Genomic DNA, 141103 nt, shown 5'->3' on the forward strand with positions numbered 1-141103 from the left:
ATTTAATTTCAGTTTCTGTGAAAAATAATCTGAGAAAAAGGAACTTAGAGGGGAAAGGGGTAACTATAAGTTGCAATTCCAAAGTACAGTTTATCACTGTGCAAAAGTCACTAGCAGAATTTTGAGACAGCAATCATAAGTGAGAAAAATGGATGTACATGTTTGCTTGTTTACTTGCTCATGTTTGGATCAATATCAGTCATATAGTTCAGTATTGTCTGTCAAGGGCATGGTATCACCCAGAGTGGGCTATATCTTGCCACATCAATTAACTGAATTAAAGCAATATCCCGCAGACATACCCAGTGTAGACATTAATATTCTCTTCTCAAGAAAGAAGCTGTGGAGTTGTATGGGCAAAGAGGTAGGGATAATCTGGGAGAATCCAAGAGAAGGGAAACCATGGTCAGATTTCATTGTGTGAAAAATTATTTTTAATAAAAAAGGAGAAAAAAGGCTCTGTTCTAAAGTGATTCTAAGTTGTGTTAAGTTGACAGTTAATGCCAACCATACCACTTCAACCTTTTTCCACTGGATACAGAAACATCTCTGTATTTTGAGAAGGGGTCACATTATGTAGCCCTGGCTGCCTCAGACTTAGCTATGTGAAACATCTTGGCCTCAAACACAAAAATCTACTTCCAGTGGGCTAGAATTAAAGTTATTTGCCACCATTTCTGGCCAAAACCCAACACCTTTAAACTATGACCTTCCACTCTTTGTCCCTAAAGTCTCCTTTTATGGTAATATACTATACAGTCAAACTGTAAAATTTCAAAATAATTTTCAAAGTTCAGTCTCTTTAATGTCCATGCTCAATTGATTGCTAGAATATATTCAACTTACTTTCTCTATTGCTACACAGTTCAGGACCTCCTGTCTAGGGGATGGTGGCACAGATAGTGACCTGTTACCCCACATCAAATAACTTAATGAAAATAGTCCCCCACAGACATGCACACAGGCCAACACACATAGACAAGCCCTCACTGTGACTCTCTGACCAGGTGATATTTCATTGTATCAAGTTGAAAATTACAGATAATCCTCAGAACTACAAATTCAGACTAATAGTATATTAAGATGACATGTCACTGCACTCAGAATTGCTATCATTAACAAACTAAATGTCACATTCTAGTGAGGAAGTGGGTAAAGGAAATGCATATACACTGCTGAGAGAAATGTAAATTATCAGAGTCACTAGGGACATCAGTTTATAGGTTCCTCAGGAAGCTGGAATAATAATTATCTTATGACCTAGCTACACGACTCATGGATATTTATGGAAAGTACTTTAACACAAGACACTACAGAGATACATAGATATCCATGTTTATTGCAGAGATATTCACAGTAGCTAAGTTACACAATTTTTCTGAATATACGTTAATAGGTGAATGCAGCATGAAGTATAGATACACAATGTACTATTTACTATTCAGACACACACAAAAAAAGAAAAATAATTTTTCCATTTTCAAGATAATTGGTTCAAGACGTCATAATCATATTTGGTGAAACAAGTCAGACTCAGAGAAAATATCAGCTTCTTAATTCATGGATAATAGATTTATATAGACACATGAAACAATATATACATATGTTTGTATATACACAGTCACAGAAAGTATTTAGAAAGAAAGATATTGCTGGTAAACTTGGTCAGGGCAGATGCTATCTAAAAATAGTCTTATAAACCCATCAATACTTACAATATGTAAGTTTCAATCAATTTTAAAAGATTATTGTAATTTCTGAATTTTAACTGTTGAATTTTTGAGTTATGAAATTGTATAATTTTCCTTTAAAAGAATAAGCATATTAATTTTTTTTTTTTTGGTTTTTCAAGACAGGGTTTCTCTGTGTAGCTTTGCGCCTTTCCTGGAACTCACTTGGTAGTCCAGGCTGGCCTCGAACTCACAGAGATCCGCCTGGCTCTGCCTCCTGAGTGCTGGGATTAAAGGCGTGCGCCACCACCGCCCGGCACATATTAATATTTTAAATCAATCACTTGAGGAAAAAATCAGTCTTGGGGAAGCGGTTACAGCTGATTGATTAAATGTTGATGATCACGATTAATAACCTTTACACTGGCAACATATGAAAGATTAATTTTACAAGTTTTTACCCTGTGTACATCAAAAAGCAACCGTGTAAGGTGATGAATGTATTTGTTTGTTTGCTTGACTCTAGCAACCATTTCACTGTGTTTTTTTCAAAGCATTACAGAGTCCAGAGTGTAATGGTGTTTACACTTCCAAACATAACTTTAATGCCACCCTTTTAAGTTTAAAAACCAAATGTTTCAGGAACTTATGTGTTCTATTTGTGTATGTGTACATTTATGTGTGTGTGTGTGTGTGTGTGTGTGTGTGTGTGTGTGTGTGTGTGTGTGCATGCGTGTGTACATTTGTATTTGTGGGTGCCAGCACACACGAAGTTCAGGGAAAGACTCTGGGTGAAGGACCTTACTGTTCACCCCATTTCAGTGTCATGTTTGCCAATGTGCACACTAGGTCATCTGGACCATGAGCTCCCACGAGTTCTCCTATCTTCATAACACAAGTGCACACCCTGAGTCTGTCTTCCCTCTCTTTTTTCAATGGGACTCATCTCAAAACCTCCTTAAATATTAACTACTTTAGGTAGATTTCTTCAAGATTTAATAACATTATGCCAATGTGTAGCAAAATCATCTAAATTATATTTTATGTGAACTCCATCCGAGTCCAGTGCATCATACTAGATATGAAATTTAAAAATAATACACAATCTTAGAAATAGGAAGTCATTTATTCATTCAACAACTATTTCATATCTACCAAACAGAAAGAGTCTATGAAATTAAACATGGTACATGTATTAGTAACTTTTCGATTGCTGATAAATTGCATTCACTAGAAGCAACTTAGAGGAAGAAAGGCTTTGTTTTAGCTTACAGATTCAGAGGGAGGGAGTCCATTGTGGCAGAGAAAGCATAGCACCAGGAGCTATCTAGTCACATTTCATAAACACACAGAGAAAATAGAGAAGAAAGGAAGTGGGGCCAAGCGATAAAACAACAATGCCCACTCAGGTGATATATGTCCTCAAGTAAGGCTCTGCCTCTAAAGGTTCCATAACTTCCCTAACAGTGCCATGAACTGGGGACAAATACTCAAAGATATGATGCCATGAGAACATTTTTTTTTCCTTCAAACTAGGATAAGATGTTCTGTCCTGTCCTGTCCAATATAAAGGTTGCATTCTAAAGAGTGGTACAGATGGTAAATACTGTAAACAGGTGACTGAATATGTAAATGTTTGGACAGGTTTTCAACTCCTCTAAATTCACCCAGTTATCTGTCTTGGACATCAATATCTCTGGAGCATTATACATTTCCCCCTCCCTTTGTTCCTGCCTGCCTTCCAGTTCTTGCTTCTTTTCAATATTCCATATTTATAGAAAAAAATACATTCCTTATGCTGTTCAATTGTGAGATATTACATATTCATGTAGGTACACATTGTGAAATGAATGCTGCTATTGGCTTTCTTTACCTGTAACTTCAAGTCTGTTTTGAACAGGAAGACAAATCTCAGGGCACCAAAAAGAGAGAAGAAAGATAAGAGTGTTAGGTCTTCTAAATCTATGACCTGAATCACAGATTCCATCAATTCTACAGTACCTCTTTCAATATTATTATAATTGTTAAAATATCCTGAGCACAAAAATCCACTGTGATATTTTCATGTCTTTATTCATTGCAGGTTGAACAGATCCATCTATACTTCTGATACTTCTGATTCTCCTCCTCCTCCTCCTTCCTCCTCCTCCTTCCTCCTCCTCCTTCCTCCTTCTCCTCCTCCTTCTGCTCCCCCGTCCTCCTTCCTCTGACTTTCTGTCTCTTTCTCCCTTTAACCTTGTTCCTATTCCAATTCCTAATAATGCACTTTCATTTTCAAAGTTTCAAGTTTCATAATATACATGCTTTCTACTCATATTTCTGTTAACTTCTACCAGGGAGACATGAACAAGTGTAGAATCATCCTAGACAGAGCACCAATAACAGCAATGATTCCATCAAGTCCAACTTGGTGAACCAAATGAGCTTATTGATGTTACATAGTTCTGTTCTCTAAAGGTTACTTTCAGGAGCATTAATGACTCAAAGTCAACACCAAAAAGCCCAACCCAACATGAATGACTGCTCCTGAAAGCTATGTGTATAGCATGCAAGCAGCTCTGTCTATCAAAGTCTTTGCCCCAAGCACCTCTCTGCCACTGGTATAAATATGTGGAGGGTTTTGTGAAAGTTTTAAGTTCAGATTTTCCAGACATACAAGTTTTCTTGACTCCCTGAATTTTTCTACTGGTTCTTTTCTACTGTCAGATGGGAAAATTTCAATCAAGAAAAAATTGTTAAGTCACAGAGCCATTCATCTCTTCATGGGCACCTCAAATGATTGCTTATAAACATTGTAAACAGTATAAAAAGCATGGGTAGAGTTATCCTTATTATGAAACAGATTTTAATTCCTCTAGTTATATTCTTGGGTATAAGATAGCTGGTTCACACAGTGCAGCTATGTTCCCCTTTTTCTAGAAAAAAATAATAAAAAAGCCCATATAATGAAGCAACTTAGAGTGTGAGAAAATGCTTGTCTGGCATTCATCTGATTGCTTAATACCCAGAATACATTACCAAAACTCAAAAAAACTTCATATCAGTAAAATCAGTCATGTTAAGATAGATGAATAATCTGAGCATTGTGACTTTTTGTGCCATGTTGCCCTGACTATTCCTATGTGTGATCCTGGTTAAACACATATTTATAGCTTTCTTGGGGGAATAATTAGGGTTGAAATAGTAACTTTTTTCCATTTTAATTGTTGTCTGTGAATGATTTTCACTCATATACTTATTGAGAAATTGGTTGTCTGGATTTACTATCATTTTATAGGAGGCTACTTCTATAGATTTCCATCTTGAGTGTCTGCTGAACACTTTTTCCCATGCTGGAAGACATTCTGCTAGAGGTCAGAAATTAAAATGCCAATGGTATTATTTCTGATATGGAAAATACCATGTCAGTTTAACTCATACAAACCTTGGGACATCTGATTTTGAAATCTAAAGTAGGTAAATATCACATGCCTTTGAAATGTAGTTAAAGATAGAAACACTACAGAAATATATTCTAAACACATATCTATACATATATAACATATACTAACACACATAATATAATTCGGTCGCACAAGTCAAATAAAAGTAGATCAATGGTAGTGATATTGATAATAGTTTCCATGGATCAGTACACCTGATACTTTTTATTTGTAAATCCAGAGTCTTGAACAATCTCAGAAAGCACTTCACTGTTGGCAATTCTCCAAGATTAAACTTCCACATTCTTGGATGGCCTCAGAGATGGGTCTGACATGGGGCAGAAAGGGAATGAAGAAATGACATGGACATACGTATAAAGCAAAGACTGAGGTGGGGCAATCTTCATTCTCTAAAGTATCCCAGAAGCTCATTGTGTTTATTATACACAGTTGAACAAGAAGGCAAGGTTATTGCATTCATCTGAACAAATAAAGATGGCTATTATGCACATATAAACCAGAAGGCCGGGTTTATGCACAAATTTGGATCAAGGTGACACTTTTAGGTAAGCTTGGTAGAAGCAGTCTCTGCAGGGGAATAGTCTTCAGTCTGTCAACATCCAGAATGAGATAGCTATGGTGTAAACTTTCTGCACACTATCAAAACCCACACATATATCAGAGGAAGGCTTTTCCATCCATCTCTGAGCTTCATCCCAGTTACTTTGCCATTCATCCATGCGTCTGAGACCATGGGGTTCCTGGCATGGCCATGCCCATGTCAACAACAACACATGTTTACTAAGGGCTTCCTTTGCTCTCTAGATACAATTGTGATGGGAGAATGCTTTGAGACTTTCCATGCTGTTACTGTAAAGAAAAATTAGTAAAGGTAACTTAAGATGAAAGTTTCCTTTTTGCTTACTATTCAGGGGTGCTGTGCTTAGTGGGATGAACAGCATGATGACAGGAGCACAAGACTTTGATCATTTTGAATCTGTGGCTGGGAAGCAGAGAACTATGGACTTGTCTGCTCAGCTTGCTTTCTCCTTATTCAGTCCTTAACCCCAGGCCATAGAATAGTCCACCTACATTTAGGGTGGATCTTCCCATCTCCATTGTCTCAATCTAGAAATATCCTCCATAGATATGGTCAGAATTTTGCTTCCACTGTAATGCTGCCTGGAAGACCAGCTCCCAGGGCTGCTCCAGGGTAGTAAAAAAGAATGCCTCAGAGTATCAGGACTTAGAATATTTTTAAAGAGATTTTTATTTTTTCTTCTTTTTAAAAAATTTATTTATTAAGAAATTTTTTATTCATTTTAGCATACCAATCACAGATCTTCTGACCTTCCACTCCTCCAGCTTCCCCCCAAACCCACACCCCATTCCCTCCTACCACAAGGTAAGACCTCCCATGGGGAGTCAGCAGAGCCTTGTACATTCAGTAGAGGCAGGTCCAAGCCCCTCAACCAGCCTCAAGGCTGTGCAAGGTGTCCTACCATAGGTAGCATGCTCCAAAGTCCAGTTCATACACCAGGGATAGATCCTGATCCTACTGCCAGGGGACTCCTTAAGTAGATCCAGCTGCACAACCGTCTTCCTTATGCAGAGGGCCTAGACCAGTACCATGGAGGATACATAGGTGTTGATATAAATTTCATGAGTTCCCACTAGTTTGGTTTGGTTGTCTCTGTAGGTTTCCCAATCATGATGGGAGGAATAATTTTTATCTATCTGCGAGAATAAGACTCACACACGTACTGGTAGTCATTTACTTTAATTCTCTCCAGTTGAAATTCTCTTTCAATTTCTTGAGTAAATGATAAGGAGCAGAGCCATCCTGATAACATACATGAAATAAAGCTGTTAACTTTCTAATTAGTGAGGCAGCTGCAACTGTGAAAGGAGATCCAGCTGTTTCTTACCTAATCAAAGAAATAGCCTATAAGTATTTCAAGGGAAAAGGGCTAACTATTGAGGAGTCAAAGAAGAAATAAAAAAGTCATGTACTACATTTCTAAATTGTAATTAAAATTATAGACTAATATTTCAGGATTAACAAATGTAAAAGTGTTTTTTTCTCAGACTTGAAGTGCTGCACTGGCAGGGGAGTGTTGGCTGGAAGTGAGTAACCATGGAAATGCACTGGCTACAAGAATCCCTGCTGTGCAGGCTATAAAGTGAAAGGTGGTGTGTGGTGCTGAATGACATAAACTACTCTACTCTCTCCAGGGACCAAGGGACTGTGATTCCAAATCATAAAATATATTTTCCTATCCTATGTGCAACCCCAGATCACAAGAAGGTAAAATTCTAACTCTGTTTTACAGGACTATGAAGTTCAATTATCCTCTGTAGCCCTGGCTGGTTGTGAAATTTTTTCCCATGGAGTAGCTGAATGTAAAAGCAGTTTCTCTCTGAACTTTTGTTAATTGCTGTTCTGTCACCCACCTAAATTTCAGGATCTCAACACAAACAGTTAACTGAACCTTGAGACTTGTGTCATAAAACTGAGATTAGGATTTCATGCTGAAGAGTTAGCATTTTGATACCTCAGTAAACCCCCCCACACACACACACACACTCTATCCCCTACAGACAAAGAGAAGCTTAAACCAGGATTCCTAAGTGTAGATAAGAACTTAGACCCCTTTTCCCAGGTTGCTGTATCTGCTACAGGAACTTTGAAAAACACAAAGTCAGGATATTCGACCAAAAGACTAAAAAAGGGAGGCGGGTTGAAATGAATTATATGGTCTGTGCCTTTAAGAACTAGCCTCACAAAGAAAGGGGAGCACTCCTTCCAACCTCCCTGCTGTGCGTGAGAGATTTGGAACCAGCCTCCCCGCCGAGGCTTGTAAACTTAGAATACACCTCGCTTTTGCATTCTGTACCTAAAGTCTCCAGTGGTGGCTTTGGGGACTGGATCTGGGCATACCACAGGCCAGTTTGGGCTATAGAGATCCTGTCTAAAAACCAAATGGGATGGAAATATGGTGGCACACACCTTTAATCTCAGCACTGGAGATAAAAGACCTAGACACAGTTTCCCCAGAAACCCAAAAGAGCTGAGGAAAGAGATATCTTAAATATGAGTCAGTTCCCCCTTCCTGGAGAGGGTAAAGACAGGTGTTTTCAAAAGAACAAAGTCAGGATGTCTGGTGGTAACCAATTAACTACGAGATGCCCCTCTCCAGAGATAACATGACCAGACCCCAGAGATGAGTTGTAAAACTCCTGACAGGGCAAACAGATAAGGTAAAATAAGACAAAGTCCAGGCCCGGGAAAGATTGGACCAATCAAGGATGGACCCGTACTAACCCCCTCCCCTCTAAGCAATTTTATGGGTTTTGCCTATAAAAACTAACTTCCCCAAGAAAGAGTAACTCCTCCCTGCCTCACTGTGCTGAGGCCAGTGAATGCTTGAGATGAGTTCCCTGTCATGACTTGTAATAGATAAACCTTGCTTTTGCATTCTGGTATGCTCGTCCTTGGTGGTCTCCCTGGGGGTTACGATCTGGGCACAACAGCATGAAGAGTTGTTCTGTGTTATCAGCCAGACTTGGCAAGAGAGATTGGCATAATAATTTAGGTAGCTTTGTGCCAAATAACCTTGGTTCAACAAATCAGACAGCTGGCAACTGTTAATTTTCTGGAAAGTTGTATCTTATAATGCATTAACAAGATACCTTTCAAGGCACCTGGTTTAATCTGAGGTTACTCTGAGACTTTAAATCAGTTAATTGTGTAAAGGCTATCTTTGTAGCTGAAAATATTGTTATTTTCCTATGTCAGCCTGAGCTATGATATAAAACAGCTTTCTAAGGTTCTCACAGTTATTGTGGAACAAAGGCCTACATATGAAAAAATTCTAGTATTATTTCTACTTGTCAAAATTATACAGCTTAAGAAGAAATTGTCTTCCTGACCATCCACAGATATACATGTGCCCAGTAGATGGAATATATTCATTAGATAAACACACAGGCAATGGGGAATTTCCATACCATGTACATAGTAGCAGCAGTATGCAGGGAGACCACAAAAGCAAAATACATTCTGAAGTCTGTATTCTTACAAGGCTTTCTTTAAGGAGACATATCCATCATGGAGATAACCTTCTGGTGGACTGACATCTGAGCTTTACTGCTGCACCTCTGATAAAGTTATTGCTACCAGCACCACTGTGATTCTAAATCCCAGCAAAAATTTGGAGTAATCATTACAGACATAAATTGAAGAGAGAGTGGGCTGTGGCAGGATAGATAAGGAAATACTTGCAAGCTTATTCAAGGAGCTTTGCCATAAAGAGGATAGATATTGACTGAGACCTCAATGGTATAAAACAACCTGACCTCATCTCTTCTTGTGACTTCTTAGGTTTCTCTGCTGCATGCCAAAATCAGGGTCCAGGAAAACCTGGCAGAACTTACTAGTGTCTTGATTTCTCTACATAAAAGTGTCCAGAGTTACTACTCTTATTTTCTACTTGTAAAAGAGCTATGAAGCCTAAGACTATAATTTAGTAGGAAGAACATTTGTCTGATTCCCTGGGTTCTTTTCACAGCATCCCATATAGAAAGTGTAATGGTGCGCATCCAGCCATCAAAATCCCTGTGGCTCATCTAATTAACATGCAAAATTAAAATTAAACACCTCATCCTAACACAAGGTTTCCCGTTTTACCACTGTAAACCACCATTTGTCTTTAGGCCACATCTGTCTCCTCTCTGTCCAGAGACTGTTCTTTGTACCTGCCTCTCACTGCTGGTACAAACACCCTCTCCCTTGTTCCATTCCCCTTCTTTCTCCTTCTCTATCTCCTATCTTTGTCTATTATTCCTTGCCCTCTATCCTTTTGGGGCAAATAAATCTCTGTTTTGAGAACTTGGTCTTGGGGGTCCTGAGCTGATACTTTTTCTTTCATGGAGGAAAGGGAATCAGAAGTACAAGGTCATCTAATGACACATTTTAACTTTAAAGTCACTTTGAAATACGTGAAAAACTTCTTTAATAATATAAAAAATGAAGGGCATTACAGAGCCTGTATTCATGATATGGAAATGTTAGGTGTAGGAGGAAAAATAACCAGACACCAAGCCTCAGAAACTAAGCACATGTGCCATGAGGCATTTGCTTTAAACTATGACAATGGTACAGTATTATGGAAAATATTGCCTCACATTCTGTGAACTGAGAAAGAAATCACATTTGTATGAAGCTTTTAAAAGTACTACTTTGTCTTCTGTGTAAGTTACTATTGTAATAGGACAGGGACAATGGATTGTATTGGATTTTTTCATTTTCTTGCATTATAGACCTCCAGAAGCTGATTTGAGAAAATCCATCTATTCAACAGCCCACTGTGAGCTCTAGTGTTTTGCTGAGGTGCAATTCCTTTAAAAGTGAGCCTTGCAAATGAGGAAGTGGTGCTTGTGTGTTGTGCTTTGCAACCGCATGATGGTAGGGGGTTGTCATTTCCTTCTCTTCTTGAAATGTGGTTTCCTCTTCTATAAAAGTTGATAATAACATTTGAATTTCAGGGTAAAAGAGTAGAATTAGTTTATTTCTCTGCTGTGCTCTTTCCTTGTTTTAAAATTTATTTTTAAAATTATTCTTTGACAATATAAAATTGTCAAATGTGTATGTAATGCAAGCATGATGATATTCATTCCCTTCTATTTACCCATCCACTATTCTCTTAGATTTTACCCACCTAACACAGCCTCTATCAAGCTTCATGCCTTCTCTGTTAAAAAGGACACACTGAATCTCGTAAGTACACAAGAATGGGATGATACACTGGAGAATGGGCAACATACCAGTGGTGATCCCCCCTCCAAAACTTAGTTTCCCTCTTAGAGCATCTGTCAACTGCAAATACCTCCTCAGAAGGAAGCTATTATGAGCTCCTCCTGGCCCATGCTTTCATTTCAGCTACTCAAAATGCCATCTTCTAAGTGTGACATGGCTATCATATTCACAAATTTTGCAGTGAAGCTGTGGTTACGTGCACAACATAGAATGCATTTTGGCATAATATAGGAAAAGATAGCTTGCACTACTAGAAAAATTTCATGAGAAGTATTTAATGAAAACAATATGTATGCCTTTGGTTATGTGTAGGTGCAGAAAATTTGCCAAAGGATGGTGAAGAACTCTGTGTTTGGTTATGTGTGAGAGGGTAAACAGGTGTGGGTAGGTGTTCCACTCTTGTTTTAATGGTGTTAATGGAGGGAATAGTCACTGAAATATGGGAGGTGCATTAGTTATGCCACATCATAATATGTGAAGTTTCCACAAGGAAGGAGTGGATTGGAAAATGAACACTTGTGTATTTTTTCCTGAATTTCCCCTCTATATTGATGGACCTACCATTGGCTGAATAATGCTGTAAGACAATGTGCCCAAGGAATCAATGATGCAGATTCCAAAGGAAAAACCAATTCCCAATGCACAGAACAGTAGAAAGCAGATTTTGTTTCACAACAGCCTTAAAGGAGTCATGATACCCTTGTTCCATTTGGGGATATGACTATACCAGAGCAAACTGATTCTACATTGAGTGTTAGTTCATTAGGATATGAAAATGGACTGGGATTTTATGACAGTGATATGAAAGTGACAACCTGAGCTGTTATATGTGGTCCTCCAAGCCAAACAGTGGCCATCATTATCAGATCAGCTATGCTTGCTTACAAGTGTCCATCATGATCAAGTTTGTTGACTGTTGACATTCCCCCATAGAAAGAATGGTGGGGAGGATTACTGGACCCTCACCTGAGATTCTATCCAATCACCCCAGTTATTTATATGCAGTCATACCCAAATTGATCATGGTCTTGGGGTCTATGGAGATAGATGCTAGAGTATACAGGCTGGGCAAAATTAACTGATCAGTTCCATCCATGCAGCTATGGAGAAGCCAGCTTCCATGAAAGTAAAGATTTTACAGTGCAGTAACTCTGGATCCAACCACATCCCTACAGACAAAACTCATCTATGCTCTCTAAGTACAAACTCATCAGATTCTCAAGTGAACTTTGGTGGAAACATACTTTAGTTTGTTGTTCGGACCTTCTGAGGGGTGAGTAGATTTTTTTTCACAATAGGCTGCTTCTCTACCAAGTAAGATACTCTATAGATTGTGCAGAAAGGTCATCTATAGAATATTCTATCTGAATGCATCTTGACTTATTTGTTTCTTCATGAGCTATTACATTTAGAAATTCCAAAAGATAGACATAATTGAATGGCCTTACTAGTTACCATAAAATACAGAAAAGCTGTCTGGAGTAGATGACTCTACATCATTGCCTCTGGGGTTATTGGTTTCCATGTGGACCAAAAAATGTTTCAATCAACTGTGTTCAGAAGGGAAAGTCAAATAGTAGCTAACAGCATATATGTCAAGAAGACATACCATGCCTGACAGCATATATGTTAATATCAATTAGCCTAAGATATTTCTAAAATTTCCTGTCACTACTCACAATAGGCAACAAAGTCAGTTTCTGTATACTTTAATAAATTAATGGCTAGTGCTAGTGTAGAAGGATCTACACAATGAGCTTTAATCAGTTGTGAAGAAGAAAAAAATCTTGACACTGGGAGGGAAATGAATGAACCGTGATATCCTCACACTGTGTTACATAATACCATATATTTACTTTCAAATGTGCAATCACTCTATCTATAACCTATCAATCTATCATCTATCTATATCTATCTATCTATTTTTCTAGCATTTATAATTTTTGTACAATCTTTCTACCCATATGGCATTAAAATAGAAGAGGGAATTTTTGAAAAAAGGAAGAGTATTAACAAAATATGAGTGTAAGTGAGAAGAGTAGAAAGAAGAGCATAAATATGAGAAAATACCTGCAGCACATATATGCAATTGCCATCATGAAACCCATCATTGTATACAATGAATGTATACAAAACTATAATATTTCCTTTAAATCATAATATTGCTTGTTGCCTAGATATTTGTTATGATGAGGCCATCTTATCTAATCTGCATTACTCCCTTATATGTTTTTATAGGCAGATAGCAGTTCATCAAAATGATTATATATATATTTAACATGACTCCACTTACACCTCTGGTGGTTGGCAGCTTGGAAACAAGAATGAAGCATTTTTTCTAGAAAGCCTTGATTCTCTTCCCATGACCACCAGCATTATAGTATTTTGTGCACCATGTTGACTGTTGTTTCCTTTGTGAAAGCCAACTACCTAACAAGTCTTCATGTCCATGTCTGAAAAAACACAACCAAAGACAGAAAACGTGTATTTACTTCTGCAGATATCTCTGGAATACAACATTGAGCTTTAATCATACATAATCCTCAGAATTTTAGGAATTTCTCTTCATTTTGGGCATTTAATTGTTTTATTCAGAAGCTTTTATTTAAACAATGTTGACTATTACAGTAGTGAATGCTTCTATCTTTGGATTATTATGGGGAGTATTTGAATACTACTCATGGACAAACTTATAAAACTGTCTTGAGGCTATTGTTTGAATCTCTCATTACATTGGCTTCCTCATTTACTAAAATAAGTAGAAAACAAGAAATAAAAGAGTTAATGTCAGGGAAAGTGAGGCTAATTTTTATTACTGTTTGAGACTAGAGGTAAATTACAGGGTGTGTGTTTTGATTCTCGAGAATAAGTGCTATTTTCTGGAACACAGTGGAATTTAACAAGAGTTTCTTAACATAAACAAGACATCAGGGAACCATGCTAAAGACCAATTAAGAATCTTCCTGGGAGAGTAGGTCAGCATAGTTGCATTGGCTGGGGCTGTCTTAATATTCAGGAATAAGTAGAAATACATGAGTATTTTCAAAAAGTGGTCAATTGTTCCATAGGGATTGCAGTGAGACAAAGAAATACTGATTCCTTACCATTCTACTATCTTTAAATTTTGTTGAAAATCATTGCATTACAACCACCAATACATATTAAATACAGAAATCACTGGTTTCTGTGGTTGCATTCCCCCCTATATTCCTAGGTAATGGATTGCTTATGTTCACAGTAAGAATTAAGTGCGAATTGTAGTTGTAGTTCAGTTGTACATCATTCACTGAGCATGTGTGACACACAGCAGTGAGTACTTAGCACTTCAAAGAAGTGGAGGTGCATACAAAAATCAAGAATTCAACGAAAGATGCCCCTTCAAAGTTGGACTTGTAACTTCAGGATTTGATACCATGCTGGCTGCAGAAAACAACTATTTGAAAAATTATTTTCTGATGCACTTGAACATGACCCACCCTAGGCACTGCGTGATCTATTGTACACTGGTGAAAAGAGAACTAATTAGAATACATTAAGCAAACTCCTCAGCAAAAAGTCCAGCTTTCTCATCTGACCACAAGATTCCTTGAGAAAGAGGAGAACAAGATAAGTGATGCACTTCCTCTTTCGATAGTACTGAGAATGTTTCAGGCTGGGTGAGAAGCAAAAATTCATCATCTCTGGGGTAAGTAGTTTCTAGATTAACAGCTAGTCCTAAAGTTTCACTTGTGATTTGGGGTCAGGAAAAACTCTTTTAACTGGAAACTTCTGCAAGGAGACCCTCCTAGCCATCCACTTTATCTCTTGAAGGGTGCTGTGTGGGCATTAGTCCTTCCCATGGTCATTTTGAACATTGCCTGGGCAAGGAATTTGTATATTTCTGTGGTATGAATGGACCAACAGAGTTGATTAGTACACTTACTGTGTGTGACTAATGGTGTGTGAAGAAGCTTAAAGTGAGCCATATAATAAATCTTTTTCTTTTCTTTTTGAAATTATAATTACATCATTTATCCCTTCACTTTCCTGTCTCCATTCTTTATGGTATGCCCTTCCTTGCTCTGTTTTCAATTCATGGATTCTCTATTAATTGTTGTTAAATTCATATATATAGTTGTGTAATATATATATAGTTGTGATATATATATATATATGCATATACATTTCTAAATGTAACCTTATCAGCCTCTGTAATGTTACTGGGATACATGTTTTCAGGCCTGATCATTTGATATTAGGTAATCAACTGGTGTGCTTTTCCTTGTAGAAGACAGATTCTCCTACTCTCAGTATTCTTTAGATACTACTTGTACTTTGTATGTGGTTGAGGCCTCATGGTCTTTCATCCAGAATTTAGCATGTTTATTGTCCTTATTCAGATTATATTTAGACAGTCATGTTGGTGAGACTTTAATGGGTGTAGCTTCTGGCATTACTGGGAGACCCAGTCTCACAGCACATTGACTGACTCTCTGGATCTTACAGTCTTTCTTCCTTCTCTTCCTCAATGATCTTCTAGCCTTAGATGTGGGTGTGTTTTTGAGATGTACCCGTTGGGGACTAGGCTCCCCAGCTATGCATTTTGATTGGTTGTGATTTTCTTTAGTGGTCTTCATCTATTGCAAAAGACATTCCCTTGATGAAGGGTGAGAACTATACTTATCTGTGAGTATAAGGAAAATTATTAGCAATATGTTGAGCCATATTTGTTTAGCAAAATGGTGATTATAGGTTCTCATCCAAGACCCGTAACTTAACTAGCCCTAGGTAGTTGGCTAAGCTTCCAGTACCAGGCATGATTTCCCTCCTGTTGAGTGGGTCTTAAGTCTAATCAGAGAGCTGGTGGAGGTTAATTCCAAAGTATTGTCACTACTACATGCTGTTATCATGTGAGGCTGATAACTGTTGTGGTTCATGGGTGTCATAGTTGGGTATGACTGTGGTTGCCTTCCTCTTTTGGAAGCTTGCATAGTGCCTTCTGGTACCATGACAGCTATACTTCAGGAAGGTGGCATTAAGATCAGTTTCCAGGATTTTCTGGGTCCTTTCTGTGCATTACATTGTGCCTTCAGCAGCAGGAACTTCTCTTCCACCCCTGGGGAGTAATCAAGGGAAACAGCAATAGTCTGAAGGTTTTTAAAGTCTTGTTGGACAGTCCTGATCAAATATTCAAAAAAGATAGCTTCTCATGACGAGCGTTTGTGGTGATTCTCCTGCAGACTTTACAGCAGGCAGAGAAAAAAACAATCCATGAGGAGACAGCCCTGCTCAACCCGATTTTATTGTAACTGGTGCTGGACCAGGACTTCCAGAGTCTGGCTCAGATAATTTTACTTTACCATATTTAAGCACAGCACAATTTTGAAAAAAGTATTCAGATAACAATTAAGTTATTCCCAAGTGCCCCACAATTTAAGGCATGTTTACACTGAGATTCCTTACAAAGTACATCTGGCTACTTTCACAAGAATGGGTACTGTTGACTCAGAGATAGTGCCCAAGATTTAGGGTTTAGGGAGCTTGAGGTAAACATAATGCCTGTGGGGTGTTAGGATTGACCTGGCCCTAAGGTAACATAGAAGTCATTTAGGCTGTTATAAAGCACAAGTAATCTCACTCATAAGAGCAGATTTTATGTTCTAAAAGCAATGCTCAAGATTTAGGGAAAAAATCTTGGATAAATAAAAACAAATTCTGGGTGTTGAGAGAGAGCCTGTCTCATCAGCCAAAGAAGTATCATCAGGTTGTGGAAGGATAGCATTCCTAATGTTCTAGGAAGAGCAGCTTTCCACCTCATTCTTTTGAAGATGTAAGCTGTGTGTTTAACTGTCCTGTCTTCTCTAGTGATTATGTGTGAGGACAAGGCATTTTTGCTTTCTACAGTTATTGGGGGTATTCTGGGTTTTCTCTAGCTCTTGGATCATTATCATCACAGATGGGAAATTTACTTTTAAATTATATATACAATCGTACACACATGTTTAGTGAGGATTTTTAGGTAAAAATTTAACAGTATGATTTCTTATGACTTTTCAGACATCTCTACTGTTATTTTACATTTTCCCCTCCATCTGTATTGATATACATTGACCTTCCAAACCCCTATTTTTCCACCTTTCTAGTAAGGTGATTTGTGCCCTGCTATTCCCTTCAATATCACTCTCCAGCAATGGTTGTTTTTTAATTTCCTGATTTCTGCAGTTACTCCAAGGTGTGTAGTCTGAAGATTTGAAGCTAGGAGTCTTCAATTATAGTTAACATGTGAGGTTTCTCTTTATGGTTGTGGGTTATTTCACTCACTATGATCTTTTCTAATTCCATCCATTTACATACAAACTCCATCATTTCATTTTTTGTTATAACTGAATAGTATTCCATAGTACATATTACCACATTTTCACAATCCATTTGTTAGTTGAAAGACATTTAGCTTATTTCTATTTCCTAGCGAATGTGAATAGAGAAGTAATGAACAGAGATGAGATGCCAAGTCCTTTGGGCAAATGCCAAAAAGTGGTATAGGTGGTTTGTATGGTAGATTTATTTTTAGTCTTTTGACAGTTCTTGATACTGATTTCCATAATGCTTGCATCAGCTTCGAAACTGCATTGGCTGGTTTTGTGTGTCACTTGGTATAAGCTAGAATCATCAGAGAGGAAGGAGCCTCAGTTGAGGAAATGCTTCCATGAGATCCAGCTATAAGGCTGTAAGTCCATTGTGGGTGGTGCCATACTTGGACTTGAGGTCTTGGGTTCCATAATAAGGCAGGCTGGACAAGTCAGGGAAAGCAAGCCAGTAAGCAGCTCCCCTCCACAACCTCTACATCAGCTCTTGCCTCTGGGATCCTGCCCTTTTTGGGTTCCTGTTCTGACTTTCTTCAGTGATGAACATCAATGTGGAAGTGTAAGCCAAATAAGATCTTTCCTTCCTAACTTGCATTATGGTCAGGGTGCTTTTTCACAGCAATAGAAACCCTAGGACAGATTCCCACCAACAGTAAATGAGGGTTTCATTTCCCCCAGGTCCCCTTCAGCATATTGTGTCTGTTGCTTTGTTGATCTTTGGAATTCTGACTGGAGTAAGTAATCTCACAGTTGCTTAGATTTGCATTTTCTCAATTGCTAAGGACAATGAATATTTTTAAAAGATATTTCCTAGCCATTTCTCCACTACTATTGAGAAATCTCTGTTCGGGTCCCAGGCCCAATTTTTTTTTCCACTTCTTTTTCTTTTTTTATTTCTAAAAATTTTCTATTCATTTTACATACCAACCACAGATTCCCCTGTCCTCCCTCCTCCTGCCCCCCTCCCCCCGCCCCCCCCCGCACCCCCCCCCCCCCCCCGCCCCCCCCCCCCCCCCTCCCCCCCCCCCCCCGCCGCCCCTCCCCCCCCCCCCCCCCCCCCCCCCCCCGCCCCCCCCGCCCCCCCCCCCCACCGCCCCCCCCACCCCCCCCCCCCCCCCCCCCCCCCCGCCCCCCCCCCCCGCCCCCCGCCCCCCCCCTCCCCCCCCCCCCCCCCCCCCCCCCCCTCCCCCCCCCTCCCCGCCCCCCGCCCCCCCCCCCGCCCCCCCCCCCCCCCCCCCCCCCGCCCCCCCCCCCCCCCGCCGCCCCCACCCCCCCCCCCCCCCCCCCCCGCGCCTATTCCTTCACTTGTAAGTTACGCCACTAAATAAACCTCCCTTTTATCTACGTGGAGTGGCCTTAATAATTTCACCAATACTCCCCCTACACCAAGGCTGTGTAAGGTGTCCCACCATAGGCACTGGGCTCCAAAAAGTGCACTCCTGCACCAGGGATGGATCTTGATCCCACTAACAGGGTGCCCCTTAAGCAGGTCAAGCTATACAACTGTCTCACTTATGCAGAGGGCCTAATCCAGTTCCATGGAGGCTCCAAAGCTATTAGTGCACAGTTCATGAGTTTCCATTAGCTTGGTTTGGTTGTCTCTGTACATTTCGCCATCATGATCTCAATGCCCTTTGCTCACAGAATCCCTCTTCTCTCTCTTCTACTGGACTCCTGGAGCTCGGCCTGGTGCTTGTCTGTGGATCTCTGCATCTTCCATCAGTTACTGAATGAAAGCTCTATGATGACAGTTAGGGTATTCACCAATCTGATTACTGGAGTAGGCCAGCTCACAACCCTCTCTACTAATACTAGTATTCTAAGGTGGGGTTATCCTTGTGGATTCCTGGGAACTTCCCTAGCACCAAGTTACTCCCTATCCCCATGATGTCTCCCTGTATCATGGTATCTTTTTCCTTGCTCTCCCACTCTGTCCTTGTTCCAGCTCCACCATCCTGTTCCCTTATGTTCTCATCCCTATGCTCCATTGCCTCCTCATCCCCAATTTACTCATGGAGATTTCATCTATTTTCCCTTTCCAGGGCAATCCATGTGTCCCTCTTAGGGTTCTCCTTTTTAGCTAGCTTCTCTGTAGCTGTGGGTTGTAGTCTGGTTATCCTTTGCTTTACATCTAGTATCCACTTATGAGTGAGTACATACCGTATTTGTCCTTCTGAGTCTGGGTTATCTTACTCAGGATGATAGTTTCTAGTTCCATCCATTTGCCTGCAAATTTCATGTTGTAATTGTTTTTTTTTTTTACTGCTGAGTAGTACTCCGTTGTCTATATGTGCCACATTTTCTTTATCCATTCTTTGGTTGAGGGACACCTAGGATGTTTCCAGGTTCTGACTATTACAAATAATGCCAGAATGAACATAGTTGAGCAAGTGTCCTTGTGGTATGATTGAGCATTCCTTGGGTATATGCCCAAAAGTGGTATCATTGGGTCTTGAGGTAAGTTTTATTATACCTATTTAGAATGAAATGGGGATTTTTTTTTATTGGAATTGAATTGAATCTGTAAATACCTTCTGTAAAATCGTCATTTTTATGACATTAATTCTATAAATATATGAGTAATTTCTAGTGTCTTTCTAATCTCCTGTTTTTAAGTGGTTTAAAGTTTTTATTGTAGAGGTCCTTCACTTTTGGTTAGGTTTGTTTCTAGATATTTTATTCTTTTTGAGGCTATAGTGACTATGAATGTGCCCATGATCTCCTTCTCTATATGTTTATTGGTGGTGTATAGAAAAGATATTGATATGTGCAAGTTGATTATCTATCTTACCACCTTGCCAAATTTGTTTATTTATTCTACAAGTTTTCTGGTGGAATTTTTGGCATCTCTAGTGTATAATATTATCTCATCTGCAAACAGGGATGGCTTACTCTCTTTCTCAATTTATATCCTTTTAATTTCCTTCTCTTGCCTTCATTCACCAGCTAGTACTTCAAGCACAATATTGAAAAGGAATAGGGATGGTTACTGCTGTCTCATTCTTGACTTCAGTTTGATTGTTTCAAGCTTTTCTGCATTTAGAATGATGTTAGCTGCTGATTTCTCATATGTAGCTTTTAATATATTGAGGTATGTTCCCTCTAGTCCTATAGTCTCTAGGACTTTTGTCATGAAAGCATATTGAACTTTGTCAAATGCTTTTTTTTTCTGAATCTTTTGAGAGAATTATGTGACCTTTGTCTTTAATTTCATTTGTGTGGTTTATTACATTTATTGACTTGTGAGTTTACTGATCCCTGCATATCAGGGATAAAGTCAACTTTGTCATGGTGGATATTCTTCCATTTGCAAGCATTTTAATGAGCACTTTGACTCTATATTCACTAGTGATATTGATCTGTAGGGGTTTTTTTTTTTTGTATCTTTACCTGGTTAGTATTAGCAGTGAAATATTAGTATTAGGGTGAAACTGGCTCCCTGGATTGAGTTTTGGGATAACCTTATGTTTCCTTTCTCTCTGTCTCTCTTCTTTATTCTCTTCCTCTTCCTCCTCCCTCTTCTCCTCCTTCTTCTTTATCTTCTAGTGTTAGGAATGCCTGCCTGTAGCTCCTTTTTGAACCTGTGATAGAATTATGCTGTTAATCCATCTTTCTATGGATTTTATTTTTTATTATTACTCTTTCATTTTCCTCATTTGTCAATGTTATGTTTAATTTTTTTCACTTCTGGGTTGGTTAAGTAAAAAATGCACTCATTTCTCTTGTGCTCTCCAATTTAATGGAAGACAGTACTTTGAAGTATTACCTTATAACATTCTGAATTTCATCGGTGTCTGTTATAATGTTTCCCTGCTTATTTATGATTCTGTTAATTTGGGTCCTTTTCATTTTCTTTTGGTTAATTAAGCCTAGGGTCTTACAATCTTATTTATCTTCCAAAAGAACCAACTCTTAAATGCTTTGATTTTTTTATGTTTCTGCTTCATTGATTTCTACTCTGGACTTTGACTTGTTTTTTTCTTGCTTTTACAGAATTTGAGTTACAACATTAAGTCATTTATTTGACATCTTTCTGATTTTTTTGTTTGGTTTTTTTTATTGTTTTTTGAGACAGGATTTCTCTTTTCTTTCTTCTCTTCCTTTCTTCCTTCTTCCTTCCTTTCTTTCTTTCTTTCTTTCTTTTTTGAGACAGGGTTCTCTGTGTAGTTTTGGTGCCTGCCCTGGATCTCACTCACAGAGCAGGCTGGCCTCAAACTCACAGAGATCTGCCTGCCTCTGCCTCCCAAGTGCTGGGATCAAAGGTGTGTGCCACCACTGCCTGGCTAGGATTTCTCCGTATAACAGCTCTGGCTGTCCTGGAACTCAATTTGCAGACCAATCTGGCCTAGAACTCACAGATATCCACCTGCCTCTGCCTTCTAAGTATTGAGAACCACCATGTGCCTCTTTCTGATTTTGTAATGTAAGCCCTGAGAGCTATAAATTTACCTTGTAGGACACAATCCATTATCCTAGAGGCTTTATTGCACTGTGTTTTCATTTTCCTTTAATTATATGAAATAATTATTTCTTTCTTGATTTTTTTCTTTGACCCATTCATCATTCAGTAACTAGTTGTTTAATCTCCTGGAGTTTGCACATTTATAAGAGATTTATTTGCCTTCAATTTTAAGATTTATTGATTATTTCAATCTTTTTGACTCTGTAAAGATTTTTTTGAACTCCAGTGTATGGTCTATTTTAGAGAAGCTTCTATGGGCTGTTTGTGGAAGATGGAACCTTTGGTGCTTTAGAGATAGCTGTTAAATTTACTTGATATTTTATATCAATTAATTCTCATGTTTTTCTGTTTACTTTTTGTTCAGATGACCTATCTGTTGAAGAAAGTGCAGTATTAAAATAGCTTACTATCAGTGGCTTGGTATTAGCACGCATCTTTTTAAATTCAGTGGAGGATTGGTCAAGAAATTGGGTACCTTTGAGTTCGGTAAATATATGTTTAAGATAGTAATATCTTTTTGGTTAACTGTTTTCTTCATCAAAAGGAAGTGTCCCTCTTTATCTCTCCTAATCAGTTTGAGTTTAAAGTCTATTTTATCATATATTAGGGCCTGCTTGCTTACTGGTTTCATTTGGTTGGAGTTCTTTTGTCCATCTCTTTATGCTAAGTCAGTACCTATCTTTAACGCCAAGATGTATTTACTGTAGATAACAGATAGATGAATTTTTTTTTAGTGACCCTTTCAGTAACCTTGTGTCTTTTGACTGAAGAATTGTGGCCACTGATATTTAAAGACACTGTTGGAATGTGTAAGTTAGTTGTGGTCATTGTATTGTTAATTTTTGGTGTTACTGTTTGTGTTCTTAGTGGTAGTTTGTATTTTAATAATATGACTTTGTATTTCTTTCCACAGTCCCTCTGCTATGGTAAATCTTCTCTCCATTTTTTCTGTATTTTCTTTACATTTGCATGGTTTGATGTAAATCTTTTAGGCTGTTTAAATTGTGGAAGAATTTTCTTTTTCTTTCAATTATGCTACATAAATTTGCTGGGTATATTGTTCTAGATGGCCATCATAATCTTTAAAATTATTACTAGATATATTCTTATTAAATTCTTGTTAAATTTATCCTTGTCTCATACCGTAATCCTGACTGCAACCTCCCCTCTCCTCCTCCCTGTCACCTCTCTCCTCTTCTCTCCCCTGGATTCACTACTCCTCCATGTCCCTTCAGAGAGCAGACCTCCCAGTAATATCAATTGAACATGGCATAATAAGATGCTAAAAGACTAGGCATAAACCCTCCTATCACTAGATGAGGCAACCCTGTGGGAGGAAAAAGTCCCATGAGCAGGTAAAAACAAAAAGTTAATGAAATGATTCCTAACTATATTCTGTTATACTCATAGGATTGGTGCCTAGCACAATTGTTATCAGAGAGGTTTCCTCCAGCATACGATGGGAGCAAATACAGAGTCTCACAACCAAACACTAGGCAGAGCTCAGTTAACCTGCAGAAGAGGAGAAGGAAGGATTTGTAGGAGTCAAAGGGGTTGAGGACACCAGGAGAACATGTCCCACAGAATCAACTAAGCAGGGCTCATAGGATCTCACAGAGACTTAAGCAGCAACCAAAGAGCCTGCATGAATCTGTGCTAGGCTCTCTGCAAACATGCTATGGTTGTTTATCTTGGGGTTTTTGTTGGGCTCTTAACAATAGGAGTAGGGTGACTCTGATTGTTTGGTCATCATAGTCTTTTTTTTAATTAAGAATTTTTTAAATTCATTTTACATACCAACCACAGATCTTTTACTCTTCCCTCCTCTTACCCCCATCTTTCCCCTCCAACTCACCCACTATTCCCTCCTCTGAAAAGGTAAGGCCTCCCATGGGGAGTCAGCAGAGCCTGGTACATGCAGTTGAGGCAGGTCCAATCCCCTCGCCCTACATCAAGGCTGTGCAAAGTGCCCCACCATAGGTAATGGGCTCCAAAAACCCAACTCATGCACCAGGGATGGATCCTTATTCTACTGCCAGGAGGCCCCTTAATCAGGTCAAGCTACACAACTGTCTTGCTTATGCAGAGGGCCTAGTATAGTCCCATGGAAGCTCCACAGCTGTTGGAGTTCCCACTAGCTTGGTTTGGTTGTCTCTGTAGGTTTCCCCATTAAAATTTTATGTCCCTTGCTCATAGAATCTTCTTCTCTCTCTTTTACTGGACTCCTGGAGCTTAGCCTGGTGCTTGGCTATGGATCTCTACATCTGCTTCCATCAATTACTGGATAAAGACTCTATGATGACAGGGTATTCACCAATCTGATTACTGGGGTAAGTCAGTTCAGGGATCCTCTCCACTATTGCTAGTAGTCTATGGTAGGTCATCCTTGTGGATTCTTGAGAGCTTCCCTAGCACCCAGTTTGTCCCTATACCTATGATGTCTCCCTCTATGATGGTACCTGTAGCTAGAGTTTTCCTGCCTGGCCCACAGTCAGGACAAATCTCTCACCTGCCAGTCCCATAGCCGCTCAGACCCAACCAAGTAAACACAGAGACTTATATTGGTTATAAACTGTATGGCCGTGGCAGGCTTCTTGCTAACTGTTCTTACAGCTTAAATTAATCCATTTCCATTAATCTATACCTTGCCACATGGCTCGTGGCTTACCGGCATCTTCACATGGTGTTTCTCATCGTGGCGGCTGGCAGTGTCTCTCTGACTCAGCCTTCCACTTCCCAGCTTTATTCTCCTCCTTGTCCTGCCTATACTTCCTGCCTAGCCACTGGCCAATCAGTGATTTATTTATTGACCAATCAGCAACACACTTGACATACAGACCATCCCACAGCACTTCCCCTTTTCTTTTCTTTTTTTTTTTTCCAAAAAGGAAGGTTTTAACCTTAACAAAGTAAAATTGCATATAATTTGGGAATTTGGGCATAGCTTCTCTTACTACTTCCTGCTGGAGGGAGGCGCTGTATCTTATGGGGACACAAAGAAAATTTTAGGATTATGGAATAGTCCATGAGGGTGTATTGTCTGAGCCAGTTGCCTTGAAACCGTTCTGGATGTTGGATCATCTAGGCCATGGTGTCATTGGAGACCTTTCAGGAGGTCTTGGCTGGTCAAACCTGATGTATCTTAATCTGGAACAAATCCATAGTCTCTGGATTTCTGTGGGAACAAAAGCAGAGTCTCCTTTCCAAAGCAACACATCCTTACATCCAAATTTTGAAGTCAAGGTATCTTTAAAATATACATATTGGTTTAACTCAGCTTCCTTTACAATCAAATATCTCTCTGCAGTTAGGAATCCCAAAGACAACACAATTCAGATTCTCTGTGTAATATTCATCTTTACGTGGCTTATGTTCTATGTTAATTTTACTGTCTCTTTAAAGACTTTATTTTTTTTACATATTTTTTACATATTTTTAAAACTATGTATTTGTTTATATAACTGTATATATCACCTTTTTTGTCTCTTTCAAGCCTACGTATATTTTACACACATTGTAAACTATTACATCTGAATCTGTCTTATTGTGAATCTATTGCTTTAAACTGTAGCAGCTGTGGCTGCTGGCTCCTCCCACCTCAACTTCCCAACATGGCGATAGTACATTTTCCACCAGCTCTGGGAGCTATCGTGGGACTATGCTTTTATCCAAGCAGCGTGTAGCCCAGAAACCTCTTTTTTTGTTTTGTACTAGCAAAGGCTAAACCCACCATGCAGCTTAATGTGCCACTTGCAGAGGCCTCATTCCTGTCATACTGCAGGTCGAGCGTGCACGCTAGGAACCCACAAGTAGCTCAAACCAGCAGCTGCCGCTCATTTGAGAGAGACAATTAGGAACTGTTTTTAGCTCCATTTTAGAATCTTTTCTCAGGTTTTAGGTGGAAACTCTTGCCCCACGTTGGGCGCCAAATGTAGATGTAACTAACCTTCTTATTAAATAAGAAACACAGAACCAATGCAAAGAAGAAAGCCAAGAGGTCAGAGCTAAGAGCTAAAACCTTACCCTTCCTCCTGCAGTGGTCCTACCTCTCCAAACCAGAGCTACCCCTGTGTTAAAGTCTTTATATAGAGTTCCTGTTCTGCCTTCTCATTGGTTGTAAACCCAACCACATGACCACCTCATCACGGCCTGTCTGTATAGACTTCCAGGTTTTCTATGATTGGTATTGAGATTAAAGGCATGTGTATCCAATACTGGCTATATCCCTGAACACACAGAGACTTACCTAGCTCTGCCTACTAAGTGCTGGGATTACAAGCGTAAGCCACCACTGCCCTGCTTTCCTATGGCTTGCTAATAGCTCTGACCCCTGGCAACTTTATTTATTAACATACAAATAACATTTTAATACAAATAAAATATCACCATAGGAACCTCTTTCCTTGCTTTCCCACTCTGTTCCTGTTCCAGATCGATCATCCTGTTCCCTTATGTTCTCATCCCCCATCTCCTACCCTCCTTTGCCCACCACTCATTCCCAGTTTACTCATGGAGATTTCATCTATTCCCCCTTCCCAAGGTGATCCATGTGTCCCTCTTAGGGTTCTCCTTGTTAGCTAGCTTCTCTGGAGTTGTGAATTGTAGTCTGGTTATTCTTTGTTTTACATCTAGTATCCACTTATGAGTGAGTACATACCATGTATGTCCTTAAGTCTGTGTTACTTCACTCAGGATTATAGTTTCTAGTTCCATCCATTTGCCTATAAATTTCATGATGTCATTGTTTTGTACTGCTGAATATTACTCCATTGTATACATGTACCAAACAGTACAATGGAAAAAAAAAGAAATCAACTTCAACAAATGGTGCTGGCACAACTGGATGTCAACATGTAGAAGATTGCAAATAGATGCATATCTATCACCATGCACAAAACTCAAATCCAAGTGGATCAAAGACCTCAACATAAATCCAGTTGTGCTGAACCTGATAGAAGAGAAAGTAGGAAGTAGCCTCGAACATCTTGGAACAGGAGACCACTTCCTAAATATAACACCAGTGGCACAGACAATGAGAGCAACAATTAGTAAATGAGGCCTCCTGAAACTGAGAAGCTTCTGTAAGGCAAAGAACATGGTAAATAAGGCAAAAAGACAACCTACAGAAAGGAAAAGATCTTCACCAGCCCCACATCTGGCAGAGGGCTGATCTCCAAAATATATAAAGAATTCAAGAAATTAGACATCAAAATACCTAACAGTCCAATTAAAAAAATGTGTTACATCATAGTCTTTTAGGACTTGTAGTGCATTGCCCTGGGCTCTTCTGCTTTCAAAGTTTCCATTGAGAAATTCACTGTTATTCTGATGGGATTTTCTTGATATATGCCTTGCGTTTTTTTCTCTTGTAGCTTTCAATAATGCTTTTATTATGTAGACTTAATGTTTTAACTATGATATGCTGTGGGGATTTTCTTTTCTTGTCTATTTTTTGTTCTGTGTGCTTCTGGTATCTGTATAGGTGTGCCATTTTGGAGTTTGAGGATGTTTTCTTCTAAGATCTAGTTGAAAAGCTGGTCTATGCCATTGACTTGGAATTCTTTTGCATTTATGTCTTACTTTTTCCATGGCATCTCATATTTTCTATATGTTGTTTTACTGTGATTTTAAAAAAATTTTCATATTTTTTGTTTATTTGGTCTAGATCTTTATGTTTCTACTTGTGAGGATTTTCTTTTAATTTTCTAGTTGAATTATCAGATTTTTCAGTTTCATCTTCCTTTCACCTGGAGTCTTTTTCGATGTTTCTGTATCTTTATTGAATTCTATTCTTTTTTTTTTTTGAGACAGTTTTTTTCTGTGTGCTTTTGGTGCCTGTCCTGGATCTTGCTCTATAGACCAGGCTGGCCTCAAACTCACAGAGATCTGCCTGGCTCTGCCTCCTGAGTGCTGGGATTAAAGGTGTGGGCCACCAACACCCGAAGACTCCTATTCTTAAGTCTCGGATTGTCTTTGTCATTTGCACTAGGATTATCTTTGGCAGCACTCACATTGATTATCCTTAAATTCTTTCTCCTCTATTTTATTGAACTGTTTTTGTTTTTGTTTTTGTTTTTGTTTTATATCTCCTTTAAACTCCTTGAATTCTTTGATGAAGTTTATAGTTGTTCTTTTAAATTCTGAGTCCTGGAGTTCATCTTGGTAATGCTCATTGGCAAACAATTCTACAGGATTGATAGGTTTTGGAAAGAAACATTTGGCTTGATCTCTTCTATTTTTAGAATTTTTGTAATGATATCTGAACATATGAACTTTCTTTTTTTTCTGTTCTACATCATTAGAGCAGGTTGGGAAAGAACATAGGATGTGTGGGAAGGTTAGGCCTATAGGTTGAAAATAGCTCGGCTGGAATAAAGTCAGGTGGACATGGGGGACTTGGCTAGTGTATAGGTGCCTTTGGGTCCAAGCCTGTAGTGTTGTGGTACATCTGAATGGACGGAAAGGCTGAATGTAGCAGGAAAGGGGGCTGTGTGTTGAGAAATAGGTAGTGGGGATCCTGGTTGAAGCATAGATACAGGCTTTGGTGCAGGTAAGGTAGATCAGATCAGGCAAGGGCACTGGATGTAGGACCCAGGCTAGGTCCAGTGGCTTTTGCAGTGTGTCATGGATAGGGAGTGTCAGCAAGGCTCACTGGGCTAGATCATGCATAAGGATGTGGGAGATCTAACTTTGTGAAAAGGTTGTTTGTGTGTGACACACGACGGAGCTGTGGGTGGTATCAGGTAGAGTAGGTCCTGTCAGAAGACAAGAGATTGTTTTTGGTGCTGGTAGGGTGGCCAGACTAGGCAAGGGCACTGGATATAGGACCCAGCTTAGATATAGCAGGTTGTGGTAAAGATGTGAATGTGGAGTCAGCTGGACTCATGGGGTTAGATGTCAGAGAAGGAAGTTATGGGAGACTCTCTGGCTGGGTACAGTGTTGGACACAGAGCAAAAGAGACATGCAGCTTCTGGCTAGTAGCTGATTAATCTTTAAGATGGTTAACATAATATTATGAAGCAAATGCATCTCATGACCAATATTGCTTAAAATGAGGATATAAGGAAAACAGGGTAATGAACAAGGGAGTTGACTGAGGTCCTATGATGAACTAACAAGATTTTCATACCTCTCTCTCTTATTTAAATACACCAACACAACATAATATATTAACAGTGGAAGCAAATATGCATTTGCTCATGGTTGAAGTGAACATATCTAAGGAGAGCATATATCAGTCAGTTGGTTCTGACCTGCTTGTTCTGAGGCCAACTTAATGTAACCACCACTATTGAAACAATCAGAAATAAAAAGACTATAATCATAAGCTATCTGGTCACAGATGGTTTTACAGCTGTTGTCTAACTCTCTGTGCTCTTCTTTAATGGTATACAACAAATCATTTTTTCTAAACTTATAAAATGTAAGATGACACATACAATGAGCGCTATTGTTCAGGTCTCTTTTTATCTTTCTGTTCCTCTGTCCCTGCCTGTCTCTTCCATGCAAAAATACATTTTCACAGTAGATTTTGGCTCAGAATCATTTCAAATCAGTATCATTAAAGGTCTCAGCTTTACTTAATGTATTTTTTTTCATGTCCTCAATTAAATTATTTCCAAGTGTGGGTCATAACATCACTATCCATCCTTTGATGAAGATTTTTCTCACTGAGAAGACTGTTTATTCTGAGTCTCTATAGGATATTTTATAGTAGATATTTTTGAAAGTGAAGGTAAACATAAATGTCAAAGGGACAGCATTTCTGAGAAAGGGGGAGACATACAGGATATGAGGACTTACAGACAGTTCAGCAAGAATCAGAGAATTTGATTGTCAGTTAGACAGTGTTTTTTTTATGCAGAAAATGAAAGATGGCAAGGATCAATTACATATAGTGTGTTATTCCCACCAGTTTCCACTGCTTCCCATTAATTTTCTTAATTATGTTATGGCTATATTTCTAAGACACACTGCAGTATTATTACTGGCTTAGTGGTTGTTCTTGAGTTTTGGACTTGAGACTTGTCCAAGACTTGACATTATATTTTCTCAGTACCATGACATTGACCTGAGAGACATCATCTATGTAAACTAAATTTATTCACCTAAGGAGTGATGAAATGGTTATAAGTTTAACAACAATCCCCAGATAACTAAAAGTTACTTAACCAGGGTCTTGGTAGACCTTTGAAGTTCTATGTATGATTTTAGGAGCAGTAATGGAAGTTATAACAGAAATATCACTAGCGATTACATTCATATGCAAGATTCTGATGCATAATACATCACTTTTTACTGAGAGCGATTACATGTATGCCTTCTCAGTCCACTACTTTCTGAGTAGTGGTCTGATATTTACTCTATTGCAATGTCAGTGAGTAAGGGATAAATCTTTACCCTGAGAGCCATGGTTACAACGGAAATAAGGATAAGTATATAAGAGATCCAATGACTGTTAGCACCATAAGTACCACCATTATCATCATAACCATTACTATCATATCAGCATATCACAATTACCATCATTTGTAAATGTTACAATTCTGGAGAGAAAGGTTTTCTGGCTGTCAGAAGCCACACAATACCTGTAGGTGTTACAGCTCCAAATGGAAAGTTACCCTGGCCATCAGAAGCCAGGTGACACATTCAACTCAGAAGGGAAAGATACCTTGGCTGTCAAAAGCCAAGCAATACCTACTGTTCCAGTGGGGGATGGTTTCCCTGCAGGAAGGTAGCAGTTCTGCTCCTCTCCCAGTGAGCTGTTACAGCTCTGCTAATGGAGTTTCTCCAGAGAAATGTAGAAGTGCTGCTCCTGCTCTGAAAAAAGTTGTTACTTCTCTGCCCTGCTCCACCATGATGAAAGAAGGTCACCACCCAAACCTCATTTAAGAGATTAATTTTGAGGGAGGAATTCAGGAGAGTGGCTGCCTCTGCCAGGGTAGAAAAAGGCAGCTCCATACTGAAGAGTCACAGGGCTTATATGAGGTTTCTTAGGGACAGAATTTTTCTGAGGTGAAGATTTTAAGGGTGGGAATTTGTCAGATTTCAACCCCTGTGCTTGGATAAGCTCAGAGAATGGCTGCATTTCATTCTCAGGTTGGTTTCATGCTCAGATACTGATTGGTTTTCATGTTGAGTTGGTTATGGGTAGAGTGTATATCTTTGGCTCTAATTTTAGGGCCACGTGTGTTTCATTCATTGGCCCTTTTTAATCTTTTGACTCTAGTTTCAGGGCCAGAATTGGCTCTGGGTTCAGTGTCAGGGTGTGTTTCTTTGGCTGGCCCTTTTACCCTAGATAATGAACATGACCATCTTCACCATTATTGCCACAAATGCTGTAATCATCAGTAACATTGGTAACATCCCCATTGACACCACCATCATCATTATTATCACTACACGCATCATTATACATTATTGTCACATCCTTCATCATTACCACCATAGAATTATAACCATCACTGTCACTGTTGTCATTTTTATCATCTTATCATTACCCAACACTTTCACATACATGGTCATTTCCACTATAGGCTTCATCACATTAACTATTCTTTCCCTTCTGACTAAAACCAACCACCACCACAACCATCATCATGACAATCAACATCATCATCACTTCTACTATCTAGTGCTATCACAAAGAATACAATCACTACTATTATAACTGGGATTATAGCAACCACCAATATAATTATATCACCATCTCAATCACCATCATCATTTCTATCATATCTACCACAATTACTTACCTTGGTCATTATTCTGTGTCTTATTCAGTTAACTTATTCAGTCCTTACTCTGTGCCAAGCAGAAATTGTGAGCTGTGAAAGGCTGTATCACTAAATCATCATGATCTTAGCTACATTCCATGCTCCAGTAGAATATTAAATATCCAAAATACATGGGAAGCACAAATTGGACTTGATAGATTTAAATAAAAGGACACCAAAGTTGAGTGTAAGTGGATTGGAGTCAGATCTGGAAGAATTTGAGGTGGAGTGTAAATATCATCAAAATATGTTATACAAAAGACAAAAATCCTCAAAGAATTAAGAAAGAGGCAACAAAGGAATGCTGAAGGCAGAAGAAATAGTATTCTGCGGGGGAAAAAATGGTCATATTTTTTCCAGCATCAAGTATTCAGGCTTGAAATAAAATATTTATAAGTAACATAATACAGACTGAGCAGGTTGAATTTATATACTTCTAAACATATCTCTTCATATACTTATGAGTGTGTATGTGTGACAACAACTAAAGAAATACACTATGAATTTGAGAGAGCAAGGGATTATTACATGGGAAGAATTGGAGGGAGGAAAATGAAGAGAAAGAATGATGTTGTTATATTTTAATTCTGAACATTAAACATACATCAAAATAATTTTAAAAAGATGAGACACTAAAAGTAAAGAGATAAAGTCACAACCTCAAGATCACTGATCATTTTTATAGACTTAACCAGATTTAATATTTATTGCATAAATGGTTTGTTTTCTAAAGTGTTATATGAGCTGGATAATCTGTAAGGTAAAATGCACATATAAAATTCCATATATATGTACACATACATATATATATATTATAAACATAAACAGATATGCAAAATATATGTTACATTAACACACAAGCAATTGGTAAAATACTTAAACTAGTATCTGATATAGTTTTTCTTCAGTAAGAATGCTATAGCTTTTTGGGGAGGAACAGTTTTTCTCAGTTAGAAAAGGATCACTCATCTTATATTAAATGTTCTCAGTCTAAATGCAGGTTAGCCTGTGCACTAGCTTAGGATGTCATTTAAGTGCTTGCTTGCAATTAGCACGTAACTGTGGTTGATGCTCTGAGAAAATTCTTAGTAAATGCTGAGGCAGGCCTGAGAGATTCCAGACTCAGCTATCCACTCACAGTGCACGCATGAAAGCAGGAATGTGGAGATGGAACAACATCAGAAACAACCTAGTTTTTAAATTGTATTGTTTCACCAACTATTAAAATACTTTGTGGTTGTTGTTTTTCTTTTTGCCTTTTTCCCATCCTCTTTCATTACTTCCTCATTTCAAATTTTTTGCTGGGTGAGGTAATCCAGCATGGGGAACAGGTTCTCAAAAGCCAGATAAGGGCCAGGGACAGGATCTGATCTCACTGAGAGGAGCCTTACAAACAGACCAAGCTACACAATTGTCACACACGTGAAGAGGTCCTAGGTTGGTCTGGTGTGGACCAAAATAAATAAAAAATTGTTAATTTAATAAAATAAAATTTAAATTTTTTTGCTGTATTATATTGTATATCCAGGGCTTTATTCACTCTAAGCAAGGGCTCTACAGTTTAGCTTTATCCCCAGCCCCATTATTATTATTTTTGACTGTCAAAGCAATGTTTTTTAAAAAATATGTTTAATTGAAAGAAAATTACATCACTTCCACCTCCCTTTTCCCCCATTAAGCCCTTCCAGCTTACCCTCCCTCCAATCCATTCCATGTTCCCCTACAGTCAACTTGAAAAAAATTTTTTTATTATGATTTTTATACCCCCCTACACATGCACACACACACACACACACACACACACACACACACACACACACACACACACACATCCTGAGGAGCATATTTTGGATGTTTGCACATAAGTGGTTTCAAGGCTTACCATTCTGCATTGCTTAACTAATAAGGGGCTCATCTCTGGAACAGGGTTATTCTCCTTCTCCTGTTGTCTGTCAGTCATTCATTGCTTCTAGTTTTTTGCATAGTGGTGAGACTCCATGACATTTTCCCTTTCCACATTAATGTGTCCGCTGATGTTTCTAATCTTCTTGTTTATGTGGCCATTTCTAGGACAGACTGTTTCATGGCTGACTTCTTGGTATTCTGGCTCTTGCATGGTATTCTTCCCCCTCCTCTGTGATGTTCCCTGAAATATGGTTCACAGGAATATTTTATTTTTAATTTTCAAATATTTTATAATAGAGTTTACTTAAAATGCAATATACAAAATTCAGAGTAACAGTTAAAATAAATATAACATCATTCATATTATTCTCCTACAATTATCTATAACTTCTGAATATATTATTCTATACTGCCCTATAATCTTATTTTTATTATGATGTTGTATCAAAAATATTACCTAGGCTATTTTAATATAGTTATGAAATATTGTTTTATTTATGATATTAAATTATGAACATTAGGAATATTACCATGCTGTCTTTTCATTTATACACCCAGTGAGTTACATCTCCGTTCAGGCCCTAGCATTTTTTTGAGGTTTTATTATTTCACAGATTTACAAAGAACAGTGCTTTTTTTTTATTATTAAGACATTTTCTATTCATTTTACATACCAACCACAGATCCTCCCACCTCCCCTTCCCACCCCCAAGTCTCCCCCTCCAAACCTCCTCCCCATAACCATCTCCTCCAAGTCAAGGTCTCACATGCAGAGTCAGCAGAGCCTGGTACATTCAGTTGAGGCAGGTCCAAGCCCCTCCCCCTTCACCAAGGCTACACAAGGTGTCACACCTTAGGCACTGGGCTCCAAAAAGCCTGCTCATGCACCAGGGATGGATCCCGATCCCCCTGCCTGTGGGCCCCCCAAACAGAAAGAGCAGTGTTTTTGATGATACTATGCACAGGACATTCTATTTTAGATACCCAGACACCCACTGTCATTTTCCTTCAAGCGATTCGATTCTCAATTGTAAGGTGATTGTGTCAATAATGCAAACCATTGCTACAGTGACTCATTTACAATGACATTAAGCACTTCCTGTATTTTGTCCTTTAGAAATGGGTTTTTCACATAAGGAACATGTATTTGGTTCACAATGTAAAACAACTGGTGCCATGGGAGTTTCAGTTATATCAGTTTCCCAGCCACATATTCAAAAGCAGTTGATACTGTAAGTTTTGTAAGTGATTTCCAGGAATATTTTATGAAAATACAGACTCACAGTGTGTTCCCTAACATTTGACCTAAGAGAGACTGTTCCATGGATGACTTTATGGTATTCTAGAGTCTTTTTCTCTATTCACATAAAAGTTACAAGTAGACAAAGAGAAATTCTGCCTGTATTGTGGGAGTCTGCCGGAGTCCAGCTCCAATCTGTCGAAGGGCTCTTGGGGGGAGGAGAGAGGAATGAGGAAATGATAGGTAGAAAGATAGGAAGAGACTATTAGAAAGACAGAGACACAGGATAGCTTCAGAAGGGCCCTGGGTCAATACACAGTTGCCTCAAGGTTTATTTCAAAGGGCTCTTTGTACAATGCCATGTGGAGAGACAAAAGACTTCCCCCATCAAGATCAAAGCACAACATAAAGTCAAGTGTAGACCCTTCAAAACACCTGGTGTCCATGCCTGTGGTCAGATCATCCCATTATGCAGCCCTGCTGGGTAAAGCAAGCTCAGATTCTCTGACCTTGAGTAATTTGGGCCCCCATACTATGTTGGTAGTCTAGAGCTGTGGAACACTTTAGGCCTATATGCTGGAATGGGAGATATGAATGTTTACAGCATCAGGCCCAGGCTATTATTACATTGCTCCCCAGGGTTAAGAAGTCAGTAGAGTATGGCCCTAGGCACTCAGGTGGTGGATTACTGTTCTGAATTTTAACCACCACCAATGGCTTGAACACAACATCACTAATAGACAGCCCACTACTTCCAACACCCATGAACTATAGCAACAGACAGAAATGGACTACATCTGTGAGTCACACAACACTTGCTGGTCTGTTGGTGTTGTGGTGCAGACTTTCTGATAAGGTTAGTTATCTGAACAGGAGTTAGTGTTAAAGACCTCCAGTCTAGGGTCTCCAGACACCTAGAGTTTGGCAAGTCTCTGAAGCTCATCTAGTGGCTAGGAACTGCAGCCACTTACCTTTATCTCTTCACAGATTTCATCAACTTTGTAGCCTCCTCTTTCTGCCTCTAACTATCTTTAGTTGTCCTTTCATCAGTTGCTGCCTCCACCCTCTCTTCTGTTCATTGCCACCTCACCCCATTCTAACAATGATAAAGAACAAAAGTAGGCAACCATGGGAAACTAAGCTTAATTGCCAGCATTTGCCCCCACAGGAATGTGCATCAGAAATGCACAACATTCATGTACACAGAAAAGCACATGTGTAAGTAGGAAAAGACCAGTTAAGAGAAGCCTTTGATGGATTTAATTTTGCAATACTAGGAGATGATCCAGGAGGTATCACCAGTCTGAGTCAGAAAGTTAATTGAAGAGCTCAGTTCATGGCCAAGGGAAAAATGTGACAATAGTGTCTGTGCAAATCATGACACAGACTTTGATGCAACTGAAGGGTTCCACTTACACCAATCACAGGCCTTCTGGAGGACTACTGGGGGATTTTCTTACTATAGACTTGGTGAAATGTCTTCAGAGTTATCTATTGCTCATAAAGGCTTATGTGGCATTCCCTTTAATCAATATTATATTACTAAATTGTTCTGTGATCACTAACAATGTGGCTATAAAAGTATCCTTGCCATACATAATCCTGACTTTACACTCAAGCATGTTTGACTTATAGTGCCCTCCAAGACCTCCTTGTCCAAGAATGAACTGGACTCCCTATCCTGGGAAAGGGGGAAATTAGTATAAAAACAACTCATGATTAAAAGTACCATGTCCTCCAGAGAAGAAAACATACCTTGAGTATGGCTGAGAGGTGAAGGAGTCCCAGGCAACATCTAAGACAAAAGACTCAGCTACTGTTTACCTTGTTATGTAAAGATATCTGTGGTGAAATTGGCCAATCTCACCCAGGAGAAGATGTTCCCCATGGAGGCCTCTGTTGTACAAACCTCTTTTGGCCATTTCTGCTGGCATGTGACCTCATCTCAAGTATGTTTCTGTTCGTCATGTTATTATTTTAAGTCTGCTTTCTGTGTCCTTAATATTCTGAGAGCACAGCAATAGTAGGTTGTTCTCCAAATAAAACACTTCTCAATGGTGGCTCAAGCTGCTGAAATAGTCAGAACTGGAACATACCATCAACCCTGGTGTCATGGGTTTTTAATGCTGTAAAGAGACACCATGACCATGGCAACTCTTATAAAGTAAACATTTAATTGAAGTAGGTTGCTTGCAGTTTCAGAGTTTCAGTTCATGATCATCATGACAAGGAGCATGGCAGTGTGCATGCAGATATGCAGATATGGTGCTGGAGCTGGGGATGCTACATTTTGCAGGCAACAGAAAGTCAACTGAGACACTGAGAAGTATTTTGAGCATAGGAAAACTCAAAACTCAATCCCTCAGTGACACACTTCTTCCAACAAGGCTGTACCCAATTCAACAAAGCCATACCTCCTAATATTGCTACTACCTATGAAATTGTAGAGGCCATTTACATTCAAACTGCCACAGCATGGGTCCAGTGAACTGATGGAATATCCTTGAAGTGATCGTAAAGTATCTAAGAATTGAGGACAACCTAACCATTTGCCAACAAATTTCCCTCACAAGGCTACCAGTTATGAAGTAAGACCCTGTCAATTGTCTATAATGTTTACTCACAGGAATGTAATTGTGCACATGATGACAACTCATTTGTGAAATTGGTATGACAAATTTTCTGTTACATAAATATGTTTTGAATAAATGTGTGAATATTTCTATTATGTTACAGATCCTCTAGCTGCCTGATTTTCTCATAGAAACCAAGCCATTCCCCTCAGTAGCTCTTCCTGTACAGTTGCTAAACACCCCTGATCTTGTTCTTGTAGTCTCCTTTTCAACCAACCCTTGAAACTCTAAAGCGAGCCCAACCCCAATAGCCAGACCCCAAACAATTTTGAATCAGAAATTAATTTTCATCTAGGGCCTACTTACTTGGTTATTGCTGGTACATTGACTGGCTCATATAGTATGTGATCCTTTTCATTCCCTAGCCTCCAGCCCCAAATCATGTAAGAACAACAACAACAACAACAACAACAAATCACTCAGAATTGAGAAGGCTGATTCCCTTCAGGATCCAGGCCATGCTGTGCATTAGAGCTATAATTCCAATAAAGCACTGATCTGAAATAAAATTTGTCTTAGCTTCCTGTATACCAAACCACTCATAATACCTCTGATCCTATCTAACAGTTTCTGATATTGATAATTCCTGATTATTCTCCCTGCTTCATATAGATATTAGCATGCAAACTTCTGCCCCTTGCTATTGATTTGATTATTATTTACTTACTTATCAGTATGAATTTGTCATCTCACCTATATCCTCCCACACCCTTTTTGATCCTGTAAAATTTCAAATATGCATGTGTATAAATATGGTAGTATAATGTCTCTCCCTGATCCATTGCCAAGTGGATCAAGTGACCAAGTCCTGTACAATTTTGGTTCTTCTTTATTTCTTATTGCTTCAGAAACCACCACCCTACCTATTTGAGGCAAATCTTAGTAATGTCACCTAAAAAAACTAGTATTTATCATCAAAAGTATGAGGCACCTTTTTTTAAAATCACAGATATATACTAATAAATTGTTTAGAATGGTCAAATAAATCACCATATAAGAAATCTCAATGAATTACCCTATGAATGAAAAATGAATGTAAGTATTTCTAACTCATTTTTGAAAAGGGCATGTGTAGTCAGAAGTTTTCATGTGTTTCATCCATCCTGTAGCCTCTTGGACAAGTAAACACACAGAGGCTCATATTACTTACAAACTCTATAGTCTAACGGCTCAGGGTTCTCGCTAGCTAGCTTCTATAACTTAACCCATGGCAATTAATCTATAAATTGCCATGTGGCTGTGGCTTACCAGTACTTTTACATCTTGCTTCTCCTGGCAGCAGCTGGCATTTCCTCTGCTTTCTTCTTGTCGCTCCACCTGGACTTCCTGCCTGCCTCTAAGCTGCCTCGCCATAGGCCACATGACTTTATTTATCAATAAATCAGAGCAACACACATTCACAGAGTACAGAAATACATCCCACAGCACTTCCCCTTTTCTGTCTAATCAAAAAGGAAGGTTTAACTTTAACATAGTAAAATTACATATAATAGAACAGTCATCAAGCAAGAATTACAGTTACAATATCTAGTCTACTTATATTTGGCAAAATTAGTAAATATTTTACTATCTATCCTATTTTGTGAGTCTAAAGTTTTATATCTAATTTATTTTTTATCATAACCAAGGAAAATTATAACTATTTAGTCTTCAACTACATCAAAGACCCCAGAAGGATATAATATTACCTGAGTAAACAGGAAGTACATTGTAAGCAACTTTCAAAAATCTAGAATGACAGAGACAGCTGGCTGCCTGGACAGTCACTCATAGTTCCTCTGCAATGTCAAGGCATCCATCTTCAGCCTATAGACCTAGAGTTTCTCAGTTGCTTTTAACTCTGTCCTGTAGAATGTCTGTCAGTCTCCTCTGTGAAGCAGGAACCTGAAGGACCATTTCACCCTGTTTTGGCAAACTCAGTGGTTATTTTCCTCTGAGTCCTGTATGTCCAGTTTATACAATATATTATCAACAGTCCAGGCAAGAGCAGCTTCTTGCCTAAATGACTATTTTTGCCAAGAAGAAGATAACCTCTATATGGAGTGTCTTCAGTGCTCATCTTCCTCTTTGAAGTAAATTGGTGCTGCCAGGAGCAGACATGTCTCACTGCCCAGAAAATCTAAATTTTAAAAACATTTTAAATGCCATATTCTGTAGGTCTTTGAAGTGTTTGAAGATTACCTACCTAATTGAAATATATCTATATACCTAGAAAACTTAACTAACATGACTATAAGTTTATCATGGGTGACTAATTATTAATCTGTATTTCTTAATTATACATTGCAATTTCAAATGAGCTGTACAAACATAATACTTTAAACAAGAGTAGACATATATATATATATATATATATATATATATATATATATATATATATAAACAAAAGTAACTTTAAATTTGTATGAATAAACTAAAATCCATAGCAATGTAAAACATTTCAAATAAGTTGTTACTCTTTAAATGTAGATTCAGTAATCTATCCTTTTATCCTATCATATCTATATCCTATCCTCCAATAACAATTTGTAACAAACAACCTAAACAAAGACAAATATACATAATCCAGTTTTTGCAAATATGGGCATAGTTTTCTAGGCTACTTCCTGATGATTGTGTGTGCTGATAGTCTTATGGGGATCCTGAGAAAATTTGAAATAATGGTCAAGTCCTGGGAAGATTGTCTATAACCTTTTTTGATAGGTACCACCTGTTAAGGTTCAAGAGGTCTGGCTTGATCAAATCTGATCCATTTTAACCAAGAACAAATCCATAGCCTCTTGCTTCCTGTGGAAACAAAAACAGAGCCTCCTTTCCAAAGCAACATATCCTTAGATCCAAATTTTGAAGTCAAGATACTATATATATAAACTTAGAAGCCTTTACAGTCAAATGTGTCTCTGCAGTTAAAAATCGCAAAGACAATATAATCCAGACTCTGTGTGTGATTTCCATCTTCATGTGGCTATTTTTTATATTATTTTTACTATCTCTTTAATTTAAATCTACTTCTTTATATAACTGCATATATTCCCTTTTATCTCTTTTTTAAGTCTACATACATTTTTACACACATTATAAACTATTTAGAGGTTTATTTCATCTGAATCTGACTTATTGTGAATCTACAATCTTCTCTGACCAGGAGAGATGTTAAATTGTTAAACTGAGTGGCTAAGATTGAATCAGTAGCCCTGGCTGCTGACTCTGCTCATTTCAGGTTCCCAATATGGTGGAGGTAATTCACTGCCAGCTCTGGGAGCCATGCTCTCTGCTGACACTGGGAAGCAGTGGGTCCATGCCTCCATCCAGCATCATGTAGCCCAGAAACCTCTTTTTTATTTTTTTCTTATTTTTTTTTCCATACTAGCAAAAGCTAAATCCGCCATGCAGTTTGCTGCATGGCTTGGAGACGCCTGTGTGTGCTGCAGTAGGAATCCGCCATGCTGTATTCAAGATTGCATTCCATGAACCTGCCATACTGTAGTTCATGGCTTGCCTGAGACAAAACTAGGAAGCTGTTTTTAGCTCCATTTTAGAATCTCTTATCAAGTTCTCTGAGGTTTTAGGTGGAAATGAGCCAACACATTGGGCACCCAAATGTAGTCAGAAGTTTTTCTGCACCCGTCCTGCAGCTGCTCCAACAAGTAAACACACAGAGGTTTATATTACTTACAAACTGTATGGTCTAATGGCTCAAGCTTCTCTCTAGCTAGCTCCTATAACTTAACCCATTTCTACTAATCTATAAGTTGCCACGTGGCCATGGCTTACCAGTACTTTTACATCTTGCTTCTCCTGGCAGCGGCCAGTGTCTCCTCTGCTTTCTTTCTGTCCCTCCACCAGGATTTCCTGTCTGCCTCTAAGCTGCCTTGCCATAGGCCAAATGGCTTTATTTATCAATGAATCAGAGCAACATATATTCACAGCATACAGAAAGAAATCCCACAGCAGGCATTCTTTTTAATTTTTGAATTTATTCTTTCAGAATTTATTCATGTACACACAATATATTTTGACCACATCCACCTTCCAATCACCCCTTCCAGACCTTCCCTCTCATGTACCCCTCCAACTTTATATCTTACTCTTCTGTTTTTAATAATCCAGAGTCCAAAATTAGTTATACATAATTGTCTATGGATATAAAGCCATCTATTGAAACATATACAATCTACCCGTGGCAACATTCCTGAAGATAAATGACTCTTCTTCACCCAGCAGCCATGAGCTGCAAAGAACTCCCCAAATATCAGAAAGAGTACAGTACTGTGGGGGCTTATGGGACCCTGTTGTCTATTATTTGTTTTTATTCCTTCCTTTCATTTGTGTCCGTGTGCCAGTGTCTGCATGTGTGTGTGTGGGTACACATGTGTGTTACATGCTTTTGAGTGCATAAATGTATACTTATGCATGTCCACACAGAAACCAGAAGAGGGTATCAGCTGACTTCTCTCACTTTCCACTTTATTCCTTTGTGACAAGATCACTAGCCAAATTGGAAACTTGCCATTTTGTCTAGGATGACTGGCCAGAAAGATCTAATTTTCTCTACTCTCCACTTCTGGGGTTACAAGCATGTGTAGCTGTTCCCATATTTTATACACATGTTAGTAACTCCAACTGAGCTCCTTATGCTTGCACAGAACACACTCTTGCACAGAGTGCCATGTCCTCAGGTCCAGACTGTACAGCTTTTGGAATAAAGAAAATGTGAATTTCAGAAGAATTGAATGTTGACTATGAAGGCTGAGGTGGTGCAAATCCATAAATAAGATAGTATTCAAAAGTTCTAATTTCAGATATTAAAACTGAAGTTGTAAGCCTTTACAGCATGATATGGAGACTACAGTTAATTATAATACATAGTATATTCCCAGCTACAAAATTAGGCTTTAAGTGAAATCATAGAAAATGATGCAACTGTGAAGCAATTATGTGAAGCAATAAATGATCTTTGTTTTAACATTATTTCACTATGCAGTGTCATATATAAATGTAATATTGCCCTCCACAAAATGAATGTAATTGTTAGTGAAAACTTGAAAAGCAATAGTAACAGCGAGTGTAAGAACAACCTTACTGTGGAGTCATCAATGTGTGAACTGGGTTTTAAATCCCAGCAGAACTGAGCTACACCGAATGCTGATTCTTGGCTATTGATTAAGGAGTAAGCATGCCTGCTGTAGTCAATGCTACTCTGGTCATCTTTGTCATATATTTTCCTCAAGATGGGTTGTCAGATGAAGTTACTGATGGAAAGAGATAAAAGTCAATGGGTTTGATGTGCATTGTTTACCTGTCTTCTAAGTTTTCTGGCCACCAAGAGATCATTGTTCACAGGTTCATTCATTCCAGGAACTCTCACCCAGCCCTGTTGGATAGATTCTCAGATCTTTGATGCTAGCAACTGGAGATATGGGAATCAGGTGCCTGCTGCGTGCCACAGGTAAGTGGAAAAGAGTACTCTCATCTCCCTGTAGCTTTGCTGTTGTAGCATTTCTTACCCATAATTGTTAGTTTTTCTAGCAACAGTGTCATGTGACTGTGCTATTAACTCTTGGTGCTGCATTTCTTGGTTTGAGATTCCTCATGCTGTGCCTATAAGTACCAAAGAAAATGAAAACCCATAGTGAACAAAACCAAACTAAACTTTCAGCAAAAGCTGACATTTTACACAGAAAAGCAATCTATCAGAGAAGCTCACAGATTTGAATGAAAATAAAAATCTGCAAAATTTTCATCATCATTGTCATCATCATCATAATAGTAATAATAATAAATATTCAGTGTCTAAAATTGTGCAATGTGTTCTTGGATCTGACATAAAATGATTAATTGCACATCACAGTTTAAGAAATAGTTTTGTATTTTGTTTGTATCTCTTTTGGTTGCTCAATTTGGTTCACTTCCTTCTCTGTCATTGCCCCACTTTGGAGTTTTCTTTTCTGTCTTATATGAAGGGCCAGAAAAGACCAGGAAGGTGAGTATGAATATAAAATCATCATTAAGTACCCTGTGATAATGGAGGCAAACTTCACCTGGAGATGAATGTGTATATCCTACTTTCTATGCAGTGCAAATTAGCGATCAAAAAATGCCTCATATTCTTATCCTCAGGTAAATGTAATAAAGGCAATACTTTAACTAAGGCCCTCTTTACCCATTTGATAACCAAGATCAGCCATCATATCATCCATTGGGTTTTGCTTAATCAGCTAACTCTCAATCTTGGCATGGCTCTTCATCAATTAAACTGCCTTCTCTTATTTTCACACTGTGTGATTGGCTTTAGTTTTAATGAACTATTGTCTTGACTGAACAGGGGTTGCTACTTTTCATCAGAGATATCAAGAGTAGTTGTGGGTTTTCTTGTTTACCCAAGGTTTAGCTCCTTCTTTGTGAGGTTGGTTAGAGTGGTCTTAGAGTAGCTGGAGACATTTTAGAAGCTGTCTTTATCCAGAATTTAGTGTGTTGCAATTAGATGCAAACATAGATTAGATTGCCACAGTGTCTTGTACATGTTCCCAAAAAAGGATGGTGAGGCAATGGATTCCACCAGAGTCAGTTGGAGACTGCAGGGCTGTTCCCCCACCCCAGCACTCTACTTCCTCTTATCTGGTCAGCTTGCTTATCTCATATTTACCTGTAATCCCTATAATTTATCTTCAGAGTTTTCAGTGTCACAGTCTTAACCCTAACTTTCCTTTTAACTCTAACATTTGCTTTCTATGAGCAGTAAAAATGTCTGTTCAAAAACATGTCAGCAGAATCAGATATCTACAAAGCATGGCTATTCAATCTCAATGTGACACTGTCCTTGTATTTTCAGGGTCCTCCTTGGTAGGATTTGGGGAGGGAGGAGAAGTGGAAATTGAGAGAGTTGGAGAAAGATCAACCTTTAGGCAAAGATCCAGATGAGTGATAATGTGAAACGGGTTGCACCCACCTCAGAGAGCACAGAATTAATTATTTTATGGTATCCTATATGAGAGTAGGGAGAAGAAAACTATTATGTCCAAGTAAATAGCCCCAGGAGCAGGACACTTGAGCTAGACTTAGAGGATGGTTTTTGTCTCATATTTTTGTTTGTGCAGGTGAAGGAAAGGTCCTGAGGACACTCCTGCATCAAGGGTATATGGAATAGTTATGGGCTTATATAGTGCACAGTGGAATGTTTCTGGCTTCAGTCATTCTCCATTTGGGGGTCTGTTATCTGGAAATTTCTGGTCCCAGGATGGAGGAGACTTAGTTCTCATGACATCTGTGAAATGGTGTGTGAAGCATTTTGCATGAGCTAGAGGATATGAGGTCCAATACATATGGTCTATGCTTTTCTACTTTTCACTCATCTTCCTGAGAATATCAACATTACTGCAGGTTAAATGTCCCCTATAAACACTATCTCCATCAGCCATGTGCATCACTTGGGCACAAGGAATATGTTCAATGTGAGTGAAGATGTACCACATTTCTGAAACTTGTACTAGATCAGAGACTCAATACACACAAAATGTAGAGTATTTTAAATAACATGTATAGCAATATATATTTTTCTAATTACACATGAATACATGGTAGAATGCTAATGTCTAAACCCTCTTATATTATATAAAATATAGCATTGAAATCAATTTCACCTTCTTGTGGAACCCAGTACTCTTTTCATGGCACACATGCCTGGAACATTTGAATCAGATCATACTGATACTGATACTGAAAGAATACTTTCACAATATTAGATTCACTAACATTTCCTTATGGAGATGGGGTTTCATAGAGCATGTTTGTTGCCTGTTTCCCAAAAGGCAAATAAGCAGTAATGATTGCTGTGCTGGGAAAGAAACTCTTTGGTGGCGTACCTGTACTTCAGTTGACCATATTCCTCTAAGTAAGACCTCACACATACTCCTGGAAGTAACCTCAATTAAACTAATTGGATCACCAAGGTAGACTTAGGTAGAATAATTCCTTTGGATTGTTATTAGATTCTTGTCCCAGTTGGCTTTCTGATCCTGTGGTAAAAATAAAGAATTTAGGGAGGAAAGGATTTATGTTAGCTTACAATTACAATTCTCATAAAGAGAATTCAAGGCAAGAACACAAAGAATGAAATGAAGCAGAGACCAAAGAGGAATCTTGCTTATTGGCTTGCTTCCCATGGCTTACTCAGCTAGCTTTCTTATACAACTACAGGCCACCTGCCCAGGGGTGGCACTACCTGTGGTGCCTTGGGCCCTCCTACATCAATTACTACTCAAGAAAACACCTGCAGTTTTGTCTACAGGCCAATCGGAGCAAATAATACTTCAATAAAGATTCCCTCTTCCAAGCTATGACAGGTTTGTGTTGTTGACAAAATCAACCAGGGCATTTCTATTTCTGAGAATAATAAAAACAGATTCAACTAGAAAAGTCACCCAACATATGCATTCTTTTTGCATTGTGATTTTCTTCATATGGTGATTAGATTTAGTTCATACACAATGTGGGCTTAGAAGCCTGCACTGATAAAAGGGAGTCATAAATATAGAACAGAGCTTGTGGGTGTGGAATCTATGTACCAGCCTTGGAGGTACACATTGGTTCACTGGTGGGTTCACAGTTACAATAAGATGTATTTTCTCTTTTTCAGTAATGCAATACTCATCACAATTTACCATGACCACTGTAGTGAACTAATGTGGATGAGTTTAAGAGTCTTCTCTATGAGGCAGACAAAGACTATAACACCTGCAAGCAGAGCTAGAGCCCCAAAGGAACCCAATTAGAATATTTCCTCATATTTCTTTTTTAGCTCTTGGTGTCCTGCTTGTCTGGTCAATATTACAACTGAAGAATACTTCAGGTGAGTCTATTCATGGATTAAACTGGGGGAAAAGATAGTTAGGTATGGAATTTTCTACCCTGGAAGTGAAATGATCACTGTTAAGTGTTGAATTTTTTATGATCTTTATATTAAGTACCATTGCCCTATCTCTAACATCTTCATTGTCACCATCATTGTTTACATCACTTATCTGAAAAACAACATATAAGATTGCATTTGATGCTCATGATATCACTATGATAAGATACCATAATTATGAAGAAGACAAAATCCACACATGATAATTGATTCCCCAGAAGAGAACTGAAAGATGCTAGCCTCTGCTCTTGCCCTAAACTTGTGTCATTGCTGGCATTGTGATACGTGTTTTGAACTCAGGTCATCATACTTATAGATCAATATTACTTCAGAGCATATTTAAATAGGCAACTGAGGCATCTCCACAGCTCTTGAAGCTGAGTCTTCTGTAGACCCATTCCTGTCAGTCATTGATATAAGGAGCCACTCCTGATGGGAAGGCATTACTAACTTGTCCTCTGGTGATGAATGAAGACTTGATGGCTAAAGAAAGTTCCTAGGGAAGGAAAAGTAAGGCCTCCTAATTGAAATTTTACAGTTTGGAAAATAGATATTTATATAAGAATATGGCTATGGGAAGTCATTGTGAGCATTTATATCAAACAGTGGGATGGATACAAAGAAATCCCTCAAAGGACATGAGACAATGCATAAATGTACTGTGTGTTCTCTGCAGCATCCTGCCCTCAATGCAATGAAAATGCCTCCTGCTACAACAGCACTCATTGTATTTGTAATGATGGATTCTGGACAGGACCTGATAACAGAATAATTATTGAGCCCCATGTGAAATGTGAAGGTAAAGGAGTCTGTCTTTGTTTGCTTCTCATTGTTGTGATTAACACTGTAGGCAACCTGGGAAGGAAAGGGTTTCTTTCATCCTACACTTCGAGGTAACACTCTATTACAGACAGAAGCCAGGAACTCAAGGCAGGAAACTGGATATAGAAACTGAAACAGAAACCATGGAGGTGTGCTGCTTACTTGATTGCTCTTAGAGGCTTACTTAATATAGCGATTTGAATGAGAATGTTCTCCATAGGCTCATACATTTAACTGCTTTGTTCCCAGTTGGTGGAACTATTTGGGAAAGATTAGGAGGTGTGGGCTTGTTGAAGAAGGTGTGGCACTGCGGGGGAGCTTTGACGTTTTAAAGCTCATGACCCTCTCAGTTAGCTCTCTCTTTGCCTCCTGCCTATGGATCAACTGAGATGTAATCTCCCAATTACTGCTTTAGCACCATGTGTGCTTGTCAACTGCCATGCTTCATGTCATGATAAGCCCCCATCAAATGCTTTCTTTCATAAGTTGCCTTTGTCATAATGTCTCTTCACAAAAATACAACAATCTATGAAAGCATTTTTTTCAACTGAGGTCCCTTTTTCAAAAAGAGCCTTCATTGTGCCATGTTGACAAAAAACAAAAACAAAAACAAAAAACAACAAAAAACAAAGAGCATAAAGTTTTAGTTTAATTGTTATTGAAAATTCTTATGACCCTTGATCAAACATTGATAGGTCATGCAGATTTCAGAGATCTTTAGAAGAATCATTGACAATGTAAAGGTATTAACCAAGTATGCTTGTGTTATACTCTTTGGACAGACAGGGACCATGTGACTCTTTGGATCAAGAAATCTTTGATCTCTAGCCCTCTTTGTTTCATTTCCCTTGTGACAAAATACCCTGAAATAAGCAACTTTGAGAAGTAATAGTTTGTCTTAGCTCAATATACCAGATTATAGTCCATCACTATAGGAAAATCAAGGTGGAGGGAACGTTAAACAGCTATTCACAGCCACAATCATGAACAGAGGCAGAATGAATGATTTAAAGCCAGATATGAGGCAGCTATCTCCTTTTTCACTCAGTCTTGGGCCCAGCTCAAGAAATGGTTCTGTTCACATTCAGGGTGGAAGGTCATCCCACAGCAATTAACTCAATAAAATGAATCCCTCACAGGCATGCCCACAAGCTAACAGAATCCACAATATTCCTCATTGAGACTCCCTTCCCAGACCATTCTACCTTCTGTCATGCTGACAATTAAAACTAATAATCACAGCTCTAGTCCTAAATTGCATCAATTTGACAACTAAAACTAATCATTAAACAGTCCCCTCTCTTAAACTTCAACTCTGGTCTGCCAGAAGTAAAAATGGGTGTTCACAAAGACTGGTCATGTTATTATGGGAAGAAATCAGAATTCTGGGAGAACCTGCTGAGATTTCTAAGTTCTTATGTCCTAGAACCTCGAATTGGACCAGGGACATATATGCAGTGGGAACAAGAGAGTTATTTATAAAGAAAAAAATCAGTAATACTCCTAAAGGTAGAAGTAGATTGGTAACCTTAGAAAAGACAGAAGTTCACACTTTTTTTTTTTGTCAACATCAGTTCTGGTCCTTTGTAGATCATTTACATCACATCTACTTTCTCTGAGAATTTCTTAAGCTTTTCTTGGCCCTCACCCTATTTTATTAAATGTATCCCTGGTAAAAAGAGAATTGCAGTCTTTAAGCCAAATCTATTCCTTTATATAGAAGTGTTGATACCTCTCTCTCTTTCCACCTGTCTCTTGAGACAGTATGAGCATTGCGTCAGAAAAGCTTTGAGTGGTATTCTCTTTCAACCTTACCCTTATCCATTTCTAATAGTGAGCTCCTTTATCCTAACTTTATTCTTCTATTAGGTAAATTTTGTTAATGTGATAAACACCATGACCAAAAGTAACATATAGAAGAAACAGTTTGGTTTGGTTTATGGTTCCAGGAAAGGAGTCTACAATGATGAGGATAAGCATGGCATCAGGTATTTGTATAAACAGATAACATGAATGCTTCATGATATGGTTATAGGGGAAGTTTTTTTTTTGGAGATATATGAGATAGAGAATAGCCAGAGACATCTGGAAGGGTCCAAAGTGGAGAGAGAAAGAAAATCTAACATGGCCAGAAGACTGGAGATGGACATGGCTATCTGCAGGAGAGGGGAGATTAGCAGAGGATGGAGAGTAGAGAAAACACAGTGAGAGGAGCAAAACAGAGAGAGAGGAGGGCAGGGTTGTAAGGAGAATGAGTAGCTGGGGGATATCCAATGAGCTGGAGGGAGATTAGAATAGGGGAGGAGGTGAGAAGGGCTAGGAAGCTAACATGAACTTTGACATGTGTAACAAGTATTTGTGATACTGAGGGGACCTAGAGGACAGCATGAGTTTTGATATGGTAATAGGTACTACAAGTAGCCAGCCATATGTCCCTTTTATTTAAACTGTTATATTTGATACCTTGGCTGCCATAGGTTCATGGGCATCTCATGTGACAAAATGCATTTAGACCAACTTTAAATATTCCCTTAGTCTCTCATAGTCTATACAATGTTCAAAAGTCCAAAGTTAAAATTCTATTCTGAGACTCAATGGTCTCTTAACTGTGACCATTGTAAAACCAAAACACAAATTGTATGCTTGATACATGCGATGGCACAGAACATACATTACCTTTCCAAAGGGGTGTAATGGGGACATAGTGAGGAAAGATCACACCAAAGCAAATGAAACACAACAGGGTAAACCTCAAATGCTGAAGCTCCATGTCTGGTATCTGGGTCATTAACTAGTAAGGACTTAGATGGCTCTGCTCCTCTGAGCTTGCTGCCTCAACATAGTTCCCTGTTTCTCTTAAGCTGGTTCTGCTCCTTGTCTTAAGCTCTTCTTGGCAGGTATCTCATAGCTCTGGCAATTCCAATACTTAAGATCTCCACTGCAATACAGGTTTCACTTTTACAAATCCACACAGTAGACTCTCATGGCCTTCTCTCATGAATGCATGCCCTGGCCCACTTTGCCTTCCCCCAGGAGGTCCCTGAAACCACAGAAAGAGTCCAAAACACCCTCATTCTTGCACTATTCATGCCTCCAAAGCTGATAACTTGGTGACAAAAGTGCCAAGTTCTACTGCCATTCAGGATGGGTCCTTGCCTCCTTGGATCAGATTTGCAACATAGTTGCTGTGCATTCTCGCAACAAAAGCTCCTTAGGCCTTCTTTTTTTCTCATTTCAGTAGCTGATTGTAGTCTTGTCCTCAGGGCTCCTTTTCATTGTTCCAGTGCAGAGCAAGAGGTCTAACCTTGAGATTCTAACCTCCAACAATCACAGCCTCTTTGGGGGCACTGATAAACTTTCTAGGGCTCTTTTCTCTCTACAGTGCACACTTTAAGTTTCTTTCTGCCCTTTCTGATTTTCCTTATAGAAGTGAGTGAGATAATCAGTAATAACCAGGCACAGACTCAGAACTGTGCTGCCTTGAACTGTCCTCTGATGAGTAAATTAGTCAGTTATTTTTAAGTTTAGATGTGTACCAATTATCAGAAAAAGGGCAGAAAACATCTAGATTCTTTACTGAAGTATAACACAAGTAGCCTCTAATCCAGGGACTAACAGAGAACTTATTTCTTTCTGAGATCTCCTCTGCCTCAGACCTCTAATGTCCTCACTACTCCTTGCACTATTGTGTTTTGAGATCCTTCAATAACAGCTAATAAAGCTCTGCTTATAGAGTCAACCAGGTTTCTAGTCCAGACTTCCAAAGTCTTCCACTTTCCTCAAAAGGACAGCATGGTCAAGTCAATCACAGCAATAACTCCACTTCATAGTATCAACTTCATTTTGTGTTTTATATTATGTATATGGGTGTTTATCTGCATGCATGTCTGTGTGCCATATTCATGTGGTGCCCATGGAGGCTGGAAGGAGGTAACAGGTCCACTCCACTGGAACTGAAGTTACAGATGGTTAAAAGTTGCCATTTGGATTCTGGGAATTGTACTTGGGTCCTCTTAAAGAGTAGCCAGTGCTCTTAAACACTGATCTATCTCTTCAGCCCCTCAACTTCTGTGTTAGTTATACTTTTGTTGCTGTTATAAATGACATAACCAAAATCAATGCATGGAATAAAATGTTTGTTTTGGCTTATGGTTCCAGGGACAAAGTCCATAATGTCCCAAAGTCCAGGGAAAGCCATAGCATGAAGCAGTCAGAGATGATATATCACATCTCAAATACACACAGGAATCAGAAGGATCCAGGAGAAAGTGGGGCAACACCATAAATACTTAAAGACTGACCTCAGTGATATTCTTACTCCAATAGCCTTCTTAAACAGTGCTACCAACAGAGAGTAATTATTCAAATATTTGAGCCTGTAGGGAATATTTATTACTTAAACCACTACCATTCCCTTGTTGCTGGGTATATGCTTTGAGTCAATTTGACAAACTACATGAATCAGCATTAAAGAAGCTACCCAATCCTTACTTTGGAGATGTGACACAGTATTGGAGAAATTACTGCCACCATCACCTTGCCCCAAAATCCATTTCTCAGCTTTTAATCTATTCCACTATTCATTTTTTTCATTCATTTACTAGTACCTCATCACTATTCTTAGTATTATATAGGATACTTCAACGTCTGGAAGGTTGCTGTTGCCCACCTCATAGTTCTCTGGGAATTATTGCTTGTGCGTGTTACTCTACAAAGCACATGTGTGTTTTTTATTGACATTTGTGATAATTAATCTTCACTGTCAACTTGACTGTATTTGGAATAACACCTGTGGTCATATCTGTAAGGATTTTTCCAGTGAGTCTTCAATGAGGAAAGATGATTACCCTGAATGTGAATGACAGGACTCCTTAGACTTGAATTCCAGACTAAATGAAAAGGCAACAAAGAGAAAAAACAGCTTAGTACCAGTATTCATCTCTCTCTGAAGCCTGGTTGCTTATGCAATGTGACCAACTATATCTGTAGCTATGTCTTCCTTTTATCAATGACTGTTTCCCACACTTACATCACAAGTCAAAATAAACCATTACTTCCTTAAATTGCTTTTGGTATGTGTTTGGAGACATAATAAAAACAGTTTCTGAAGGAGGATTGCATTACATTTATAAATTAATTCAAGGACAACTGTCATCTTTATCATATTGATTTATCCTAACAAAGAACAAAGGTTATTGTTTGGTAAATTTACAAATTGAAATATAGCAGTAGAAACTCTACAAGCAAGAGAAAGCAAGTGATTTTTCTTCATTTGCAGATATTGATGAGTGTCTATTGGCGGTGCTGGTGTGCAAGGATGTGTCATATTGTAAAAATAAAATTGGAACTTACACATGCAGCTGTATAATAAAATACCCTATCTTCAACTGGGTAGCTGGCATTATTGATATTGATAATCCTGATTGTTACGGTAAGTCTATACATACATTTTTTCCATTATGCAAAGGGAGGTGGGTGGATAGAGCTTATGACAGCTATGCCACCATTGGCTGGAATATTAGAGTTATTTTTATATCTTCATTCCTCATCCCTTTGCTGTGCTGTATTTGATATTTTACAATGCAATGCCAACTAATCCATGGGATCAAATAAACATTTCCAAATAAAAACCTTCCAAGTTTGTCTCCAATACAGGTATCTTCCCTTGTTCTACAAATGGACAGCTCTGATTTTCTTCACAACTTCACAGCTTCTTTATCTTGAAATAATAACAAATTCAGTTCACATGTCAATCTGTATTCACAGTAAACCCCTTGAGTTCATACTAATACTCCCAAGCCTTTCTTTGTGTACAACTTCTTTCTACAGCAATGACAAATCAGCTTCTCAAGATTCACAATATATTTTACTGCTCAGGTCACATAGAATATCATGCTTTAAATAATGCTGCATGAAGAGGTAGTGCTTTCATTTACAAATTGATTTTAGTGAACAATTTAAAAAATTATATCAAGTTTTTTTCATGCAATAACTTTTGATGTTTCCCCTTCTCAAATTCCTCTTAGGTCCATGTCAGGTCCAAGTCACCTGATAGATCAACATCTTTGTGAAATCTGTGAACACCGTCCTATAAGAGCCAATTAGCTGCACATCAAATGACGCCTCTTTTTTTTGGGGGGGGGAATTCTTTTTTTTAATTTATTTTTTTTAATTTTATAATTTAATTTAATTTTACATATCTTTGAAGGCAAAGACTCCCCTGAGGATTGAGATCAACCTGGTAGATTCAGTCCAGGCAGGTCCAGTCCCCTCCTCCCAGGCTGAGCCAAGTGTCCCTGGATAAGCCCCAGGTTCCCGAACAGCCAGCTCACACACTGAGGACAGGTCTCGGTCCCACTGCCTGGATGCCTCCCAAACAGATCAAGCTAATCAACTGTCTCACTTATCCAGAGGGCCTGAACCTGTTGGGGGCTCCTCAGCTATTGGTAAAAGAAATAGATTCATCAGTCAAAGAAACAAATGACACCTCTTTAATGCCTATTTTCCTCAGCAATGACTGCCCTTCTTCTAGTGTGTTTCAATCAATATTGTTAATGAGGCCTTACCTGCTGATGAACAGATGTCACCAACAGCTTCTCTATGACATCCCATTAAACAGTTTTTTTGACTTTCAGATTATGCATTCTTTGTCTCATGGATAGATATGAAATAATAATAATAATAGTAATAATAATAATAATAATAATAATAATAATAATAATAATAATAATAATAAATTTTTAGCTTTCATGGCACTCAGACTGATCATATCCACCAGTCTCTTCTATAGCCTCATTAGCAAGGTTATAAAATATCTTTTGTATTTTATTTGTTTATTTAAAAGACTTCCCTAATCCATGTCAGATGATTAGCATTATTTTTTATTCTCAGTTATTAATAAAAATATTGTCTGACTGTAATTATCATTGTTTTTCATTCTCAGCTATTAATACAAGTGTTGTCTAACTGTAAATTGTGTATTTCTCTTCCTTTCTATTTCAAGTCAAACCTGGTACTATCTCCTCTAATTTTTTCTTGCTATCTTCCACTTATTACTTTATTTTTTCTATGAGTCCAAAGTTTTGGATCCCAGGTAGGGTTCTTTACCACAGATTTAATTTATAGTCTCTTATTTTTAATCCAGCCAGGTCTAGGGAATAGCCAATACCTGCATCTTATATTCCCACTTTTCTGCTTTCCCTGCCAAATCAAGAGACTAATGCAATACTCCCTCTCAGTGTGATTCCTCTCTTATCTGCCAAGCTCTTTCTGGGAAGAAACCTGAACTTAGTTGCATGTCTTTATGCACACAACAAAGGTCAAGCAATGGATGCCACAGATTGCTTATGACCTCCTCCCACATATGCTAATTTCAAGGATTGTAATATGTTTTCTACTCCATCAGCAGATTGGTGGGCATTCCTACAATGGCTTGATGGACTCCAATCATCAATGATGCCTGCCACTACATACCAAGTAGAAGATGGCCACTCTGTGATTCCTTCCACGGACACCCCACTCTCAGGCAGCTTACCCTCAGTCGCATATCCTACCTTCCATCACAGGAAAGGTAGCCATATTGGGATTGCTTCTGCAGACATCCATCATCACAAACACCAGACACTGTTACATGTCCTACAATCCAACACAGGGACCACACTGCTGTTGCTTTCAAAATCATCTCTGGTTTTGCTGATGCCATATGACTTTTCATGGATGATACGAATAAGTTATCTATTCACCAATGATTCTACCCACATCTAATTACTGAGCCAGTGAGTTTACTAGAGTTACTTACAAGAGTGTCATTGAGTGGTTACTAATAGGAGCTATTTCAGAAAGCCCACACAGCAGGGATTACAACTCTCCACAGATATGGAGCTCCCTGAAAGCATTTTTTTAAGGCAATTCATCTGATCTAACTAGAGAATCTTCTCTCCTCAGCAATTGCTACTGCTTATATAACCAAGGGAAGAGGGGCTTGAGAATATTCTAAGTTTCATAAACTTCTTTGAGGCTTCTGAATTTTGTTTACTTACTGAGTTTTAATGGGTCTTATCCAGAAGAGCAGGTTTCAATTCAGAGGACATAGCTACACAGCAAAGATACTATTTCCCTTCTAAAATCCTCACATAGTAAAAGCATGTCTAAGATCCAATGTAAAAATACATCACAATAGTAGCAAGGGCTTGGGAATGATAAAGGATTTGGTGAGAGGTAGGAAATGATACAAAAGGAAAACAGCATGGTATATGAACAAAGACCATTTACATATATATTATGATAGAAGAAATAACTTAAAATTCAGCTGTAGGGTACATTTTCAACTTTTTTAATGTTTTTGTTTATTTTTGAGAATTTATTTTGAAAATACATTTTTAAGACTTATCTTGAGAATACATTTTTATCATGTTTTTCCCCCTCCTACAACTTCTCTTTGATCCTTTCCTCTCATTATACATGCAACTATATGTTCTTTCTCTCTTAAAAAAATGCCAAAGCCAACTAAATAAACAGCAACAAAAACAATAAGAACATGGATGGGCTGCAGAGCAACCAGGAAAATATCCAGCATGAGGGTAATTGGAAAATAATTGTGAAGATGTGATGTTTTCCATATCTGATTTAAGTGTGATTTTTTTTCAGTGAACAATGGGAAGAAAATAGGAACACAAGCAGATATTTGGGTGAGTGGAACAATATCTTGGTTTGTAAATCATCTAGTTTGTCTTGCTGTGTAATTCTCTTGCATAAGCACTAAACTCATTCTTATTATAGAGTACTTCTCATTCACAGTCTATTTTGTCCTCTGCCCCAGGTAAACCTGGAAATATATGCATAGTAATTTTTGTTGTCATGATCTGGGGAGGTGTTATACCTACAACTAACTCATAAAATATCTGTGACTGTGACATTCTCACCCTTCTAACATGTCCAAGACAACCTTCTACCACTGAGAATTAACTACAATAAGATGTCCATGGAAATTGAGAAACTTTGGGGTGGATTTATAGTATTTCATCTTTCAGTCAAAGACTTGCGTAAAATGTCAATAATGTTTCACTCATCCCATAGCACAATGGCTAATGTTGTTAGCTTCTGGCACCAGGCAGCAAAACTTAGTCACATTCCTTGTTCTTTAAGTTTTGATAAGAATCTATATAATTGGCTATATTTTTGGAAAGGGAGTGTGGAGTCAACATGAATCCAAAAAGAACTTTGCAAAAAGAGCTACCACAGTACTTCACCAAGTGGGACGCCACATATTGAATGAATACTCAGGTGTACCAACGAAGGGTGAAAATTCTACACTGGGTATAGGTAAGAAATATCAAGCTGATTTATTATAGCATCATAAAAATGATTGGGTCCTGGTATACTCATGGCCTATGAGGAATAGAATTTGTTATTTCCCAGAACTGAAGACTTGATATATGAAACAACCACATGAGTAGCACTCTCCCCACACATGGAAGAGTTAAGGATGAGTTAGTCACATTTCATCACTATGACAGAATATCTGAGTAAATCCACCTCAAGCATGGAAGGTTTACCTGACAGTGGGTGAGCATGGTTGGGTCACAGCTTTTCATTTGGCTCTTTTGAGAAAGCCAACATGATGTGGGTCCATGCGCAGCGAGACAGAATATCATGGTTCTACCAAATGCTGGGCAGAAGGCAGAAAGAACAAACAAGGGCCAAGATGTACTTTTCAAAAGCAAACCCACAGTGGCTTATCTCCTCCAACTTACCCACTAGTTTCTAGTATCTTACAAAAATACCATTAATCTGTGAATCCAGTTATAAATAAATAAACTGATGATGTTAGAGGCCTTAAATAGAATCCCCAAAGACGTGGGTAATGAGGCCCAAAACATATTGTAGGATATTTACACAATTCTTACTTGTCCCAAGTGTGTATAGTGCATGCTTTTTTTGGAAAATGCCCAGAAGGGGAAGGGTGTCCAATCCTCTTTGCAATCTGGCTTCTTACATATGATAATATTGATGTAGCTCTCTCTAGCCCATATTCTTCTGTCACATGAAACAACCGATTAACTTAACTCTCAAGATCCAATCAATCACCTGTCAATAGCCACCAACTGAGGACAAAGCCTTCAGCATGTGGGCCTTATCAGGAGACATTTCACAATCAAATGATTAACAACTAGTAATAGTATTTACTATTATTATTGTTGTTGTTATTGTTATAATTGTGGAAGAACTCAATTTCTCATTATATTCAGTGTATGAAATGAAGAGGTGCAATAGTATGATTCTTCTGGAAGCTGGAAATAACACGATGAAGATTGACTGCACTAGTGCTCTCAAAGAAAACAAGAGTAGAGGTAATGTGTTTAAGATGAGCATATTCTCCTTCTTAGTGACTGGGCTGAGGGCCATTCACTCACAATTTCTCAGGGAGAGGAATTCTAACAGCAGGTAGAAAAGATCTTCCTTGACTACTCATTAGGCATACCCAGAGCCAAAGTTGAGGGGCTCTTATAAGGGCAGCATATTTTGCAGCATACACTGAAGTAAGAGCAGAATTGTACTGCTGTCTTTCCTGACAAATTACAGGCTTGTCAAATTTCAGTATGATAGTCTATCATCTTAAAATTCAACAGTGCCAGGAAATCATTGCCTTGCCCACTATTGCTTTTGAGATTTGCTTTATAAACACTTTATTTTTATTAAAGCAGTTACTCAGTTGCCCTCTATCTTGGCAAACTCATTCTTTTAAAAGACAATATGGCAAATATTGTAGGATTGGGGCTCTTTGTCATAACTATTGAACTTTTCTGAGTTTTTTTTTTGTAAATGCAGGCATAGATGATGTGCTGATAAAGGACCATGTCTGCATCAGTCAAACTTCCCATGCAAAGACAGAGAGCAGACTGGGTTTGACATCACCCTCAATAAATGTCTGAATAAAGAAGGGAGGGATGGGGTGGAGAATGAAGAAAGAAAAGATGGAAAATGCATATAAAGAATTTCAAATAGAAAGATTTGGTAATCTTGCAAGAGATGGCACTTCTGCTGTATTTACTCCACAAATTTCTAATACTCCTGCATCATCACTACTAATTGAAATCTGTAAATCCAAGGAAGATAAAGTTATAACAATGAGTTGATTTTTAAATTCTTTTTATTAATTTTATTTATTTATGTATTTTTTTTAGATATGAGTGCTCTGTCTGCATGTATGCCTACATGCCATAAGAGGGCATCTGATACCATTATAGATGGTTGTGAGCCACCATGTGGTTGCTAGAAATTGAACTCAGGACCTATGGAAGAGCAGTCAGTGCACTTAACCTCTGAGCCATCTCTCCAGCCCCCAATGAGTTGATTTTTAAAAGTGTAGTAAATAATAACAGAGGTGGTGATTGATTTTAGTCTAAAACAGGAGGTGTGTCTGAGGCTGCCCAAAGAGCATTGATCTCTGCTTTGACATGATTGGGATGAGGACCTACTGCTTTGATTTTTATATTTAGAAAAAATTCACCAACAATTCTAATTTCCCTGTACAATGATTCACATCCTAAAAGGGGTGCATCAAATGTAGGCTCATCTATTTCAGTGATGGAATGCTGTTCTGAGTCGAACCTCTCAACATTCAATAGATAGACCCATCTTTAATTTTCTACTGGAAGCTCTAACACCACTATAGGAGTTAGTATTTGACTAGACAAATGGTTTTCAGCATATTTTTTGTCATAATCAGGTGAGTATCAATAGAAACTAGTTTAATATTTACAGTGTTAGTTTTATTCTGGGGGTAATAAAGCAGTTCACTATCTAGAATGTCTTTACTATAAACCCGTACAACTTTCTTTAATTTTACATGGAATCAAAAAGCAAGATTTCTATAATATAGTAAAATCTACACCCTGTAAAATAACAAGAACACATGGATAATTCGAGTTTATGTATGTAACATAGAAATTAACTCCTAATTCCATGAAAATAGGAGGGATAAGAATAAAGGGATAAAAGAGAAAGAAAAAAGATGAGGGAAGGAGGAAGGTATAAAGAGGAAAGGAAGGTATGCTGTGGGATGTTCTGTATGGCAAATGTGTTGCTGATTAGTCAATAAGTAAAACACTGATTGGCCATTGGCTAGGCAGGAAGTGTAGGCGGGACAAGGAGGAGAATAAAGCTGGGAAGTGGAAGGCTGAGTCAGAGAGACACTGCCAGTTGCCATGATGAGAAACAGCATGTGAAGATGCCAGTAAGCCACGAGCCACGTGGCAAGGTATAGATTAATGGAGATGGATTAATTTAAGCTGTAAGAACAGTTAGCAAGAAGCCTGCCATGGTCATACAGTTTGTAAGCAATATAAGTCTCTGTGTTTACTTGGTCGGGTCTGAGGGGCTGTGGGACTGGCAGGTGAGAGAGATTTGTCCTGACTGTGGACCAGGCAGGAAAACTCTAGCTACAAATGGCGTCCAACGTGGTGGCAAGAGTTTCCACCTAAAAACTGAGAAAAAAAGATTCTAAAATGGAGCTAAAAACAGCTTCCTAATTGTCTCTCTCAAATGAGCGGCAGCTGCCGGTTTGAGCTACTTGTGGGTTCCTAGCGTGCGTGCTGGACCTGCAGTATGGTGGGAATGAGGCCTCTGAAAGTGGCACATTAAGTTGCATGGTGGATTTAGACTTTGCTAGTACAAAATTAAAAAAAAAAAGAGGTTTCTGGGCTACACGCTGCTTGGATAAAAGCATAGACCCATGATAGCTCCCAGAGCTGGCGGTAAACCACCGTCATGTTGGGAAGCTGAGGTGGGAGGAGCCAGCAGCCACAGCTGCTGCAGTTTAAAGCAACAGATTCACAATAAGACAGATTCAGATGTAATAGTTTACAATGTGTGTAAAAGATATGTAGGCTTGAAAGAGACAAAAAAGATGATATATAGAGTTATAGAAACAAATACATAGTTTTAAAAAATAAAGTCTTTAAAGAGACAGTAAATTAGTATAAAAAATAAGCCACGTAAAGATGAATATTACACAGAGAATCTGGATTGTGTTGTCTTTGGAATTTTTAACTGCAGAAAAACATTTGATCATAAAAGATATTGAGTTAAACCAATATGTATATTTTAAAGATACCATGACTTCAAAATTTGGATATAAGGATATGTTGCTTTGGAAAGGAGACTCTGCTTTTCTTCCCACAGAAAGGCAAAGGCTATGGATTTGTTCCAGATTAAGACACATCAGGTTTGACCAGCCAAGACCCCCTGAAAGGCCTCCGATGACACCATGGCCCAGATGATTCAACATCCAGAATGGTTTGAAGGCATCTGGCTCAGACAATACAGCCTCATGGACTATTCCATAATCCTAAAATTTTCTTTGTGTCCCCATAAGATACAGCGCCCCCCTCCAGCAGGAAGTAGTAAGAGAAGATACGCCCAAATTCCCAAATTATATGTAATTTTACTTTGTTAAGGTTAAAACCTTCCTTTTTGAAAAAAAAAAGGGGGGGGCGAAGTGCTGTGGGATGTACTGTATGGCAAATGTGTTGCTGATTAGTCAATAAATAAAACACTGATTGGCCATTGGCTAGGCAGGAAGTGTAGGCGGGACAAGGAGGAGAATAAAGCTGGGAAGTGGAAGGCTGAGTCAGAGAGACACTACCAGCTGCCACGATGAGAAACAGCATGTGAAGATGCCGGTAAGCCACAAGCCACGTGGCAAGGTATAGATTAATGGAGATGGATTAATTTGAGCTGTAGGAACAGTTAGCAAGAAGCCTGCCACAGCCATACGTTTGTAACCAATATAAGTCTCTGTGTTTACTTGGTCGGGTCTGAGGGGCTGTGGGACTGGCAGGTGAGAGAGATTTGTCCTGACTGTGGGCCAGGCAGGAAAACTCTGGCTACAAAGGTATATATAGATAGAGTAGAGAGTGAATGAGGATGAATAATTAGATAACTTTGAGGGAACTTGAAGTATAAGTGGTAATGCATTTTTCCTTAGTCTGATTGTCCTTTGGATCCCAGGTAATTGCTAACCATGCTTTACACATACACACACATACGCGCACACACACACACACACACACACACACACACACACACACACACACACACTTATATGTGCATATATATATATATATATATATATATATATATATATATACACACACACACACAGTGATTTTATATACACGTATATTGTCTTAGTTAGGTCTCTAATGCCATGATGAACCACCATGACCAAAAGCAACTTGAGGAAAAAAAAAGGATTTATTTCACTTACATTTCAAGTAACAGCTCATCATCAAGAGAAGTCAAAGCAGGAACTCAAACAGGGAAGGAACATGGAGGCAGGAGCTGATGCAGAGTTTAAGGAGGGTGCTGCTTACTGGCTTCCTCCCTACAGCCTGCTCAACCTGCTTTCTTATAGCACCTAGAGCTATCAGCCCAAGGATGCCACCATCCATCATTAGCTGGGACCTCCCACATCAATCATTAATTAAGAAAATGCCCTACAGGCTTGTTTGCAATCTGTCTTATGGAGGCATTTTCTCATTTGAGGATCCCTCCTTTTCAATTGTAGCTTGTGTCAAGTTGACATAATACTAGCTAACACATAGTGTCCTCTCCCTTCCTCCCTCTCTATCCCTTTCTCTCTCTCTCTCTCTCTCTCTCTCTCTCTCTCTCTCTCTCTCTCTCTCTCTGTGTATACATTTGTGTGTATCTGTGTGTAAAATTCCATGCCTAACAGTACTTATAGTATGTTATACATGCAATTTAAGGGATACCCATTAGTAATTGTACTAAACACATTATGCTTACTTCACGGTCCACATGTAAGACATTTGTGTATCAATCTTTTGTATTATATCTTCTTTTCCTCAGATGAGACTGCAGTTGCTCTTATTGCATATCAGTCCCTTGGGAAGTTTCTAAACGGATCCTTTTTTAGTAACAGTGAAGGAATGCAGAAAGTAAAATTGAGCTCTCTTATTGTGAGTGGTGCCATTCGTTCAGAAGTCAAACCTGTCCTGTCTGAACCTGTACTCCTGACTTTACAAAACACTCAGGTGAGCTTACTCTCAAAAGTCCTTTAAAAACAACTTTAAAGTTTATTTTTATTTCATGTGCGTGAGTGTTTTGCCCTCACGGACATCTGTGCACAAGAGCATATAGTGCTCACAGAAGACAGAGTGTAAGATCTCCTACAACTAGACTTCCTGACAGTGATGGGACACAATGTGGATGCTGGGTATAGAAATTGGGTCCTCTGTAAGAGCAGTTAATTCTCCTAAGTACTGAGATAATGCCCCTTTTGTGAAGTGTTTAAAGTGTCAGGTGGTCTAATCAAATTTCTAAAAAGAGACAAGACCTAACTGTGATCATTGTAAAATAAGAGAAATTATAAAACGTTGAGAAACTTCAATCCTATGTAACTTCATTGCTGTTATTATTTGTATTTTCATATCAACAGTCAATCAACCATGGTTAATAAAGGAGTCCACAGGCCCTAGTCTTCCACTGTGGAAGTATTCGATCAAAGAAGATGTTTTCACATGCCTCTAGATTCAAATGGGTACTTCAAAGCCTTTGGTCACACAGATAGTCCTATTTAAATTCATTGACAGTTGAAACAAAACAAGAGACATTAATGTTGAAAAAGGAATTATGGATAGCTAGGGTCACCAGGGCTGTGAGTGAGATTAAAGAGTGTGAGAGGACACACTAATAAGAGTACACTTTACATACATATGGAATTGTGAAGAGGACATTCAATATGTTACACAATTTTTAAAATTTCAAGTGTGTGTATTGATGGGAATGTAGAAAATAGAGAGTCATTGCAAAACGTAGTTGGGAATATATAGCCAGTAAGGAAAACAATATGGAACCTATCAAAAAATGAGAGAGGAAACTACAATGGAATCCATCAATCCCCCTGTTGCATACATCCAAAGGATAGAAACCAAGGTTTTTGAAAGAGACTGTACTTTCATAATTCCAGTAACATTAGTCACAGTAACCAAGACTTGGAGGGAAAATACTTAATCCATCCAGGGCAGGATATGTAAATAACATATAATAAATATTATAAAATATGATGTTGCTTTGGGTTATATAATTTCAAATGGTCAGATCTGAAAATAATCATAGGAGTAGTGACATTATATAGACTGAGCAGGTTGTGTTTAGGAAAATATATATACATATACATGTGACATAACATCGATTAATGGAAAAAAGATGTCAAGAATTTGAAAGAGAGCAAGGAAGGGTAAGTGGGAGTATTTGGAGGGAGGAAAGACAAAGGAGACATACTAGTCAGAGTTCTTTAAAAGAACTTAAATAATAGAATGACAGAAAGGCTAAGGATCCATTAGTTGTTCCATTCATTGTTCAGTCCATGAGACCAGATGTCTCAGCATTCCCAGTTTGGTGATTGAGTCCCAGCAATGTCCTAGAGAGCTGCTGGTCTTCAGTCTACTTTGGAATCCTGAAGAAGTAATATTCTAACACCAGTGAAAGAATGCTTCAGCATCAGGATAGATGAACTTGCCAGAGAGAGTGAGGGTAAACAGGCAAAAAAATCAGTACCTCTTTCTTCCATGTCCTTTTATGTGGGTTGCAGCAAGAAAGAGTAGATGAGATTTAGGAGGGTGTCTTCTGACCTCAAATGAACTAGATTTAGGGTGGATCCTCAGACCTTAAATAATACAATGAAGAAAAACCCCTGATATATATGCCCAAATACTTGGGTTTTAGTCAAATACAGGTTGTAGTCAACACAGGGAAAACGATGTAATTATAATTCCAAAAACAAAGCTAGTAATAAAAACAAAAAAAAAAAACATTGCCTTTCAGTGTCTCAACTGCAGGTCAAGTCCGATAAACCTTTTATGATCTCACTCAAATTGAAAAGCTAAACAGTAGAATTCATAGTTTCTGTATAATAGAGCCTACTAGGGGATAGATTTTTGTGGAAAATCAGGAAACATGGGCTGTAAAATCAAACTTTAAGTTATAGCATTTTGGAGACTTAATGTGACTTAGCATTAATAGGAGTGAATCTTGAGATGATTAAATACTTTTATTAATAGAAATTAAATATAAATGATTTTGGATAAATAATGACATTTCATACATTTATATAATGTATTAAAATTACATTCTTCCCTTCATGTTAATGTATTTTGGTCCTTCTGTTGTGCGACACATTTCCTAAAGAAATGAGCATAAATGTCTATTTACTCCAGATATGGAACCCTCAAGACAGCAAAGAAACCATACCAAAAAATTCAAATTTAGTGAAGAAATGAAATTGTTAGGGTAAAAGTGAGTGGCTACTCATCAGAGCACAGATGTCTAGAAGACAGGTTCTTCACAAAAGGACCAAGGGTGGGTGAGGTCCTTTTCATGAAACCTGGAAGCCCTGATATCTCTACATGTCTTGTAGGCAGCTTTAAAGCTCAAAAAGTCTTCTTTCCTCAGCAATCCTCAAAGTTTTTATAACCTTAAGGAAGGATGGGGCCTTGTGAATCAGGAATTTCCTGAGACTTCTGAGATATCCACTTCTTGAATCTCAAGGATGGAATGCTTCAGCTCAGAAGAAATTAGTATAACACATACTCACTGTATATCATTTTTTCAATTAAAACACAGTTGCCTCATTTCCCTTCTCTTTCCTTCCTTCAACACACTCTCACACACCCCACCTTTGCTCTTTCTCATATTCCTGGTCTCTTTTTTTTAATTGTTACTATTGCATACATATATTTAAAATAGTGTATTTTTCCAAGATAATCACTAAAATTATATGCTTATTAGCTTAGTTCTTATCTTAGTTAGGGTTTCGATTATTGGATACTTTCATAGCACTGTTCATCACTGAAGGAAATCAGGACAGGAACTCAAACAGGACAGGATCCTGGAGGCAGGAGCTGATGCACAGGCTACGGATGAGTGTTGCTTACTGGCTTGCTTCCATATGGCTTGGTCAGCCTGTATTCTTATAGAACCCAGGACTACCAGTCCAGGGATAGCACTACCCACGATGAACTGGGCTCTCTCCCATTGATGACTAATTGAGAAAATGCATTACAGCTCAATCTCATGGAGGCATTTCCTCAACTGAAGCTTCTTCCTCTCTGATGACTAGCTGTGTCAAGTTAACACACAAAACCAGCCAGTACAGCTCTAGTATTCCATTCATAAATCTGTGAATACACCCTGTACTTTAAATATATACATTTTAATTTGTGAATTATTTGGCACCTCAAAAAAGCGGAGAATGAAGTGCTAAGTCACATATGTACTTCCATAAATGGAAACTATTATCATGCTGAAACCTATGTAGGCAATGGGGCCATGGGAATTGTTGAGCATGCTGAGAGTCAGAGGTAGGAAAGAGGGACTATCCTTTTCCAGGGGGAGCCTGGAGCAGAAAGGGGGACTCAAAAAAGGCACTTGACATCTCTCTTCAAGTAGTGATCTCTCACTACAGCCCCTCATTTGTTTTGTCAGTGACAAGAAACTGGTAAGTCCATTCTAAGTCAATGCACAGGGCACTGAGATATGCATAAAGACAGAGAATAAATGATGAAACAAAAATCTATGTGAGATGAGAGGATGTGAAATGTTCCCACCTATGTTTTCTCAATCCAGTGTGTGTCAGATTAATCTTAAGTGGAGAAGTTAAAACATAGAGGTGCAGCAAAGATAGAAGGATCAGGAAAGGTGAGAGATGAGAAAGATTAGAGAGAAAGATTAGAAGGGAAATCATTAAATCACATATGCAACCCAATGTCACATATCCTAATTAAAGATAAAGAAAAGTTGGAATTATGAAACAAAAATCATGTTCCTTCATACTGTTTTCTTTGCAGCCCATTGACCCAAGAGCAGAACATCTCTGTGTCCATTGGGAAGGATCAGAGGAAGGAGGCAGTTGGTCCACTAAGGGCTGTTCTCACATGTACACCAATGACTCCTACACCATTTGCAAGTGTTTCCACCTGTCCAGCTTTGCTGTGCTCATGGCTCTATCCCTCGAGGTATCAAATCTCACAGGTCTCAGCAATAAAAGTCATATTACTTTAATATATGTCTATAAAAGATATCCAGAAAGAATAAGTTAATTGTAGGTTTAATGAGAGATGATTCCAAGAAACACCCTTAATAACAGTTGAGTGTGAACTTGTTGCCACCTCTGTTGTCTCACTGAAGCTGCATTGAAAGATTGATTGCCAAGGTTTAATCAACTGAACTGACTGACTAGGAATGTGTACTCTTCCCTCTTCCTCACTGACTCTTCCATTTACATCCCCCCTGAAGATACATGCTTGGTCAAAGATGCTGACCATCCAAGAAAGAGGAGGGCCATGCTTTTGTCAAATGTTTTGTTAGTTACTTTGCTGTTACTGTGATAAAATTTTGTGACTGAAAGCAATCTAAAGAGGGTTCATTTGGCCATCTGGTTCCAAAGGGATGTTGTGCATCATGGCACTGAAAGTGTGGCATCACATCAGAAGCAGGAAGCAGAGAGGTCACATTTTGTCCACAGATAGGAAGCAGAGAAAGCAAAAGAGAAGGGGAAATGGTGCACAGTTATAAACCTTCAACACCTCCCCAGAGTGGCATATACCCTTTGAAAAGAGAGTATCTCTTAAAGGCTCTGTAACTTCTCCAATGTACACCACCAACTGGGGAATCAATTTTGAAGTACACAAGCTGATGGGGACATTTCACTTCTGAACCCCTACAAAGTTACATGAGTAGCTTCTCTTCCCTGATAGAATTTCCAAACAAATGCCCAAAAAATACCAGTAGTGGATTGTGGAGATAAAATGGGAACAGTATGCGTGCCAATGCATACAGTATTTACAAGTTAATTGCTACTTTGGGTATATGTGTCTTATAGTACCCTTGGAAAATGCTTGGAATCAGTGTAGAACATTCAGTTCAGAGTTATCATAACTGAAGGATGGTGGATCTTGGGTATGACACATGACCTTTCTTCAGTAATTTTATTTCAGCTGTGTCCAGTGGTAGCATTTCATGAAAATTTCATAGTAACTAAAAAATAAAATCATGACTCAAGTCATTTTAAGAAATACAGTTGTGGAAACATCAGGTGGGTGGGTTAAGCAAAGCTGGGGAAATTCTGACTCTTCCATAAGTGTGTCTGGAGTAAGCACAACCCAGCAAGGAAAACCCTCATGTGTTGGGAAGTAAGGTCAGCAGACCCCAAAGTAGTAGGTTCCAAGGGGATCTGGAATGGAAGGCATTACTTCACGTGCAAGACAGTTACATCCAAACTTTCCCGGCTGAACCAAACTAAGGTAACTAGCTATCATCAAAGACTCAGCATGGCCCCCTAGAATTTTTAGATGTCAAATGAGTCTGAGATAACTTAAGTTGAAGGAAAGTCACCTAATGGCTTCCTATTAACATGAAATAACAAAATTATCAAAGCTCCTACTTCATAGAAAATAAAAATACTTATTCTAGGGCCAAATATCAGTGACAATGATCCAGAACAACAAATTCAGATTACTCTAAATACCAGGTTTTTATAGTAAGAGAACAAAGAAAATAGTGGATGAAGTCAATTCGAACACAATTGTGGAACATCAGATAGGTGGGTCTCAGTGAGCTTGGAAATCTGGTACAGCCTCAGAGGCTGAAGACATTTTGAGCCTTTCGGTTAGTAAAGGTTAGGGGTTTGCTTGTGTGTTTCAAAAGGATTTACAGAATATACATAAGGATGCTAGGTGGCACACTGGTGGTAATAGATGCTATCACAAGGCTAAAAACAACCATCATATTATTACTGCTATTCTGCAATGTTTCAGTTTTCCACAGTCACAGGTTTCAGTCAGTAAGTCAGCCTTGTAGAATGTTTAACACTTGTGACTGTTAGTATCTAATTTAAATTTGCACTCCTCTGTTTCACTTCAGCCCCTGTTTATTAACTATTTTACTATTCAATGTCCATCACGCTGTGTACTTCCACATTCGTGTTTCATTTAGTTAATATTTATTAAGTGAATAATGTGTGCTAAGCACTAATCTCAACTGTAATGGTACAACAAATAATGTGACATGACAAGGCCCCAGACTTCCTAATGCTGGTGTTCATGATGGCTGTAGTGTATACGTGGAGACTCTGACGTATTCTTCTGTGGCTTGTAGGAGGACTCTGTGCTTTCTGCACTGTCAGTGATCACCTACGTGGGACTGAGTCTTTCTCTATTGTGCCTATTCCTGGCGGCTGTCACCTTTCTCCTGTGCCAGCCCATACAGAATACAAGCACTACACTCCACCTACAGCTCTCCATCTGCCTCTTCCTGGCTGATCTCCTCTTCCTCACAGGCATCAACAGAACTGAGCCTAAGGTTAGTTACTTCATTGTCCTAATAAGTCATCTTGTCTGGAGCAAGCATGAAGAGAGGGATTCATCAGTAGAGATGTCTGGAGGAAACACAGGATGAAAATGTCAGCTCTCTTTATGTGTAGAATTGAAGAAATTTGTATATTTGATCATTTTAAAACTGAAAGCATTCCTAACAGCAGTGTTACCTGACAATGTTCTTGGTGTATGTGGTATCTGTATGTCTGTGTGTAGTGCACGGACATGCATGTACAGGTATGAGCAGGTATGTGTATGAATGTAGCTGCCAGAGCAGGGTGTCAGGTATCTATCTCTATTGTGTCCTCTTTATTGCCTTGAGACACAGTTTCTCACTGAATCAGGAGCTTGCTATTTTGGCTAGGGTGGCTGACCAGAGAGCTTTTGGGATGTATATACCTCCCCGACCCCATAGTGTTGGAGTTGTAGGCACCTACAGCCATGCAAAACTTTTATGTGGTTGTTGGGGATTTGAACTCATGTTCACATGTTTGCAAAGCAAGTGCTTTTACTCACTGAGTCATCCCCCAAGCCATAGCTAAGCTTCATAACATTTGTCAATAGAAGTAAACAAATACATTTGAAGTATGCCAATTCTTCACCTGCATGGTAAAGACACCTCTGTTATCATCTATACACAGCTTCAAAGTCACCCTGACTTGATCATCCCATGCTGTGTACACATGTTGAAATGCTATAACATACCACAGGACCATGTTAAATTAATAGGCATCCATTAAAATAATAATGCATGGTCTTGTTTCTGTAGTCAGCTACTTGGGAAGCTACAGGAGGATTGTGAGTCAGAGGTCAGCCCTGGCAATGTGGTAAGACTCTAGCTCAAAATAAATAAATAAAAACACAGAAAATTGGTGGGCTCATTAAGAAGAGATTGCTACACTGGGCTCACCACTCATCAATAGTTCATTGTTGATATTGTTAGTGGTTTCTGTAAAGAAGGACAAGGGTTTCCTTCTCACTGCCTCTGCTCCTCTGTCACAGGCTGATGTATAAAAGGAAGTATTCCCAGAAGTGGCCCTTTGAGCTTTGAATTCCTAGTTGCTAGAGGAAGCTAGGAACATCTGTCTATTAGGAAATCTATGGTCTTCAGTAAGGTGCTTTGCATCACTGAATGAACAGAGGCCAGATCAAGCTAATTAGCATATGCATTCTCTCTAAAGATTATCATCTTGTGTGGTGAGAATACTTGAAATCTACCCTTGGCAGTTTCTGAATACTGGGTATGATGCAAACTGATAGAGAAGTTACCTCACATGTTAAAGACTCTGCAAAAACAACCAAACCCCAAAGTAAATACATAAACAATAAAAAAACCCAGAAAGTGAAATACGAGATAAAACACATGCTTTATCTGTCTCCACTTACATGGTAATGATAAAATCTCCTTGTTAAAGAAGTGTTTTGTTTCTTACATGTTATTTATTTTTTATTTATTACCCTTATATATTTTGTTAATATTTTCCCATAAAGAGTTTTTGATATTAGAATCTGACTTCATAGAGTGATCAGGGAAGTAATTTTACAGTACAAGCTGCAAAGTATTTGTGATACTTATGGATCACTGTGGTGGTATTGTGTTCCCCAAAATATTGTGCACCCTAATAAACTTATCTGGGGTCAAAGACAGAACAGCCACTAGATACAAAGGCTAGAAAATGGTGGCACTAATGCCTTTAATCCTAGCATTCCAGAGGCAGAAATCCATGTGTTCAAGGATACAGCCAAGCATGGTGACTCACGCCTTTAATCCCAGAAAGCAAGCCTTTAATCCCAGGGAGTGATGGTAGAAAGCAGAAAGGTATAAAGGCGTGAGGACCAGAAACTAGCAGCATTTGACTGGTTAAGCTTTTAGACTTTGAGTAGCAGTTCAGCTGAGATCCACTGGGATGAGGACACAGAGGCTTCCAGCCTGAGGAAACAGGATCAGCTGAAAAACTGACAAGGTGAGGTGGCTGTGACTTGTTCTGTCTCTCTGATCTTCCAGCATTCACTCCAATACCTGGCTTCAGATTTGTTTTTATTAATAAGACCTTCTAAGATTCCTGCTACAGATCACAAGCGGGCATGTATTTTATAGCTCAATTTCCTAATATTTATTTCTATTATCATCTTATTTATGATGTGTAAACTTGGGTGTCCATCTACTGAAAGTGATGAAATCTCATCCTGAGAGAACATTTATTGTATCATGCAGCACTAATAAACAGTAAATGTTGTTCTCAGAGGGCTCATTATCATTTTCTTTAAACACAGATCTTGCAACTAAGAGTTGATGATGAACTTTTTTTTTTTTTTTTGCTTTTTATCTAAGACACATTCAGCTAGGAAGGAAAATAAAACCAATATGGAAAGAGTGTCAATGAATGGTTGCTTTCAAGAAAGTACCCAGCATAAACAATTGCAGGTAGATTCCACTGAAGACCTCCAGGAGGCAGTCTAGAGTAATGATATAGAGTTCTGTTTAAAGTTCCAGGTCTATGGAGTATGGGTCTACAAACCCTTGTGAATTACCAATCTGAGGCATGCTCTGACAATATCTTGGCATTTTCTGACCTAATTATTGATTCATGTGGAAAGTAAATTTCAATGAGCAAAAGGGGCTCCCTCAATGTGCATTGTCTCCAGGAAAAGGGCTAGAGAATCCTGTTGAGATCCCAGGCCAATACACAGTGAAAAAAAAGATACTGGGAATTGAACAAGTACAGCCTGCATCTGCCCCACACTCTCTTTTCTCTCTCCTAGGTGCTGTGCTCCCTCATTGCAGGAATGTTGCACTACCTCTACTTGGCTTCATTCATGTGGATGTTTCTTGAAGGGCTACACCTTTTTCTCACTGTGAGGAATCTTAAAGTGGCCAACTACAGCAGCTCAGGAAGATTCAAGAAGAGGTTCATGTACCCTGTAGGCTATGGAATCCCTGCCTTTATTGTCACTGTGTCTGCGATAGCTGGCCATGAAAATTATGGAACACACACCCAGTAAGCATAAAGTGTGCAAGCTAGAAATGTATAAATGTAACTTCAACACCAAACTTCTCATTGGACAACTAACCTATTTTTTATATTGTTCTTCAAACCACCCTGTCCGCATATTACTGTCTTACAAATCCCAATAGTGTTGGTTCTCAGTGTCTTGTTTTGCTATTGTTGGTTAACATTTATTCTAGCTATGACATGAAAAGTTGTCCATTCATATATACCATTTGTTGCCCATAATTATGTATATATTTGTTGGACAAATAGATCCTGTTTTATTTACTGAATTTTGGTTTGTTTGAGACATGGTCTCATGCATCCCAGATTGGCCTGAAACTCACTGTGTAGTCTAGGATGTCCTTGAGCTCCCCATCCTCTTGGCTCCACCTCCTAGGTGATTAAATGACAGGCCTTCATCCCCACATCCAGTTTGTACAATGGTGAGGGTAGAACCCAGGTATTTGTGCATGCAAGGTGAGAAGTCTCACAACTGGTCCATATCCTTTGTCTCAGATTTTCTAATTCTTAAACCCATAGTCTAATGGAAATCCTCAGCAGATTTGGCGTTTGATCACATTGAGAATTTTTGTAAAATGAGAAATCCATTCACAAACAAGTCCACAGACATAAAAAAATGAACCCAACTTCATGAAATTAAGAAATGGTTAAAACAATCCCACTAAATCCCCATTGACTATGTTTTCTAGGAACCACAAACAGTAGGTAGATATTAAGACCAATTCCCTGAATGACAGTACACAATGAGAAGAAAAATACCAAGTACCAAAGACTGGTTTGCTGCTTGTGTGTCTGTCAATATAACTCCATGATGATGGAAGTTCTTTATTTCGTTGATAAACCTGTGACAAAATGCCACATTAATTCTTTTCAACTGAGAGATATGCCTGATGTTCAGCTTGAACCCCACCCTTTTCTCATTATGAGGAATCTTAAACCCCACCACTCATCAGAATGATCTTGGAGACTGAATGGTAGACAAGACTGGGAGCAGGCACATTGTTTCAATAAAGGGCCAAACACTAAATATCTTAGGTTTATAGACCAACTAGTCTCTGTAGCAATAACTTTATATTACATTTCTATGGTAAAAGCAGCCACTGATGCTTTTATACAAAGAAAGGAGTGCAACTGAGTCCCAGTAAAATTCTACATACAAAATCTAAGTAGTTGATGACTGCATTTGCTACATGGTTGTAGTTTTTAATGCAAGAAGATAGCTTAAGAGCGGATGTTTACTGTATGGTAAATATTGACCATGGCACATTATAGTTATCAGATTCATAGTTCTATGCCAGGACCCAATTTAGAAAAAAAGTTCCACTAGATTTATTGACATTTTCCATGACAAAATGTGACAGTCTTCAATAAATAGAGTATTTTGTACATGAAATATGTTTAATTTTGGCTGGTTGAGTTAGCCTAGAGTTAACTATTGGTTTGACGGTCTTATTATCTCTACCAGTGTCATTATAACAGCTACATCCAAGGAGTCCTGACTTTTGCCCCCAAATTTACATGTTTCATCCCACTTAGCCTTAATTACAGCTTGCAGATGAGATACTTCATGAATGACCAATAAAAAAAGTTTAGAACAAATGGAGAACTGTTCATGTTTACAGAGAGAAAGAGTCAATCTTCCTAAGATGTTTTGCAAAAAATTGTTTTAAATATTTGAAACATTCAAAAATCCCAAAAAATTATCTTGTGTATATTGGAGAAATTATCAAAAGTCTAGTGGAGAAGGAATAAGATCCAGAATTAATAACCCAAAACTTCAGAGAAATGCAAGCAACTAAGTTTTAAATACCCATTGCTTCTCCAGTCATTTAATCTTTACCATATTTGAACACTTCCTACTTCAAACTTGGAAAAGCTGATGCTTAGTGCACCCAGCTCGTGTCAGACAAGAACTTCATCTGAAATCTAGCTTGGAAATAACTGTTCTGCACAGTGTTAGATCATATTTTGGGGCCTTTGCTCAACTCCTATAGTGAGAAAGAGCTAATTCTTATCTCCTGTCCACAGCTGCTGGCTCAGCATTCATAAAGCATTCATCTGGAGCTTCTTGGGTCCAGTAGCAGCCATTATCTTGGTAGGTGAATGTTGTGAGTGGGTGTGCCTACACTCACTTGGCCAAAAATAGAATGCACTTGTTATCTGTTAAATGGAATTGAAATGAAGATGTGCAACCAGAGCTCAGTTTGAAAGGACCTTGTTCCTGAATATATTGTCATCATTCATCTACCCCTCATTTGCTTATCTCCCTTTAGCTGATTTTTTTCAACTTTATTGTTGAGAATTTTATGTAAGTATACAAGGAACTATGGTTCTATTTACCACCTATTTCTTCCCTTTAATTCTCCCCCACAACTTGACATCCTCTTCTTTTTTTTTTAACATATCCAACTAAGTCAAATTAATACAGCCTATATGTGCATGGGTGTGGGGCCTAGCCTATCAGTGGCTATATACAAAAGGGGAATGTTAACTCTCTTTCCTTTTCTACCTATCAAGGCCACTCATTCCTTAGTTGGGGTGAAACCTCAATAGTTCCTTCCTCATCCATGCTGGATTTTTTATTGGCTTGATCTTACATGAGTGTTGTGTGGATAACCACAATGGCTGTGAGTTCATGAGCACAATAAGCATGTCATACACAGAAAACAGCATTCCCCAGCACCTTCCCCATCCTTCATCTCTTCTATTCTTTCTGGTTCCTCTATTGCAATTTAAAATATATAATATAGCAGTCCACCATGGATTGTTTTTAAAGTTCTAGATTCATTAGTTTATTTGTACTATCAGAAAATATTGAGTGAACATCCACCTACTCTGTTTCTACAAGATGGTTTCCTATTTTCTAGAAACTTCTTAATTAATACCTTTTGCCTAGGTCAGGAATGAATATTAGCTTTCTACTTTTAAAATGTCCTGTTTTGAATAAAACATATACAGAAAACTAAACAAGAAATGAAGGCAACTGTTTGCTGTACATAATACATCAGAGAATGTCCATGAAATCCTTATGGAGCATGAATTGTTTGGAGAATGAGTCTCAGATCCAACCAAATTTGTATTATATGAATAAAGGAGCCTAAAAGAAAATCCCACTACATTTTCTCATGCCATTCCCACAGATAAACCTGGTATTCTACTTTCAAACTATATGGATTTTAAGAAGCAAACTTTCTTCCCTCAATAAAGAAGTTTCAACTCTTCAGGACACCAAGTAAGAATGTACCAGAATCATCTCTTCCCATTGCAACATTTTCTAGGGGAGAAACCCTTGATGGAAAAAATGATAATGGGTGTAGCTGTGGTTCATAGATAAGAGTCTTGGTTAACATGTATGAAGCTCTGGCTCCCATACTCAGACCAACAAGCAAAAAGACAAAAACATACAAATGTAGACAACATACCCACCCCCTGGTCATAATTAGGGACAATGAATAGAAGAAGTAAGAAAATTCTGTATTTCAAATAAACTAGTGTATTTCTTCAGTTATGTACTAAAGAAATTTTTATTAATTTTTGACCAATACATGTTAAGGGAGAAAGGACCTATTTTACTGCACAGGTCTTGAACTGTGTATAGTTCACAGTCATAGGGAGGTCAAGGAAAGTAGATCTTGAAGTACCTGGCCTTACTTCATCTACAAATGAAAAGAATATGGTGATGAATGCGTGCACATATACAGATCCCTTTCTACATTTTATACAGGAAAGCGTCCCAGCTGAGCAGATGATGCTGCCCACATTGGGCAGGGCTTCCTTCCTCAATTACTGTAATCAAGATAATCCATCACAGACATTCCCAGATGTCAACCTTAATTTTAATACTCCCTCACAGGTGTTCTCAGAAGCAGACCATTTAGGTGATTTTAGTTCCTACTAAGTAGACAATTGATATATCACATTTCCAATCCTTATTAACTTGATATCCAAACACTTCATTTTCAAACCATTACATTCTACTCTTTGTTCTCACAGGCTCACAGCCTTCTCATAATGGAAAATTCATGCAGTCTAAATAAAAAACTCCCATAGACATTAACTGTTTCAACATCTTAAAAAAACCACCAAAATTCCTCAAGTGTGAGCTGCTATAATTTTTTCTTTTATTCTTCTTTCATACATTATATCCTAACTAAAGTTTTCCCCCCTGCTTCTCCTCCCAGTCCCTCCTCCCCGTCTCCTTTTCCCCAGATCCATTACCCTTCCAAAAAAAGATTAGGCCTCTCAGGGTTTTCCACTGAACATGGCTTTAAAAGCTACAATAAGACTAGGCACAAACCCCCATATCAAAGCTGGGTGAGGCAACCCACTAGGAGGAAAAGGGTCCCAAGAGCAAGTGAAGGGGTAAGACACAGTCCACTCCAACTGCTGGGACCCTTGCAAGAACACCAAGCTACACAACAATAAGGTATAGGCAGAGGACCTAGCTTAGACCTGTACAGAGTCTGAGTTTATTGCTTCAGTCTCTGGGAGCCCCTGTGAGCTCCACATACTTGATTATGTGGGCTGTGTTCTCATGGTATCCTCTACCCCTCTGGCTCCTACAATTTTTCCTCCCCTATTTCTGCAGTTTTTCCCTGTCTCCACCTAATGTTTGTTTGTGGACCTCTGTATCAGCTCCCATTAATTGCTGCATGATGCCCCTCTGATGACAATTTGGCTAGACACCAATCTATACATATAACAGAATATCATTAGGAAACATTTCATTGACTATTTTGTTTGCCAATCATATTTGTTTCTATCAGGGATCTCTGGCCCATCCTGCCTCTGGTTCCTGGCCATCCAGGCAATGACATGTATGGGATCACTCTTGTGGTGTGAGCTTCAAGTTGGACTAGTCATTGGTTGGTCACTCACACAAGTTCTGCATGACCATTACCCCAGCACATTTTGCAGACAGGACAGATATGCATTTTTTAATAAGCAAAATATTTCCAAAATACTGTAACACAACACATAAAAATATGGTTTCCATATAAATATGGTTTCACTATAAACATATAGTGAAAGTCTGATGAACAGTATATAACTTTATTGTCATTGTTTTCTTCCAGGATGATGACATTTAAAGCCATTGTTCATCTATTTGTATTGGGATGTTCTTGGGGCATTGGCTTATTTATGGTCATTGAATTCGGGAAGACAGTGAGATTAATCATTGCCTATCTATTCACCATCATCAATGTCCTACAGGGGGTTTTGATATTTGTGATACACTGTCTGCTTAATCGCCAGGTAAGGCTGTCTCATTTCTTAACAACCTAGCACCAAAATTATCTTAAACCACTTGTTCACATTCTTGGAGTTTCTCATTTTTATTTTGAAATCTTCATTTATTTAAAGTAGTTTCAAGTTTTGTCTATATATTTCACACATTGTGTTTTGTATCTTGTCAGCATCTAAGCATACCTCTTAAGGGCATGTCAAAATGAGGTGGGCTATGGTGCATTAATAAATGGTACTTTCTTACCAATTTTTCAACCATGGTAGCTTAAAAATTTAGGATTTCTTTCTTATCCATTGTATATAATTGTCACTTGGTTGAATTAGTCTTTGTGAAATGAAAAAGTTTTTACTTGACAGTGATTTAGGCTGGCATTATGGACACAATGTGGGATAATATTTGTCTCATATAAATGGGAAGGAGAATGTATGTAAACTACACCTTAGATCTTAAAGGTTATACATAGCAGTTACAGATATCATTTCTACACACCTTTGATTATTCAAAACAAGCTTCATGATCAAATTTCAGTTCACCAGGGAGGTGATGGGTAGTTCCCCTGTTGTGAGTTGTATTGTATAGGGTAACACTAGGAAATTTGGCACAATGCACCTCACCCTCAGTTCTTCTGTTTAGTAGTTTGTTTTGTGACCTCAAGGAGGATGTCTATTCTCTCTGAGTCTACCTTATCATCTGGAAGTATTATAATGTCTTATTTTGAAGGGTTAGGATTCTCTAACACAGTACAATATCATTCAGGAGCACATGTCATTTTTTGTGACTGTCACTTTGATTATAACTTTATCTCTATTAAAAACAATCTTCGGTGAACTTTTTGTTTGTTTGCTGTTGAATGTAAATAGCAACAGTTAAAGTGATAATACAAATGTACCATCAATATAGTATTTCATTAATTCCTTTTCAATATTTTGTGCCCCCTCTATGTTTGTTACTCCTCCCTCACAGTGAAATGACTTAGGAAAAGTTAGGTTACCTTGACTACATACCTCCTCCCCTCTGGAGGCTTGTTATTAAATAGTTTCTCCCTTCTGATAAAAGATGCTTACAAGGTATTTTACAGATCAAATGGTTCCTTCTTCCCTGCTAGGAGATGATCATATGCAAATAAAAGTTTTCTCTGAAGATATGAGTCTTGTGTGATGTTTTACAGATTAAAGGCCCCCTATTTCCTTTTGGTTGTAAAACAGTCCCTTGGCCTGCAACTTATGTGATAGAATTACAGCCTTTTAACTTTAAAAACCCTTACCCTATCTTGATTCACTTCCAAGAGGTTTGGGGTTTTTTTTTTTTTATGAAGGCTAGTCTGCTCTTGGTAAGCTTTCTAATAATGAAGGACTCACTATATTCTTAATGGATCTAGTGTGCATGGCAATCTATAACTTTTTTAAGTTAATTATTTCAACAGAAGTAAAATGCAATGTGGGTGTCTTTGTGAAATAATATTGAGGAGCAAAAAGTTCAAATTATATTTTTAATATGACAATTATTTTAGAAAGGCATATCATGGAATTGTATAGTGCACTTTTATGTACACTGTTAAATGTTACTTTCATAGGACTTAGATTATATCAACTTAATTAGAGATTAAAGATGGATTTTTTTCTATTGAATTCATGTGAAAGTTAAAAGTTATGCTGCTTAAGTGCCTCACATATATCTATTGTTCAGTAAATTTTTCCCACCATTATCACACTCTTATCATGCTTTGCCTCTTCATCTTCATCACTATCACCATCATCATTCTATCATTGTCTTGCTCACTGTCATCACTATCACATCCATCATCATAGTCATCTTATTACCACTATAATTATTATAACCATCTTCATCTTCATTATTGTCATCATTCTCATCACTGTTGCCACCAATCATCATATTTTTCAGTATTGACACTATCATAATTATGATGATCACCATCATATTTACTACCATCATCAATATTACTATCATCATCATCATCATCATCATCATCACCACCACTTTGGTCACTGTCACCATATTACATAATCATCATCATTATCAACCCTAACTGTGACTACTATGATCATTAGCATTATTTTTATTATCACTAACATTCTCATGATTATCATTATGACCATTATGACAATCCTTATCTTCATTATCACCATCACTACCATCATATTCAGCAGTATCACAATCATACAATTATATTAATCACCACCATTTTCATTATCATCATCAGTGTCATTATTACCACTAGCAACATCATCAAATCCTTTGGGTATTTAACATAGATTCCTTTTTATAATGGAAGAAATTGAATTTAAATAAAATTAACAAGCTCAAATATATGCAGAAAAACAATAAGAGTAGGATTTGGCATTCATGTCTTTTGTATCCCATGTTATGCAGATTCCCTTTCCTTGAACCAGGTTCAAGGTGTGAGCCATGCTTCTAATTATTCATTCAAACTTCCAGGTCCGAACGGAATATAAGAAGTGGTTTTATAAGATGCAGAAAGGGGTTGAAAATGAAAGCACTGAGATGTCTTATTCTACTACTCACACCAAAATGGTAAGCTCAACTCCCCAGGAAGGCTTCATGTGACCTGATCTGGTTTCTCATTCAAACACGTTTCCTCTCTGTTCCTTAAAAAAAGAAATTAAAAATATGGCCTACAGTATACAGCCAACAGTTTATAGATTTGGCACTCAAATTCCTGCCTTCATTCCCTAATTTTTTTCTCGCCTCCCTCCCTTCATTGCTTCTTTTCTTGATCCTGTCTTCTCTCTCTACTCCACTCACATCTCTTTACTCTTCAATATTCCTTCCTCTATTCCTTCTTCCTCTTCCAATCTCTTCTATCTTTTTTCTGTTCACTATCATGAGTATGTATATATTCACCTCGGAAGACTCAAGTCAGTACTCATTAGACATAAACAGTGAAAAATCTGTAAAGCAGTACAGGATGGTTCAGCCTCTGGTAAGATCAGATTTTTGTAGTGGAGTTGTGAACTGAGAGTTTCCCTGTCCTCTGCCTTGGTGCTTTCCAGCCTGTTTCCTTTGAGAAAAGACACATAACTAATCTTCCTTCTCCTTACTGAGGCCCTGACCACCCTCTGCTATGCTCTTCACTCCACATCAGAACATGGCCTTTCTATGCTCACATCCCTCCCTATATATGACTATCTCAGTCCCTGCAGCTATGGGAGTTTGTCCATAGACTCTGTGAATCAAGATTTTTTTTCCAAGTATTATGTTCTTCTGAGAAATTTGGCCAATAAAAAAATAGGACCCTTCTCAAGAAGGTTCCTGCTTCTGGTTCACTGGCTCCTATGAGCCATAGAACTGAGTTCTTATATTATGTTAACTTTCTGAGCAGGAAGAGTCACACCCATACCCACCCCTTCCCATACCCAAAGGCACTAAGATCTGTGCAATTGTGGGTTTGAGAGATAGTACATTCACTATAGTGTTTGCCTGAAAACATGAGGCCTAATTTCTATCCCTGGCACCTATAGAAAAAAAACCAGGCATGTTGTTGCATGTCTGTAATCTCAGCACTGAACAGAGTCAAAGCTCTATGAGCTCCCTGGACAGGAGTAGGTGAGCCCTTGACCAGTTACAGATGCTGTTAAAAATGAATGGATTTTGAAAAATAACACTGGTGGCTGTCCTCTGACCTCCATTTGTGTGTATATCCATGTACACATGCACCTATACAAACACTTGAATGCATACACTTTATGTGAAGTTTAATCACTTTAGCTGTTGCTATGTAGTTATTTCTAGGTAGCCTTATGCTTGTGCCATCTAGTTCCCATACAGTTTACTTTCAAAGTACAGCAATGAATCTTCATGAGAGTTATATATATATATATATATATATATATATATATATATATATATATATATATATATATATATATATATAAAGACTTCAAGGTAGTGCATGATAAAATTACCCATTGGCATTTTGTATGTTCAGAAAACTGATTAGACTGAGCAATTTATTGGGAAGCCACAGACTCTTGAGTGCTGAGAGTTTTGCTCCTGAGCTCATTTTCCTTTGTGGCCATGGTGGTATGCTGTGTCCATGGATCTGTTAATATGGATAATAGTCCCTTTGAGGGGGACCTGTTAGTATAGATAATAATCTATTTAAGGATAAAGGACTGGGGAGATGGCTTAGTGAGTAAATAAAGCATTTGTTATACACAAGTGGGAACTTGGGTTCACATCCCACGTCCCCATGTAATGCTGATGTATTATTAACGCAATTTTTAATCCCAGTGCTAATGCATCAAGATGGGAGAGAGACACAGGAGAATGTCCAGACATTCAGGAGCACTATCTGATAAACACATCAGCAAACACAACACCCTGTCTCAAACAAGGTTGGAGGCTACAAATGACAACTGAGGCTGTCCACTGACCTCCATGTGGAAGACAGGCATGTGTTCACTTGCACTTACACACATGAACACACACACATACACACACACACACACACACACACACACACACACACACACACACACACAATTCATACAGAGTGCACGAAAGACAAATGAGTATAATGATTCTCTTGAAGGGAAGGAAAATGTGCAGCATTAACAAATGACAATAAAAATCAATGGGTGTGGTTTCACACCTCTATTAAAGAAGGTCTGTACAAGGTGTCAAATTTCATTCAAAAGATTAGAGAGATCCATCAGGACAGTCAGGTCAGAGAAACATGCACTGTTCTGCAAGGAGACTGTACGTTCCTTGTCCTCCTCTTTTCTATTCTTCCTTTCCCTCTCCTCCTCTCCCCTCCTTTTGCTTGCCTTCCCTACTTTTCCTTTATTTTCTCCCCTCTCCATGCTCTTCTTTACTTTCCCATTTTCTGGTTAATATTCGTTGTCAACTTACCTGGATTTAAGATCACCCAAAAGATTTACATCTGGTTTTTCTGTGTGTGAGTGTTTCCAAAGAGATATAATTAGGGAAGATGTACTGAACATAGGTGGCACCTTCTGCTGGCATGGGGTATTATATTGAATCAAAATGGAAAAAGAGAAATATATAATAGTGAACAACCTCCTTTCTATGGTTCCTGATCTTCCCAGTTGTGAGAGTCAGCTTCACATTGCTATACATGGGAACTGGTCCCGCCACTCTTCCTTTCATCCCATAATTCACTATACCCTGAACCATGAATGAAAACAAACCCTTCCTTTCTCTAGTTATTTCTCAGTCACTTCCCAAATTCACTTTGTTTTCTTCTTGATGAACAGATCAATTGATAATAAAGATAAGATTCACTGTAATATTTCTAACATACAGGTAACATTTTAAAATCAAATACTACATCTAGTTAATGTGTCTCTTGGCCTAGCTGTTTTTATTCTGTATTAAACATTAGCTGGCATTCAACATTAAAATACAGATTTTTTCTTTATCTTGTCTTAATTTCTGTGTCTATAGTACATTTCACTAAAATTAATGTCCTCTATCTCCATCCATGTTTTCTTTAATTTAAAAAATCATATCTAACTGGGTGGAGGTCATTTATGCCTTTAATCCCAGGATTCAGGCAGGCAGATCTTTGTGAGTTTGAGGCTAGTCTGTTCTACAGAGTTGATTCCAGGACAGCCAGGACTCACACAGAGAAACTCTATCAAAACAAAAAAAAGAAAAAATCATTAATTTATTTTATGTAATTTAGTGTTTTTGTCTATGTACTGGTGTCCACAGAGGTCAGAAGAGGGCATCAGAAACCTTGGAACTGGAGTTACAGACAGTTATGAAATACCATGTTGTGCAAGAAATTACACTCAGATTCTCTGAAGAGCTTCTGTTGCTCTTAACTGTCAAACCGTCTCTCCAGCCTCTCCATCTTTTTTTTTAAATATAAGAAAACTTTTTGTGGCTCTATAATGCTCAATATGTATGCAAACCATATTTTCATTATTTATCTGACAGTAAGTATTTCTGTAGATTCTGTATCTTAGATATATTGAATAATGAAACACTGAGCATGCTCAGACAGGTATCTCGGTGATGTGTCAATGATGAATCTGCTGAGATAACATTTGTGCTCCTTTGGTTACTAGGCATCTTAGTTAGTTTCCTATCGCTGTAATAAGACATCATGACCAAGGCGACTTATAGAAGAGTTTAATGGAAGCTTGTAGTTTCAGAGGGGGAGTCCATGCTCATCATGAAATTGAGCATGGCTACAGGCAGGTAGGCAGACAGGCATAGCACTGGAGAAGTAGCTGAGAAAATACATCCTGATCCACAAGCACACGGTGGTGGGAGTAAGACACCGGGAATGGTATGGCCTTTTGAAACCTCACAGCCCTCCCTTCTGAGACAAACCTCCTTCAACAAGGCCACATCTCTTAAACTTCCCCAAATACTTCTATCAACTTGGGCCCAAGAATTCAAATATTTGAACCTGTGGGATCCATTCTTATTTAAACCACCATACTGGTTAGTCTGTCTGAACCTTGATCTATTCATCACAAAAATGTAATTGAATGAGAATCAGAATGATATCCATGAGACTATTCTTCTTTATTGTAATTCTACTATCATAGTTACATTTAATTAATGTCAAATTTCAAGAACCAGCTACATAAAAATGATCCAAACACTAGTCAGAAGCTCATATGTTTAGATGTCACCTTTCAGTATAAATGATCCATATTTATCCTTATAATGTCAGTAGATTTTCTGCAGCATCTAAATGGCCTGTCATTGTTATATTTAAATGGAGTCAAAACACATAAGTTCAAATATCCACTTCTAGGATATGTGGCCTGGACAAGGCATTTAATGTCTCTTTGTTTCAGAGTTCTTCTCTGTAAAACAAAGATAATATCAATCTCATCACAAAGATTAAATGATGACATGTTTGATAATATCTAGGAAAATGTGAGAGACCACAATAAACCTACTGTCATGTAAAAAGATAAAGTTTGATAAATACTGCAGATGTGGGAGTGGTGTGAGATTCTAAAGTCAGATACTAGATTGTGTTTTCTAAGCTTTATACCTTAACAAAGTACTGTTATCCCAACATGATCTAGAATTTTAGTTTCTGAGGAGTGAATTTCTCTCTAAATGTCTATTTTTTATAGGAGGAAGCTGGAAGTCAGCAGAACTGACTCACTGAGAATGCTCACAACCTGAGCTCCTGCTTCTTAACCAAGGACAATCATCACACCAATGTGGCCACACATGGACTAGGTTCATGTCACCATTCTTCTATGTGAATTCATCTTTTGAAAATAATTTTGCTATGATTTTTAATGCATAATAATTGTACCTGCACTTCACCGGGAAATTTTCATACATACAAACAGCTTTGACCGTATCCACCTCCCTTCACTTATCCTCACTTGATCCCCTTTACTTAATCACTTTTCCTGTACACAATTATTCCTCTTCCTTTTAATTTTTTATACAATGGAGAATCCTAACATTTCTCTTGCTACATCTCAGTTAATTACCATAATATGTTTTCTTTGAATTCCATATATGTTCTGGCAAACAATAGGCTTTTATTCTACTTCAAAATAGAAAAATATTCCATGGGTGATATAAACCACATTTTCTTTATCCATTGAGGCACACCAAGGCTGATTCTACAGCTTGGCTATTGTGAGTAGCACCATAGTAAATATGACTGTTCTGTTGAGGGACACAGTCCTCTGAGAAAAACAGCTCTCATCTTCATCTGATCAGCCACGACTACTTGCAAGCTTGTTGATTCTCACAGAGGATGAATGGAGAGTGTCAATGGACTCTCATCTGAGAAACAAGCCATAATTCTCAAGAATTTGTTTGCAATTCTTACCTAATACTGTGGCCTTGGTGTCTCCAGATGTGAGAGTGTATAGTCTGCATGAAAGTTAATTGAGAGAGACTCATTGATGGAAGTATGGGGAAGCAACCATCCATCCTTTGTAAAGTCTCTTCAGTGGTGCTATTCTGAGGTCACCTACATGTTTGTAAGCAACCTTCACCCAATAAACTCTTTGGTTCCCATGGTGAACTTGAGTGAAGTCTTACTTTGATTTGTTATTGCTACCTTGTGAGGAGGGAGTAGACTTTTCTCTCTCTCAAGAGAAGGAAATCACTTGCAGTATGATAAGGTAACCACACTCTCACCTTGTGGAGTTTATATGCACCTCTGAGTAACTGAATGAATTCATATCCCCGCTAAAACTGATAATTGTGTGTTCCCTCCATATCATTGCCAGAATTTTGTGTTAGCAGTCCTTACTGAGCCATCTCTCATAAGGGCTGAAAGCCACACTAATTTTTGGGTATAAAGATAACAGTTTAACGAGAACATTATTACTATGACCATTTAACAAAATGATGTTATTGCATTCTCCCCTAGGACCTAGAACCTAGCCAGCTACATGTTTTGGGACATTTAATGACACCAGACATAATTTACCTCTTGGACTATGGGCTTCAAATACAATCAGAAGTAGTTAGTTACTCCTATAGCATTTGGATACCAGAGAGCATATCTTCCCAGGATAGTCATTATTTTAACTCAAAGGGTTCAAAGATAGGTAAATGTTATATGACACTGTTCCCAAGGAGACATGAATAAATGTCTACTCACTCCAGATAGGTAACTCACAGCAGACCAAAATAAAATCACCAAAAATGTAAGTTGTTGAAGTAATGGGTTTTACTGAAGTCACTGACAGGAATGGTTAATTACAGGAGAAGATAGGACTTATGGTGGTTTGAATGAGAATGGCTGTGGTGGTATTGTGTTCCCTGAAATATTGTGCACCCTAATAAACTTATCTGGGATCAGAGACAGAACAGCTACTAGATACAAAGGCTAGAAAATGGTGGCACTCACACCTTTAATCCTAGCATTCCAGAGGCAGAAATCCATCTGTTTAAGGATATATCCAGGCATGGTGACACACGCCTTTAATCCCAAAAGTGAGCCTTTAATCCCAGGGAGTGATGGTAGAAGGCAGAAAGATATATAAGTCATGGAGACCAGAAACTAGAAGCATTTGGCTGGTTAAGCATTTGACTGCTTACGCATTTGGCAGGTTAAGCTTTAGGCTTTGAGCAGCAGTTTAGCTGAGAACCATTTGGATATGAGAATACAGTCTGAGGAAACACCAAGGCTGACTCTACAACTTGGCTATTGTGTTTCCAGTCTGAGGAAACAAGATCAGCTGAGAAGTTGGCCAGGTGAGGTTAGCTGTGGCTTGTTCTGTCTTTCTGATCTTCCAGTGTTCACCCCAATACCTGGCTCAGATGCTGTGGGATGTTCTGTATGGCAAATGTGTTGCTGATTGGTCAATAAATAAAATACTGATTGGCCATTGGCTAGGCAGGAAGTATAGGCGGGACAAGGAGGAGAATAAAGCTGGGAAGTGGAAGGCTGAGTCAGGAGACACTGCCAGCTGCCACGATGACAAACAGCATGTGAAGATGCCAGTAAGTCACGAGCCATGTGGCAAGGTATAGATTTATAGAAATGGATTAATTTAAGCTGTAAGAATAGTTAGCAAGAAGCCTGCCATGGCCATACAGTTTGTAAGCAATATAAGTCTCTGTGTTTACTTGGTCGGGTCTGAGCGGCTGTGGGACTGGCAGGTGAGAGAGATCTGTCCTGACTGTGGGCCAGGCAGGAAAACTTTAGCTACACTCAGGTTTGATTTTATTAATAAGACCTTAAGATTCTGCTACAAATGGTCTCCATAGACTCATATGTCTGAATGCTCCTTCTGCAATTGGTGAAATTATTTGGGTTTAAGAGCTGACACACTAGTGGAGATTTGTCACTAGGGGTGGTTTTTGCATTTTCAAAAGACCACACCATTCACATTGTCTCTCTGTCTCTCTGTCTCAATCTTTCTGTCTCCTTCACCTGTGGATCAGATCAAAGGTCACAGCTATGGCTCCAGTACTGTGCCAGCTGTAGTGCTGCAATGCTCCCTGCCATGAAGTTCACTGACTCTACTACCCTCTGGAACCATATGCTCAAATTTAAATTCATTAATTTATAACTCCCCTTGGAAATGGTCTTTTGTCACAGCACTAAAAAAGTGACTAAGACATGACTTAAAAAGCTCCATAATTTTAAGCCTGTGTTAAATAGGGGTGGTGACTCATACAACCTGGAAACTTGAAGCACAACTTGCAGGCAAGCTCCCAGGTTTCGTAATGTCTCTGGAATCTTGGCTTATCTCTTCTTCTTAAAGGCAACTTTCTCTTCTTTTACAGTATCTCTCAGTTGTCCTTCCTGCTTGTATGTACTTGGAGATGGAGGGTTCTAGTATATCTGTTTCAGGAATTTCCTGTAGCATTTGAGTACTTTACTTCCAGAAGTTAAGATATTTCTTGTGGGATGGAATGTTTCACCTCTTTTAGAACAACCTGTGCCTTAAGGAGCTTCCCTCTATGTTAAAAGTTTTCATCTTGGAAGAATCTGCCACACAACAGTAAGACAGCTGAAAATGTTTCTTCCCAGTATTTTGTGTAGAAAACTTAACAATCTGTGTTAACAAGTCAGTAGGGAGGAAGTTTCCTAGTCAGTATCTATTTTTTTTTCTCCATGTCTTACGATTCAAGTGTATGGTGTCCTCAACATTAGGGTCTTGCTATCAAGTTCTGAAAAGTGACCAAGAGCATATGGCATAATCTGTAATGGCTTGGATGATCTGTGAAACCACACAGATCAACATCTTCAAATAATATAACCCATTCCTGTCATTGGGCTTTTTAGATAGCCTGTAGTGAATTTGTGAGGTGTTACCCCTCTATACAGGGTTAATGTGATCATTCCACTGAAGCTCCCAAAATCTGTAAACTACAGTTTATGAAACTTCTACAGGAGAAAGTTTCCTTACGAATTGTCAAAAGAATTTAGTATTAGTTATCTCTCTCAATTCTCCCTCTTTCACTCTGCCTACCAATTCCTCACCCCATTCAGTCCTTCTTGTTCCATTAGTTCCTGTTCCACCTTCACAACATCTGTATTCTATCACCTATTTGTTGAAACTCCCCTACATGTGGACTTGTCCTAGTTTCTTCACTTCTGTGGGTACTCCATTTAAAAAACATATCTAAAGTTTCAAAGGTAGTATCTACATATAAGAGAAAATCTATGGCATTTGTCTTTTTGGATCTGCATTACTTCATTCAAAATGATTATGTCCAGTTCCATCCATTTACCTGAGAATGTCATAATTACATTCTTGACAGCAGAGTATTGCTCTATTTGTGTATATGTATAAAGTTTTCATTATCCACTCATTGATGAATGAATATGAAGACTAATTCCTCTGCCTGAATATTGTAAGTAAAACAGCAATGAATATGGATTAGCATATGTACTTGTAGGATATAGATTCCAATGGATTGGTTTGTTCTTGGTGGGATAGCAGTTCTGTTTGTTTTGTTTTCAATTTGACACAAACCTACTTTTTTCTGGGAAGAAGAAATCTTAATTAAGAAGATGAGTCCACAAGATTGCACAGTATATAAGCCTGTGGTGCATATTCTTGATTAATGATTAATATTGTAGGAAATAGTTAACTGTTTAGAGTGGTGCCACATATGGACAGGTAGTCCTAGGCTGTATAAGAAAACATGCTGGGCAAACCATATGGAGCAAGCCTGTAAGCAGTATCAGTATTCCTTCATAGCTTCTTTATTAGGTCTTGCCTCTATGTTCCTGCTTTTGATTCCTGCCCAGAATTCCCTCGGTGACTGAATACAACCTCAGAGCTACAACCTGAAATGAACCTTTTCCTCCATTAGTTGCTGTTTTGATGTATTATCACAGTCATTAAAAATCCCAACCAATGCAATCACCATTTTCACAAAGAGTGAGAGAGGTCTTCCCATCTGATATGTTTTTCAATTTCTTTCTTCAGTATCCTTAAGCTTTCAGTGTAGAATTGTTTCTCCCTTATTGTTCAATTTATTCTAAGATTTTAAAAAGTTACTGTGAATAGTTATGTTACCCAGTTTCTTTCTTTGTATCTGTATTGTTGATATATAAAAAGATTTTTGTGTTAATTTGTGTTGTGTTAGTTTTCTGGATGCACTTATCATTTGTGGAAGTTTTCCCATGGGCTTGTTAGGGTTTTTTCCATGCATATTATCATATCAACTGTAAGTAAAGATATTTTGACTTCTTCCTTTCCTGCCACTATCCCCTTTATCTACTTCTGTTGCATTATTTCTCTAGATAAGACTTCAAGCAATGTGGAACAGAAATAAGGAGAGTGGATATACTAGTCTTGTTCCAGACTTAAGAGGAAATGCTATGAGTCTATTTACTGTGGAATGTTAGCCATGGGCTTGTACATTTCCTTTTTTATGTTGAGATATTTCTCCCAGTTGCATAGCTTCTCCAAGAGTTTTATCACAAATAAGTATTGGATTTTGTCCAAGACCTTTTCTTTTTTTAATTAAGAAATTTTATTATTCATTTTATATACCAATCACAGACCCCCCTCTTCCCTTCCCCCACCCCTCCAGGCTTCCCTCACCAACCCACAGCTTCTCCAAGAGTTTTTATCATGAATAAGTATTGGATTTTGTCCAAGAACTTTTCTTTTTCTATTAATAAATTTTAGTATTCATTTTACCTACCAATCACAGATCCCCCTCTTCCCTCCTCCCACCCCTCCAGCCTTCCCCCACCCACCCATCCTTCATTCCCTTCAACAAGAAGATAAGGCCTCCCATGGGGAGTCAGCAGAGTCTGGTACATTCAGTAGAGGCAGGTCCAAGCTCCTCCCCCTGCACCAAGGCTGTGCAAGGTGTCCCACCATAGGTAGTGGGTTCCAAAAACCAGCTCATGCACCAGGGATCAAGGTCTTTTCTTTATCTAATTAGATGATGTGATTTTCTTATTCCATGGTGGATTATGACTATTGACTTAAGTATGCTGAAGTATCTTTAAGATGAAGCCAAATTTACCATGATAGATAATGCTTTTTTATTGATTATTTTTTTAATATATATTTTTTATTTTTATTTTGCAATACAATTCAGTTCTACATATCAGCCACGGATTCCCTTGTTCTCCCCCCTCCGGCCCCCCTCACCTTTCCCCCAGCCCACCCCCCATTCCCACCTCCTCCAGGGGAAAGCCTCCCCCACAGACTGAGATCAACCTGGTAGACTCAGTCCAGGCAGGTCCAGTCCCCTCCTCCCAGGCCGAGCCAAACAATCCTGCATAGGCCCCAGGTTACAAACAGCCAGCTCATGCACTGAGCACAGGACCCGGTCCCACTGACTGGATGCCTCCCAAACAGATCAAGCCAATCAACTGTCTCACCCATTCAGAGGGCCTGATCCAGTTGGTGACCCCTCAGCCATTGGTTCATAGCTCATGTGTTTTCATTCGTTTGGCTATTTGTCCCTGTGCTTTATCCAACCTTGGTCTCAACAATTCTTGTTCATATAAACCCTCCTCATTCTCACTAATTGGACTCCCAGAGATCCACCTGGGGCCTAGCCATGGATCTCTGCATCCAGATCCCTCAGTAGTTGGATGGGATTTCTAGCACAACAATTAGGATGTTTGGCCATCCCATCACCAGAGTAGGTCAGTTCGGGCTGTCTCTCGACCATTGCCAGCAGTCTGTTGTGGGGTATCTTTGTGGATTTCTGTGGGCCTCTCTAGCACTTTGCTTCTTCCTATTCTCATATGGTCTTCATTTACCATGGTCTCCTATTATTGAATTTGTTTTATAAAGAATTATTGCACATATTTTCATTAGGCAGATGAACCTATTCTTTTTGAGAGAGATACAATTTTCTGATTTGGTCAAATATTACATGATGTGGTAGTTTCCCATATTCAGCCATTTTTAACAGTATAAACAACCATTTACCCTGTCCTTTTGTCATCTTATGTTCTGGTGCAACCTCATTTAAATGTCCATGATTTCTTCTCAAAATGTACATAGCATCACTTACTTCATTCTGCAGGACTTTATGCACACAATTATTCAGCTTTTTGGTATAACCCTAAATGTACATCTCTACAGACTTACCTGCTCATTTGTGAGCTACCAGGAGCAGGAAGTACAATTTTCCCATAGAGAGCATACTATGCCACACATTGTTTTATACGATACATATGAATTTTTAACTTTTTGTGTGTTTGAGTATTTTACCAACATGTATGTCTGTGGACTACATGTGTGCAATGTCCACAAAGGCCATTATATAGTGTCAGATCCCCCAGTAACTTTGGATAACTGAGGTATAAAGACCCACCCCATGTTTAAGCAGGAAAATCTCATGAGCTGGGCCTGGACTGAATATATTGGAGTGATCCAGTTGACCAATAGCATTCATGCATTAACTCATTGTTCTCTGCTCTTGACTGTGAATGTTGATGTGACAACCTGTTTCAAATTCCTGCCACCTTGAGTTTCTGGTGATGGTGGACAGTAAAGTGGAATTGTGAGTCTAATAATCCCTTTTGTTGTGGGATGTCATTCTGTATGCTGTGAATATGTGTAACTCTGGTTGATAAATAAAATACTGATTGACCAGTAGCCAGGCAGGAAGTTTAGGCAGGGTAAGCAGGTGAGGAAAATTCTGGAAAGAGGAAGGCTGAATGAGGAGTCACCAGCCAGATACAGAGGAAGTAAGATGTCAAGGCAGAACTGTGAAAAGGTACTAAGCCATGTGATTAAACATAGAAAAGAATTATGGGTTAATTTAACATGTAAGAGTTAGCTAGCAAGAAGCCTGAGTCATTAGGCCACATAGTTTGAAAATAACATAAGTCTCTGAGTGATTATTATAAAGGTGGCTATGGAACAGCAGGGACTTGGGAGCTGGGTGGGACCAGAGAAAACTTAAAACTACATTTGGCATACCAATGTGGTGCTCTTAAATCTCCATAAGACCTAAAAGAGTTTAAAAAGGGCTTCTAAACACACAATAAGGGGGCCAAAACAGCTTTCTACTTCATGTCTCATGTGGGCAGAGATATAGAGATGCCAAGGTATAGAGACATTGTGGTATGCAGACATGAGCCACAATATAGCAGGATCATAGTATTCAGGCTTGAACTACAGCATGGTGGATTCCCACCAAGTTACACAAAGGTTTCTCCAAGCCATGCAGTACACAGTGTGGCAGATTTAGCTTTTGTTAGTACAGACCAAAAAAAAATGGTTTCTGGCCTAAATGCTTCTTTGATGAAAGCATAGACCCACTGCTTCCAAGAGCTCTTTGTATGTGTGGCTCCCAGAGCTGGCTGTAAATGTACCACCACTATATTTGAAAGCCGAGGGAGGTGGAGTCAGCAGCCAGCAGTTTAGCATTTTAAAATCTCTCCTGGTCAGAGAAGAATTATAGAGTCACAATAAAATAGATTCAGATGAAATAAACCTCTAAATGGTTTTCAATGTGTGTAAAAATATACATAGGCTTGAAAGAGAGAAGAAAAAGCATATAGACAGTTGTATAAAGAAATAGAAAGTTTTAAAATATAAAGTCTTTAAAGAGACAGTAAAAGTAATATAAAAAATAAGCCACATAAAGATGGATGTTACACAGAGAATGTGGATTATATTGTCTGGGATTTTTAACTGCAGAAAGACATTTGATTGTAAAGGCTGCTAAGTTAAACCTATATATATATATATTAAAAGATATCTTGACTTCAAAATTGGTGTCTAAGGATACATTGCTTTGGAAAAGAGGTTCTGCTTTTGCTTCCACAGAAGATGAGAACCTATGGATTGCTTCCAGGCTAATATGGTTTGATCAAGGAAGACTCCCTGAGAGGTCTCCAGATGATCCAATATCCAGATCAGCTTCAAGGCACCTGGCTCAGACAATGCAGCCTTACAGACTGTTTCAGTCATGACTTGACTATAATTCTTAATTTTCTCAGGATCCCCATTAGATGGCCAGTACCCTACACCAGCAGGAAGTAGTGTGAGAAGCTACTCCCAAATTTCCAAAATATGATTTATAAATGTTCATTTTTTATTAAAAGAGGTTGTTTATAAATGCAATCTATTTCTAAAAAGGAAATAGAATATTATAGGTATGGTAGGATAAAGAGTAACAACTTGTTTAAAATGTTTTACATTGCTATAGATTTTAGTTTATTGATACAAATTTAAAGTTAATTTTGTTATACTGTATGTATATTTCTACTCCTCTTTAAGGTATTATGTTTATGTTGCTCATTTAAATTGCACTGGATAATTAAGAAATACAGATTAATAATTAGTCTTCTATGATAGTCAAACTTATATATACCTAGTTAAGATTTCTAGGTATACATAGATACAATTCAATTAGGCAATCTTCAAACACTTCAAAGACCTACAGAATATGGCATTTAAAATGTTTTAAAAACTTAGACTTTCTGGATAGTGAGACAAGTCTGCTCCTGGAAGCACCAATTTACTTCAAAGAGAAAGGTGGGCATTGAAGACACCCCATATAAAGTTTATCTTCTTCTTGAAAAAAATAGCCATTTAGGCAAGAAACTTTTCTTGCCTGGACTGCTTGACAAAATGTTGTATCGACTGCACATGCAGGACCCATATGAAGGTGACCACTGAACTTTGCAAGGCAAGATGGTCCTTCAGGTTCCTGCTTTGCAGAGGAAACTGCCAGACATTCTACAGAACACAGAAAGAAATGACTGAGAGATTTCAGGCCTGTAGGCTGAAGAAGGATGCTCCAACACTGCAGAGGAAATTTGGGTGACTATCCAGGCAGCCAGCTATCTCTGTCATTCTAGATTTCTGGAAGTTTCTTACAACAATCTTGCTGTTCACTTAGACAATATTATATCCTTCTGGAGTCTTTGACGTAGTTGAAGACTAGATAGTTATTATTGTAATTTTCCTTGGTTATGATAAAAGATAAATTAGTTATGAAATTTTAGGCTCACAAATATAGGATCGATGATAGAATATTTTCTTTAATTTTGCAAAATACAAATAGATTAAATATCATAACTGTAATTATTGCTTTATAACTGTTTTGTTATATGTAATTTTACTATGTTAAAGTTAAAACCTTCCTTTTTGTTTAGACAGAAAAGGGGAAGTGCTGCTGGATGTTGTTCTGTATGCTATGAATATGTGCTGCTCTGATTGGTTGATAAATAAAGCTGTTTGACCAATGGTGAGGCAGAATAAGGTTAGGCGGGACACTCCAACTGGAGAGAGAGGAAGGAAAAAGGAGAGCAGAGCAAATACTGCTAGCCCTGCCATGAGAAGCAAGATGTAAAGTACCAGTAATCTACAAGTCATGTGGCAAAGTATAGATTTATAGAAATAGGTTAATTTAAGATGCAAAAGCTAGTTATCAAGAAGCCTGAGCCATTAGGCCATACAGTTTGAAAATAATATAAGTCTCTGAGTGATTATTTCAAAAGCGGCTGTGGGACCACTTGGCTGCAGGAGCTGGGAGGGACCAGAGAAAACTTACAACTACATCCTTTCTTGCTTATGTGGCTTTTCTTCATATATTTTATCATGGCAAAAGGAAAGATATCTAAGACAGTGTCTGCAGCAGATACAGTTTCATGAGATGTTCTAAGATTACTTTATATGGTGATACTTTATATGATCTTGAAATATCAGTTCACTTCTCATTTAAGAACTTCATGGGAAGAGATAAGCATTTACCTGTTGAGAATCTAAGAAGGCAGGGTGCTGATGGCCTCATTAACCTAAACTGTTTGCTTCAGTATATAAGTGTTTCATCCCATGATATTGGCATATTGACTCTGATTTCTACTCAGGTCTAGAGTTTCCTTTTAGGCAGTAGAAATGTCTGTAATCTTTTATCTTTGGTAAAAGGAATGTAAAGGCACTTGTTTAGAGCACCCATGGGGCATTGTTACTTTGGTAACACTGTATACCATCCAAAGAAAAAATCATTACCATTCAGGTGGGACTTACTAGTCTTCAACCATTTTTCCTTGGTTGTATGTTTATTTGTTGCATAAGCATCTTGTGGAGTTGTGGGTCTCAGCATACACATCATTGTACACATGGTAACCACCATAATTAATGGACATTTCATAGTGGTACCAAGCCAACCATTCCAAGAAATCCCTTGATGAATGATTTTTAAATAATTTATAGGAAGCTTTAGACAGCGAGCAGTTAAAATAAATGTCCAACAATCCTTCAGGGAAAATATCTTCTAGGTACTTGGAAGGATTGACTGTCTTTACAAAATCTTTGAAAGCAGAAATTTTGCCATGATGCTGAGAAAAGCTGAGAGTTCTGTGGAATAAGTCAAGAATGAAGTTCCTCATAGCAGTAATAACTTCCCATAGTGAGGTGGTGACCCAGATTCCCCATGGGAGCATATACTGAAATCTTCTAAATAGTTAACATAAATAATAAAAATTTTTGCTGAATTCTTCACAGTCAGGCTATGGTAGACATCATTGTTACTCATGTACAACTTTTCTGGGAACATTTCTATGAATGCTACACAGGCTCTGTTTCTTTCCATCTGTGGTATCAAGTTTGAGACAAATTGAAGACATTTCTTAAAATCTAAGATGAAAAGCCCTACCCATTTCCATCTGAAATTGGCAAACAATGATACCATGCCTAAGGCTAGAGAAGAGTCCTTGACAGCCATCTGATAAAGAGAGGGAAACTGCACAGTGTCATTCATATTGGGTTCAAAAGGCCCAAATGTAAGCTAAAAAAAAGAGAACAGGGAGAGAAATAATGGAGGACATTCCAGAAATTATAGATTTATTGCATATGAAAATGTAGATTATATTTATAGAACATTAAATTAGTAGTCTTCTCCAACATCCTGACTTCATTCTAGAAAATGAGATGAAATACTCACTTCTGCCATACTCACTTGTGCATTTGTCATTCCCTTCATGTATATCCAACAAAAGAAATGAGGATATAACAAACAAACCTCAGAGCATATTCCGTTAAAGACCATTTTTTTTGAGACAGGGTTTTTCTTGTAGCCCTGTATGTCTTGGAACTTGCTCTTTCAACCAGGCTGTCCTTGAATTCACAGAGATCTGCCTGCCTCTGCCTCCTGAGTGCTAGAACTAAAAGTGTTCACCACACTGGCTGGTTAAGGCTATGTATTTTAAAAGAATTTATTTTAAAGTTTGCTTGTTTGGTGTGTGTGTTCATGTGTGTGTGTGTGTGTGTGTGTGTGTGTGTGTGTGTGTGTGTGTGTGTGTGTCCGTCCGTCCATGTTTGTAGAGGTGAATGCACATATGTGAATATGATTGTCAGAATGGAGCATTATGATATTATTCTTGAGGCAGGATCCTTCTACGAAACTGGAAGTCTGGTTTCTTGCCTAGGCTAGAAGAAAGAATGCCCCAGAGATCATGTTGTCTCTACTCTATGATCATGAGGACATGGGTGTTGCTGGTCTCCAAATATCTATCCTCATGATTACACAAAAACATTAATGAATTGTGGTGATATTTTGTTTGTGCTCTAACAAATAAAGTTGCCTGAAGATCAGAGGATGAAGCCATTAGTTAACCATAGAGGTCTAGAGATCTGAACAGACAGACAGGAAATAATGTGCCTGAGCAGAAAAAGGAATATAAGGTGGGCAGAGACAGGAGCTCAGCCCCCTTTTCAGTCTGAGAACTCTTAGGTTAAGAGGTGACTTTGGCTGCTCCTTTACTCCTCTCATCTTTCAGCATTTACCCTGATATCTGACTCTCGGTTGTTTTTAAGATCAGTTAGAATTAATGCTATATCCATTGTCTGATACATATTCAGGATTTCAATGGGCAACTGCTTTGAGTTCTGAAAAGGCTGATTCTATAATCACACCTTTGTTAGAAGTTATGGCCATCATGGGTATACCTGTACAAATTAATACTGACAATGCTCTAGCATATCTCTCTAGCAAAATAAAACAGTTTTTTGCTTATTATAATAAAAAGCATATTGCAGGTATACAACACACTCATACAGGGCAAGCAGTTATAGAAAGATCAAATTGAACTCTAAAAGATATGTGAAATAAACAGAAAGATTTAACAAAGACTCCCAGAAATAGATTGCATAATGCTTTATTAACTTTAAATTTTCTAAATGCTAATGAGAAAGGAATGACAGCTGTGAAGAGACATTGGAAAATAGAAAAAATTGTGGAATTAAGATAGCATGTATACTTTAAAAATGTGCTGACCTCAGAATGGAAACCAGGATATGTATTAAATTGGGGAAGAGGCTTTGCTTTTGTTTCCTCAGGAGAAGAAAAGCTATGGATACCATCAAAATTGATAGAGGTTCTATTTGAAGAAGATAGATCTCTTAATTAAAAGAGGTAATAGTTCATCAACTAGCATGACCACTCAATCTAAACTAACATTGATCAGATATAACTTGCCAAAAAGGAACCTCCCAAAAATTAGGAATGGGGAAGATGTATGCCCTAACATTACATAGGAAACTTGGATAACTGTTTAGGAAGCCAGCTATTTCTGTCATTTCTCACATTTTTTGGAAATTTCCTCCTTGCTTGAACTTCTAGTTACTCAGATAACATTATTTATTTCTTGTGTCTCTCATGGAGTTGAAGACTTTATAGTTATAGTGTTTCTTGTTACCAGATTCAGAAAAGAAATTCAGTAAAGAGGAGTAAAGAATATAGGGTTGAGAGACATTAAAAGATAGTTTTGGGTTGCAAATGCAAATTAGGATAGAAGGTGAATTAGTTACAACCTTTTGGACTCACCACGGCAGGACAGATAATGGAGTATTTTCTCTGAATTTGTGCAATTTTATGGACTAAACACTATTGCTGCATTCATTGCCTGACTATATTGTATAAAGCTATTGTACTTATTGTTTATAGTTTTTCTTTATTGGATATATCCCTTTTTATTTTAGACAAAAGGGGGAAATATGTTGATATTTTGTTTGTACTCTAATAAATAAAGCTTGCCTGAAAATAAGCTTCACCCTTATTTTCAGGCAAGTTTACTTGACCATAGAGGTCTGGAGGTCTGTACAGATAGACAGGAAGTGATATGACTGGATGGAAAGAGCAATATAAGGTGGGCAGAGACAGGAGCTTGGCTCACTTTTCAGTCTGAAGTGTTAGAGTTATGTAGTTTAAGAGGTGATTTTGCCTGCTCCTTTACTTCTCTGATATTTCAGCATTTACCCCAATATCTGACTCTGGGTTTTCATTATTAAGACTAATTAGAATTCATGTTACATGATTCATAGGCCACCATCCAACTCAAGACTATGCACTTTGAATCATATGCAAATCCAGTCTCCTTTTTGTTCATATGCAAATGGTGAATATAAGGAGAATGTTTTTATTTGTTTCCATCCATCTAATCTCACCTGAATATTTATAAAGTCCCAGAAATATGCCAATTAGGGAAGAAATTTCCCATGTTCTTCCTGTGATTGTTGTCACATATTTTCTTCTCTTCTGCAGGTTTGATTCTCCCCAGGAGCCAAATGAGGAAACTCTATACTGTCTCTTCTTGATTTAGCCCAGTACTATAAATACCATATCCTACAACCATATTAGGTAAAAGAAGGTGGTTTCTGTTGATTTTCTCAATGGCAAATACAAGACCATGACAAATTGGTAGTTACCAGGACCGTTCCTGTATATAGAGGACAGGAGGATTATTACAGAAAAATCCATAATCACCACAGTCTTCAAACCAAATACAGTGACTATCATGCACTGGATGTAAGCTTTCTCACAAAGCTTCCATGTTGAAATCATACCTTGCTATTTGATGCTATTACAACATGAGAGCTTTCAGTTAAAAAAGAATGGTTGTGGCCATGTTTATCATCTCATGCATAGAATAATGCCTATTAAAAATCAGACCATTTCCTTATTTATTTCCTTTATGAGGATAGAGCAAGAAGACTATCAACCATTCATGAAGCAGACAGCCACATGCCTTTAACTTGGAATTCCTCTCCTTTATAATTGAAGGATATACTTTGTGTATTTTAGCAGAAGGTGTATATGTATGTTATGGGGATAAAGACCAACTCAAATTTTCTCAGAGGACATAATGAAAAGACAAAGAGGACTTTATTTCTATATCCTTGTCCAAGAGAGCATGTAGCATGACCTATTTAGGACTGGAGCCCAGTGAATCCAAGGAGTCAAAGTTGTGACTTCTAGGAACCTTACTCTTGCCCTGGGATTGTGGTTATCTGTCCTAAGGTTTCTGAGGTATCCTGTGATCTCTTTGCCAACACTGGCTTAGCAGTCTACTGTACTTGGCAATTTTCCCACTTTAGATAATATATAGAATGCTGTATTTCTTTATAACCTTGCTGAACATAAGTCATCAGCTTATGAAAGAATCCCAATCCCAGCTATTCTTTTGGTCATCTTAATTTCTCATTTTGGATCCTGTCACTTGACAACTTGCTCAGGAACCTTATTCCTTCTGGTTTGAGTCAATATGTGGTATGCATATGTTTGTGTTTGTGTATGTATATGGGGTGTATACATATATGATATGTATGTATGTGTGCGTGTCTGTGTGGTATATGTGTGAATATTTATTGTGCATGAGTGTATGTGGGGTATATATGCGTATGTATGTGTTTTCTATATGTATAGTGTGTATATATGGGGGTATTTTTATGTGTATGTGTGTGTGTGTGTGTGTGTGTGTGTGTGTGTGTGTGTATGTGTGTGTGTTATTCCCATGTGTGCACAAGCAGAAGTCAGAGGAGGATGCTAACCATCTGTTTCCATCAGTGCTTTATTACTTTAAGGAGGGGGCTTTCAATGAAATTGAAGCTTGACTCTTTAGCCAAGTTGACTACCCAGAAAATACCTGGTCATTTGTCTCCCCATTCCAACATTGGGATTATAGGCACAAGCAACCATACCCTGCTTTTCTGAGTGGTGTTAGAGAGTCTAAGACAGGCTCTAATGCTTTAAGCAAAATGCTGTTACCTACTGAGCCCATCTTCCACATCCAAAAACAAGGTTCTCATTCAGGATAAACTAACAATCAAGTCACCTTTCTAGTGGAAATGTCCAGATCACAAATCTTTCATTTTATACTTATACAAACATAACAAAAAATGTCTACCTCTTATTCTCATTAACTTCTTTAACTTTTCTGTTTTCAAGTTTGTAATGCCATTGCATTTAAGATGAAATGATTGGATTTCTAACTTGCTTTATAATAAGCATATCATTTGGAACATAATTATGAATTTCATCTGTATTCTAATTTCCCTATATGCTTCACACAAATGACATTGTTTCATTGGTATCTACCATATATTGTCACTAATTCTTTCATATATTTTTAGATGGCATTTGGTCATGATATGCTCAGCCTTCACATACTTGCAATTCCACAGTCTATAGGTAGCCAAGGGATTTAATTGCATTAATTGTGATTTTGAATGTACTTGTTTAAGTTGTATCCATAATATTTTACTTTGAGCTTTGGCATATACATTTTACTATGTATGCATGTGTTTATTTATTTTCTTTATTAAGAAAATTTTTACTCATTTTCATACCAACCACAGATCCCCATTATCCCTCCTACTCCCCCAGCCATCTCCCAACCCACCACTTACCTCCTCCTCTAAAATGGAAAGGCCTCCCATGAGGAATTAGCAGCATTTGGTAATTCAGTTGAGGCAGGTCTAAGATACTCCCTCCTGAATCAAGGCTGTCCAAGGTGTTCCAACACAGGTAATGGTATCCAGAAATCGAGTTCATGCACCAGGGATAGATACTGATCCCACTGCCAGCGGCCCCTTAAATAGACCAAGATACACAACTGTTTCACTTATGCAGAGGGCCTAGTCCAGTCCCATGCAGGCTCCATAGTTATTGGTCTAAAGTTCATGAGTTCTCACTAACTTGGTTCAGTTGTCTATGTCAATTTCCCCATTATGATCTTAATGCCCCTTGATGCCCTCTTCTCGTTCTTCAACTGGACTTCTGGAGCTCTACCTGGTGCTTGGCTATGGATTTCTGTATCTGCTTCCATCAGTTACTGGATGAAAGCTCTATGATGATGGGGCATTCACCAATCTGATTACTGGGGTAGGCCAGCTCAGGTGCCCTCTCAACTATTACTAGTAGTTTTATCTGGGGTCATCCTTGTGGATTCCTGGGAACTTCACTAGCACCCGGTTTCTCCCTATTCCCATGGTTTCTCCCTCTATCAAGATATCTCTTCCATTTGAACTAGAAAATATCCTGAGTGAGGTAACCCAGACTCAGAAAGACAAATATGGTATGTACTCACTTGTAAGTGGATACTAGGTGTAAAGCAAAGGATAACCAGAATGCAACCCACAGTTCCAGAGAAGCTAGATAACAAGGAGGACCCTAAGCAAGATGCATGGGTTGCCCTGGGAAGGTGAAATAGATTAGATCTCTTGAGTAAACTGGGGACAAGTGGGGGCAATAGATGGATGGGGGATGAGAATATAAGGGAAAAGGATGTCAAACTGTATTATGTATTTAAATATAAAATTATTATTAATATGTGTGCTTGTGTGGTATAGTGTATGCTCTTATATATACTGGATGTGCACCTGTGTATGTTCATCTGAGGATAGAAGAGAGTGTTGGTTCCTGCTATCTCACTCTGCAACCTACTCTCTTGACACAAGGTCTCTCTCTGAACCTGAAACTCCATTGCCAGACAGAAAGCATTGGCTATCCTCATGTCTCCATCCATCACAGTGCTGGAGTTGCAGGTGTATGTTCAGCTACACTCAGCTTTCTTGTGGGTTCTGGGGATCTGAACTCAGGTACTCAGGAACTAAACAGAAGCTATGAAGGGATATTGATTATGTGTCTTGCTCCCCATGGCTTGCTAAGTCTGCTTGCTTATTGCACCCAGGACTACCAGCCCAAGGGTGACACTACCTGTAGTCAGATGTTTCTCGGGTCCTGCCAAGCCCCCATAGTCCCGTTGCCCACTTATAAAATAATCATTCAGAGGCTTAATGTTATTTATAACTGCACAGCCATTAGCCCAGGCTTATTACTGATTAGCTCTTACACTTAAATTAACCTACAATTCTTATTTATGCTTAGTCACATGGCTTGCTACCTCTTCTCAGTTCTGCTTTGTCATCTTGCTTCTTCTGTGTCTGGCTGATGACTCCTGACTCTGCCCTTCCTCTTATCAGAATTATCCTTGTCTGCTTAACCCACGTATACTTCCTGCCTGGTTACTGGCCAATTAGCACTTTATCAACCAATCAGAGCTACACATATTCACAGCATACAGAATGACATCCAACAGCACTTCCCCTTTTCTGTCTAATCAAAAAGGAAGATTTTTAACTTTAACATAGTAAAATTACATATACCAAAACAGTTATCAAGCAATAATTACAATTACTATATCTAGTCTATTTGTATTTTGTAAAATTAAAGAAAATACTCCATCATATATCCTTTATCTGTGAGTCTAAAATTTCATATCTAATTTATCTTTTATCATAATGAAGAAAAATTATAACTATCTAGTCTTCAACTATATCAAAGACCCCAGAAGTATATAATATTACCTAAGTAAACAGGAAGTGCATTGTAAGCAACTTCCAAAAATCTTGAATGACAGAGACAGATGGCTGCCTGTACAATCATCCAAAGTTCCTCTGCAATGTTGGGACATCCATCTTCAGCCTATAGGACTAGAGTCTCTCAGTTGCTTCTATGTTGTCCTGTAGAAAGTCTGGCAGTCTCCTTTGCAAAGCAGGAACCTGAAGGACTATTTTGATTTATTTTGGCAAATTCAGTGGTCACCTTCTTGTGGGTCCTGCATGTCCAGTTTATACAACATACTGTCAATAGGTTGATGCAAGGACACTTTTTTGCCCAGTGACTAACTTTTGCCACAAAGAAAGCCAACTCCATAATGAGTTTCTTCAATGCCCATCATCCTCCTTGAAATAATTGATACTGCCAGAAGCAGACATATCTCATTTTCCAGGAAATTCAAGTTTTTAAAACATTTTAAATGCCATATTCTGTAGGTATTTGAAACGTTTGAAGATTACCTACCTAATTGAAATATATCTTTATATACCTAAAAATGTTAACATGATTATGAATTTGATTACCATAGATGACTAATTATTAATCTGTATTTCTTAATTATACATTACAATTTAAAATGATTTGCACAAACATAATACTTTAAACAAGAGTAGAAATATACAAACAGTATAAGAAAGTTAACTTTAAATTTGCATCCATAAACTAAAATATATGTCAATGTAAAACATTTTAAACAAGTAGTTACTCTTTATCCTATCATATCTATAATATCCCCTTTTCTTCTTTAGAGATTGCATTTATAATCAACCCCCTTTAAATAAAAGTAAGCATTCATAAACAATATTTTGGTAATTGGAGCATAGCTTCTCATACTACTTCCTGCTGGCAGGGAACAGTGGCAACCTTATGGGGATCTTGAGAAAATTCGAGATAATGTTCAAGTCCTGGGAAGACTGGCTATACTCTTTGTTCATAGGAACCATCTGTTAAAGTTCAGGAGGTCTGGCTTGATCAAATCTGATCCATCTTAACCTGGAACAAATCCATAGTCTCTTTCTTTCTGTGGAAACAAAAACAGAGCCTCCTTTCCAAAGCAACATACCCTTAGATCCAAATTTTGAAGTCAAGATACCTTTAAAATACATTTATTAGTTTAACTGAGTAGCCTTTACAATCAAATGTCTCTCCACAGTTAAAAATCCCAAAGACAATATAATCCAGATTCTGTGATTTCCATGTTCACAAAGGTTTATTTTTTATATTACTTTTACTTTCTCTTTAAAGACCTTATTTTTTAAAACTTTCTATTTCTTTATATAACTGTCTATATTCATTTTCCTCTCTCTTCCACACACACTGTTAAGTCATTTAAAGTCTTATTCCATCTGAATCTGCCTTATTGTGAATCTATTGCTTTAAACTGCAGTGGCTCGTACTGAAATGGCAGCTTTGGTTGCTGGTTTTGCCACCTCAGCATGGCAGAACTATGTTTACCACCAGCTCTGGAAACCAAGGTCACTGCCAACTCTGGGAAGCAGTGGATTTATGCTTCCATCCAGTAGCGTGTAGCCCCAAAACCTTTTCTTTTGTCTGTACTAGCAAATGCTATATCTACCATGCACAATGCTGCATGGCTTGCAGATACCACTGTGTATAGTGGCAGGAATCCATCATGCTTCACTGAAGCCCCAATGCTGTGAACCCACCATATGGTAGCTGAAGTCTGCACATCACAGCATCTCTGTACTTTGGTGTCTCTATATCTTGACCCACATGAGACATGAAGTAGAAAGCTGTTCATGTGGGTAAACATAAATAAGAATTATGGGTTAATTTAAATGTAATAGCTAATCAGTAATAAGCCTGAGCTAATGACCAAGCAGTTATAAATAATATTAAGCCTCTGAGTAATTATTTTATAAGTGGGCAACAGGACTGTGGGGGCTTGGTGGGACCTGAGAAACATCTGACTCCAACCACCCATTAATGCCCTGGACTCTCCCATATCAATCCTCAGTCAAGAAAGTGTACTACAAGCTTGATTACAGGCCAATCTAGAGGGGGCATTTTCTCAAATGACATTCAATTCTTCCACATGACTATAACTTACATCAAGTTGTGATCAAATTTACAAGCACATATGCTGAAAGCAAATGATGCACTTGAATGTAAACATGTTTAGGAATTGATATGGATAAGAAATACATGCTGTCTAAAAGAGAAACAAAAGATCAGATGCCATTATAATTGACTGCACAAATACTTGTTGTCCAAATTAGACACAACTGATAGCTACCTAGGAAATATCCATATGAATGCAAAAATAGGCATGACTCAGACAAAAGTCCTTTTTTCTTTTAAATTTGAGGACAATTTCACATAAGTATGTAATATACTTTGATCAGAGCCACACTCCACCTTCTACCAGACTCCCTACCACATCTCACTCACAACTTCAAGTCCTCTTCTTTAAAAAACTAAGTCCATTAGTGCTGCTGATATGTACATGTAAATAGGGCCATTCACTGGGTCATGGGAAACATGCCAAATGCCACTTCCAAAGTAAGATGACTCTCCCACCTGCAGCATATTACCTCTTTCCTTTCCTCAAGACTCAAGAAGCATCACAGAAGTGAATGTAGAAATTCAAAGCAAATCATTTAAAAAAAAGTGTAAAAATTTAACTCAGCATTTAGTAATATAGACCACTATGTAAAACAAAGATTTTTAACAACATTAATTAAAAGGCCCCAAATTTATCCATGGTAAGAGCAATAAGCATAGTCTCAAGTTGTTTGACAAAACAGGTTCACAGAGTAACCATGTACAGAACTGACATACTAATCTACAATACCTATTTAGCTCATGCCTGGGTTAATAAATTTTCATTATTATTACCCAATGAATATTAAATTGAAAAGTGAAAAACCATTTTTTCATCTCACAGGTTTGCAGACTCAGTTTATGGCTTGTTGGCTCAATGTCTGTTGGGTATGTAGCAACACAGGATGCCATGGTGATTTGAAAGGTGGATTTTATCCCTTGATTGGACTGTGAAAAAATAGACAAAGAGAAGCAAAAGTCTCCCCATTCTTCCTTCATTGTGTGCTCTGGTTGGATGTCCTAAAATTGCCCACTAGTCCTTATTTATTTCCACCAACTTCCAGAACCAATGCTGAGCAGCAAGCATTGTGTTCCTGATATTTGGGAAAAGAGTACACACATAGAATACAGTGAAGCCTTAAACTTGGTGAAGCAATAGGAGTAAACAGAATTGTGACATCTTCTACGGAGCAACTTGTAAATAGAACTCACAACATTACCATGGGAGAGAGCTCCTTTTCTCATTCATAGAGACTCTGCTTGATTAGCTCATCTGGTATGCAGATGTGTTTGAAACCCAATTTGTTAGGTCAAATACAATGAACAATCTTCAGTAAATGCAAAAATGATGTATATAAGTAAAGCTGTACATAAACTAATTAGCATCAAGATAAGTCATATTAGATTGTAATGGGAATTTTATCAATGTTTTTATATAGTTGCAAGGATTCCATAAGGCAAATTAAAGGAACAAAATTGTGAAGGGAGGGAATTGTCCTATATGAGGGGAAGGTCCTTAGCATTGATGTCTTAAATGCAAATGACAGGGAGAATATGATTCTGGAATTGTAGCATCTAGGTTAAAAAACAACTGAAGATAAAGTAAATGAGAACCAGCTCAAGTTTCCAGACTGGGGTGTGAGCTGGGGAGATGAAGGAGAGGGCACATGTAGACACACACACACACACACACACACACACACACACACACACACACACACACACGTGTGTGTGTGTGTGTGTGTGAGGATGTAAAGATGTGTCCTTGGGACATGGCATCAAGTGTTTGCTGTCCTGACAATCCTGTGGAAAGATGGGTCAGAAAGGTAGGTGAATTCCAGAAGGCCATGGACCTCTGAACCTCATATGAATAAGAGTGATGACAAAGAAGCTTGTGATGATATTTTGTTTGTGCACTAACAAATAAAGCTTACCTGGTGATCAGAGTGTGGAGCTGGCCACTAGTTAACCATAGAGGCCAGACAGTAGTGGCATGCACCTTTAATCCCAGTACTTGAGAGGAGGAAGCAGGAAGACTAGGAGTTCAAGGTCACCCTGGAATACACAAGATTGACACTGTCTAAAAGAGCAACAAAGCCAGGTGGTGGAAGAACACACACCTTTAATCCCAGCACTAGGTAGGTGGAGAGAGTAATATATGGTGGGAGGAAATAGGAGCTCAGACCCCTTTTGGTTTGAGAATTCAGTAAAGGTAAGAAGTTTCTCTAGTGCCTAATCCTTTACTTCTCTGATATTTCAGCATTTACCCCAATATCTGATCCCGGGTTTTTATTATTAAGACTAATTAGAATTCATGCTACATCTGGCACCCAATGTGGGGCATGAATTCAAGAAAAAGCTGCTTGCCTGTGGCTTTGCAGCCACTGGCACACACTAGAGTTGTGTGTCTTGGATTTTTCTGTTGCAGCCTCTCTGCAGCAAACTCCACAAGCATTTCAGTTCCAAACACCACAGAAATTAGCTGCTTTTACATGTTCCCCCATGCATATGGCTATCTCTTTGACTTTTTCTCTTCAGCAGGATTGTAGGCTTTCCCTGAACCCTGTCCCTGGGCTGCTTCCAAACTAGGTAGCTGCCTTGAAACCCACTTGGGCTTCTACTGTTCAATCAGCAGCAGTCAGGTTCATATTTCACCATCATCTGAATCATCATCTTTGACAGATTAAGTGAGACAATTGGAAATTGTCAAAGGGAGAAACTACCTAAAAGAGAATAGCTTTACTTTTACTTTTAATAAAAGAGAGAGGTTTTCCCACATTAAAAAATGGGAAACATTATTATAATGGAGTCAGGTCTCTATATGATAATACACTGGATGTTTTGAAAATAGAACAATTAAATGCAAGCATAATTAATTTAGATGGGATTTAAGTAATGTCAATTATAAACATTTTTGGTTTTATCATTTTTTGTTTTATCACTAAAAATGTTGGTTCATATGAGTAGTAAGGTAAGTTTTAGAAAAACTTATTGAAACAGATCATAGAGATATTCAGACCCAGACAGAGGAATTTAAAGGAGATCAATCTCAGTGTTGCATTATAGTGTTAGAGAGGAACAGCCTAAGGTTTTCAAACAATGAAATTTAATTTACCCAGTAACCTTGCAGGAATTACCAAATGATAGATATCCCCAAGGCTGTGTAAGAGATGAATGGACTCCCATGGAAATGTTAGATTTTAGGAGGTTCAAGGAAGTGATAGTCTTATATGGCATGCACTCACCTTTTGTGAGGCAGATGTTAAACTCATGGTCAAGTTGAAATAGACTTATCTCTGAAGACTGGAGAGACTTGGTTACAGCAGTCTTGGAACCTGGTCCTCAGTTACAACGGAGGATCTGGTGGAGAGTGAAAAGTTTTTGCACTCCAATTGGCCTCTCCACCAACACAGCAATCCAAATCAAACCAAGTCAGACCAAATTAGAAAAAGCCCTGATTTAATGGGTAAAGCATTCCTGGGTGGTTCTCCAGCCCCCCAGAGAAGAGACATGATGAGAGAAAAGAAAACTATATGTCTGTTTTCTGGGATGCAGCTTAAATACCCTGTGGGAATGGTCTTGAGACTCTCTGGGGGAGGAGCTGTGTTTGACAGGCTTTGAAGAGGCAGGTTTGGGGATAGAGGTGGGGGAGGGGAGTTGAGAAGGATCTTCCATCAGAACATTCCAGACTCTTTGGGTATATGGATGCCAGGGTGCCAGGGATTGAGGTGAAGCTCCCACTCAAACATTACAGAATCTTTGAGTATAGGGACACCGGTTCAAGTCTGGCTATTTCCTGTGGGCATGGGACCATGTGGAGGATGGGGCAGTTGAGAGCTGGTGGGCTTACATTCAGCCAGAGGTGTGATTTAAAGAGCATGTGATTGTCATCCTGGAAACTTCAGGCATCTATTTCTTGAGGAAGTAAAGAAGACAAGTTTCTAGGAGAAAATAGATTATTAACATTTGCCCTAGTTGTACTGACAAAGATGAATGCTCAGGGCAGAAGAACAGATAGGCCTTTCATTGGGACATCTTGGAAAACTAGAGGGTGGACAGTCCCAGGTGCTGGACAGACCATGTATCCTGAATAAGTGCCCCCTTGAGCCTGAAGAGATAGTACCAGCATGTTTGTCCCAGGAGTTTGGCAGCTAAGGGGGTGGTGAAGATCACAATATAAGGTCCTGTCCATTGGGGCTCAAGAGGCTTAGGAACTAGCTGTTTAAGGAGTACTCTGTTTCCCAGGGAGAGTGGGGTAGGCTCAGGGGCAGTTGGGTCTTTTGGAATGCAGGTAGGGAGATAGCTGACAGCATGTGAATGAAGAAAGGGCCTTAGAAGGGAGAGGTAGGGGAAGTACCCACCTAGTAGGGGATTTGGGGCTGGGAGGTGGTGATGGAGGAGAAAGGGCCTTCTGTAAAGGAGCACAAAAGGGCTCGGCATGTAGGAGAGCATGGGGTGGCCTGGAGGCAGGTAAGGGCAATGGGAAGAAGGGAGGGCCAAGATAGCCTGAGTTCAATAGAGAGCTTGGTGAGCTATTGTTTGATGAGTTCATTGGCCTTCTCAACTTTTCCCAAGGAATGTGGGTCATAGGGAATGTGGAGCTCCCAGGAGATGTTGAGAGCTTCTAATAGGAGTTCCATGATGCTGCCAATCCTCTCCTGGTTGGGGTCCTCAAAGCTGGTACAGAGGTTGTCATATCTGATGGATCCTCTGTGAATGGACCTGTGAAAAGCTCAGGAGAGAGTGTGGTGACCAAGGTGAGTGTGGCCCCAAAGTGGCTGAGAATATTGCAATCAAGCAGAGGTGAAGGACAAGCAGGTATGACCAGAAAAGAGTGTGAGAAAAATTGCCACAAAAGAATGCAAGGAAGTGTCAAGGTCTTAAGTGGGAAAAAAGGGGACCAATGACAGAAATTGGCGAGGAAAATGCAGGATCTGAGTGAGATGTCAAAACAGAATAGGTAGCTCCCATGTCCAAAAGAAAGTCAATGGACCTACCTGCTACCTGCAGCATCAATCTAGGCTCAGAGAGGTCAATAGGAGTCACCAGGTCTAGGCCATTGTTAGTTCTCCACTTGGCTTAGGAGCTGAAAGGCTGGAAGAGACTCAGATGCTGATATTGGTGAAGCTGGACCTCCATGGCATGGCATAGAGGATGAGCCTGCATGGTGGCATTCCAATTTCCAGTGCCCAGGCTATTGGTACACAGGGTATGACTTTCTTGACAGCTAGGGGTCAGGGCAATACCATGACCAGTGGCTCTGCTTGCCACATTTGAAGCAGGTTTCTGGTGGAGTTGACGTTTCTGGTGGAGTTGACTTGGTCTGAGGTCCGTTGGGATGGAGCCTCATGGTTGACTTCCCTTGTCCCCCTTTGGGGTCTCTGGTAGCCTCAGGGCAGCTGCTAAGGCTTGGGCTTGGTGTGTATTCTGTTGCAGTTTTGTCTATCTATTGGGATGACTCAGCTGTCATTAATAATGTTAAAACCATTTTCACCAATTTATGTAGGGGAGTTTGGGGACCCTCCTCAGCCTTTTCTAAACTATTTCTAATATCTGGTGCTGATGGAGAAATGAAATGGTGGGAAGGCAGGAGTCTGGTGAGACTGAGTATGAGAAGAAACTGGGGAAAATTCATGGGCATTAGGCCAGTGTGTAGAAGGGGACCAGGATGTAGATTGAGGCATCAGGGGACAGATAGGATCAGTGGGGGCTAAGGGAGGACAGGAAAGCAAGTAAGGAGGAGGAATTTGGTTCTCAACTTTTGCTCCAGAGGGGGAGAAAAAGGGGAGGGGTGGATAGGGGGAGGAATGTGAAGACTGTTGGGCAGTGAATGGAATATGTGGCCCTGTAGGGGGGGTTTGGGCAAGTAGAGTTCAGGGAAATGGAGAAGGGGCCAGTGTCTCCAGTGCCATGGTCAGGGCAGAATTTTCAAGGTCCCAGTTCCCAGATAGGCAGGAATCTGGAGGCACCATGACCCTCCCTAGCCAACAAGACTGGTGCTGTGTGACATTGGCTGCTGTAGGGAGGGTGAGAACATAGAACCCAAAAACTGTGGACATCGGGCAGTTCTATCCAATTATCTCCACGCTGACAAAATTTTTCAAGATTTCAGAGTATGGAAAATTCTAAGGCTAGGCCTTAGTGCTCAGAGAAATCAAGCATTCAGGACAGATAGTATCTGTTAGGATTCTGCCACTCCTCTAGCTGCATGACCACACATGTGCAGTTCAGTAGCTAAGCAAGGGTTCTTTTGTCTTATGTCATCAGTGTGCTGTGTGATTGGGCAAATGTGCACAGCATGGTCATGCAATCAACACATGTTCGGCAAAGCTCTGTAAGACCACCTGCACATGTGCAGAGGAATCCTTAAAAAGTCAGACACAGACTCCTCCTCTCTCTTCTCTGCTCTGTCCTCCTCCCCCCTCTCCTGTGCACATGCCTCTTCCCAGGCCTGGTTACTTTTTTCTGTCTGACCCCCTTCCTCCTAATAAAGCTCTGATACTGGGTTTTGTCATGCCTCATGCCTCGTGACCTCTCTCGCCCAGTAACAGAGCTGCTTATTATTTTTAAAACCAACAGTAACAAATAGCCCCAATTTGAATAGATTTTATAAAAGACACTGCAGGAGCATTTTGGGATCAGGCTTGGAATGGCAAGTGGCCATTTTACAAGTCTATACCAGGGACCCAAAGCCTGGCACAATGCGTCCAACCAATGTGGCAGGCCTTGGGTCAAAACTAGGCGGCTGTGGGAAATTCCTTTCAACACAATGTCTTCTGAGAAGGGGTCACGCAGAAGAAAGGCAGGTCTTTGCTCTGGTAATGGGTTGGGGGCCTGGCAGGACACCCTGAAAATCAAAAGAGGCCCTGGTCCTCTTAGGCAATGACTTGGAAAGGGCAACTTACCCAGCCAAAAGCCAATCTTAGTCTGGTGGAGAGAAGGTGTGGGGGAGAGGGGTGTTTTTCCCACCATGCAGCCCTGGGCCAGTGGGGGAAAATCAACCCCCCTTGGTGAAACCTCCAGATGAAAGGTTCTTGCACTCCAATAGGCCTCTCTGTTGGCACAGCAATCCAAATCAAACCAAACCAGACCGAATTAGAAAAAGCCCCAGTATAATGGGTAGTGTTCCCAGATGATTCTCTAACCCCCCTCCAAAGAAGAGACAGGACAAGAGACCAGAAAACCAGGTATCAGTTTTCTGGGATGCAGTTTAAATACTCTGTGGGAATGGTCTTGAGACTCTCTGGGGGAGGACCTATGTTTGGACAGATTTTGAAGGGGTGGGTTTGGGGAAATAGATGGGGGAATGGAGTTGAGGTGAATCTTCCACCAGAACATTTCAGACTCTTGGGGAATATGGATGCCAGGGTGCCAGGGGTTGTGGTGGAGTGCCCACCCAAACAGAAAGATGAGGTTAAGATCATTGAACAATGAAATAGATCTGGAGCTACACAAATCTCCCAAGAACAAAATCTTGGAGAGGGAGATTATGCTAATGTACAAAGGCCATCTCTATATGATGACCACACTCTGACTTTAGGTCTTGCAGCAGCCTTGAATGCTTGGGACAGAATTGAAGTAGGAAGGAAAACTAAGTCATTTACTAAAGGTATACAGGGCCCAAAAGAAATCTTCACTGATTTCTTACAAAGATTGCCTTCCACAATGTAAGTAAATTGGTTGCAACTCTGTGGTTTGGTCCTGGCTTTGGGCACCAACAATGTAAGTAAATTTGTTGAAAAAATTCTGGGGAAAGGTGTCCTGACTACCTGGCGAGTCAGGCAACACCTTGAGCTGCTTAGGGCATCTCTGATGGCTGGAACTGCAAAAAGACACTTCAGCCCTGGAGGACGAGATATCCTGGACACCTCAAGCTTCTCAGAACAATAGGTCTTCCCTGAAGGTTTCCCGGACACCTTTGGCTGTTTAGCACAGCTCTGACAGCTGGAACTGCAAAGAAGCAGCCAAACACTGGAAAGGAAATTTTTCTGACTTCTTGGGAAAGTCAAGCCTGGAATTGCTTCAGCAGGGAAGGGTATCCTGACTGTTCGGGAAAGTCAGGGTATACCTGGTGTGATGGGGGATGGTCTCCCCACAGGCTATAGCAATCCTGTTCCTCTCCTGGATAGCCACTACAGCTGAGCTTTGCTCAGCCCCCACTTAAGGGGGCTTCTTAACAGAGCTCTGCTTCTCTGGCCTAATACGTTGCTTCTTTTTCTTCACTCTGAGAAAGGGGAAATACCTGCAGAAATCTCCTCCAGCTCTGGAGAAAAGTGTTACTTTTTCAGCTCTCTCTTGCTCTGTCCACTGTGGGATGTTGTTATGCCCAGATTAGGACCCCAAAGACATCACCACAGACCTTAGGTACAGAATGCAATAGCATGGTTTATTTCTGTTTGTTTACAAGCCGCGGGCAGGGAAGCTCGATCCAAAGCACTCACTCGTAGTAACTGTGAGGCCAGGAGGAACTTGCTTTTTCTTTGTGTGGCTAGCTTTTTAAAGGCAAAATCCACAAGCCCTTCAGGGGGGTTGGGGGAGTTTTGCACGGGTGCAACTCAGATTGGTTTATTTTTATCTCTGTTCTCTTTTAATTGGGTGAGGGTATGTAACCTTTGAATTTACTTGTTGGTGGTTACAATTTATTACTTTGGGGGCAGTCCAGCACAAGTCCCAGGCTTTGTCCTTGAGCCACCATGGATGCTGGCTGGCCAAGCACGTACTGCACATAACTCTAAGTTGGTGAGGGGCCCCAGACAGTAAACATCTGGCTGAACTTTGAGCAGTCAGAGTGCGTGCAGAAAGGGAGCTACTGCAAGGACTATGTCTTTTGTTCATGGCCCTCCAAGAAACTACTTGCTCAAGTCTCAGGAAACTGAAATTGAGGCCTGATCTCTGAGAGAAGACTGAGCAGCCTGTTATGGCATCTGCTTGGTCCTTTCAATGTCTCAGCAAAGACCTTCTGTTCAGCTCCTTCTTGCTCTGCTCTTTCAGCTCTTCCTTGTTTTGTCCACTGAGGGACATCTCAGCAAGAATCTTCTCTACACCATTGAATGAAGATCTTCACACCCAAAACTCTTTTGAGAAAGAGATTTATTTGGGAAGTTCAGGAGAGCAGCTGCCTCTACCAGGGTGGAGAGAACAGCCTTTTTCTAAATGACTAGGCAGGGCAGTTTACACAGGATGGCTTGTGGGTGGAGTCAATCAGGGGTTGACTTGGGGCCCATTGTTCTACTGCCCTGCTCTGTGATTGGTTGGTTTCACAAGTCAGTTGGCCGGGGCAGAGATGGTTCTGATCTGACTGAGTCAAACTGTGTGTGCTTCTTTCTGCCCTGATCTGAGCCATCTTTCCTTATTTCTGGGTGGGTTTCTTTAGCCAGCCCCCTCTCCCTACATTCCCCCTTTTTTGTTTAGTAATAAGAAGTGGGGGTTTGAAAGGGTGATAAGCAACTGAGCGTTAGAAAGGGGGCAAAGTTATTATTAGACTGCTTCCTGCTGAATTTGAGTGTCAAGGTTCTTGGGACAATCTTGATCTTCCTCCTCAGGATGTAACCAGGTTCTGCAGATCTCTGGCTTTGTTGATAGGGCCTGGTAATTCTGTAATATTAACTGGTTCAGAGTTTGGTTAGAAATATTTTGGATCTGTTGCTGAAGAAAACTAGCAAAGAGGTTTATGAGGCAGGATGCAATTAGTAGGGCTAAGAAAAGGAAGAAAAGAGGGGATAAGAAGAGTAGCATCTATTTCCATATCTGACTATGAGTGATCCACTGTCTAGAGGTATCAAGCTGTTTCTGAGTGTGAAGATCCATTTGGAGTTGTTGTATCTTTTCTTTCAATACCCCTGATTGATTGACATAAAAGCAACATTCTTCTCCAAGAAAGAGACAAAGGCCACCTCTTTCTGCTGTTAATAAATCTAATCCTCTCCAGTTTTGTGGTACTATGGGGGCCAGTGACTCTATTGGTTCCTGAAGAGTAAGGATAGTCTGAGCTACCTGTTGGAAATCCTGGATGAATTGTGAGGAAAGCTGAGGGTAAAGAGCTAGGGAAGTAGTCAGTCCTGCCTTTCCAGTGGCTGTACCTGCAGTTATGCCCAGGGCTGCTAGAAAGGGTACTATTTGGATGCCTTTTTTTCATGCCTTGCTACTATGAACTTGGGGATGGAAATTGGCAAGAGTTCTTCATCAGGTACCACCCCTAATTTAGGAAACAGGAATACCAGGGCACAAGTCCCAGACCACCTAGAAGGTAAACAGTGACAAACTTGAGTACCACAGAGAATAGAGGCATTATGAATGTTTGGACATAGGGTCTGGGTGTTAGTACCAAGGGTAATGGTATTATTGCTGTCTGCAGAATCCAGAGTACCCACAAAGTGTATTCCTGAGGAGTTAAAGCAGTCTGTAATGCCAAAGAGAGGAATGTGAGAGAGATAAGGGGTAGTAGTATCATTTGGCTTGGAGCAATTAACAAGTGGTAAGGTGAGAGAATCTAATAGGACAATGGGTGAGGCCACAAATAGTGGGTGAACATTTGACCCTGGGGAGAAACATAAGCAGCATTCTCCAAATTAGCCAGCCTGAGCACCATTCAATAGCTGATATGTTTTAGTTAGGGTCTGAAACAAGAGATGGTATGACAAGGAGGTGAGATCAAATAAAGGGGTGACATTAAGGATGTAAGAGCCTTTGAGGAGCGAGCTTGGACCACTTCTACTCTATCCATTCCTAGGGGTTGAGAGAGTGGAATGTGTGCCCTCTATATTTTGAACATACTTGGTGGGTAGATTTAATAGATGCTATAGTAAAGTTTCCCAGTGACTCCCATTTTCCAGTTGGAATGCCATGGGTCCTTAATCAGAATGTAAAAGATTCCCCATTCTTCATAGCAAACAGAGTGTTTTCCTGCATATACATTGCTTCCAGCAGTCTCCAGACTCTACCACATGAGTGGTCTGGATGAACTGCTGGGCATGTGTCTCCTGAACCTTAAATCAGTCTATGGTTTAACATTATATGGATGATATTTTGCTAGCTGATTCAAATGAAGATACTGTAAGGAGAATGTTTTAAGAAGTAAAGAAAAAGTTACCTTATTGGAGAATTACAAATTGCTCCTGAAAAATATGAAGAGGAGAATCTATTAATTGCTTAGGATATGAAATACATCTACAAAAATTTGACCCCCAAAGTGCAAATCAGGAGAGGTCAATTGTGGACTCATTGACTTTCAAAGTTTGCTGGGAGACATTTCCCAGCTATGGCCCACTATGGGAATAAAAATTACAAAACTCAGTAATTTGTTTTTAACCTTAAAAGTTGACAAGGACATAAATAGTCCAAGAGAATTATCAGCTGAGGCCGACAGAGAATTGACTTTGATTGAAAATAGTTTATAGAATGCACATGTAGCTCATTTGAATCCAGAGCTTCATTGCATTCCAGTTATTCCCTCTACATATTCTCCAATAGGAATATTAATACAGTGGGAAGATATTATCTTAGAATGGATCTTTTAACCATTAAAAAGAGGAAAAATTAAGAACTTATGTGGAAAAGATTTCTGACTTGATTCCAAAAGGAAAATTGAGACTTCATCAATTAGCAGAAGTAGACCCAGCAGAAATTGTAGAACCTGTTACTAATGATGAAATTGACAAGTTATGGGCAGAAAGTGAACACTGGCAAAGAGCTTGTGATTAACAACAAATATCCCAAAAGCAACAAAATTAAATTTATAAGAAAAACTGATTGGATTCTTCCTCACATTGTATAGGGAACATCAAGATATTATATTGGAATTGATATTTTTATCAAATAAACCAAATAAAAAATTAAAAACTTATGTGGAAAAAATCTCTGACTTGATTTGGAAAGGAAAATTGAGACTTTATCAATTAGCAGGGATAGACCCAGCCCTATTAACTTTGAATTTTCTCAATGCCAATTAGAAAGGAACAACAGGTGCAGAGAGCCATTGGATTATAGAAAAAATGACAGAATTAAATCAACCTATATACTTTAAGGATGTGCTGACCTCAGAATGGAAACCAGGATATGTGTTACATTGGGGACGAGGTTTTGCTTTTATTTCTACAGGAGAAGATAAGCTGTGGGTACCATCAAAATTGATAGAGGTTTGATTTGAACAAGAGAGACCTCTTAATTAGAGGAGGTGATAGTTCATCAACTATCATGAACATCCAATTTAAACTAACTTACACCAGTAACACATGACTTTTCATTTAATCAGATAGTAACTTGCCAAAAAGGAACATCCCCAAAAAACCTTGGGGAAAGGTTTTTGTTTCTGTCTTTTAGGAGAATGAAGGTTAAGGAATTTGAAGAACACTGGACAAATGAGACAACTGAAGAAAAGGGACAAATCGTCTATCCTAAGAAACAGAGTGAAATGGCATATGGGTATGTCATCTAAAAAATTTTATGTCTTCCTAAATGTTTGTTTCTGCTTTTCTGTAAAGATCTAACACTATTGGTCTTCTAATAGTCCCAGTTCAATTAAAATTTAAAGCTGACTTTGGAGTTGGAGAATGGCTGTCTCCTTCTTTAAACTCAAGCATGTTGTTAAAAGGAAAATGCAAACTCCCTGTATCATGCCAGAAGAAAAGAGCCATCTTCTGCTATGGGACAGGAGAAAAGCCAAATTAACTAAGGGACTATTCTATTACTAATCTTAACTCTTTGATTCTATTCTGATTCTTTAAACTTTTCTTAAAGTATGAATTTTATATCAAAATTTACAAGATTAATATATATAGATATATATACATTTTAAACTTTGTTAAGATATAAATGGTCATATAGAGTACTAGCTAATTCTAAAAAGCCACATATATAGTCTTTGTGTTCGAGTTTCTTATCAGTTTTTTGCAGGAAATCATGGCCAGGCCTAACATCAACTGAAGTCTCCAGGAAGAAGATGGGGCCCCACAACAACAACAATTCCACGTGGACAATAATAACATCACTAAGCTGACAAACATCATCTACAGATCAGCTTTGAACTACAAAGTGCTCAGAGCAATTTTGAGAGAGCCAACTGAGATGATCCAGTCTCAAAGACTACTTGAATAAGGATTTGAGATAAACCCTGAACTTTGGAATTATACACAGACTGGATAATGAAGGATATAGTTACCTTTCCTAGAATTTTGCAATTAACCTAAAATTTTTCTTTTCAGGATAAAGATACCTTTGCCCATACCCAGCAGGAAGCAATTTCAGGAATACAACGCCCACATTCCCAAAGAGGTGGTGTGGGGCGGGTGGCTTTTTTGGTCTTTTAATGGGTTTTGGATCTGGGATAATTTTCATTGTTTAGGGGGGTTGGTTACAAGTTGTTGTCAAGGGTTAGGAAAAGGGCTAAGCAAAGGAGATTAGATTTAAGGTTCTTGTTTTAAAAAAAAAGAAAAAGAAAAAAGAAAAGAAAAATGTAAATACTTTACATTGGATTGGATCATTTTATATTGTATACAAATTATATATATATTGAAATTGAAATTGATGTTATTAGAAAATGCTATATGTATATTTCTACTTGAACTTATACCGTTCATTTAACAATGTAATGCAATTTTCTGATCCTTGAAATAGTTATTACCAACTATTAGGATATAAAGAAATGAAAGTTAGTATTTAGACATTATAATAGAACTTGTAGTCATAGTAGGTATGTTTTCAAGATTGAGTAGATCTCTTCAAACCCTTCAGAGATCTACAGAATATGGCATTTAAAATGTTTTAATAACTTAGAAAATTTTTCTTTTTTGTTATGACTATGAGACATGTCGGCTCCTGGCAGTACCAATCTACTTCAGAGAAAATATGGACACTGAAAAAACTGCAATTGGAGTTAACTTTCATTGTGGCAAAAGTTAGCCACTGGACAACAAAGTATCCTTGAATCAACTGCTGACAAACAGGACAGACAGATCACAAAATAAAGAACTACTGATTCTTGTCAAAACAAGTGTGATTATGGCTTTACCAAAAGGCATCTTCTGAGTCCAGGACAATATGACACCATTCCTGAAGTGGCCTTCACAATCCGGGAAAGGTACAGTGCCCTTTTCTTTGAAGGCAACTGAACATGCAGTGGGCCAATGGCTTCTGATGTGCAATGGGACAGTAGCTGAAACAGTGATTCTTGAAGAGTAATTAAGCTCACACCTCTCAATAGTAGAGTGGCATTTAATAGAGGGATGTGAAGAAGAACGGGATGCTGAGATGAAGCCACATACACACATAGCCAAGAAGAATGGACAACTGAATTAAAAAAGCATCAACAATTTCCAGAATTTAAAATCCTGAATCATGACATGACACTAGTGGAATTCAGGTGTTTCTGGTATATAGACTGCTCTCACCCAATGTGAGGTTGAACTGTTGACCTTGTGTATATCCTACTTCACAAATGAGTCTGTCAGATACACTAAGCCTATAGGCTGAAGATGATGCCCCAACACTGTGGAGAAACCTCTGATGATTGTCTAGGCAGCTGGCTGTTTCTGTCAACTCACAATTTTTTGGAAGTTGCTTGCATGTACTTCCTGTTTTTATTTTTTTTGTTAGCTAATATTATTTCCTTCTTGGGTCTCTGAGGGAGTTGAAGATTAGTTAGTTATAGTTGAAGATTAATTAGGATAGAAAGTGAATTAGATACAATAGGATAGATAATGGAATTATTTTCTCTGAATTTGTCAAATACAAATGAACTAGACATTGTTTAGGTATTTATTACTTGTATATATTTTATATAGTTATTGTACTTTTGTATATAGTTTTTCTTATGTTAGTTATAAGCTTTTTCCTTTTTTCTTTTTATTAAAATAGAAAAGGGGAAATATGGTGATATTTTATTTGTATTAAAATGTTTTTTGCATGTTAATAAATAAAGTTGCCTGGGCGTCAGAGCTATTAGCAAGCCATAGGAAAGCAGGGCAGTGGTGGCGTACACTTGTAATCCCAGCACTTGGTAGGCAGAGCTAGGTAAGTCTCTGTGTGTTCAAGGATACAGCCAGTATTGGATACACATGCCTTTAATCTCAATACCAATCATGGAAAACCTGGAGGCCTATACAGACAGGCCGTAATGAGGCAGTCATGTGGTTGGGTTTACAACCAATGAGAAGGCAGAACAGGAACTCTATATAAAGACTTTAACACAGGGGTAGCTCTGGTTCAGAGAGGTAGGACCACCGCAGGAGGAAGGGTAAGGTTTTAGCTCTTAGCTCTTAGCTCTGACCTCTTGGCTTTCTTTTTTGCATTGGTTCTGTGTTTCTTATTTAATAAGAAGGTTGGTTACATCTACAGGTTTTGCTTTTGTTTCCTCAGAAGAAGAAAGGCCATGGATACCTTCAAAATTGATAAAGCAAGCAACTGGGCGGTGGTGGCACACTCCTTTAATCCCAGCACTCGGGAGGCAGAGTCAGGTGGATCTTTGTGAGTTCGAGGCCAGCCTGGTCTACAGAGCAAGACCCAGGAAAGGTGCAAAGCTACACAGGGAAACCCTGTCTCAAACAAAACAAAACAAAACAATACTGATAAAGGTTCAATTTGAACAAGAGAGACATCTTAATTAGAAGGGGTATAGTTCATCAAACATCGTGGCCATTTAATCTAAACTAACCTATAAAACTGGTAAATGCTTTTCACTTGATCAGATATAATTTGCCATAAAGGAAGCTCCCCTAAATGAGGTTGGGGCATGGTTTTGTTTTTGTCTTTCCAAGATAATGAAGGCATCCAGCTTAGGAATCTGAAGACCACTGAGCAAATGAGATATGTAAAGAAAAAAGACAAATCATCCTTAAAAAAATTTCCCAAGTAAAAGAGTAAATTGACCTATTAATGTATCACATTTCTAACAGGATAAAATTTCACAAATCTTCCCAAATGTTTGTTTCTGCTGTTTTCTATAGACATATTAGGCAAATGGCCTTTTTGTAGTCCCAGCTTTAAATAAATATTAAAGCTGGCTTTGGAGTTGGAGTGTGGCTCTCTCATTCTCTAAACCCCAGAATGCTTGTTAAAGTAAAATCCAAAAATCTCTGTCTCATGTCAAAAGAGCCACCTGATATAGGACAGAAGAAAAACAAAAATTAGAGAGTATTTTATTGCCACTTATCTCATAATCCTTTGGTTTTATTTTGACTCTTTAAAACTTTGCTTAATGTATGAATATTATCTCAAAATTTGTAAGACTCTCTCTCTCTCTATATATATATATATATATAGATAGATAGATAGAGAGATAGATAGATAGATAGATAGATAGATAGATATAGATATATATATGATAGTATTGGTCATATAGAGTACTAACTAATTCTAGAAAAAGGCTTCATCTAGCTTCCTGTACATGATTTCAGGTTTGACTCTCTATCAGGTGACTAGGAATTAATGCTTGTATTCTATATGTACATAACAAATATTGATCATTTAACCACTTTTAGATCTACTACACATGACATTTAAAATGGTTAAATTTTCTGCAGCGAACCATGACCATGTCTGACAGCAACTTTTAAAGTCTCCAAAAGGATGATGTGGCCCCACAATGATGATTCTACTGGGAATATGATAACACCACTAAGCTGACAAACACCACATAAAGAATGACTTTGGACTACAAACTGCTCATTATAATCTCGAGGTGCTAGCTGAGATGATCCTGACTCACAGACTACTCTATCCAGGACTTGAGACAAGCTCTGCATATTCCCACTACACAGAGTCTGGACAACAAATGATACAGCTACCTCTCCTAGGACTTGACAATTAAAACCAATTTTTCTTTTTATGATCCCCTAAATAGTCTGTTGCCCCCAAACAGCAAGAGATAAATTTAAGGACAGGATGACCACATTCCCTAGAGGTGGGGTGGGAGGTTTTTGGTTGTTCATTGTGTTATGGATATTTGTCATTGTTTAGGTTGCTTGGTTACAAATTGTTATTGGTAATGGTAGAAAAAATCTGAAGAAAGGAGATTAGATTTAGGGATCTCAGTCTAAAAAAAAAAAGTGGGGCTATAGAAAGGATAGATTTTTTTTCAGAGCTGAGAACCGAACCCAGGTCCTTGCACTTTCTAAGCAAGTGCTCTACCACTGAGCTAAATCCCCAACCCCTTAGAATACATTATTTAATCTTCTCTGAAAAAAAAGAAGAGGGATATAGAGATAGAATAAAAAGGTAAATTATTGAATCTATTTTAAAACCAAAACCTTTTTCTAAATGTTTTACATTGATATGGATCCGTGTATATCAATACAAACCAGATTATTTTTGTTAGAACATACTGTGCATACTTTTCTATTCTTGTTCAAGATATTTTATGTATCCAACTCATTTAACAATGTAATGCAAATTTCTAGTCCTTGAAAGTTATTATTATCAACTAATTAGAATATAAACAAATGCAGATTGGTAGTTAGTCACCTATTACAATTTAACTTGTGGTGATGCTAGGTATGTTTTCAAGGTCAAACAGAGATATATTTTAGATAAATAGGTCATCTTCCAACAATTCAGAGATCTACAGAATATGACATTTAAGATGTTTCAATAACATAGGTTTTTTTTTTCTATGACAATGAGACATATCTGCTTCTGGCAGCACTAATCTACTTTGGAAAAGATGATGGACACTGAAGAAACTCCACATGGACTTTACTTTCTTTGTAGCAAAATAAAGCCCTGGGGCAACAAAGTGCACCTGGCTCATCTGTTGACAGTATGCTGTCCAAACTGGACAAGCAGGGTATAAAAGAAAGAACTGCTAAACTTTGTTAAGACAAAGTAGGACAGCCCTTCAGAAAAATCTCACTTCACAGATAAGTCTGTCAGATATTCTAGGCCTGTAGGGTGAAGATGGATGCCCCAATATTACAGAAGAATTTTGAGTGACTGTCCAAGTAGCCAGCTGCTTTTGTAATTTTTCACATTTTTAAAAATTTGTTTGCTTGCACCTCCTACTTACTTAGGTAATATTATTTCTTTCTCAGGTCTCTGATAGAGTTGAAGATTTTACAATTATGGTCTTCCTTGTTACCAGATTCAGAAAAGAAACTCACTGAAAAACTTTAAAGTGTATAAGGTTGAGAGACATAAAAAGATAATTTTGGTAATGCAAGGAAGTGAATTAGGGACAACCTTTTGGATTCACAAAAATAGGATAGATAATGGAGTATTTTCTTTGAGTTTGTCAAATGTTTATGGAGTAAACATTTTTTATGTATTTACTACCTGTATATATTGTATAAAGTTATTGTACTTATTGTAAATAGTTTTTCTTAAATTAGTTATAACCTTTTTATTTTAGACAAAAAGGGGGAAATGTGGTGATATTTTGTTTGTGCTCTAACAAATAAAGCTTACCTGGAGAATAGAGTGTGGAGCTGGCCACTAGATAGACATTGAGTCCAGATAGTGGTGGCACACACCTTTTTTTCCAGCACTAGGTAGGTGGAGGCAATAATGTAACATTGGAGGAGACAGGAGCATAGCCCCCTTTGGTCTGAGGATTCAGTAGGGGTAAGAAGTGGTTCTTTCTAGTGGCTTGTTTCTTTACTTCTCTCACCTTTTACTCCAATATCTGACTCTAGGCTTTATTTTTGAGACTAATTAGAATTCATGTAACAACTGTATACTGGACAAGTTAAGCAACTTTTTTCTTTATGAAATTTTAAACAATTATTAATATTGAATGTTGTTACACCTTTCCAATTAATATTTATTTTCATAATATTCAAACACATGTATCATTCTTCTTCCGCATATTTTGCATAATCATAGTACCAGTCTGTTTTAAACAAAAAGCCAAAATAGGGCTGGAGATATGGCTCAGCAGTATAGAGAACTGACTTATCTTTCAGAGAACCCTGTTTCAATTCCCCGCACCCACATGGAAGCTCACAACTGTCTGTAACTCCAGTTCTAGGTGACCCAATATCCTCACACAGACAGACATGAAGGCAACACCAATGCACATAAAAATAAAAAAAAAACTAGAATACATCTAGTGTCATGGTATATTTTGTATGCTTATTACATTTAATATGATATAATCAAATCATTGACATGATATTTTATAAAAAACATAATCCACCTGTCCCCCAGAGAATGAGATTAACATCTAATAGATGGACTCAGTAACCTCTGAAAGCTTCTTTTTGAGCTTTTATTTCACTTTGCAATACATATAATAAAGTACCCCAACCTAGTTTACAAAACCATTAATCCATTAATTAATATGTGTAGGTCATAGTAGCAATGACCTGAAAGACCTGTTGCTGCATGCCACTTTCCTCAATGGTGAAACCATTCATCTTGGAGGAAACTTTATTTTCTTGGTCAGTTACCAACTTGGTAATTTCAGGAAGTCTTTGAAACTGTGCAGATATCCTTGGCTTTTCCTTCTCATGGCCTACAAGCCGTGAGTACTGCTTGAAGGAATCTCAGACCAACTGATTTGACCAGAAGAAACTCAGACCAACTGAAATACCTGGAAGAAACAAAACCAAGACAAGCCACCTGCAGACACCAGAGAAAATAGGAGGCTACACAGTGCACTTTAGGTGTCTAGATGTTTGAGGTGATACCTATGATGAGGTGGATGATTTTGGAGATATGGCTCACTATGTGTCCTTTCTGCTTCTAAGTAACCCCTAACCCACACTATGGTAAATAACCGCAATACAACTCATTAGTTTTCAAGACTATGGTCTGACATCAGTTCCCAATATAGGAGAAGTAGACATTTGTCCATACCTCTCCAGAGTTAGTGTTACATAGCAACTGTATGTTAACATCATCATCTTGACAATTAAAAAAGAATGTAATGAGAGGTTTTTCTGGGAAGTAATGTTTTTGCACATCTCTCTAAATCAAACATCTATAGTTATCTTATAGCTTGTCATATTTTGTTAGGAGGAAATATACACACAGAGAAACCTAGTTATACAAGGTATTTGTGAATAAACAGAAAAGTACACAATGGGCTGGAGAGATGGCTCAATGACAAAGAGTACACGCTACTCTTGCAGAGAATATGGGTTCAGTTACCACCATCCATATGGAGGCTCACAAGCATCCATAACTCCAGTTTTAGGGGAGCCAAAACCCACCTACAGACTCAGCAGGCACTAGGCATATATGTGGTGCATATAGATACATGCAATCAAAAAACTCACACACATAAAATAAAAATAAGTATCTTAAAAATATTTGTGTTTTAAAAGGATAATACAAATAAAAAAACACTTGATATTATGAGAACCAAGTTCATTCCTGCCTAACAAATAAGTTTTACTTTTGCCACTGAAAATTCAAGAGTTTTGTGTAGTGAAGGACCAAATGCATGTCATTTGTCTTAGCATTTTTCCAGTGTGACTTTGTACCTGAGTTTTAAGTCCTATATAGATTCTGTCGTAAGAATTATTTCAGGTTTTCTAAATTATTTCTATAAAGTCAATGGAAGACATGTTTGAAATGTCATATTTTATTAATTTTACACCTTTAAATGTATTTTTCTAACAGATAGAACTATTAAATAGAAACACAATTTTATGTCTATAGTTCTCACATTCTGTCACTGCTAAAGTTAGTGAATAAGTTATTATTTCACTTAATTTTTTTACATTTATGCCATAACATCACTTAGGGCTTTTTTAAAAGTATTTTCCTATAAAATATCCTTTTAATATTTTCCCACGTCAATATTTAGTCTATAGTTAGTCTATTAAATAAAATGTAATAGAGAAGAAAAACCCAAGCCAACATCTGGTTTTGTTTGTTTGGTTTTGTCAATTTTCAAATTATCATTTGAAAGAACTTGTAACACGAATTATTAGAGCGTCTTATTAATAAAAACAAACCTGGAGCTGGGTATTGGAGTGAATGCTGGAAGATCAGAGAAGCAGAACAAACCACAGCCACCTCACCTTGCCAATTCCTCAGCTGATCCTGTTTCCTCAGGATGGAAGCCTCTGAGTCCTCATCCAGAATGAATGTCAGCTGAATGGCTGCTCCAAAGCCTAAAAGCTTAATCCCTCTAGTTCCTGGTTTTCACGCCTTATATACCTTTCTGCTTTCTGCCATCACTTCCTGGGATTAAAGGCTCACTTCCTAGGATTAAAGGCGTGTGTCACCATGCCTGGCTGTTTCCAGTGTGGCTTTAAACTCACAGAGATCCAAATGGATCTCTGCCCCCCAAGTGATAGGATTGAAGGCATGTGTGCCACCATTTTCTGGCCTCTATGTCTATCTAGTGGCAATGGCCTCTATGTCTATCTAGTGACTGTTCTGTTCTCTGACCCCAAATAAGCTTATTAGGGTGCCTCTCCAAGGTATTCTAGCCATCTGAAACTCTGAATATACTTTCTGGGCTGGAGAGATGGCTTAGTGGTCAAGAGCAAGTACTGGTCTTCTAGAAGAGCTGAGTTCATTTATAGAACCAGTATTGGGCAGCTCTCAACCACTAGTAACTCCATCTACAAGGGTGAAGACTCTGGATTCAATGGTCACCTGAATTCATACGTCAGTATCATGCTCACATACACATATCTGATTAAAAATAAGAAAAATGAATCTTTTAAAAAAGGACTATGTATGTGTCATACACCACTGTAACAGTTATACCCATAAGCAAGGTGATCTTTACTCATAAAAGGCTTTCATCTTTTGGGTTTTTATGACTTTCCATACAACCCCCCTTCCGTTTCCCAGAAGATTGTTCTTGAATAACTGACTATTTTTGAATTATAGATTTCTGGCCCTGGTTCTGAGATATTGGGTCTTATAGTGATGCTGGCGTGCCACTTGTTTTCTGTTTTGCTCAATGATGAATCATGAAGATGCTTTTTAATTTAGATTTCTGCAACAATATTTCCCAAGCTTAAATGGCCATTCCCTACTATGTCAGTAAAGCATTTTTTGTTCATTTTTGTTTCTTTAAAATGAATAGGTGTGGGAGGTATAGAGCTGGCTCAGTAGTTAGGAGCATTTATTCCTCTTGCAGAGGAACTGTTATGCCCAGATCGCCCCCAAAGAAGCCACCGGGAGACTTAGGTACAGAATGCAAAAGCAAGGTTTTATTCAAATGAAGTGAAAGTTTACAAGCCATGGCAGGGGCTCTTTCAAATCTCTCATGCACAGCAGGGAGATTGGAAGGAGCGAGTGCCTTTCTTTGTGAGGCTAGTTCTTAAAGTCACAGACCACATAATTCATCTCTCACAGTCCGCCTTCCTTCTTTTTGGTTCATATCAGTAGTCTTTCATGTTATCTTTATTTCTCATTTGTTCAGCAACCATGTCTAGGAGTTTTACAAGCAGTCTCTGTGGTTCGAGAAGTTTGGGATGTTTTATGACCACTTAGCCTCTGCCAGATGGTCGTATATCCTGACTCTGTGTTTTTTTTTAAGTTTCTGTAGCTGATAAAGCCACCTGGGAAAAAGGGATCTAAGTTCTTATCTACACTTAGGAATCCTGGTTTAAGCTTCTCTTTGTCTGTAGGGGATAGAGGAGGGGGAGTTATTGAGGTTTCACAAAACAAAATTCAGTTCCTAGGAATCATGTTATATTGCTCAACTGCCTATAATTTCAGCTTCAGGAATTTGATGCTATCTTCTGACCTCCATGTACACCTACATATACATACACATGCACACACTAAAAATAAAAGATATAAACATTAAATTCAAGAGATTTTTTTCAATGAATGGCTGTGGATGTGGCTATTTACCTAAGTGTAAACCAGTTGTGATCACCTGTAACCTCCATCAAATATGCTCACTGTAAGCATTGCAGCTCAAATGGAAATGGATCCTGATAGTTGAGAGTCAAGGAATACCACAAAGTCACCATAAGCATAGCAGTTTACAGCCATGCTCCAGGAAGAGGTTTCCTCAGTGTAACAACTCTTAGGGAAGGGAATTTTTCCCCAGCAAAGTTGTTATAGCTCTGCTCAGATCCCCCAGAATGTAACAACTCTGCTCCTCTAGGGGAAAGTTTCCCCTGTGAAAGTGTCATAGTTCTGTACTGCTACTGTTCCAGTGAAAGTTATTAATTCTCTGCTTTGCTCCACTCAGGCAAAAGAAGGTCTTGAACCCCAGAGACCAGGCAGAGGTCTCCTCTTTTACTCCCTCACCAACAATCCCCCATGGCACCAGTGCCCACCAGAGTCACTGGCCCTACCTGCACCAATTGGAGGAAGAAGCTAGTCTCTGAAGTTCTGGTTGAACAAACTAGCTCTCTAGTCCCTAGGCCTTAGAGGCACATACCCTGCTTCTCCCTCACCCATCACAGCCCAAGAGACCTAGCAGTAGCATTCTATCCCACCTCCTGGCTAACCATCCCCTGAGGCACCAGTGACCACCTGAACCACAGACTCTACCTGCTCTGATTGGAAGAAGAGTCCCTACCTGCACCAGTTGGAACAAGAATGACCTTGGAGTCACATGCCCCACCTACACCAACTGGAGCAATAAAGACTCTCAGAGACACAGGGTCCACTGATTGGATGAAGAAATAGGTAGAGGGCAGTGTAAGAATACATTCAACAACATAAAGAGGAATATGGCACCACTGGAAACTAGTGGTTCCACAACAACAAGACCTGAATATCCAAAAAGAGATGAATCAGAAGAAAATTATCTTAAAAATAGCTTTATGAAGATAATAGAGGCCTTAAAGAGGAGATGAAAAAAATCCCTTAAAGAAGTGGAGGAAAAGACAACAAAAAAATGGAAGAAATCAATAAAATCCCTTAAAGAAAGCCAAGAAAACCAAGAAAAAACAATCAAGCAGGGGGAGGAAACAGACTAAGACTTGAAAATTGAAATAGAAGCAATAAAGAAAACACAAATCAAAGGGAATTCTGGAAAAGGAGAACCTGAGTAAATGAACAGGAACTGCAGATGCAAGTATAACCAAAAGAATACAAGTGATGGAAGAGAGAATCTCAGGCATTGAAGATGCAATAGAGGAAATAGATTCATTGTTCAAAGAAAACATTAAATCCAGCAAATTCATGACACAAAACAGCAAGGAAATCTGGGACTCCATTAAGAGACCAAACCTAAGAACATGAATAGGGGTAGAAGAAGGAGAATTCCATCTCAGAGGCACAGACAATATATCCAACAAAATTATAGAAGAAAACTTTTCCGATCTAAAGAAGGATATGCTTACGAAAGTACAAGAAGCTTACAGAACACCAAAGAGACTGGACCAAAAAAGGTCCCCTAAGCACATAATAATCAAAACACTAAACATACAGAATAAAGAAAGAATATTAAGAACATCAAATAAAAAAGGCCAAGTAACACATAAAGGCAGAGCTATCAGAATTACACCCAACTTCTGAGTGGAAACTCTGAAAGCAAGAAGGTCCTAGACAGATGTTCTGGAGACATTAAGAGGTCACAGATGCCAGGCCAGACTACTATACCCAGCAAAGCTTTCAGTCACTTTAGATGGAGAAAACAACATATTCCATGACAAAATCAAATTTAAACAATATGTATCCAGAAATCCATCCCTACAGGAAGTACTCGAAGGCCAACAACAACCCAAAGAAGTTTGCTTCACCCCCCAAAACACACAGACAATAAATAAACTCACACCAGCAAGTCCCCAAAAGGAGAAACACACACACACACACACACACACACACACACACACACACACACACACAAACTACCACCACCAACAACAAAATAACAAATAACAGGAATTAAAAATCACAGGGCATTAATATCTCTTAATATCAATAGACTCAACTCACCTATAAAAATACACGGTAACAGAATGGATGAAAAAAACAGGATCCATCCTTCTGCTGCATACAAGAAACACACCTCAACCTCAAAGATAGACATTACCTCAGAGTAAAGGGTTGGGAAAAAACTTTCCAATCTAATGGACCTAAGAAACAAGCTGGTGTAGCTATCCTAATATCTATCATGTGGGAGCCCGTTTTCAGGTTCCTCATGTCTTCACCCAGCAGGTCCACATAGAGAGGATGATTAGGACCACAGGCCTGAATGCTGGTGTCTGAGATGGTCTGCACTTGACTGTGCTGGGGGGAGGTCTTTTGCTCCACCCCTTGGCATCTCTATAAATACCCTGGGGCAGAGACAGTCAGGGCTCATTGGAGGCTATCCTTTATTTTCTATCTGTTTATCTCCACAGTCTAAATCCTTCTATCTAATATTTCCTGCTGCTCACATGCATGAAAACTCTGGGCAACTGTGGGGTTGGTGGGTAAACGCCCCACAGAAGGGCACCATGAACTAAAGAAAAAAAAGAAAGAAAAGAAGAAAAAAGGGGGGACTAAAGACAAATGAATAGGGACTAAAGACAAAGTAATAGGGACCAAAGACAAAGGATAATAATAGTAATATTTAGTTTTATTACAGAGTTTTTGGTGAAAGTGCTGAATCAGCCCTGCCAGTGGAAAAGGGCATGCCCAGTGTTATGGAATATATATATTATTAAGTGGCAGGGGACTTTATCTTCAAGAGAAAAGGGAAAATGGACTGGAAGGAAGTCTGATGCTGCAGCCCAAAATTCTCTTCTGTCAAAATTTTCTATCTTCTATCCCCTTTTCAATTTCTATCTGTGAAAAATAAGTATAAGGTATAGTGTAGGAAAAACTTAGAAATGTAAGATCATGTAGAAAAAAATTTAAGATAACTAAAAGCAACTAGACAGAAAAACTCTTCAATTTTTTAACTTTGGGGGCTATGAATGCAAACTAGGGGAAAAAAATCTTTCTTTGAGCTTTACTGGTAGTAAAAAAATCCTCTTTGAGCTTATCAGGCAGAAAAAAAGTTTCCTATGGAAGCTTTGGCCTGGAGACAGCTAAAATGCTAAGTCCAAGTGGCAGGACAAAGTGATTCCTCCCTGAGGCAAAAATGGGGATATAAGAAGCTAAGAAGTTTAAAGTTCAGAAGTTTAGGGAAAAGTTGGTCTTTCTTGGGAAAAAAATCTTTCTCTTAAAATAAAAGCTTTTCTTGAAAATTTGGGGAAAAAAAAGAAAAAATCTCTAAAAAGCCTTAATCTTTCTCAAACTAAAAGCTCTCTTTAAAAACTAAATCCTTTAACTCTCTCTCAGAAGGACAAAAATTAGAATCACCTGAAGATATTAGTATGGGGACCACCTGTGATTAGCTCTAAGGGAAAACAACCAACCTCTTAAGACAGCAAAACCTCTCTAAGTTCTGTCTTTCAAGCTTTAAAAATCCTCCTTGCAATTCAGAATGCAGGGGGATGGAGTTGCTAAAAACCTCTCTTCTAAGCTCTGTCTCTTCAAGCTAGTAAAAGACAGTGGGTCAAAGTCCCCTGAGGGAAATGCTTAGAAGAGTAAGGATGAAGAGCCATAAAGAGCCCAATAGGGCAGGAAACTGTTTACCTGGGAAAAGCAAAAAAGCCGAGCTTTTCAGTTACTGCTGAGCTGAGGCATCAAGGGTTTTGTTTCTGAGTGAGGTCTATAAAAAGGTGCTCCTAATTGTCCTAACGCAAAGATTCCCTGAAGCAATGCAAAATCTGTTAGCATTGTATCCTCACTTCAGACCAACAACCCAGAGGCGACTGGCCAGTGTCTCTGAGTTGAAATGCATTTCAGAGATACTAGAGTTTCTGCATTTGTAAACTTCCTGGAGTGCACAACTGAGGCAAGAAGGTGCAGGAACCAGGGGGAAGAAAACAGCTAATGAACAAAGCTAAAGCCAGCAGAACAACACAGTTGTCCACTTTCCTACAAGTCCCAGGTTGATAGTGTCCACAGCTGCAAAAAAATCTGAGAATAGTTTTCCTATCACAGAAAGGACATTTCTGGGAAAACAGTAAAGCTGAACTGTGTTTGAAGCAGATGTGCAGCTGAGTCAGAATGCTGTCTGGGGAAAGAGCCCAGCTAGCGCAGCACGCAGAACTATCCAGGAGAAAAACTTTCTTTTCTATCAGAGAACATCCTTATGAGAAAAGCTATGTTTTGACTGACTCCCGCAACCCACTGGGGGATTCGGCCAGGTGAAGGCCTGATGAGCAAAACACCCATTATAAATGCAAGCTTAGGGGAAACAAAAAAACTCCCTTGTTAAAAAAGCAGAAGCTTGATTTTCAGTCTGTATGCAAACCACACAGACCCTGAAAATAGAGGACTAAAGCCCCTACCTTCAGTAGCAGGAAAAGCCATCACTGTAGTGTCAGAAAATGTTTATGGGGCAGAGGGAATAAACTGAGACCAAACTGGGAACTGTCTGGGAGAAAGACTCTCAGAAGAAGAAATGGAGAAGGGACAGATTCCTCACCAGAAAATGCATGACCTGAGAAAGCTGCTGAGTTTGAGGCAGATTCGGGGGAGAAAAAAGCCCCTACCTCCAAAGGCAGCTAGCAGAGGGGCAGAGCCACAGCCTGAGATCTGAAACTCTGCATCTGGTGAGGAGGAAAAAGTGAAATGACATAAAGACCTATCAGTGGGAGAAAATCTCTCTGAAGGAGCTATGGAAAAGCTCTGTTATAAATGTTTGTTTTTCACTGACTGGCTAAGGCAAACACAAGCCCTGAGAAAAGTTGCTATCAGGATTGCCAGCCTCAATGTGTGCTAATGAGGCAGGTGCAGTTCTGATTCGGGGCTGGTGTCCAATAAAGCAGAAACACCTGTTAAAGCCAAGTGAGGAGAGACTAGAAATCTCTCAGTGTCCCATAATTGAAAACTCAAGCTTGGTTCAAACCTCCCAAGCAAGAATTTGAAAGTAAGCTCAGTAAGAGAGAACCAAAAGTTGACTTTAGACTTGAAAAAAACTATGGGAAATGAAGTCCAAAAGCTAGCTTGCAACAAAGGACTGATATAAGAGAAATGCATTCTGGGAAAGATAGTTTTTCCACTAAAGATGGTGAAATTGCCCTGAAAGACTTGTCAGCTCGCAAATAAGTTCATGGTAAACTTAAAATACAGCTTTTAAAAGAATAAGAAGGAGGAAAATCTCAGAGTTTTTTGAATGTTAGTCCCAATAAAAAATTGAAAGGATACGGAACTCGGAGAGTCACCATTTTTGGCACCTTTGCGAAAATACCTTATTTTCGCTGTGCAAGAATTTTTGCTAGGAGCTTTACATTACTTCAACGGGAATTTCACTCTCATCCTGAAGTGATGAATTTGGGTAAAGGGACAGCCTCTAACTAGAAACCGTTTGTCAACAAGACATATTAAAATCCTTAACAAGGGAAAGCAGTCTATATATTGAACATTGTTTTAGAAGAAACGCATGGGAAATTTCAAAAGTTCTTTGCCTTATACAAACAACCTGCTGAATGATTCCTTTGCAAATCTAATAAGGGGATAAGAAAACAGAAATGACTGCTTTTTAGATGGGAACAAACTTTAGAAATCTAGCTGTCTTACAAAGTGAAATTGCTTCACCTGAAAGTTCCTTATAAGAAATCAATGCTAAATATCAGGGCTGATAATAATAACATCAGGAGTTAAAGCTAATGAAGTGAAACACTAAATCCTGAAAATGCTTTTTCTCAGAGTAAGCTAATGAAGGATATTTTTCATGAAATAACATCTGTGTTCTTAAGTCCTTTGAATATTAGAAGTTTTGGTGAAAATATTGGGCTAATAAAAATCTATCAGAAACATCACCATTGTTAAAGAACTCAAGGCAAATACAACTTTAAAAAATTAAGAAGGGGGAAATTGTATTAGAGTTTGAGTATGAAAAGCAGCTAAATCAGTTTTCCTGATATTAAGGTTCCATCTTGCAGTCTGGAGATATTAGGAGTATAAAGAGGCTTCCAGACTGTTGAGGAGTTTGAGACAATTGTAACTAAGTTTCAGCAATGTTTTCAGACCTGCTGAAAGCTGCAGGTCTGGAACCTCACTCCAATTTAGACAACTATCTTCTCCTGTTGGGAAATTGAGTGTTTTGGAATGACTAGTTAAGCAATTCAGAAACAGAATATTCCTTACAAGTTTTTTCTTTCTTTTTGAGTTTGCTGTAAACAGAGGTAGCTCTTAATAGAGTTTTTGTAAAAGATCTGAAATGCATAAGGTACTATTTAGCAACAGAATTTACTAAATCCCCAAGATAAGAAAGCAATTATATAGATTCTCTTTTCCAAAGAACTCTTAGAACTATCAAAGCTGATTATAAGCTCTGAACTCTAGAAATGATTTGCGTACTTCCTGTCTAGTTAAGAGAATCTTTCTAATAGAGATAGTGATAATAATTAAGAGTAAGAAGTAGAAAATTTATTGTCTTGTAAGAAAATATTAAATCTCTAAGTGTTAAGAAATCTTTAGGTGTTTGCTAAGTTATATATATGCTAATGGTAGCCCTATATAAGTTTGTAAAATAGATCTATAAAATGTAAGAATATAAACTTGGAAGAAGTATCTAAGGTAGTCTTAAGACATGTAGTAATAAGCTTGTAAGAAGTAAAGATACTAGTTGTAAATGTAAGTTTTAAATAAGAATATAAGAAGTAAATAAGTAAAGATGCTAGTAGTAAATAAAAGTTTAAATAAGAATATAAGAAGTAAACATAGCCGGGCGGTGGTGGCGCACGCCTTTAATCCCAGCACTCGGGAGGCAGAGCCAGGCGGATCTCTGTGAGTTCGAGGCCAGCCTGGTCTCCAAAGCGAGTTCCAGGAAAGGCGCAAAGCTACACAGAGAAACCCTGTCTCGAAAAACCAAAAAAAAAAAAAAAAAAAAAAGAAGTAAACATAAGTTTAAATAAGAAGTATATTTGCTAAAGTAGTCTTACAGTTTCCTTATAGAGTTTCCTTAAGGATATAAGTAAATAAGAAGTATATGTTATATGTGAGTTTGTAAAAAAGTGTAAATGTTGAATGTGAGTCTAAATGCTTTGCACAATATGTTATGTGAGTTTGTAAAAAAGTGTAAATGTTAGTGTGAGTCTATGCTTAATTGTATACGGTGAAAAAACCTGAGACACAGAAGATAGTGTCATAGTAAACTGCAAAGCAGGCAGTCTGAGTGGGTTTCAAAAATCCAGAAGCCACTAAGAAGCTAAGAATGGCAGACGCCAGAACCAGCACAAGACATCTGCAGCTGAGATCCATGCAAAATCAACGCAGGACAGAAAAACCTGAGCTAACATTAAAAATGGCATGGTTTAGAATACTATAACTAAAAAGATCTGTCTGTGAGAACAAAAGTTGCAGAGATGCTTGTTTGAACTAAAATTGTTAGCTGCAAAATGTTTTGGTGTAATACATCTCTTCATATTTGGAAGTCTAGTACCAGAATTTACTTTTTTGAACTTTTTAAACTTAAAAAAATGAGATAAAACTACAAAAAGATTTTTGTTATGGATTTCTTCATATTTGGAAGGCTCATACCAGAATTTATTATTTGAATTTTGAGACTTAAGAAATGAAATAAACAATAGTGATTTTATTGCAATGGGACAATTTTGAGTTTACTTATAGTAATGACCTGGGAACTGTTTTCTAGAATTATTTGTGTTAAAAATAGAACTGTTTAAATGAGGAAATTTATTATTTCTACCTACAGTCAAGATGCAATTTTGTGTATGCATATGTTTTATTAACTGGTGATTCATGAACTGTTTTATGGGACTGTTTATGGAAAAATTGAATTACATATGGAACTAGTTTTGTGTTACAAATTGGAACTGTTTAAGTGGAAAAGTTTGGGTTTTCTAACTAGACTTGAGATTTTGCTTAAAAAAAATTAAAGAAATGGGAGAAGTAATATTCCTTAGTGTATTTAATTTAAAAAATATTTTATTTGAATGGATTAATGTTATGTTTTTATTAGTAAGATATACAAATGGGTATACTAAGATTACTTTGAAGTGTAAAGAGTTTTATTAAGAAACTACTTTTGGATGTTTTGCTAAAAGTTTTCAAAGTATTAATGGTTATGGGTTTGTAGGAATTGTGTAAGTTTGGGTTTTTCTAACTAGGTTTGAGAGATTGTTTAAAAAATTATAAAGAAAAGAAGGAATTATGAGTGAATTAAGGTTGAATGTATGTTTGCAGAAATTATGTTAACTTATTGATACCAGTGCACCCTGGTTTGAAGTTAAGGAAATATTTAAGTTTGTGTAAACATCAGAAGTTTTTCCTATGTTCTGTTAGCGAGAAAATTAAAATGATTCTATTAAGAGTTAAAGTTGTAAGACTGAGAAAATTGTTAACTATATATAGCACCATTTATGTTACTTCAAATGGTTCTGTTAAGAGTTTGCTTTGAGTTGTAAGATAGGGAGAATTGTGACTATGTATAGCAATATTTATGTTAACCTGTTAATGGTAATGATGAAGCTAAGGAATTTTTTAAGTTTGCAATTGCATTAAGTTTTTGGTTTAGAAAGGGCTTGATGTAGCTAAGACTGCTGTAGTCACCTTGGACCTAATGCAAAAAAGAAAAAGCCATCTTTATCATCCTCTACTCCCATACTGGGAGGTGTAACAGCTGTGGAGATTTCTGTGAACTCTTAATGAGTTATTTTATATATATTAAGAAAGGGGGACCTGTGGGAGCCCATTTTCAGGTTCCTCATGGTTTTACCCAGCAGGTCCACATAGAGAGGATGATTAGGACCACAGGCCTGAATGCTGGTGTCTGAGATGGTCTGCACTTGGCTGTGCTGGGGGAGGTCTTTTGCTCCACCCCTTGGCATCTCTATAAATTCCCTGGGGCAGAGACAGGCAGGGTTCATTGGAATAAGTTCCAGGCCCTCTCAAAGCTATCCTTTATTTTCTATCTGTTTATCTCCACAGTCTAAATCCTTCTATCTAATATTTCCTGCTGCTCACACGCATGAAAACTCTGGGGAACTGTGGGACTGGTGGGTAAACGCCCTGTGCTAACAGACTAGACCTAAAACTAAAATTAATCAAGAGATGGGGAAGGACATTTCATATTCATCAGAGGAAAATTCCATCAAGATGAAGTCTCAGTTCTGAACATTTATGCCTCAAATAAAAGGACAACCACATTTGTAAAAAAAAAATACTATAGCATAAATCACATATTAATAGTGGGAGACTTCCACACCACACTCTCACCAGTTGTCAGGTCTGCCAACCGAAACTAAAAAGAGAAATGAGGTAACTAACAGATGTTATGACTCAAATGGACTAAACAGACATCTGTAGAACATTTCGCCCAAACACAAAAGAATATACCGTCTTCTCAGCACCTCATACAACCTTCTCTAAAATTGACCACATATTCATTCACAAAGCAAATCTCAACAGATACAAAAAATTTGGAATAACCACATGTATCTTATTAGATCACTATAGATGTAACCAACAATCTTATTAAAATAAGAAACACAGAACCAATGCAAAGAAGAAAGCCAAGAGATCAGAACTAAGAGCCTTACATGTCTGCTGCAGATAGCCACTTCAGGCAAGAGAGACCTACTTCCTGTGTGTTTGTCTTTATATAGACTTTCTGTTCTACCGTCTCATTGGTTGTAAACCCAACCACATGACTGCCTCATCACTGCCTGTTTATGCAGACCTCCAGATTTTCTATGGTTGGTATTGAGATTAAAGGCGAGTGTCTCCAATGCTGGCTGTATCCTTAACCACACAGAGATCTACCTAGCTCTGCCTACCAAGTGCTGGGATTAAAGGCGTGTGCCACGATGCCCAGCTCTGCTATGGCTTGCTATTAGATGTGACACCCAGGCAACTTTATTTATTAACATACAAATAAAATCACATTTCAGTGCAAGTAAAATATCACCATATTTTCCCTTTTCTATTTTAATAAAAAGGAAAAAGGTTACAACTAACATAAGAAAAACTATATACAAAAGAACAATAACTATATACAATATATACAAGTAATAAATAGCTCAACAATGTCTAGGCCATTTGTATTTGACAAATTCAGAGAAAATAATTCCATTATCTATCCTATTTTGGTAAGTCCAAAATGTACCTAATTGACTTTCTAAACTAACTAGTCTTCAGCTATAAATAACTAAAATTCAACTATAAATAACTAATCTTCAACTATAACTAACTAATCTTCAACTCCCTCAGAGACTCAAGAAGGAAATAATATTACCTACAAAAAAAAAAACAGGAAGTGCATGCAAGCAACTTTCAAAAAATTTGTGAGTTGACAGAAACAGCAAGCTGCCTGGATATTCACCTGAAGTTTCTCCGCAGTGTTGAGGCATCATCTTCAGCCTATAGGCTTAGCGTATCTGACAGACTCATTTGTGAAGTAGGATGGACACAAGGTCACAAGTTTAACCTCATATTGGGTGAGAGCAGTCCATGTACCATAAACACCTGAATTCCACTAGTGGCATGTCATGACTCAGGATTTTAAATTCTAGAAATTGTTGATGGTTTTTTAATTCAGCTATCCATTCTTCTTGGCTGTGTATATATGGCTTCATCTCAGCATCCTGTTCTTCTCCACATCCCTCTCTTAAATGCCAGTCTACTATTGAGAGGTGTGAGCTTAGTTACTCTTCAAGAATAACTGTTTCAGCTGCTGTTCCATTGCACATCAGAAGCCATTGCCTCACTGCATGCTCAACTGCCTTCAAAGAAAAGGGCACTGTTCCTTTCCCGGATTGTGAAGGCCACTTCAAGGATGGTGCCATATTGTCCTGGCCTCAGAAGATACCTTTTGATAAAGCCATAACCACACTTGTTTTGACAAGAATCAGAAGCCCTTTGTTTCATGTCCTGTCTGTCCATTTTGTCCTGGTGGTACGAGGATAGTTTGTTGTCCAGTGGCTAACTTTTCACACAATGAAAGTTAACTCCATTTGCAGTTTTTTCAATGCCCATATTTTCTCTGAAGTAGATTAGTACTGCCAGGAGCCGACATGTCTCATAGTCATAACAAAAAATAAAAATTTTCTAAGTTATTAAAACATTTTAAATGCCATATTCTGTAGATCTCTGAAGGGTTTGCAGATGACCTGTCTATCTAAAACATATCTGCTCAATTTTTAAAACATATCTGATATGACTACAAGTTCTATTATAACGTCTAACTAATTTTCATTTCTTTATATCCTAATAGTTGGTAATAACAACATTCAAGGATCAGAAAATTGCATTGCATTGTTAAATGAATGGTGTAAGTACAATTAGAAATATACATATAGCATTTTCTAACAATATCAATTTCAATATATATAATTTGTATACAATATAAAACAATCCAATCCAATGTAAAGCATTTAAAACTAGTAATTGTCTTTTTCTTTTCTTTTCTTTCTTTTTTTCTTAAACAAGAACCTTAAATCTAATCTCCTTTGCTTAGCCTTTTTCCTAACCCTTGACAACAACTTGTAACCAACCCCCCTAAACAATGAAAATTATCCCAGACCCAAAACCCATTAAAAAGACCAAAAACCACCAGTCCCACACCACCTCTTTGGGAATGCGGGCGTCGGATTCTTAAAATTGCTTCCTGCTGGGTATGGGCAAAGTTATCTTTATCCTGAAAGAAAAATTTTAGGTTAATTGTCAAATTCTAGGAAAGGTAACTATATCCTTCATTATCCAGTCTGTGTATAATGCCAAAGTTCAGGGTTTATCTCAAGTCCTTATTCAAGTAGTCTTTGAGACTGGATCATCTCAGCTAGCCCTCTCAAAATTACTCTGAGCACTTTGTAGTTCAAAGCTGATCTGTAGATGATGTTTGTCAGCTTAGTGATGTTATTATTGTCCACGTGAAATTGTTGTTGTTGTGGGGCCCCATCTTCTACCTGGAGACTTCAGTTGATGTTAGGCCTGGCCATGATTTCCTGCAGAAAACTGATAAGAGACTCGAACACAAAGACATATATATGCAGCTAATTGAAGCCTTTTTTCTAGAATTAGTTAGTACACTATATGACCATTCACATCTTAACAAAGTTTAAAATGTATATATAACTATATCTATATATATATATATATTAATCTTGTAAATATTGATATAAAATTTATACTTTAAGAAAAGTTTAAAGAATCAGAATAGAATCAAAGAGTTGAGATTAGTAATAGAATAGTCCCTTAATTAATTTGATTTTTCTCCTGTCCCATAGCAGAAGATGACTCTTTTCTTCTGGCATGATACAGGGAGTTTGCATTTTCCTTTTGACAACATGCTTGAGTTTAAAGAAGGAGAGAGCCATTCTCCAACTCCAAAGTCAGCTTTAAATTTTAATTGAACTGGGACTATTAGAAGTTAAATAGTGTTAGAACTTTACAGAAAAGAAGAAACAAACATTTAGGAAGACTTATAAAAATTTTTAGATGATATACCCATATGCCATTTCACTCTGTTTCCTGGCATAGATGATTTGTCTCTTTTCTTCAGTAGTCTCATTTGTCCAGTGTTCTTCAGATTCCTTAACCTTCATTCTCCTAAAAGACAAAAACAAAAACCTTTCCTCAAGACTAATATTGGGGATGTTCCTTTTTGGCAAGTTATTATCTGATTAAAAGAAAAGTTATGTGTTACTGGTATAAGTTAGTTTAAATTGGATGTTCATGCTGGTTGATGAACTATCACCTCCTCTAATTAAGAGGTCTCTCTTGTTCAAATCAAACCATTATCAATTTTGATGGTACCCACAGCTTATCTTCTCCTGTAGAAACAAAGACAAAACCTTGTCCCCAATGTAACACATATCCTGGTTTCCATTCTGAGGTCAGCACATCCTTAAAGTATATAGGCTGATTTAATTCTGTAGTTTTTTCTGTTATCCAATGTCTCTCTGAAGCTGTTGTTCCTTTCTCATTGACATTAAGAAAACTCAAAGTTAATAGAGCATTATGCAGTCTATTTCTGCGGGGTTTTGTTACCCCTTTCTGTTTATTCAGCATATCCTTTAGAGTTCTGTTTGATCTTTCTATAACTGCATGACCTGTAGGATTATGTGGTATGCCTGTAATATGCTTTATATTGTAATAAGCAAAAAACTGTTTCATTTTAACAGAGACATATGATGGAGCATTGTCAGTTTTAATTTGTGCATGTATACCCATGATGGCCATAACTTCTAGCAAATGAGTGATTACAGAATCAGCTTTTTCAGAACTCAAAGCAGTTGCCCATTGAAATCCTAAATAAGTATCGATGGTGTGGTGTACATATTTCAATTTTCCAAATTCTGCAAAGTGAAACATGTCCACCTGCCAGATTTGATTCCTCTGAGTACCCTTTGGGTTACATCCTGCTGGTAATGGCGTTTGAATTGTAAAAGGAACAAGTAGGACATTTCTTTACTATTTCTTTGGCTTGTTGCCAGGTTATGGAAAAATCCTTTTTTAAACCTTTACTATTGACATGATGTGTTTTATGAAATTCTGAGGCCTCCAGCACATTTCCTATCAATAATTTATCAATCTCATCATTGTCTTGTGCTAGAGGGCCTGGCAGACCAGTATGGGATCAGATGTGAGTTATATATAAAGGATGACTCCTTTTCCTGATTATGTCTTGTAATTGAATAAATAGTAAAGTTAATTTTGAAGCATCAGGGATAAATTCTGCAGTCTCAATATGTAATACCACTCTTTTAGCATACTGAGGGTCAGTTACTACATTGAGAGGTTCTGAAAAATCCATTAATACCAACAGAATAGCATACAATTCTGATTTTTGAACTGAATTATAAGGACTTTGAACCACCTTACTTAAATGTTTGGATTTGTAACCTGCCTTTCCTTGTTTGTTGGCATCTGTATAAAATGTACAAACTCCAGATATGGATTATTCCCATACAATTAGAGGCAAGATCCAATCAGCT

The 141103-nt window shown here is 38.3% G+C and overlaps 1 protein-coding gene across 1 annotated transcript; it reads left to right on the forward strand.

Annotated features, from left to right (window-relative positions):
* Positions 1-42628: 42628 nt before the first annotated feature.
* Adgre3 (adhesion G protein-coupled receptor E3) lies at positions 42629-84643 on the forward strand. The gene is made up of 17 exons (XM_052747349.1): positions 42629-42720; positions 46069-46119; positions 46856-46978; positions 52280-52432; positions 54407-54571; positions 55648-55688; positions 56187-56322; positions 57249-57350; positions 61873-62057; positions 65871-66038; positions 68179-68382; positions 71160-71395; positions 73439-73505; positions 74551-74642; positions 76486-76666; positions 79116-79211; positions 83768-84643. The coding sequence occupies exons 1-17, from the start codon at positions 42672-42674 to the stop codon at positions 83792-83794; spliced, it is 2076 nt and encodes a 691-aa protein (XP_052603309.1). The 5' UTR covers positions 42629-42671; the 3' UTR covers positions 83795-84643.
* Positions 84644-141103: the final 56460 nt, after the last annotated feature.

The sequence above is a fragment of the Peromyscus californicus genome, unplaced genomic scaffold (assembly GCF_007827085.1).
Source record: "Peromyscus californicus insignis strain IS unplaced genomic scaffold, ASM782708v3 Scaffold_1__1_contigs__length_55948999, whole genome shotgun sequence".
Lineage (NCBI taxonomy): Eukaryota > Metazoa > Chordata > Mammalia > Rodentia > Cricetidae > Peromyscus > Peromyscus californicus.

Coding starts and splice junctions, on each gene's coding strand:
- Adgre3 (XM_052747349.1), top strand. CDS start 42,672: ATGCTAGCAACTGGAGATATGGGAATCAGGTGCCTGCTGCGTGCCACA. Junction 55,689..56,186: donor GAACACAAGCAGATATTTGG/GTGAGTGGAACA, acceptor ATTTTTGGAAAG/GGAGTGTGGAGTCAACATGA. Junction 71,396..73,438: donor AATTATGGAACACACACCCA/GTAAGCATAAAG, acceptor TCCTGTCCACAG/CTGCTGGCTCAGCATTCATA.